A 144179-nucleotide genomic window follows, 5' to 3' on the forward strand; every position below is an offset into this window, starting at 1 on the left:
GTTATTAGATATGATTAATGAATTATAAGATGTTTAAGTTGTTGAATGTACTTTATATGATTTATATGCTTAATATTATTGTTTGAGAAATCTCACCCCTCTGCTTGGAAATGTTGCTCTTCGTATGGGTAACTTGCAGGTAATCAAGATTAGAGGCGTCGTGAGTGGACTCCTCACATGTGTGTCTAGGTGCTCTGATACGTAACGGGATGGGACTTGACTTTACTTCTATTCCTTACGTATTGTTTATGAACTTTTATGAATAAATATTGAACTAAGACTTATGAAATTTTCTGATGAGGCCTGCGTGGCAAAGACTTTTTATGTTGAATGAACTAATTCCGCTGCGAAGTTTTGAATTACTTATGTTAAATGATTTTGAAGAATAAATTGTTATTTATTCAGTTTATGAATTTTTAAGAGGTGTAGCATTCCGTTTAAAGTTGAATTACTCTGATTTTTAATTATGAAATTTTTACGTTGGGAAAACGGGGTGTTACAACGTGTCAGTGCCTTATTTGTCCAGAAAGTTTGTTATGAGTCCAAGTCCACATGTCCTTTTTTCATTTGTCCAGATGCCACGTGGCATCGTTCTATTGGGCCAGGCATTACTGCATCAGCCTATAAATTCCAGTCATCAGTCAAAGGGTCAACAAGGGGGCCATTCATTCAATGCCACATCACAGAAAAATCAGAAACAAACTTTCGTTTTCTCTCTCTAACGAAACGGAATCAAAACAGAAAAGTTCAAGAACAATGGTGAAGGTTTGAAGGACCTTCAAACCCTAACCAACTCAGAACCACCATAACCAACTCAGAACCACCATAACCAACTCGCAAACCACCATAACCAACTCTGCAAACCACCACAAACTATCACAAACAGCCACAATCTCATCAAAAATAAAGTCTCATCTAAATTCCACATCACAAAATCACCACAACCGTAACAAATTCCAAAAGGTTCCACAAAATCTGCAGAAGCTCTCAGATTCATCATCATCGAGCGTAAAAATCACGCAGCCTCTGCAATTCGAACGCGAGCTCATTACAAGGAGCAACAAGCTCAAGCGTTGATCACTGAGGCGCGTGTGTGAGACAGAGAAGAAGAGGAATCGAAGCGAGTGAACCAGAGAAGAAGATGATCAAATCGAACCGGTTTGAGCAAGAACAAAGGGACTGTAGCAAAACGAAAGAGAGCAAACGAAGCTGCGACGTGACAAGATCGCAAAGACTGACTCTCAAAAACAAGAAGAGGAACACGTGAAATCCAGATCGTAACAGAGAAGAGGTAACCGTCCACCTTTCAACTTCTTGTTGTTGTTCACCTTTCATCTTTAAAGTTTTTTTTTCGAATCTTTAGTCTTAGATCCAGGCCATATACGTGAGCTTTTGTGAAAAATAGCTTCGGATCCGAACTCAGCATGGAAAAGGATTTCCAAAACCCTAAAAAATTTCGAAAAAAAAACAAAAAAAACTGATGTCGGCGGCGGCGCCGCCACCCTAAAGTGGCCGGCCACCGCGCCGGCAAAGCCATGCTGGTCGGAGAAGAAGATGAAACTTGCAGAGCTTCTCTCTCTAACTTGTGTTTAGAGAGAGAAGGGTTGTTGGAAATGAAGATTTGAACCGGTTCAGGTTGTTATATACTTCCTTGAACCGGTACAACCCGATCCAAACCCGATCCATTCCTTCATTGGGCCCAGTCTGCATGTTTGTATGTCTGTATGCTATGCGCACCCCCTCTTGTCCTGCATGTTTCATTGATTTTTTGCTATTTTCACCCCTGCCTGTCCAAAATTGTTCACAAAAAATCCTGAAAGTTTTCTATGTGTTCTTGATTATTTTCTTGACATTTTTTTTTGGTGTTTTTATGTGTTAAATCTTGGTAAAAAATATGCAGTATTTTCTTGTTAAAAGTTTACCATTTTTTGTTAGAAATTGTGAAATTTTACATGTGTTTGTGTCTAAAATTCTCTAAAAAACTCCAAAAATTTTCATACATATCTTTGATAGTTTTGTGGTATTTTTGTGATAATTGTGGCATGTTAAAATTGAAGAAATATATGTGGAGTTTTCTTGTGATTTTATGTTACCTTTTGTTGATTTCTTGTGAAAATTTTGCATGATCTTGATCCTAAAGTCTTGCTATGGTATATTGATCCTTGGTGTGAGAATTTGCAATGTGTATACCCCTGATTTAGAGTTGTTCTTTACTGTTTTGGAGTGTGATTTGTTAGTTTCTTGTGTTATAAGTCATGTGAATAACTCTATGTGGAATTAAAGTGTAAAATAGGCCTAAAACGCTTCATAATTGCTTAGTTTAATGCTTCTCTCTAATCCTCATGGTAAAAATTGAAATGGAGCCGTTAAAAATGGATTGAAATATGAGGGTTAGGAGTTATGTGTTGGCTTCGCTTTTGTGGTCAAGTTTTAGGCATGTTTTGCCTTTGTTTTGGTGTATCTTGAAATTTTGTGATGTTTACTTGCTTACATCTTCTTACCATATCACATACTATGCTACTAACCATTTTGTTCATCATTTCATAAGCATTCCCATCTCATCTCATATTCACCTTTATCTTCTTGCACTTTAAGTTTCACCAAAAATTAGAATGTAACACTTAGGAATTTTGTAATATTTTTCTTATGCCTTTAAATTCTTGCAAGACCATAGAATGTAAACTAGGGCATGATGTAATAAGGACAATGGACTCTAATAATGTACACCGACACAAGCACCGACACATGCACACACATCACTTTAGGTATGTAGCTAGAATATGCATGTTTAGATGTATGTTTAGGATTGTATGTTTAGATGAATGTTTAGGCTTTATACTTAGAAAAATCAATTTTCCAAAAAATGTGAACAACATCACTCAAACCATTTTCTAAATAAACCTTGGGATCAAAATCCCATTGTAATTTTCCCTTTTATTTTCTTAATCAAATTTCAATGAACTTTAATCATACTTTGACTTTCTTTCGCAAATAACTAATTCCACCTCACCTTTTTTACAATCTCATGCCTTCAAGGCCTCTCAATCTCCGTTCTTCAAAATTCTATTTTCGAACTTAAAATCAACCAACAAAAACAAAAACATTTTTGGAAGAGAACTACGGTGGATTTGATCCCTTAAACGGGTACGTAGGCAAGGAACAAAATTCCTTCAATTCAAATAAAATAAAAATTCAAACGCATTCTTCTCCCTCCAATTCTTCACTTAGAAAACTCTTAGGTGTAAATATCATTTTTCAAATAGCATTTAAAAATAAAGCATGCGCGTTGAAAGTAAAGACGGATCCTATAGGATACTATAGTCGTTATGGGTGCCTAACACCTTCCCGTAGCGAAAACAACTCCCGAACCTCGATTCTCAAGGGTTTTGCTTACTTTTTTCCCTTCCCAAGAAAAAATAAGATATCACCGGTTAGAAAGGTTCAAACTTAATCAATGTTTGACACCCGAAAACCAAGATAAAACAATAAAAGTAGAATGTTAATGAGATTTACACAATTAAGCGTTAATAAAAGTAGAATGTTAATGAGAGCATTTGAGTTACCTTTACATCCAACGTTGAAAAAAGGGGAATTAGTCACTTTAGTCCCTGAATGGGGAACGATTCGTCAATTTAGTCCCTGAATGCAGATAAATTGCAAAATAGTCCTTGAATGTAGACTTTGTTAGTCAATTTAGTCCCTGAATGCAGACTCCGTTAGTCAATTTAGTCCCTAAATGTAAACTTCGTTAGTCACTTTAGTCCCTGAAATTGACCATGCAGGGACTGTTTTGCATATTATCGGCATTCAGGGACTAAATTGACGAATTGTTCCCCATTCAGGGACTAAAGTGACTAAATTGCTTATAATAGTAGAAATGATATAGTAATAGTAGAAATGATATAGTCACTTTAATAAATGATGTATGTGGTTTCTACTTTTTAGATTCATTTACGGTATGTTTGGTTCAGAAGAGAAGTTGTGAAGAGAGAAATAGGTAAGAGAGAGTATGAGAAGAGAGAAAGAGGTGAGAAATAGAGGAGATTTAGTAGGTTGTTTGTTACAAAAGAGAAAAGAAAGAAATAGAGAAGAGAGAAGTGTGTTTGGTTTTTGAAAAGACCAAAATATCCTTTATACTAAGAAAGTTAATTAATATACAATTTTATCATAATTGAGTTTAATTTTGTACTGTAGTTTAATTTTAATTTAACTTCATTAAGAAATTAATATACTCTCAAACAGAATTAAAAATTATATTTACTTGCTTATTTCGATATCTAAAATATTTTAATTTAGTCGTTAAAATAGTTAAATTTACAATAATTTGATTTTATTAGATATAAATATGTGTCAAAATTAGATATAAATATAGATGGTATAAAAAGGGTGGCAGTGACGTCAAAATAAAAATAAGAGGAAGAGGCAAAGAGTTTACTTTTTTATGAGATTTCTAATTTTTCACTATCTTGTGATAGAACTGTGACTATTGTATATTTATTCATCATAATTATCATTTCACAGCATATGCAACAAAATTTATTTGCCTTTGTCCACCAGTACCACCACCGTCAGGTATTATCTTTTTTAATCTTAAGAATCTTAATAAAAAAACATTGAACAAAGACACACCACAAGTCTTCTAGATCTGTTGTAATGAATTCACCACTCTCCACATCTTCCTTTTCAAGATGTGATGGCTATGGTGGTAGTCGATTGTTAGGAAAGCCTGGCGGTGGTTAAGATATACAATGAAACACAACAATTTTCGTTTTTGTTGAAAAGGGTAAAAGTGGAAAATGTTCTTTCTCTACTCCTTTCTTCGCAGTCCGGAGAGAACTTGAAAATGTGTGGGGGCCACACGTTTTTACTCTCTCTGCACAAGTTCTCTGCTGTTCCAAACTGAAGAAAGGCCCCATCTCTCTTCTATTTCTCTCTCAGCTGTTTCTCTCGCACCAACTTCTCTCGTTCCAAACAGACCGTTAAAGTGACTAAAATCCTCATCACAATAAAAGGCACAAAGGACTTTAGAAAATGTCAAATTGCTAATTAAACGACCAATGTTCCTTAAGATATAGTAATATAATAATAATTAATAAACTTAAAATAATCACCATATACCATTGATGACCTCTTTAGTTAGGAGAACCCCACTCGCTTCTTCTCTCCTCTTGTCACATCAACATTCAGTTGTAACTTACTCCCTCCGGTCATTATTATAAGCAAATTTTGACTTTTTAGTTTCATTCAATAAATGATGTATGTGGTCTACAATATATACCACATACATCATTTATTAAATGAATCTAAAAAGTAGAAATTTGCTTATAATAGTGACCGGAGGGAGTATAACTTATAAGCATAATGAAAATTGTCTAACATTCCTCCTATGGACCAAATGATATTCTAACAACCATTTTGTGACAACCTACAGTAGAAACTCTTTGAATTAATACTCGGTAAATTAATAAACTCTCTAAAATAATAAATTTGTCCGGTCCCGACTTGGGCCAATGTAAAAAATTGAAAAACTCGATAAAATAATAAGATAATAATTTTTCGGGAGATCCCTTTATAATCTTCGGTCCCAAGAAAATCATAAATTAATAATTCATAGAAACTGAAGAAAAAAATATTAAGAATACATTGAACACATTTGTTCCTCTTGTTTACATTTACTGTACTTCAAAAGTCATTATTGATTTCCAATGCATATGAACACAGTAGTTACTAATTTATGTTGAGTCTCAAGGTTCGCTGCAACGTAATTCTAAGAGGCATAGACTAATTTGCCTTTTTGTTTGATATGTACAGTATAATTACTTAAAAACTCTTTAAATTAATAATTATTAATTTATCGATAAATTAATAACTCTCTAAATTAATAAATTTCTCCGGTCCTGACATTATTAATTTATAGAGTTTTAACTGTATGTGACAACTTTATCTCTCATACTCACATTATCTTTTTACTTTCTCTCTCTATTGTTTTGGTTTCCGTGTCACTATCTACGTTTCCTTTGAAAATTGGTGGTTGTCACAAAAGTTGTTGATTTTTGGTTGTTAGAATATCATTGCTTGGACCAGCATAGGGGTTGCATGACATTCCCCCGGTATGAAAATTATGCATGTTTCTCTTATTCTTATAAACAAATGCATTTTTTGTGAATGTTGCTGAATAAAAATTGAATCATATATTAGTGATGATTGGATAATGCCTTTCAACTCCTTTAATTGAAGTTGCTTGGAATATCAACTTATGAACCCTGCTAAAGACAATTGTTTATTATTATTTTACTAATATTTCTCTTCAATTATATATTACTCACATATCGTCCAGTTTATTCAATTTGTTGCGGGATTGTTTACTACAATTTATCTATTATTCAAGCCAATTTTATTTTATATATCAGTTCCTTCATTTTCTTAATGTATCCAACACCATGTTCATTTCATGTATCTTTCAAAAAAAAAATGTTCATTTCATGTAATTAATACTATTTTTTTAGACCCTCAAGCTTTTACCTTAAACTTTTTTTTAAAACACCTTAAACTTTTTTATGTTAGCAAACTTACACGATTTATCCCTTAATTTAATCTCATGTAACACTTTTGTCTTTTATATTTTCTTTTTGATTTAATCCTTTTATGTTATAAAATATCAACATTATTATAATTTTTTATTAAAAAAAAAACTAAAATTCCTTAAGAAAAATTCTCTCATTTTTCTTAACATTTATTTGTCTCCTGCCCCATTTTTGGAGAATTATGGCTTCAGGTTCGGCATTGGATTGGGGTCTCTAGTGTGGATCCGTATGATATTGCTGATCATTTCTTGCAGTTCACTTACTTGTCAGGTGGGGCGGTATCTAAACGCTCTTTTATGCAACTTTTGTGGCTTGTGTGTGTTTGGGTGTTGTGGTCTGAACGTAATAATAGACATTTTAACAACACTGAAAGCACTATTATACAGCTAGTTGAAAATGTTCAAATCCATTCTTATTGGTGGATGAAGGCAGCTAATGTTGTACATGTTTTTAGGGTCCATAGTTGGATGACATGCCCTTTATCTTGTTTGGGTATAGGTTAAGATTTGCTTCTTGATGGCTTGTACTCTGTTGTAACGTTCGTCGTTTCCTTTTAGCACGCCTTGTGCGGAAGGTGCGACGTTTTTGTTGTTAATATATCTCATTTTTGCCTGTTAAAAAAAATATCGCGTTAATCAACCCAACACTCCGGTTTTTTATTTTATTTTATTTTTTCATGAACTCTAGTTTTATGAAAATTTGTAGCCATCGAAAATATAAGTATTTTTTTGAAGAAAAAATACTTATATTTTCGATGGCTACAAATTTTCATAAAACTAAATTTTCATAAGTATTAAAATTAAAAAAAAATCAATGAATACTTTTTAATTGAGAATCTTTTTTTTTTTTTTTTGAAATAATGAATACTTTTTAATTGAGAATCTTCAAAAACCCTTAAAAATTTGTCCACAAACATCAAAGTTGATAGTAAGTCAAAATCAAGGGATTGACTTTTGCAAAATTGACTTAATTCTTAGAGTCAAAATCGTGATTTTTGAGATAAAAAACAAAATAGAATAATGAATGATTCTTCGTCGTCTTGTTCCATTTTCATGAACTTGTTGTCCCTCTCATCAGCTCTAATTTTGTCTCATTTCATTTCATTTCCTTCGAGACAGACATCACATGGAATGGAACATCAACCTACAATCAAACCTAGGTTCCGTTCGAGTGGATCTACGAACTTGGAATTGTTTCTGTGTTTTATGATTAGGTTATAAACAGAGAGTCTACATTTTCAAGAGAAAGGGAAGAAAAAAAAACACACAACAATTATGAAACATTGTTGAACTTTGTGAGCAGAGACAGTTGAAAGATAAATGGACAAGGTGAATCATCATCAGGTTCAGGTACCAACATTGTTGAACTTTTTAAATGTTGCTTTATATATATTGAATTCAATAAAAAGTGATAGATTTCTAAGTAGCTTAGCTTGCCCCAAGAATGTGATTTTCCTGCTTGATCAATGTTTATAATTTCTTTGAACCAGTGGGGCTATTAGTTCTTCGTTGTTATTGTATGTCCACATGTCTGTGAATTTTTTGCTCTTCAAAATGATCAAACTTTCATTGGAAACAAAAATCAGCCTTAATTTCTGATCAAACCATATAGAGGTTAATCTAGTGTTCAAATAGATGGTATGAAATATATGAGGGTTCACTTTGATAATCATCATTCTGTGAAACGAAACGACTAATGTGGCCAATAGAGGCTTCCATAAAAAATAAAAAAACTTTTATGTGTTTTTGTTATGAAATTTGATAGGGCCAAACCGCAAGTGCACGGCCTATCGAAGTAATAGTAGTAAGTAAGAGTATCGTTCCGCTAGGGAGTTGGTCAATCTAATTAACTTTTAGATATTGATTAGAGGAGAAAGAATTAAGAAGTTGGAGAGTGCAGTTTTTGAAAGTAAATAACAATGATAATAAAAAGCCTCGGGATCATTGGTTCATCATAATAACGAATCTTTTCACAAGCAAGCCTTAAACTTATAATTAAACGTTAATCCTAATTACTAAGGACAAGTTTCTCTTTAGCATATCACAGCTCCTCTCGAAGTCAGTGAGTGTATCCCTCCAACAACCACACCTATTCTCATGGGTGATTGCCTTTGGGACCCTTGAAGATCGAAACTTTATGTGTCCCAAGGTTTGCTAGACTATTCTCATGTTTCGCAAACCTTGTCTAAATTCACTTGATCGGATATCAAAGCTCCGCGTTCGCTTTATGAATTGATATCTGTGATGATGAATTAACCATTATCAAACCCTCCGCGTTCGCTTCCACAGTTTGATAATAATTAATTCATGTTAAAACGGTGAATTTAGATTAGGAATTAGGGTAACAATTAATTAAGGTTTAAGACTTGGCTTGATCCGGATTACGTCATTAGACTTATCCAACGATCCCAAGACAAAGAAGTCTACTCACTCATGTTCATCGTAGACATGGGGGAAGAAGAGAGAATGCGATAAAAGTAAATTGCAAAGGAAGTAAAAGGAAATAAAGACTTTATTGAAATAGCAATTGAAATAAACAAAGTAAAACGTGATTGTTTATGGTGGAGAGCTACTCTATTTATAGCTTTACAATCGACTTAGAAACTAAGCAACTAAAAGGGTAAAACAGTAAAGCTGCAACAGGGTAACTTGGGCCCGAAGAAAAAGCAGCAAAAGAGGCTCTGGGAGGTGGCACGGCCGTGCCACATGTTGGCACTGGCCGTGCCAAGCTTCTGACTTGGTGGGAACATATTTTTGTCCCGTATCTTCGTATTCTTGCGCTGTATTTGCTCCAGTCCTCTTTCTTTTGCTCCAAGACACCTTCCACCATATATTTATTCCTAAAATAAAATAAAACACAATTTGAAGTAAAATATTCTAAACTAAAATAAAATGCAATAAAATAAAATCAAATCTAAAATAAAACTAAACTAAATAAGGCAATAAATTATACTATCTATGACTCATCAAACTCCCCCACACTTGAATCTTTGCTTGTCCTCAAGCAAAAGGCAGCAAACATAGTAGCAACAAAAGATTTGATTATGGCAATATTAAGAACAAATGTCTCAAAAGAAAGGCCTTGCCTCAAGTATACTAATTACAATTTCAAATACTTCTCATGAACCTATTCTACCCAACATCAAGTCTCAAGTGAGTGTGTGTGTGCAGTCCAACCCTTTTCTTGCTCCTGTATAAGACAGATATTATGAGGAATAGGTTCTATCCTTAGTGCTAAAGTAACCGAGAAAAGTCTTTTCTTCATTTCATATAAGAGTGATGGGAATTTGAGTTAAACATTAAATTAGATATAACAATTAAGCACAAGGGGCTGCAGATGCTTAGGGGTTATCTATCCTCGTAGGGAGTCTTCTCGGATGTAATTGTCCTTTCCCCCTAGATTCAAAATCACCCTAAGTAGTGCTGCAAAATTATTGTTTGTTTCATCTCCGCGTAGGAAGTCTTTTTGGATGTAATTGTCCTTTCCCCCTAGCATTGATGAATTTGTTTCATTTAAGTTCAAATTAAGGAGTCACCACCACAATTAGGAAGTTAGGATGTAATTGTCCTTTCCCCCACATGTTGGTGCCATTCTCCCGCCCCATTTAACATTAACAAATTAAAAAGAATATGACAATTAAGAACAATTTGATTAATTTTCCCACACAAACTTATACTACTTTTACTCTTAAGACTTTAAAGGGTCTAAGTTAACACTAAAGATAGAACGTGTTCCTTAAAATACCTATTCATACATTTGCTCAAGGATTGCAACCGGGTGCTTTTCTCATTGGAGAATTTTTCACAATAAAACAAGACATGGGTATAGCAAGAACATAAGAAACACAAGAAACTACTTTTATGTACAATAAGCAACCTTTAAATAAGAGACAAAACAAAAATTTTCATGCCATTTTTTACATTAAAAACAAGCTACTAGTCATGCCTTTCACTATAAAAACAAAACAAAAGAATAAAGTTCAAGGGAGTTTGGGAACACTACGACTCTAGACACTTTATTAGGCCCCCCCCACACTTAGGGGAAGCATTGTCCTCAATGATTCAAAAGAAAAAGAAATTAAAAGAAGAAGAAGAAGAGGAAGAAGAAGATGAAAGAAGGAGATGAGTAGAAGAATGAGAAAGATAGGGAGAAGAAGAAGGGAAGAGAGGAAGAGGAAAGCTCACATTTGTTTATTGAGGTCCGTAAGGAGGACCTTGAAGTTGGAGGTGTTGCATCATCCGACGGAGCATTTCATTATTTTCATCATTGACACGGTTGCCCCTTTGAACTTCATTGCGAAGGCCGGAGATCTCAACACCTTGCCTTTGTTGCTCGGTGCTCATCCTCTCGATTTCATTGTGAATCCATGTCCATTGTTGATTTTCATGAAGCTCACCGGTTTCATGGCCATGGTGCCCCTCTTCATGGTGCAAGTTAGCACCTTCTCCTTCATCACGGTGCAAGTTAGCACCTTCTCCCTCATCATCACCAAGAACCTGCACATCATTAACATACAACCAATTTTCTTCCACCTCGGTGGTAGTCCGAGATGGGTTAGGCAATAAAAACATGATTGGCACATTTAGCTTAAGTTGGTAATGGAGGGGTGGACGATGTTTGATGAAATTCATAGCAATAAGGGTTTCTATGTTAAGCCTATTATTTCCCTCAATTGGTTTGATCCCCTCATCTTCACCCACTCCAAAACACCTAGCTATATATGTAATGATGCCACCCACCACTATGTCTCCTCTACCGGCCGGTCTAGTACCGACAAAGTCTAGGTGATCAATCAAATAAAAACAGGTATTGACGGGGTGGTTGTGGAGCATTGCCCATAGCATGAACAACTCATCGGTTCTAGTGTTTCCTAGCTCGGTTCTACCCCAAATAGTGCAAGCCATTACCCTCTGAAGGTACCTAAGTACGGGGTTGTGAATATTGCTTGCTTTGTTCGCCCTAGGGACGTATTTGTTAAGACCGGTGATTTGTTTCCAAAAGGCAGCTGGGTCATAGTTATCCGGTTTAAGGCTGGGATCCCAATGATCATGAATATATCCCTCATTTGCAAAGCCTAAGGCATCACAAAAGTGCTGAAGTGACATGTCATAATCAATATTCATTAACCGAAAAACAACTCTATGGTTAGGGTTATCAAAATTCATCTTATCTTTAGTAAAATCTATTGAGCTCAAGAATTCATAAGTGAAATTTTCATAACCCCTCATAGGTTTCAGCAATTCAATCCAACCTAACTTTCCTATCAACCTAGAAACATCATCAAGCAGCTCTAGCATATCTAAAGTATGGGAATCAGGATAACGAGAAGGGTGCAGATGTTTAGAGATAAGATTTTTATACCTGTCCCTTTGCTTGTTGTTTTTGAACTGGATCCCATGATTCTTCACTTGGGCTTGCTTCTTTGGGGGAGGTCCTCCTTGAGAGCTTGCTGGTTCTTTACCACTTCTTCTTGAAGCCATTGACCTTTGGTAGAATTGGTTTTGAAGGTTTAGGGTTTGGGAAATTTTTTGGTGGAAAGGATTGGTTTAGGGTTGGGGTTGATGTTTAAGGAAGTTTTGTTGGTTTGGATATGGAGATTGGTTAAGGTTTTGTGGTGTTTGGGTTAGGTTTTGAAGGATTAGGGTTTTGGTGAATTGTGGGTTTGGATGGATGAAAGATGTTTTTGATTGGTGGTTTTTGTTTTGGGTGAAGTTTGTGGTTGATTGGTGAAAGAATGGAGTGATTTGGTTAAGAATTGAGGGAGATATGGTGGTTTGAAGATTTGAAGGTTATGGAGGTTTAGAGAGAAGTTTGAAAGATGAAAGAGGGTTGTGGTTTGTGAATGAGGAAGAAGGAAGAAAAATTTGATGTTATAGGGTGCTAGAAGTCGGGCACGGCCGTGCCACCTATTGGCACGGGCCGTGCCATCATTCTGACTTTGAACCTTCAGTTTTGCTTAAAAAATCTGGCACGGCCGTGCCAGTCTTAGCACGGGCCGTGCCAACCTTCTGGTCCAGGGGGCTTCAAAATTTTTCATTTTCTTGAATCTTACTCGGACAATTACCTACAAAACATCCTAGAACAAAGAAAAACAAACAAAACAAAAGCAATTAAATGCGTGGGTTGCCTCCCACGAAGCGCTCTTTTAATGTCATTAGCTTGACGGTTAGAAAGAGTCCTTAGAATGGATCAAAGATATCATATTGTGTAGATGACGCTATAAAACGTTCTTTCACAACATGATCGTTAAGCATGCAACAAGAGTAAAGAGCGGGACCTTTCATAACGTTTTCCAACTCGTATCCTACCATTTTATCACTCACTTGAAAGACTATCCTACCAAGTTTCACATCAATGAGAGCTCCCGCAGTTGCAAGGAAGGGTCTACCTAGGATTATAGGGACGTCATCGTCCTCTTCAATGTCAACGACTACAAAATCAGTGGGGATGTATATCCCCTCTATCTTAACAGGTATGTCCTCGACAAATCCTACAAGTTTCATGGTAGAACGATCAGCTATCTTCAGTTCCATTTCGGTAGGTTTCAATTCTCCTATCCCTATCCTTTTAAGAAGAGACAAAGGCAGCAAACTAACACTAGCTCCTAAGTCACATAAGGCTTTGTTTATGGTTTCTTTCCCAATTTCACATGGTATGGCAAAGCTACCTGGATCTCTAAGCTTAGGGGGTGCTTCTTGGATGTTTGCACTAGTTTCCTTAGCCAAGGCTATTGTCTCATTATGCTCTATAACCCTTTTCTTTGAAAAAATTTCCTTTAAAAACTTGGCATAAAGAGGCATCCTAGACAAAGCTTCAGCAAAGGGAAGTTTAATGCAAATCTTCCTAAGTATGTTAACAAATTTTTCAAATTTACCCTCTAATTTAAGCTTTTCGGGATTTAAGGGGGATGGAGTTTTGTTTTCTTCAAGTGGTTTAGCTTCTTCTATCACAACTTTATCACCTAAGGGCTTGACATTTTCTTTCCCAATGTTTTTAACCTTGGCAAAAGTTTCGCCTAACTTACTACCCCTAAAAGATATGACATTAACTTGGGCTTTGGGGTTGGCTTCGGTTTGACCAGGAAAGACTCCCGGTGTTTGGGAAGATGTAGCCACTTGTTGGGCTATTTGAGCGATTTGAGTTTCAAGCATTTTAGAGTGAGTAGCAATAGAATCAACCTTGGTATTGAGCTTGGAAAGAGAATCATTCAGAAATCCAGTTTGGTTTTTGAGTTCTTGAAGTTGTTTGTTTTGGTTGGCAATAGAGTTTTCCAACAAAATTTCCAAATTGGATTTTTGAGTGAATCTTTGGTTGTTTGCATAACCGGGTGGTGCTACTTGTCCATAGGGATTTTGGTTTTTATAAAAATTTTGATTTTGTCGCATCCCTTGGTTGTATTGAGCATAATTCATTTGCTCAACACCATTAATAGCACTACCTAGTTGGCAATCAACACCAGCATGACCAGCTATACCACATATTTCACAAGAAGAAGTAGATGCAGAGTTGATAGCACTAACATTGAATTTTTCAAGTTTTTCAGTTAGTGTATCAATTTTAGAAGCAAGGTGATCATAGTTAGAGACTTCGTGTATACCTGCCTCCTTTTTGGAGGGTGAAGAACTAGAGATGGCTCTCTCGTCGGTCCATTTGTAATGATTCTGAGCCATGTCTTCAATTAGGGCATACGCCTCCGTGTAGTTCTTGTTCATAAGTGCTCCACCTGCAGCTGCATCAACAGACATCTTAGTGGTATAAGACAAGCCATTATAAAAAGTGTGGACTATAAGCCACTTCTCTAGGCCATGGTGGGGACAAAGTCTTAGCATTTCTTTGAAACGCTCCCACGCCTCATAGAGAGATTCCCCATCTTTTTGATTGAACCGTGTGATTTGGTCTCTAAGTTTAGCGGTTTTAGATGGTGGAAAGAAACGGGCAAGGAATGCTTGCCTCATCTGATCCCATGAAGTAATGGAACCGACTTCGAGGGAATGGAACCAAGCGCTAGCTCTATCCCTTAAGGAAAAGGGAAAGAGATGAAGTCTTACGGCTTCTTGGTTCTCCTTCATGGTTCCACTAATTCGTAGGAAAACAGAGATGTGAAGATTGGGATCCTCAGTGGGGGATCCCGAGAATTGGTTTTGCTGCACCAAGTTAAGTAGGGCAGGCTTGATTTCAAAGTTGTCATCCTCAACCGTTGGGTACACAATAACAGCTTGTGGCTCAGCCGTAGACGGCGTTGCATACTCTTTGAGAGTGCGATTGGCCATGTCGGTGTTATTTTGTGCTGCTCTCCTCCTTCTATGTAAGAACCTTTCGATCTCGGGTATGAATACCGCTTGATTTCTAGTTCTTCGCATACAAGGTTGAGAACCCAAGAAGTTAACGATAACAGAAAAAAGTTAAAAATAAAAAGAAAAAGAGGAAGAAGAAGAGAGAATTCTAATCACTAAGAAAAAGCTAATTAAATTAGTTAACTCCCCGGCAGCGGCGCCAAAAACTTGATAGGGCCAAACCGCAAGTGCACGGCCTATCGAAGTAATAGTAGTAAGTAAGAGTATCGTTCCGCTAGGGAGTTGGTCAATCTAATTAACTTTTAGATATTGATTAGAGGAGAAAGAATTAAGAAGTTGGAGAGTGCAGTTTTTGAAAGTAAATAACAATGATAATAAAAAGCCTCGGGATCATTGGTTCATCATAATAACGAATCTTTTCACAAGCAAGCCTTAAACTTATAATTAAACGTTAATCCTAATTACTAAGGACAAGTTTCTCTTTAGCATATCACAGCTCCTCTCGAAGTCAGTGAGTGTATCCCTCCAACAACCACACCTATTCTCATGGGTGATTGCCTTTGGGACCCTTGAAGATCGAAACTTTATGTGTCCCAAGGTTTGCTAGACTATTCTCATGTTTCGCAAACCTTGTCTAAATTCACTTGATCGGATATCAAAGCTCCGCGTTCGCTTTATGAATTGATATCTGTGATGATGAATTAACCATTATCAAACCCTCCGCGTTCGCTTCCACAGTTTGATAATAATTAATTCATGTTAAAACGGTGAATTTAGATTAGGAATTAGGGTAACAATTAATTAAGGTTTAAGACTTGGCTTGATCCGGATTACGTCATTAGACTTATCCAACGATCCCAAGACAAAGAAGTCTACTCACTCATGTTCATCGTAGACATGGGGGAAGAAGAGAGAATGCGATAAAAGTAAATTGCAAAGGAAGTAAAAGGAAATAAAGACTTTATTGAAATAGCAATTGAAATAAACAAAGTAAAACGTGATTGTTTATGGTAGAGAGCTACTCTATTTATAGCTTTACAATCGACTTAGAAACTAAGCAACTAAAAGGGTAAAACAGTAAAGCTGCAACAGGGTAACTTGGGCCCGAAGAAAAAGCAGCAAAAGAGGCTCTGGGAGGTGGCACGGCCGTGCCACATGTTGGCACTGGCCGTGCCAAGCTTCTGACTTGGTGGGAACATATTTTTGTCCCGTATCTTCGTATTCTTGCGCTGTATTTGCTCCAGTCCTCTTTCTTTTGCTCCAAGACACCTTCCACCATATATTTATTCCTAAAATAAAATAAAACACAATTTGAAGTAAAATATTCTAAACTAAAATAAAATGCAATAAAATAAAATCAAATCTAAAATAAAACTAAACTAAATAAGGCAATAAATTATACTATCTATGACTCATCAAAATTCATTTCGATTTGAAGTGGTAAGTTGAAAGTGAAATTGAAATTTGGCTACATGTACATATAAGTGAATCAAACAGTGTATTTGAGGCTAACAAATCACTCTTGAAGGTTATAGCTTCAAATCCCTACTACTTAAGTTAGCATGTTGGGAAGCTTATCAGATGGGAGGGTGAATCTTGGAATAATCAATCATGGAGGTTTCTAAACCATTGAAGTTATCAGTTATTCATCATTGAACCATCATAATATTCCTAAAGGCTTAGAAGCCCTCCAGAAAGACTCTAAGCCCTCCAGAAAGGCTCTAAGACCTCCAGAAAGGCTCAGGCGCCCTCCAGAAGGGCTCCTGAGACTCTGGCGCGCTCGCCTTGAGGCACCGCCCTTCTGGGCTTCTAGAAACCTCTAGAAACCGCCTAAAATACATAAATACCCCTGTTGCTTGGGAACCAAGCAACCGAAACCCAAGCCCATGACAGGCTATAAATACTACTCTTGAGAGCATTCTCAAGGCATCTAATAATCAGTCCAAACCCTAGAATCCTAGTATTCCCTACCGTACTTTTCTGCTAGTACAGTTGGCGCCGTCTGTGGGAAAAGGTAAAACTAACCTTGACCACGTTTCTGAATCGCAAATCGTGGTTCGGGAACCCTAAAAAACTAGACCTTCGAATCGTAAAACTCCCTTGCGATTTGGAAACCTAACCCTTTTCAACCAACCTAAATCTCACCTCACGTACGATTTAGAGAAAAGCCTCTCATCATGGCAACAGCCGAAGAGTTAGAGTCCATGCGAACTCAACTCGCTCAATTACAAGATCGCAACGACGCCTTACAAGCTTCGATGGAAAACATGCAACAGAAACAACTGGAGGAGAAAGAGGAATCGCTTCACGGCGAGATGAACGATCCGGAACCTCAACCTCTGTCCGCCGAGATATGGGGAGCGCCAGTTCCAGAAAACTTCAAGCCGCCCCACCTGTCCGCCTTCGACGGGAAAAGCGACCCCATGGAGCATGTCACGGCCTTCAACACACGCATGGCGGTTGTCGGGGCTCCCGATTCTCTAAAGTGCAAATTACTAGCAGGTACTTTCACCGACGCTGCCCTGCGCTGGTATATGAATCTCCCACGATTCTCCATCCTCAGCTACCAAGACATGACGAGGAAACTCATCCAACAATTCTCTGCCAGTCGCCATCGCAAGGTCCCAGCAACCATCCTCTTCAATGTGCGACAGGGACACAATGAGTCCCTCAGAGAATACCTGGCTAGGTTTAATGACACAACCATAAAGGTAATCAACCCCAACCAGGAAGTGTTCGTAGGAGCTTTTCAAAACGGATTGAGAGCTGGACAATTCAACGAATCTCTAGCCCAGAAACCTGCTGATTCCATGGAAGAAATTATAGCCAGATCGGATTGTTACATCAAAGGCGAGGAGAGCAACGCAGAAAAGAAAGCCAGGGACGCCAAAGAGCGCCCAAGCAATAACACGGAGCGGCGACCTTATCAACCAGCAGCTAGCAGGGACCGCGCCCCCTATAGAAGACCAGAAAGGCGGTCGTTCAATCCGTATTCTCAAAGAGACTTCAAACCCTTGAATACGAAGCCAGAGCGTATCATGAAGGAGGTTTTCGAGGCAAGACTGATTCCAGAACCTCCGCCAGCCCGCTGCTCCGTCATGGGAAGGGATGAAAACAAATGGTGCAAATATCATAAGGTACGAGGACACGACACCGACTCATGCATTCATCTTCGCCAGGAAATCGAGCGGCTGATACAAAGCGGGAAGTTAAGAGGGTACGCCAAGGACAGAAAAAGCGAGAACAGACAGAAAGCAGATCATAAGAAGGAGGAAGCGAACGACGAAAAAAGACACGCCATAAACACTATTTCAGGCAGATTCGCTGGAGGAGGGGAGTCGAGCTCGTCGCGAAAGAAATATGTGAGGCAAGTAATGTTGTGCCAGGAGTATGAAGAGACGGATCAGAAGCATGAACCGGAGGTATCTTTCACATCCAAAGATTATCAAGACGTAGTACCCCACGACGATGACCCCATGGTCGTCACTTTGTAAATCTTCAAATGGGACGTGAAGAGGGTGCTGATAGACCCAGGAAGCTCTGCTGATATTCTCTACTATGACACATTTGATCGAATGGGACTAGACTCGGAGCAGCTACAACCTTTCAAAGGAACTCTGGCAGGATTCACGGGCGAGCAGGTTCATGTGAGAGGATACATTACCCTAAAGACGACTTTCGGAATCGGATCTCACGCCAAAACCATTCGAGTCAGGTATCTCGTCGTAAACTCGCCCAGCTCCTAAAACATCATTATAGGTCGCCCCGCCTTCAACCTGTTGGGCGGGTTCTTATCCACCAAGTTCCTAGTAATGAAATACCCTCTTGACTCTGGGAAAATTGGAACCATTCGAGGCGATCAGAAACTCGCCAGGGAGTGCTATCACAACAGTTTGCGGTTGCAGAAGACCAAAAAGAAATCAAGTAGTGAGGTAACGCATGAAGTTAACATGATTGATCTGGGTCCCAGAGAAGACTTCCAACAAGAGCGCCTAGAGCCCACTGAAGAGTTAAAAGAGGTATCCATCGGACCAGAAACCCACCACACAACGAAGATTGGCACGTCGCTGTCCCCTGAAGAAGAGATCGCCCTGGTTGAACTACTGCGGAAAAATCTGGATCTTTTCGCCTGGCATCCATCAGAAATGCCAGGGATGGATCCCGACATTGCTTGCCACCATTTATCCATCAAGCCTGGCGTGAAACCGGTGGTACAGTGAAAAAGGAAGATGGGCGAAGAAAGAAGGAAGGCAGTGGATGACGAAGTAAAAAAGTTAGTTGAGGCCCACTTTATCAGTAAAATAAAATATCCCACTTGGTTAGCCAACACCGTTCTTGTTAAGAAAGCAAACGGAAAGTGGCGAATGTGTGTAGACTACACTGATTTGAACATGGCGTGCCCTAAAGACCCTTACCCTCTTCCCAACATCGACCACCTGATCGACAGCGCCTCAGGATACAAAACCCTGAGCTTCATGGACGCCTATACAGGTTATAATCAGATACGGATGGACCCCCTGGATGCTCCAAAAACGGCTTATATGACCAACACAAAGAATTACCATTATGAAGTCATGTCTTTCGGTCTAAAGAACGCGGGCGCCACCTTCCAGCGATCTATGGACACCGCGTTCTCTGCACAGATAGGACGGAATCTCGAAGTATATATTGACGACCTGGTAGCAAAGACGAAAGAGGGACACAGTCACTCAGTGGATTTGGAGGAGATTTTGAGCCAGGTTCGAAGATACAGAATTCGTTTGAATCCAGCGAAGTGTTCCTTTGGAGTGCAGGCCGGAAAATTCTTGGGTTTCCTCCTGACAAGACGAGGCATCGAAGCGAACCCCGATAAGTGCCAGGCGATCATCGATATGAGAAGCCCAGCCAACATTAAGGAAGTACATCAGCTCACGGGAAGACTAGCCGCTCTATCTCGTTTCTTGTCCTGCGCCGGCGACAAAGCCTTCTCTTTCTTCGCCTCCATTAAGAAGAAGGAGAAATTTGAGTGGACTCCAGAATGTGAAGAAGCTTTCCAACAAATCAAAAAGTTCTTATCTAGCCCGCCCGTCCTTCAGCGGCCAAATTAGAATGCCGTCCTATTCTTGTATATGGCGATATCTGAAAACGCCATGAGCACAGTCTTGGTAGAGGACTCAGAAGCAGGAGAGAAGCCAATTTACTTCGTCAGCAGGGTGTTCAAGGGGGCAGAGCTGCGATATCAGAAGATAGAACGTCTCGCCCTCGGTGTTGTCGTAACGGCAAGAAAGCTCCGCCCCTACTTCCAAAGCCACAAGGTTGTCGTAAAATCAGATTACCCAATCAGACAAGTACTGGGGAAACCCGACTTAGCCGGAAGAATGGTGGCCTGGTCCATAGAACTTTCAGAGTATGATGTCCAGTTCGTACCAATAGGAAGTATCAAATCCCAAGTGTTGGCAGATTTTGTAGTAGAGCTCGCCTTCCAAGTACAAGAAAACCCCCCTTTCGTATGGCTCTTATCCGTGGATGGTTCATCCAACCTGAAAGGAAGTGGCGCAGGCGTGATCTTGGAAGGGCCGGACGATATCCTCATTGAACAATCCCTCAGATTCGAATTCAAGGCGAGCAACAATCAGGCCGAATATGAAGCTTTAATAGTCGGCATGACCCTAGCCCAAGAGATGGGCGCAGAGAATTTAAGAGCCAGAAGCGATTCCCAGCTCATAACAAGTCAAATCACAGGTGAGTATCAAACGAAGGACACACAACTCGCCAAATACCTGACTAGGGTGCAGAGTCTCGCCAAGAAATTTAGCTTCTTCGAAGCAATTTATGTGCCGCGGGAACAAAATTCCAGAGCAGATTTGTTGGCAAAACTCGCCAGCACCAAACGACCAGGCAACAACAGAACCGTTATCCAGGAGGTAATTGCAACGCCCAGTACAAGAGTAGAAGAAATGCTTCAGGTCGCCGAGAACACAGGGGGATGGATGGAGCCGTTGCTCAAATATTTGACGGGGTCATTCAAGCCCACCGAAGGTGAAGAAGAGCAGACAGTCAGAAGGCGAGCATCCAAATTCGTTCTGGTTTCTGGCAAACTCTATAAAACAGACCGCACAACCCCCTTGATGCGTTGCTTAGGAGAAGACGAGACGCACTTGGTCCTTTTGGAAGTACACGAGGGCGTTTGCGGCAGTCATATTGGCGGGCGAGCTCTAGCCGCCAAACTCCTCCGCGCCGGTTACTACTGGCCCACCATGCTCCAGGACAGCTCAAATTTCGTAAAGAAATGTGACAAATGCCAAAGGTTTTCTGACAGGAAGCATGTCCCAGCTCAAGAGTTGACCTCTGTGTACTCACCATGGCCGTTTCACAAATGGGCGGTCGACATTGTTGGGCCTTTTCCCCTCGCCCCAGGGCAGCTGAAATTTCTCATAGTAGGAGTAGACTACTTCACCAAATGGATCGAGGCAGAAGCGGTCGCCAAGATAACTGCAGAAAGAGTAAAGAAGTTCTATTGGAAGAAGATCATCTGTCGTTTCGGCCCACCTAAGTGCATAGTATCCGATAATGGAACCCAATTCGCAAGCTCAACAGTGTTAGACTTCTGCAAGCACCTAGGGATACAGACAAAGTTCGTCTCTGTAATTCACCCGCAAGCCAACGGGCAAGTTGAATCAGCCAACAAGGTTATTCTTAACGGGATCAAAAAGAAACTAGAGGTCGCCAAAAGTTTATGGGCAGAACAACTCCATGAGGTAAAAATAGTTTTCGAAATTAATTCAGTAATTCCTACGCTAAATTTGCTCTCGCTTCAACATTCTTTCTACTACTCTTGAGATTATTTTACAAGTTAACTATCTCTTTCGAACTACTCTCCTTTATATGAACAATGCATCGATCAATATAAGTACAGGTACTATGGTCCTACCACACTACCCCTCATTCTACAACCATGGAAACGCCGTTCACTATGGTCTACGGCACGGACGCCATGCTACCCGTGGAAATAGACACCCCCACTTAGAGGCGAGATACGTTTTCAGAAGAAGGTATCTTTATTCTGCCAGGCGACTAACATTTTTTACGTGCAGGGAAATATTACTATTATAGAACATAAATTTACGTGTTATTTCTTTTACAAAATAAAGCTAATGAAGTAGGTCTGGCGGTAAACATGGACGTCATTGATGAAGTCAGAGAGCAAGCACACATCAGGGAATTCGCAGCCAAGCAAAGAGCAGCTCGACGATACAACTCTAGGGTAACGCCCAGGGAAATGAAAGAGGGCGACCTGGTCCTCAAGCAAGTCGTCGCCCCAACCAGGATAGGCAAACTCTTTCCGAACTGGGAAGGACCTTACAGAATTTGGGAAAAACATGCTCACGGGGCGTATAAGTTGGAAGAACTAAACGGAGATGTTGTACCTCGCACCTGGAACGTGGCCAATCTGCGTCACTATTATAGCTGAATTCTTTTGTCTTTTGCATTTTAATTTTATTATGTACCAAACAAGGATGATGTAAGATCCCCACTGCAACTGTTATCTTTCGACTTTATTAATAATACACGGTTAAGGTGGCACTCTTTTCCCCTGCAAGGGCAGGGGTTTTTAACGAGGCGCCCTTTCCTTTTTATATATGACTCTCTCCGCATGTTTTCTCCTATTATGCAAACAGAATTCGTCCACCAAGAGTACGAAGATAAAGGATTCACGAGCCCCACAACGCCAACCTTGATAAAGGCTCTGGCTGGGTCGACATAACAACTCACCTAACCTTCCCTCAGAGTGGGAAGCGCCTTCCATCAGAGTTGGAAGTGAAAACTAAAGTCTTCCCTCAGAGTGGGAAGCAAAAGTCTTCCCTCAGAGTGGGAAGCGCCTTCCATCAGAGTTGGAAGTGAAAATTAAAGTCTTCCCTCAGAGTGGGAAGCAAAAGTCTTCCCTCAGAGTGGGAAGCGCCTTCCATCAGAGTTGGAAGTAAAAATTAAAGTCTTCCCTCAGAGCGGGAAGCAAAAGTCTTCCCTCAGAGTGGGAAGCGCCTTCCATCAGAGTTGGAAGCGTAAAATAAAGTCTTCCCTCAGAGTGGGAAGCGCCTTCCATCAGAGTTGGAAGTGTAAATTAATCAAATTAGACAAACCGCCATCAGGGTTTCTCTCGCCGAAAAAAGAAAACAAAAAGAAAAAAGACGTAGTCGACAAGACGCTTACTTTAAAAGAAATAGCTTCCACATCCCCTTATCATTCAACCGGAAGCACCAAACGTGCAGAATAAAATCAAAGCAACGTATAAAATCATAAAATTACTTAGCATTCACGGAAAATCAAGCCACAGAAGAAAGGGATACCGCATCAAACATAGAATAAATATTCAAAGTCACAAAATGCCAGGCAAAATAAAACAGTGTTTGCAGGGCGCTCTATGAAGCCGCCAATGTTAAATTACAGACCAAAAAACATAAGTGCAAATAAAAAGTGTACAAAACTATTCATCGTCCACCAACTCGCCGTCCACGATGATCTTGAAGGGATCATGCTCTTCCACTTTGGCCTCTGGATTAAACAAAAGCACATGCTCCTTAGCACGACTAAAGCCGTTTTCAAAGTATAGCGCAAGAGCTCGCCGTCTCTCATCCACCGTCGTTTCCGACTTCTCCAAAGCAGACTTAGCCTCATCCCTCTCCGCCTCTGCCTCCTCTTTTGCTTTTTTCATTTCTTCCAGAGCATCTTCGGCGGCCTTTTTGTCCCTCAACGCCTCCTTCAGGCGGCCGTCTAGTCCGGTGGATTTGTGCTTCCACTTCTCAATGTCCTCCGCAGCATCTTTATACTTCTTCTCCACCAGATCCTGTTTCACCTCTAGACAGTGACTCAGCAGCAAGGTCCTCAAGGCAGCAGTGCCAATATCGGCCACCAAGTCGCTGCACTTGGCTTTCACCCCAGCTTCAACATCAACCTTCGCAAATGGCACTTGCTCTTCATGTACCTACAAGCCGCCAGACCGCAATCAGTCGCCTCCCGCCCAAAACAAATAAAGAAAATCGACTAAAAAGCACTCCAAAACACTTACCGACGAATGTCAAACTCCGAATGCCAGAAGGATTCCATAACCTCGTCATTCAGCGACGTCCCACCAACTTCCTTCCCCGTCGGGGGGCGGCCTCCTGCACCCTTAGCCCATCGGACTGTTCTTGATTGTTTAGATGATGATGGAGATTCGACGGAAATGAGGGTGTGTTCCCCCCAGCGCCCTCCAGGTCATCCACCTCAATGACCCCAGCATCCCCCTTTCCAGAAGGTTCTTTGCGCTTAGCCTCCTTAAGGAGACGCCCGTTGAGCCACTGGACACATAACCGTCAGGATTCTTGCTCTTCTCAAGCTCGGCGAGATACTTCCTCATCTCCGCTCCAGTAAGGGGCAACATCTCCTCTGGAAAGAAAAACAAGTGCAACCAGTTAGTAAAAACATATGATAATTCTTGAACGGAGCCCAACATAAATAATTAAGAGAACACTCACGTAAATAAGCATTCAGACGAACCACGTCGCCCTCCCTATTTAACAGCTCATGAATATTGGTTAAGGGGGCCTCCTCCAAGAAATCCACAAGTGCACTCTCATAGGGCGACATGGCGTCACGATCGTAACCTTTCATAGCCAAAGGAGTGCTAGTCCACCTAAGTGGAAACTTGGGTACTCCGTTCACCAACACGGAAGATGTAGAACATTCCGGTGCACCCTGTACCCTAACAAATGTATCTCGCCATTCTTTCTTAAAGTTGCTTGCATAAGTAGGAAAAAGCCTTTTCCCAGAATAAGCCGAAATAGAGATCCACGTACCCTTGTTAACATCTATGGTCCCATAGAAGTGAAAGAACACGCCAACCGCAGGCTCGAGACCCAGGGACTTGCACAGAACCTCAAAGCCGCGAATAAACGCCCAACTGTTAGGACGAATTTGAGTAGGCGCCACATTGAGGAGCCTCAAGACATCCATCTCGAAGGGCGTGAAAGGAATTTTCACGCCAAACTCCTCCAAAACTGCGGTATAGACGAAGTAGGATTCGTCGCCCTCGCCCACCGTCTCTTGGTCGCAGGCACGTTCGTCCGGGTCACAGGACAACAATACTACATCCTCCTCTCGACCAGTCTCCGAGATATCAAACTTACTCAGAAAAGAGTCCAGAGCAGAAACATCAACGTACAAAGACTCTTCCAACCGCACTTCGTCAGCGAATTGGACCATGTTTGCTAACCTAACAGAATTTTCGCCTTCAATCAAACCTACGGGAGCCTGAAATGGACGAATCTCCTGGCACTCGTCCTCCTTACGATTCGTCCCTGAAGTGGCAGACAAGAACACACAGTCACTATCACTACCCGAATTAGCGCTAGATTCACTAGATAAATCGCTAAACAACTCCTCCCCGAATAAACCATCATAATACATATCCCAATTGATCATCCCATCAGGACCAGTGGCATGTTTCAGGCATTCCTTCCTCAAACGATCTTTCTCAATTGGATCAATAGGGTGAACCACTTTCCCTTTTTCATCGCACTCCCTAATCAACACCATACCTAACTTCGGACTCTCGCGAAGCGTAAAAGTAAAAGTAAAATGTGAGAGAGGAAAAGGAATCGAGAAATACCTGCGAAGGAAAATAGGAGCGTCTGGTGAAGCCGATTAAGCCGGAAGAGAGTTGGAAGAAGAGAAGCTTGGCACAGCAAACGGAAACGAAGAAATGAAAATGAATGGAAAGCCAAACACTTCCTTTAAAAAGATGAGATCGCCTCGGGAAGCGTGTCTCAAACGATTGAGCAGAACAACGTCATCAGATCTTGACACGTGGCGATCATCGGAGACGGGAGAATACGAAACGTCTAGGAGGCGAGTTAGCGTTATGAACAAACGCCACACGAGGAAAGTCGCCAAAATGTCGAGCGAAGCGTTATGCGTAAATTAGAGAACGCCCAAACGGCGTGCACCAACTGACAACAGGCGTCCTAACCACTTCGCCTTGTCCCAAGACTTGTGCTTGGGGGGCTGTGAACCACCAAAAACTTCCTAAAGACTTAATAACCTCTAGAAGGTCCAGTCCCATGTTGTCATCACTTCGCCTTGTCCCAAGACTTATGCTTGGTGGGCTGTGAACCATCATAATATTCCTAAAGGCTTAGAAGCCCTCCAGAAAGACTCTAAGCCCTCCAGAAAGGCTCTAAGACCTCCAGAAAGGCTCAGGCGCCCTCCAGAAGGGCTCCTGAGACTCTGGCGCGCTCGCCTTGAGGCACCGCCCTTCTGGGCTTCTAGAAACCTCTAGAAACCGCCTAAAATACATAAATACCCCTGTTGCTTGGGAACCAAGCAACCGAAACCCAAGCCCATGACAGGCTATAAATACTACTCTTGAGAGCATTCTCAAGGCATCTAATAATCAGTCCAAACCCTAGAATCCTAGTATTCCCTACCGTACTTTTCTGCTAGTACAATCATCAAGAAGATTTCTTGGTATGTTTAGAAACAGAAATCTCACACATATAAAATCCTGCAAGTTTATCAGATTTGTAAAAGGAAATAAATCAAATACAAAAAGGATTCCTAGAGAAGAAATTCCGTGCGAATCCTGATTCTGTAAATTCCTCGATGTTTCTCAATTTTGTGTTGATGTAGATTTTGTTTTATTTATGATGTTATTAAAACTTATGATTGTTAACTCTCTTTTTTCTCCCTTTGATTACCAGTTTTGTGCATAACCAGATATAGTTTCATAATTTAGTTTCATTTTAATTCAAGTTATTAATATTTTTCGTGTTGTTTTATTAATCTATATACTGAAAATGGGATGCACAGACAGAGACATCATTGGAGAGCTAAGAAAGAAGAACAATGAATTGGAGTTGGAAGTTTGTGGGTTGAGAAAGTTGAAGGAAAAATGGGTGCACAATAGCAATGCTCTTTGCCGAACTTAGAATTAGAGTTTGTGTTTTGGAGACATCAATGAAGACAAACAGTACGGCTCTTGTTCTTCCTTGAATTACCAATTTTGAAGACAGATATGACGAGAATGTCAGTGAATATGAGATTGGCAATGACACTGTGGAGCCTAATCCTTTGCAAATAAATGAACTACCCAGCTAAAGGAGCAAGAATGCTCAAGATGCATCATCAGGTATGAAAATTATGCATGTATATCTTATTTCTTATAAATAAATGCATTTTTATGAATGTTGCATAATAAATATTAAATTGTATACAAGTGACGATCTGATAATTCCTTTGGTAGATTTCTAGATAGCTTGGCCAATATAATTTTCCTGCTTTATAAAGACACGGTGTAAGGAATGACCATGTTCAAGAGCAATGCCAATGTTTATAATTTCTTTGAACTAACAAGGCTATAAGTTCTTCTTGGTTGTACCAAAATAATTTACTTCATGGTTAAGCAAACCATATAGCTTACAATTACACAAGCGTTGAATGAAAACAGGCGTTGGTTACAATCCTTCATGATTAAGTTGTTGTAGCATTTTGTCAATATAAAAGGGGTTGTAGTTGTTCCATTATTTTTATACCATTAGTCCAACTCATAGTCACCTGATTCGCAATTCTCTCCAGCACGTGGTACGGGTACATGGGCGTATACATAGTTGGTATACTATTTCGCTTTGTGGTATGTTCTAATATAATAAGCGGTATGATATGATTAATAATTATTATTATTTAGTTAAAACAACAACAATTGCTATGCATGTGCTTTTTCAAACATATATAGAGCGATACCACAGCTCCCACATCGAAGGTATTGCAAGCTGACAGATAAACTGAATTATAAATAATTTTACAACATGAGGTCGTGGTAAATTGACTTGCCTTGCATCGTTGCACGTTGTGGGCCAATGTTTTTCACTTTTGTTACAGTGATGGCCATTTTCCAATTTCAATGTAATAGTTTAATAGTAATTGTTTGAACTAGTTTAATTATTTTAAGTAACAGCTGGTACTGGTATGTGGGTACTCTGTTTTCTACAAATTGCATGAGTTCATACGTACCAATTCGTAAAAGTTCCGAGAATCTGTACATGGGAATTGGTTAGCAGTTTACATGTGTTAGAGCGAATTATATAACTATGGTCCAACTTGTTCAACTGGTGATTGAAACAAATTGCATTAAATAACCATTACTCATAATGATTGGGAGATGATTTTCAATTATTAAATTATGCCTATTTTGAGTGAGGTTGGTATCTTTGATTGAGTGTTTGCTGAAGAGGTGTTAAAGTAATAGTGCCACAGGGGGCTTGCTGGCATAGCAGAATAAGCAGATCTGGTGTTGGGTGGATTAGAATATCAGGTGTTGTATTGTGCTCTTAGAGTTCAGGAGTATGCAAGAATGTTGTACTTTTGTATTTTTTTTTTCTATCTAGCTGATGAGCACATGATTGGGTAAGTCCTTTGCAACCTTCATGTAAGATGGGTAGAGTTTTGCATGCTATGATGTTGTAACTAGACACTAATAAATCGGTCTTTCCACAAGTTGCCGTCAACCACCACCTCCGCCTCCCTATAAAAAAAACCACCACCTCCTCCACTCATGTTCCTCTTTGAAGGGTCGGTCTTTCTCCACAAACAACCACCACCTCCCTCCCTCTCGCCTGCTGTTGGAGGTTACAGTATCGCCTAAAGGAGGTCATTGTGGTTCAGGAAAGAAATGAGAGATTTAGTGGCAAAGGAATATAGAAATTTCCTAAAAAGTTGTTAATGATGTGTGTCAAAAAATATTATTGATTTAAAACCATTTTTTAACATCAGCTTTTGATTTAATTTAAAATCCATTTTTTAGGGTGAAGATGTTTGTGTTGCTGCCACTGGAGAAGTCAGACAACAGACAAGAGTGAGCACAAACATAGTTAGATTAAATATAGGTTCACAGCCACTCTGAGGTGATTGTTGTTATTCTCGTCTATCAATGGAAACTTAGTTTTTGTTCTTGGAAAGAAAAATTATAGTATGTTTAGTGGCATATATTTGGTATTTTTTTTCTAGAAATTCAATCTTGTACATTGCTGAAGTGATCTTTGTAACAAATTGTATCATCTTTGTGAAATGATGGGTTTTGATGTTAATGTGTGATTCGGATTTAGCAATTTGGTGTGGTGTTCTGTTATTGAGTTTGTTCTATTACACATTTTATACTTTATTATTAGGATTTAGCAACATTGGTGTGGTGAGATGTTCTGTTATTAACAAGATATCAAAGATTAATTTGATACCAAATCCCATTCCTTTATTATTTTGTTTAGTCCAAAGGTTTAAAACAATCACTAAAATAATTAACATTATCAAATATTACGTGATTTGTCTCACAAATCTTTCCCTCAACAGCAGATTTTCCTCGGTCTTGCTTAGTTTGGCGATAACAACACAAGAGGTGTTATTGATGAAATCTTCTAATGCTGTCAGAGTCAAACTTACCATTTTAAATTGAAAATTTGAACATGATAGAAAAACCCTTTATGTATTTATTCATTTATTTACGTCCACTGACAAACATTATTTATTTACTTGATTTTTTCATTAATAAGAAAGAAGACACGTGAAAAGATAAATATCATCACCGGTTTTATTTCTAACCCTTAGGACTAAAATTTCACCGTATTCAGTTCAATTCAATTCAATGAATCTCGAATTGCATTTCCCATATTGAACAGGTTTCATGAAATCCAAAAGTGGGACCCACACTTCCTCCTCTCCCTGATCGCCCAAAACCGCGGAGATGTGATTTGAGATCATATTTATAAATTTTGTTGTTGAATGATGTTGCAGTTGTCTTTTGATTGTTATACACAAAATAATTGCAAAGGTACTCTGTATGCACACTTTACTTGTTTGCAACAGATTTATAAACTTATTTACAAATCCAAAGCAACTTTCAAGTAATAGAAGTTGTCTTGGTAGATTGTTCATATTTTTCTAGGTTTGTTGCATATTTTGATCCCCTTGGTAGTAGTTGTGCGATTTGGATTTCCTTCTTTATAGATGTGCTAATAGTAAATGTATTTTTGCTTAAGCTTTAGTAGTTTCTTCTACAATTATATTTTACACACACAAGTTTTTCAATATATCCCTCGATAGCAGTCTTGACTCAGTGTATAAGATGATTTCAGATTCTAAATTTCTAGCTAGTTCAAGCTTACATGCGATGAGAAATCATGGGCTATGCATATTTTGTTCTTTATCATTCCTTATGTAAATAACAGAAAGGAATTTGAGTTCATGGTGATCTGATAAATCATATTTGATTGCTTGTTTGTTTTTGAAGCCACGTCCTCTCTGATGGTGATCTGATTATACTTCTTGTTGTTCGTTTTTGAATTCCTCTCTGATCAGTTCATAGTGATCTGATCATACTTGCTGTGATAGTTTGTTTTTGTAGTCATGTTTGCATATTTTGATTTTTTTTTTAATTCAACAATTATATGCGTAGCTTTTTTATTTTTTTAATTCAAAAATTACACACGTGACATCCTATTCACTTAAGTGAGGTGCCACATCTCTTATTGTACTAAATCATTACCTATATGTTTTTTCTCTATGATCTAGCATTTGGTCGGTTAGTATATATTAAGTCAAATTAACTTCCATTTTCTCTTACAAATAACTGAACAAATTTGATAATGAATGGTTAATCAACCCTTTCTTTTTACAGATAATGAAGGAGAAGTAAAAAATACCCTAGCAGGGAATGAGTTTGGCTTGATATCTTTAAGGTATTGAATGAGTTGAGCAACACTATATTAATTTTTCTTTATTTCATCCTAGTAATAAACAAATCTTTACATGCCCTCTCTGTGTGTGGCTTGGATTGCATTGCATTGCACTGCCATTCTCTTTCTCTCTCATTGTTTCCTATAAGGTATATCCCAGTTAATTTCTTCTTTTTGAAAAGGTATAGTATACTGTGAGAGTTAACTTAAAATCAGGATTCTGCAGAAGCAACGTGCCACGATGGAGAAGCAACGTGCCACGATGGTTGAAGAATTTTGTGAGGCAAGTCACTGGTTTTTTCGTGCCACGATGGGGTCGCAACGTCGCACGATGGTGTGCTGGCAGCGAATAACAGAAACGTATTTTCTGGTGCAGATTTGTTCCAATTTTTAAGCAAAACTTTTACTATAAATATAGACCTTGTATCAGACTATTTTAAGAGAGATAGAAGGGCTGAAACAAGGGTTTAGAAAGGCAACAACAAAACTAGGGTTTGTATAGAGTTTGTCTCTTGGCAACAAAACTAGGGTTTGTGGGTTGATTCACCTTGGGAAACACTATTAGGATTGAGTCTCTTGGTTACGGGAAGAGGCTGGGATTTGGGTAGAATCAGGCGGGAGACTTATTCTTGTAATCCATCTCTTTGTAACGCTACTCATCATATAGTGGAACGGAGGGCTGCTCTCTCCCCCAGACTAGGTCAATTTGGACCGAACTGGGTCAACAAATTCTTTGTGTTCTGATCTCTTCCTTTTCTTTCGCTGTTGTTTTCTACTTTTGGCTTGTGTTAATTGTTCCATACACTTTGATTTTGGTTGCTTAATTATCCCTTGCTCCACACATCAAGTTGTTATTGGTGTGGTTTTCTCATCGAATCCTCAACAATTGGCGCCCACCGTGGGGCAAGGGTCAAAGGATAATCAAGTACCATGGGTTCGAAGTGGGATATTGAGAAGTTTACCGGCGATAACGATTTTGGGTTATGGAAGGTAAAGATGGAAGCGGTGTTGATACAGCAAAAGTGTGAGAAAGCTTTGAAGGGTGAAGGTTCGTTACCGGTCACCATGACACGAGCGGAGAAGACCGAGATGGTGGACAAGGCCAGGAGTGCCATTGTCTTGTGCCTCGGAGATAAAGTTTTGAGAGAAGTAGCAAAGGAACCAACCGCGGCATCGATGTGGGCAAAGTTGGAATCTTTGTATATGACAAAGTCTTTGGCTCATCGGCAATTCCTAAAGCAACAACTCTACTCATTCAAGATGGTGGAGTCAAAGGCCATCATGGAGCAACTTACGGAGTTCAACAAAATCCTTGATGACTTGGAGAATATTGAGGTGAATCTTGAGGATGAAGATAAAGCTATACTCTTGTTGTGTGCTCTACCTAGATCTTTTGAATCGTTTAAAGATACCATGCTCTATGGAAAAGAAGGCACTGTTACCTTGGAAGAAGTTCAAGCAGCTTTGAGAACCAAGGAGTTGACTAAGTCGAAGGACTTGAGAGTTGATGAAAACGGGGAAGGCCTAAGTGTTTCAAGAGGGAATGGTGGAGGTAGAGGTAACCGGGGAAAGAGTAGTAACAAGACAAAGTTTAAATGCTTTAAGTGTAACAAGATGGGTCACTTCAAGAAGGATTGTCCGGAGATTAATGGTAATTTCGTACAAATTGTCTCTGAGGGTTATGAGGATGCAGGTGCTTTGATGGTGTGTTGTTTGGAGGATGAAGGTGATGTTTCTCACCTTGGGGGTGATGCCTGGTAGAGCGGTGGTCGTCTGGAGAGACGTTAAACGCTCAACATCAGCCTGGAGAGGCGGTGGTAAGAATACTCATGATCTACCGGTTGAGGTGGAGGTTCAAGGTTGAAGACATAGTGGGATGTACTCATTTGCTAGTTGAGAGGTTGGAAGCTCAGCTTTAGGTGGAGTTGAACACACCGGGAGTGGTACGACTATGGAGGACCTTGGGTGCTATGCTCTAGTGGTGAGCAAGGGATTTCTTCATGAAGACGGAAGGCATTCCGGAGGTTGAAGAATGTATAGCACGGCTTGTGGAATTACCCTAAAAGTCCAAGGGTGATTGGATGCAAGGTGATCTTCAAGGAAGCGGGAGATGTCTCGTATTGAAGAGGTATGGTGTAGTCTTGTAGAACTACCTGAAATTCCTAGTGTAGTTTGGATACAAGGATCTTCGAGAAGGCGGAAGACATTCCGATGGCTGAAGAGGTTAAGGTGTGTACTTGTGGAACTACCTAAAATTCCTTGAGTAGTTTGGACACAAGGATCTTCAAAGGGGCGGAAGGCATTCCGATGATTGAAGAAGTTAGGGTTTAAACTTGTGGAGCTACTTGGTGTAGTGGGAACAAGGGAAAGAGCAGCAATGGTGGTTGATGGTTTGGCATCATCACTGATTTGAAGTCAAGGTGGAGAATTGTGAGAGTTAACTTAAAATCAGGATTCTGCAGAAGCAACGTGCCACGATGGAGAAGCAACGTGCCACGATGGTTGAAGAATTTCGTGAGGAAAGTCACTGGTTTTTTCGTGCCACGATGGGGTCGCAACGTGGCACGATGGTGTGCTGGCAGCGAATAACAGAAACGTATTTTCTGGTGCAGATTTGTTCCAATTTTTAAGCAAAACTTTTACTATAAATATAGACCTTGTATCAGACTATTTTAAGAGAGATAGAAGGGCTGAAACAAGGGTTTAGAAAGGCAACAACAAAACTAGGGTTTGTATAGAGTTTGTCTCTTGGCAACAAAACTAGGGTTTGTGGGTTGATTCACCTTGGGAAACACTATTAGGATTGAGTCTCTTGGTTACGGGAAGAGGCTGGGATTTGGGTAGAATTAGGCGGGAGACTTATTCTTGTAATCCATCTCTTTGTAACGCTACTCATCATATAGTGGAACGGAGGGCTGCTCTCTCCCCCAGACTAGGTCAATTTGGACCGAACTGGGTCAACAAATTCTTTGTGTTCTCTCTTCCTTTTCTTTCGCTGTTGTTTTCTACTTTTGGCTTGTGTTAATTGTTCCATACACTTTGATTTTGGTTGCTTAATTATCCCTTGCTCCACACATCAAGTTGTTATTGGTGTGGTTTTCTCATCGAATCCTCAACATATACTAGTGCTGCCAGCAAAGCATTTTCCATTTGGGAGAGGTCAACCGTTGTTTTTTATTTACTTCTCTAGCTTCTGCGTCCAGTATATGATATGCTCAGTTATGTAGCTGTGAACTCTTATCACTGAATTACAACTAAAAGATATTTTCAATTCCTCAAGCGATGTGTAATTGTGCAAGTATTCATGAAGAAGGAACTCTAGATTCTCACAGTTACTGATTGTGAGAATTTTCAAGGTTTTCGGGAGATGACGCAGTACGGAAGCAAGGGGTTAGCAAGCGCTAAACCTAGATAGAAAAGAACAAGTTTGCAAGCAACAAACTTGTGAAAATAGGGTTGCAAGCGACAAACCTATCAAAATAAGGGTTTCCGAAATCCACTAGAATTGAGAGAAAATCTCGAATAATTTTATTGAATCAAAAAGTGTGCCTCTTAGGCTACATAAGCTCTAAGTTCTGCTTATATAGTGAAAGAAATAACAAACACGTGGGCCAAAATAAAATAAAACGAAATAATAATAGAAAATTCTAGAAAATTACTCAGAATTGGCTAAATAATAAATACTATTAAATTACTAATAAAACCCTCCTGCATCAGGAGACCGTCTATTGGGAAAGACAACGGAGATGGAAAGCCATCTATGGTTAACTGTCTAAGAGAATTCAGAGGGACATCATCAGATAGCTGAATGATGGCATCGACTGCACCAATAGAGGACATTTTTTTTTAACTCAGGTTCAGTTAAGGAAGGAATTTTGTCAGGTATGTTTCCTAATCTCGGTTTCGGGCACTTAGTGACAAAGTTTGTAGACAAGGAAGCCCTTTATTCGTACCTCCAATCAAGTTCCACTCCTCCCACTCTTGCATATTCTCAAAATGTAGAGTATCAAAGGAAGGAAATGGTTTAATGAGTTTTTTTCAGACTACCCAACTGTCTAAGGGGTGGAAGCTATAGACGATCATCACAACTCGAGATCCTTAAATACACCATGTTGCTAAATAACGAATCACCCAACCAATTCCGAAAGCTGATTCCACCATGCCTTTTATGGTGATACTTTTTAAATTTGTTGAGCGTAGAAAATGTTTAACTAAATCACTCTGAATTTGTGAATATGAAAAAGTACTACCACAATCCCATTCTAAAGGATAACTCATGTATTTGTTCTTTCATCTTCATATTGGCTTGAACTGCTTCAAAGGGGTCATTGACATTTTGTAGTTGTGAGATGGAAAGTTTTCGATGTAGATGGGGATATTTTCCCAGCTCTCCAACCTTCAACCCGCCAGTATGTTTGCTGACAACAAAGTCAGACAAAGTATGGATGTTTTTTAGTTTGGTTATTTGTAAGGGCATCTCCGTCAATGCAGTTTCACTAACATCAACGTGGCGCAAATTAACAAATTTTCCAGCCTCTCGGACAATTCAGTGAGCCTTTTACAGCCTGACAACAACAAGAATTGCAAATTGTAAAGCTTGCATGTTTCAGAAGGCAACCTTTCAATCATAGTGTGAGAAAGATTTAAGTACCGCAGGTGTAACAAATTTCCAATAGAGTTGGGAACCTCGGTGATGCTCTTGTAGTTTGACAAAGACAACACACGTAGTTGTTTCGTTGTTGGCAGCAAGTCATGTACTACCTTGTTTGATAGTAAACAAAGAAGCAACTCTTCTTGTAATGGTAATGCTATAAAGATACATAGATATTTTAATCCATACAGTTTATCAAATTTATTTTATGAGTCATATATAACTCTTATTGTATGATAAGTTATGTACCCTATCATGTAAATTATGTTTGTCCATATTGATACAAAGAATAAAACCATTGTGGCAAAATCATGATAAGTCATCACCAATATATCGTCGATGTAACAACCACCTTGACACTAGTATATCAAAGTATTCTTGTCCAACTTTTTCCCAGTATGTGGACGATTCTAACAAGTCTTCTACCGTCCGCAACTTAATTACAATTATTTTTTTTCTTTCTATGATGGACTTCTTTGGAAAATTTGAACAATATGCAAAGCATCGTTTTAAAGGCGTCTGAAGATAATGGTAGCTCAATTGTATAAAAGGTTGCATATTATGATATATAATACCCGAATATCACTTCCTAGCACAAAATTCTAGTAATCTGGGGATAATTTGGTGTGAAGTATATCCCCTAGTGCCACTCCAGCAAATGGTGATCCATAAGATCATAACATTTATTTATTGCAACTTCTCTGCCAATTTCCTCTAGATTAGATCGTTGTTGGTCGTTACATGCTCCAAATGCATGTCATGTCCTGCTAGTAAAGACCAGCAATCTTCACTTTTCAGAGGTCTCATGTAGTGGACAGAAAGAAAGGTTTGCATAGATAATGCAACCCTTTCATCCTGTGTGATGATCCTACTTCCTGTTTCGCCAACATTAGAGATATTCATCAGTAATGTCCTGATAGATCTTGCATCGCATACCTCATTCAATATTAGCGAACATTTTGGGTAAATGTTATTCACGTCACTTGTGTCATTTCTGCTTGTCTTCACGTTATTAAGAATTGTTTCAAAAACATTTAAATCATCAAAGTCTTTTGAAACATGTGCCCACACTTCTAATTCAAATTTGGCATACACTTCAGCATCATTGTAAAGAAATTTAGCAAGGATTGTTTTACCAATCCCTGCCATACCATAATTCCTATTTTACTTGAAGGAGTTTCATGCCAAAAACTGTTGGAACTGGAACCACCAAATTGACCTTGTACTCATGAACTCAAGAATTCTAATCTTTCAGTTAATTTTTGCAATTTAGAATTAATGGCAAACTTAATCATTTTCAAGCAACTGTGAAATTTAATGTCGCGACACCCTTATAATTTAAAAAAGTTTATATAGATCTTTAAAATAAAAAATCGAAGATGTATTTTAGAGGTCAAATTTACTTTAAATAAATCTTTTGCAAACTAAGTGACATAATTGACATCAAATTTAATAAAAAAATAAAATAATAATAATAATAATAAAGAAATTGTTCTAACCATTGATGCAAATATAACTTTATTTATTTTTAAATTTTAGCAGAAGTTTATAATAACATGAATTAATGATGACAGCTACCCCCACAGGTCCTCCAAATTGGAGAGAACATCCAACCTCCCCTCCTAGATTGCCATAGTATTCAGCAGAATAGCAATTAGAATTGTCAGAGAATGCATCTGCCAAATAATCGGGTGGTCCATAATCCTCTCTAGAGTCTTCCTGATATGTAACGTGTCTAAAATAACTAGCATGATCAAATACTTTATCGGGAAAAAATCCAGAGCCCATTGGTGGATTAAGAGCGCCCGTAGAAGTTGTTCTACCACCCCACCCTACATGATCGGCAGAGTTCAAATTGGAGAATAAAGATGCTGGAAAATAACCAATACTCTCATCTTCGTTAGTTAGCCACCAATTTTTTGTTTTAGGATCCTGGATACACAAACACAAAGAAACTATATGGGCGAGTATATAATGTCTGATTTTACCAAATTACATGCAAATTACACATTATACTAAAACTATGGTTGCGAAAAATTGTTAACACATGCTTTTCAATAAATAAATTTAATATATTTTTTATTATTGTAGAAAAATTATTGTATATAAATGACCTGAATAATAGACAATGTGATTTCAATCATCTCTCCACCACTGATAGATGTTCTATCAAATCTTCCACCAAGGTAATTCTCTTTACTAGTTTGAACAAAACCTGGACATTGTAAATTGTAGCATCCAGTCTTCTTCAAATTATCTCTCTGTAAATTTTATACATCACATTATAGATGGAAGAAATGATACTTTTATTTTTTATAATTAACCTTAAATGTAAAGAAACTTTGAAATAAAACATGAAAGTATTCTCATTAGCTGTGAAATATACTAAAAATGGCATATGTATAAATTTATAAACTCAAAATTGTGAGAAGAAATAAAAATGGTAACAACAATCCCTACCGTCCATACTGCATACAAATGAGTTCCATCATCATTGTACAGTTCTGGAGCCACCTAATATTAAATTGACAAATCATACATAAATAATTTTTGGTGTGAAAAAAAAAAAATTGTGATAAAAAATTTAATATAAATCAACAAAATGAAACTCACATGCCATCCAATACCAATTAAATCTGTGCTATTTGTAGGTCCATTTTGAACCCACATCATAGCTGCACTTGATTGATACTTCTCAACTTTAAAATTATAAACACTACTTGTTCCGCCAACTCCGTAGTAAGAAACAATATCAGGAGTTGTTTTGAGAGTTACTTTTGCAACCTATAAATACAAATATATTCATACGAAGACTCTATAGTTGAAACAATTATAAACTTATTAATTATTTAAATTTGATAGGCCCAAAAGAAACTTACATGGTTACCAGGATTGTTTTCAAACAGGACTTTGTTAAAAAATGATTTGCCTCGGATGAGGTCATCTTTCATTGTCCTCCTAATTGGAACAGTTCCTGTTGCACATTGGTCCTTCTCAAGCCCAAGTATAGCCTTGTTTGATGAATTCTTCACGGAAGTTGTCTTTATTCTATTTTGAAAGCTAGGTTTTCTCTATAGTAAATAAAACAAAAATAAATGAATCTACAAATAAAATTAAATTGTATTCATATTTTTTTTCATAAAATTTAACTAAGTGCATACCTGCAACTTATGATTCTTAAGTAAAGGATGATCAAAGGCTGGTTGCTTATCAATATCAATGCAATCAACAATGTATCCATATTTTGTCTGTAAACACCATAATCGAACAAAATAAAAATTATTAAGCCATATAGTAAAAGTTCAACAAAAAAAAGTCATATTGTGACATAAAAGAAGAGTATGAAATACATGAACACTCTTGATAGGAGCTTTATTTATAAGTTTTAACTCTCTCTCTATGTCCATATCCTCTTTCACCTTGCTTTGCATACTATGAATTTGATGACCAGTAATGCTAGCCACCAAACACATGAAAAAGAATAGTATATTGATCATTCTTTTTTCAATTATCTTGCAGAATAAAGTTATTCAATACAAGATCATAGTTTAGTATTCTCGCTTTTTATAGTTCTGATTCAACAAAAATAATACTCTCTTCAGTGTCAATTATAAGTAAATTCAACTTTTTAGATTCATTCAATAAATGATGTACATACATTATTTATTGAATGAATTTAAAAAATGTATGTAGATTAATAATGTATGTGGTATGCAAATTTGTTAAATTCATTCAATAAATAATGTATGTGCATCATTTATTGAATGAATCTAAAAAATCAAATTTATTTATAATTAACATTGATGAGAATATTTAATGGGGGTCTTTTCCAGCACATTGCCATCACAATCATCTACTAGTATCTTTTTATTGGCACTGAATTTGAGAAAAAGATATTGGCACAGAGTTTCATATTTGATCGTCTACTTTTGACTTTCGTGATTAATGTTTAGCTTTATTTAACGGGTGTCTTGGTCGAACATGCCAGCATAATCATCTATTTACTCCCTCCTTTTCAAAATACATGTCCAATTTTTGCAATGTACACTATTCACTTGACTTATTTGACCATACTTTTTAACTAATGTATAGATACAAATATTAGCATGTAAGATGTTGTTTGATTTGACTCGACAAATATTTTCAAAATATTAAATTTTTATAATTTTTTATTTTAGATAATTAAAGATATTAACGGTCAAAATTGTGCATTGGCATATGTGAAGTGGTTGACTTGGACATGTATTTTGAAACGGATGGAGTATATTGGATACTCCCTCCGCTTTTAAATATAAGCAAATTTTGACTTTTAGATTCATTCAATTAATGATGTATATAATCTATAGGCTTAAATGCTGTTTTGGTCCCTTAAGTATTTAATAGGTATCGCTTTGGTCCCTTAACTAAAAAAAGATTCTTTAAGTTTTTTTTTTAGACGCGTTTTGGTCCCTTCTGTTAAGTTTCCGTTAGGTTTAATAAAAAAAACGTTAAGTGTGGACACGTGTCACCTTGTCATTGGCTCATAGAATTTTTTTCAAAAAAAAAAATTTACAAAATTTTTTTTGTTTTAATTTAAAATTTTTTGTAAAATATAAATTCCCAGAACCAATGACAAGGTGACACATGTCACTTTGTCATTGGTTTTGGGAATTTTTGTAAAAAAATATTTTAAAAAATTTGTAAAAAAATAATAATCTCAGAGCCAATGACAAGGTGACACGTGTCCAGGAGTTAACTCTTTTTTTAAACCCTAACGGAAACCTAACAGAAAGAACCAAAACGAGACTAAAAAAAAACTTAAAGTATTCAAACAATCTTTTTTTTAGTTAAGGGACCAAAGCGATACTTTTTAAATACTTAAGGGACTAAAAGAGCATTTAAGCCTAATCTATATTATAGACCACATATATCATTAATGACTAAGTTGCATTTTTGGTCCCTTAACTATTTAGGTGGCATCGCTTTGGTCCCTTAATTAAAATTCGATTTATTTTGGTCCCTTAACTTCTTTATGTTACACATTTTAGTCTTTTCTGTTAGTTTTAATTCAAAAACGTTAGGTTTTCTTCATCTTCTTATCATCTCCATCAACCTTCAACAACAAGAATCACAGAAAAAATCCAGAAGAAAATGAAGAGAGTCTAACGTTTTTTAATTAAAACTAACGTAAAGGACCAAAACGTGTAACGACGAGAAGTTAAGGGACCAAAATAAACCGAATTTTAATTAAGGGACCAAAACGATACTACCTAAATAGTTAAGGGACCAAAAATGCAATTTAACCATCATTAATTGAATGAACCTAAAAGTCAAAAATTGCTTATATTTAAAAACGGAAGGAGTACAAAGTAATAAAAATGATACACCATGACTCCCTAACAATTTCACAAAAATCATGGTTATTAATAAAAATTGTTAGAGTAATAAATATGTCACAAATGTATGTGACAATTACCAAATTGCCCTTTGTATATAGATATATGGGAAATGTTAACGAGTGCCTCCGAGACACTCTTTAAGCACTTTAAATAGTAAAAAATTATGAAAAGTTATGTATTTAATGCATTAAAAATTGTAATAGTGTTGACTTTTTGAAAGAATAATTGATAAATTTGGAATCCTTAAAGAGTGCACAGGAACACCCGTTAACAAGACTCTAGATATATTTATAGTTAACTTTTCATATTCCAAGATACTCCCTCCGTCCCGCAATAGATGACCCACTTGAAAAATATGTAATTTTGACCATATTTTTCTACTAATATATAAAGATAAATAATATCATATAAGATGTCGTTAGATTTGTCTCGATTAGTATTTTCAAAATATCAAATTTTCATAATTTTTTCTAATATATTATTTATGATATTTAAGTTCAAAATTATGCATTGACATGCGTAATAAGGTCAACTGTGTCAAGTATTAAGGGACGGAGTGAGTATAGTGATAATATTAACAAGGGATTGAAAAAGAGTAATAAATGTATTCCATCCAATTAAGCCTACCCGGAGATTCTTCCAAAGGAAGAGTGATAGTAAGAGCACCTTCGATTGTGGTCTTTTACTCATGGTTATTTTGTAGGTCCCACTATAGCCACTTCATCTTGAAACAACTCTCTTAATTTTTACTCTAATGGTAAACTCAAAAAAATTCATTTTAGGTCCCATAGTTGTACCATATATATTGATATTTTATTCATATTCAATTTTATAGTACAGCTTGAATACTAGTTGCTTCGTGAAGTGATGGTAATTACATGGTGGAATTCTCCAATGAAAATTCCTACAAAATGTCATGCTTTTGTAATTTTGTTATGCCATTGCTGGCGGACGATACCAAAAAAGCAACCATTGGAGTTGCTCTTAGAATCTGCTGAGCTATGCGTGCATTCTTTTGTATAAGGTAAGAGGGAATATTCCATTGACCATTCAAAATAAAGTCAGCCACTTTCATGTTCAAATCAGTGTGCAGATGCGCAGGAATATTCAAAGTTTCCACAAGGGGTTTATCCATCCATCTGTTTGTCCAGAACTTGACAGTCTTACCATTTCCAATTGACCAAGAATTGAGTTCTCATAAACCAACCGGATATGAGCTTTCATACCAGACCACACCGAGGAAGAGATTTTGTAATTAATAGGAATACCATTTTTGATGTATCTGGCGCGGCACATTTGAGCCCATTGATCTTCAGAAGTCACCAAAGTCCAACAAAGGTGTAAAAGAGAAGCTGTGTTGACCAATCTGGGGTCCTTCATTGCTAAACCTCCTTCCCCTTTAGGCTTACACAGACAGAACCTTCCAAGCCACCGTACAGATCTTTGCTTGATTAATTAATATCCACACTCCATATAAAATTCTTAATCATCTTGGTGAGTTGCTTTAAAAGACTAATAGGCCAAGGATATATATGAAAAGAGTACAACAACATGCTACTTATCACATAATTTACAAGTTGCACTCTTCCTATTATGGATAAAAGCAATCCATAAAAGGGCGAAAGTGACAAGCTTTGAGCTTGCCCTTGAAGAGAGGGATACCCGGATATGTGAAAGGGAGAGATCCATGCTTAAAACCAGTTAAACTAGCAATTGCAGCCTGTCTAGACAAAGGCACCGCACCTGAAAATTGAAATTGTTGGAGTTAATGGTTTAAAGAGTTGCCTTGTTCCGTAAGAAATTATCCAAATTTGAGTTTTGTTCTGTAACTGGCAAAAGGCATATATGAATAAATTTTAATTTTTTATTCCAATTTTTTCTGACAAGGAAATTCCCGTAGACATGTTTTTTAATGTTTTATATATGATAGTAAATGAATCAATTCTATGTCAAATATTGAATTTAAACAATAACTCATAAATTTAAACACCCGTAGAAGCCACAACATTGTTACGGTATTGATTTGAGATTGGTACTTTCTATTTGGCTCACCACCCATTCTGCTAGCTTGTATGGTACTCTTGGTTACATTTTTAATAGAATTTTTCTGTTTCAAAAATAAAATCACAGCAATTGAGTTGCAAGATACTAATAGGCTAAGTGTGTGTTAATGAAGTGATGGTAGGCTGAGTGGTCCTTGGTAGAGTGTGAAGTCTGCAGAGAGGGGAAACATGTGCTGTAACACATGAGTGATTGGTGATTCGGCACTGGTTTGATGTTGTTAGAAATAGGTAAATTGAATGTAATGTGTAATATGTTTTTGTATTGTCCCAGTGGTGTCATTAGATAAATTATTTAGGAGTAAAAAATGACAATGCTATAAGACAATGAATTCATATGTAAGAAAATTGACAAATTTAAACATGCAACTTTGTTGTTGCCAGAATGAACCAAACCCGAACAGAGCAGTACCTATGGAATGAAGATCCTTCTAGTCGAATCTAAGCCCTCTCATCTCTGATTCTGCAAGCAATTTGAAGATCGTTGGGCATAATAGTAACTCTCTTAGCATCAATGGCACAAAAGTTAGTAACACTAAGAGCCTTGAGAATGACAAACTCTTGAATAGATGATAAGAAGTAATCATGAGTGTAATTTACAAATTAAGAAGACAGTCGAGATAATGTTGATAATTGTCATTTGTCAAGATACAGTTTTACTATCAAACCTGTGTAGACTGCGACGATATCAAACAATATTAAGCACATTAAGGATGGCAGCCAAAATCATATGTCTACAATGAGAGGACCTATGCTGTTACAAAGTTCTAAGGCAGAAGAAGTTGAGCTAGTATCAAATATCGAATGATACCAATTCCACAAGCAATTACACAAGCATGCTGATCCAATTAAAAAAATAAAAACGCCTACATTTTCCTACTTCCATCCCAAAGGAGGAGACTCGTACAAGCCACAAATCTCAAAACATCAACCTCCAGGGTGCACCTCTTTGTTATAACCAGACTCTTACAAATATCAAATGATACCACCGAACTAAGCCAATTCCACTTAGCAAATCACTTAACAATATCAAATGTCAAAACATCAACCTCTAGGGTGCACCTCTTTGTTGCTGCCTAAATCACTTCTGCCCTGTGGTTTGATGTTACCAAACCCTAAAGTACGGCATCATTATTGGCGAATCCATCATCTACATTTACCCTTGAAGAGAGGGATACCCTACCAAATATGTGAAAGGGAGAGATCCATGCTCAAAACCAGTTAAACTAGCAATTGCAGCCTGTCTAGACAAAGGCACCGCACCTGAAAATTTTAATTGATCTGAAAATTTAAATTGTTGGAGTTAATGGTTTAAAGAGTTGCCTTGTTCCGTAAGCAATGATCCAAATTTGAGTTTTGTTCTATAACCAGCAAAAGGCGTCTTTGAATAAATTTTAATTTTTGATTCCTATTTTTTCTGACAAGGAAATTCCCGTAGACATTTTTTTAGTGTTTTGTATATGATAGTAAATGAATCAATTTTATGTCAAATATTGAATTTAAACAATGACTGATAAATTTAAACACCGTTAGAAGTCACAACTTTGTTACGGTATTGATTTGAGATGGGTACTTTCTATTTGCTCACCACCCTTTCTGCTTGCTTGTATGGTATTCTTGGTAACATTTTTAATAGACTTTTTCTGTTTCAAAAATAAAATCACAGCAATTTAGTTGCAAGATACTAATAGGCTAAGTGTGTGTTAATGAAGTGATGGCAGGCTGAGTGGTCCTTAGTAGAGACTAGAGTGTGAAGTCTGCAGAAGAGGGAACCATGTATTGTAACACATGATGGTTGGAGATTAGGCACTGGTTTGATGTTGTTAGAATTAGGTATATGGAATGCAATGTGTAATATGCTTTTGTATTGTCCCAGTGGGGTCATTAGATAAAAAAAATAATTAGGAGTAAAAAATGACAATGCTCTAAGACAATGAGTTCATAGTACACATTAAGCTAAGTGGAAGGTAGTGTAAGAAAATTGACAAATTTAAACATGCAACTTTGTTGTCGCCGGTATGAACCAAATCCTAACAGAGCAGTACCTATTGAATGAAGATCCTTTTAGTCGAATCTAACCCCTCTAACCTCTGATTCTGCAAGCAATTTGAAGATCCTTGGGCATAATAGTAACTCTCTTAGCATCAATGGCACAAAAGTTGGTAACTTTAAAAGCCTTGAGAATGAATGACAAACTCTTGAATAGATGATAAGGAGTAACCATGAGTGTAATTTACAAATTAAGAAGACAGTCGAGATAATGTTGATAATTGTCATTTGTCAAGATACAGTTTTACTATCAAACCTGTGTAGATTGCGACGATACCAAACAATATTAATCACACTAAGGATGGAAGCCAAAATCATATCTCTACATTGAGAGGACCTATGTCTGTTACAAAGTTCTAAGGCAGAAGAAATTGAGCTAGTATCAAATATCAAATGATACCAATTCCGCAAGCCAATTACACAAGCATCCTGATCCAATTAAAAAATAAAAACGCCTAACTGAGGTTTCAGTGGCTCCAGTGCATGACCAACAATTCAGCTGTCAAAACATCAACCTCTTGAGTGCACCTCCTTGTTGCTGCATAAATCACTTATGCCCTAGCCCCTATGGTTTGTTATAATCAGACCCTAAACTACGGCTGCTCCTTAGCAAATCCAGCATCTACATTTTCCTTCATCCATCCCAAAGGAGGAGACTCTTACAAGCCACAAATGTCAAAACATCAACCTCTAGGGTGCACCTCTTTGTTATAACCAGACTCTTACAAATATCAAATGATACCACCGAACTAAGCCAGTTCCACTTAGAAAATCACTTAACAATATCAAATGTCAAAACATCAACCTCTTGGGTGCACCTCTTTGTTGCTGCATAAATCACTTCTGCCCCGTGGTTTGTTATGAACTAACTCTAAACTACGGCATCATTATTAGCAAATCCAGCATCTACATTTACCTTCATCTGTCCCAGAGGAGACTCATACATAACAATGATCTGGTGGTTGGCTTGGGCCAGTTCCTGTGAAGGGAATGAAATAATATCCGGCATGAAGTCATGGGCGGACTGTGCTACTAACAGAGGTTGAAAAACATCGTTTCCAAAAACCTTTTTTGTTCCTATAAAATTAGATTCTCCAAAGCCCAAAGGGTAATGTAAAAGAGTTGGGTGGCCACAAGTCCCTTACAAGACAGCCAAGATGTTAACCATTACTAATTCACATCTAAAAGAAGGTAATGAAAAGGTTTAAAATTCTGAATGCACTAATCTTCACTATGTGAATGCACTAGTTCCAAGAAATTCTGAATGTTATGTTTAGTGCGGAATCAGATAATTTAGAGCAAATTTTAATAACTTATTACCACAAGAGTCCAAGACTATTTTAACATCCATTCTATTTGAATTTTGCCAGATTAATTTAATCTAGTGCATTGAAAAAGACTCTTATCTAGGAGTATTTTTTTACAATAAAACTAACAAAAATCAGTTTAATTTTGATTTGTTGGTGTTAATTTATTTTCAGATTTAACCAATTTACAACTAGAAAATTAAAAGCATCACATCAGAAATCTTGAAGAAGCGAATTTGAAATTAGATGTAAAACATTCAAGATTTTTATCTTACAAAAGCAAATGGAATTACTCTCTGAATTCAGAACACTTAATAGGCTAGGATTGAAACTAGATTACACACTAGAAATCATAATAAACCAAATCCCAACGGTGAAACATCTATGGGATCAATTCTAAGCCCTCTCGCCTCTGATTCGGCGAGCGAGTTGAATATCCTTAGGCATAATAGTAACTCTCTTAGCATGAATAGCACAAAGATTGGTATCTTCAAACAAACCAACAAGATAAGCTTCAGCTGCTTCTTGAAGAGCAGAAACAGCGCTACTCTGGAATCGGAGATCCGTTTTGAAATCCTGAGCGATCTCTCTAACCAATCTTTGGAAAGGAAGCTTCCTTATGAGAAGCTCTGTGCTCTTCTGATACTTTCTGATTTCACGAAGAGCGACTGTTCCTGGACGGAATCTGTGTGGCTTCTTCACTCCTCCAGTCGCCGGAGCTGATTTCCGAGCGGCTTTGGTGGCGAGCTGTTTCCTTGGTGCTTTTCCTCCGGTGGATTTTCTTGCTGTTTGTTTGGTACGTGCCATTTTGTGAAGCGAATGAAAATAAGAGGAAGTGTTTGGGTTTTTTATAGAGAGGAGAAGAATGAGGAATGAGAGGGAAATCTGAAGATTTGGGAAGATGAGATTGGAAGAATAGTGGCCGTTGATAGGAATGGTTATCTACGGCTATAAGTTTCTGAGGGGAAGGGTATTTGGATCGCGATCCGTGGCATGTGAAAGTAACCAATAGGATTAATTTCATTATATTTTTTAAGAATTCTCAATTACTGTGTGTGCAAGAGCCAAGAGGGTCAAGCCCAAACAAAAAGACAACGGTGCTTTATTGATTTTTCTCTTTTAAAATAATTTATTGATTTTTTATTTTTCCATTCTTCCAATAAATCAAAAAAAAAAAAAAATTAGCGTAAATCAACATATATATATATATATATATATATATATATATATATATATATATATATATATATATCGTAGCGACTTGAGTTTGTGAAGAAACGATTTCAGAAACTCTTTTAATGAATCAAAATTGATTAAGGGATTCTGTTATAAGATATATGATGATAGTGTTGGCCAAAACTCATAGCAAATCGTCGTGTATGCTATGAGAAATCCGCGTTTTAATTTTTGTTTGATGATTCATGAAATTGATTTGGTATTCTATGTAATTTTAAATCGCAATAAAAAATCATTTAACAATTGTTGCATATTGCGCGAGATCGAATCAGGTCCTTATTGGATCATCATATCTTGATCCCTGTGTATTCGAGAAAAAACGATAAACAACAAGAAAAATAAAATGTTGGATTATCTTGGATTTTATTTTTACTCATTGAAATGCTTGACAAATTTACCTCAAATTTTACAATGAGTCTACTACTGACAAGTTTTATGTCTTCATGTCTTTGTGTTAGATCTTTATACTGCATCATTTCTTAAGCGTCATTTTGCGAGAGAGCATTTTCATAATTTCACCTGAATCATGGATTGCATCTTACATTCGCAACCTATAAACTTAGATTTTCTTTAACAATTTCATCTTGAGAGTTATTCTCGTTGAATTCCACTAACAAGTTGATCTCGTTGAATTCAAATGGCAAGTAGACTCATTGAATTCAAAATGGCGAGTTTATAATTTTTCTCGACACAATTAAGGGAGATTAAGTTTGATGTGTCTGCCTAATAGTTAAAAGTCGACGACCCAATATGGGAGATAATCATTTTTATATCTGTTCTACATTTTCCTTGCATTTTTTTAAAAAATAAAACATATAAATCACATAAGCCAAACTCATAGTAAATGAGGTAAGAGATAAAAATCCTCATAACGTAATCACAACAATATGACCATGCGCCCTTGAATCTTCATGTGGTAAAAAAAAAGAAATTTAAAAATAAAAAAAGTATTTCCATTAACAAATAAAATATTTACACGTGACTATTCACATACAATGTAATCAGTTTCAACTAACAGATCTCTTTCTAGAAATAAATATATGAGACTTCATTTTTCACAACCCTGTACTCTTGTAATTGATCCCTTCTCCAAACAAATTTCCAGGCAACGTATAATGCTTTATGATACGTCCATAGAGCCAGTTTGTAAACTTATTGAAGACACAAAAAAACTAGCAAGACACACACGTGGTAAGTAGCAAATTTATATAGTTGACAAAAAGGGAATACCAAAACTTTGTCACATTCTTCTCAAGGAAGGATAATCAAAGCAAAATAGGCCCCAACAAAAATCTTTTCACAAAATAACAATATATTCTTTGTTGCAAAAATTAAACTATAAAGCAATGCGGTATCCCATTAATATTTTAAAGTTCTAATCTACTTAGGAAAAACTAATCATGAATATATCACAAGTAGCAACCACTTTGCTAATAAGAAGCATTAGTTAATTAAATATTTCTCATATATATACCATTATAAATCAAATGGCGTAGGAAAACAAAATAAAATAACAATTTTCTCCTAAAAATAAAATAAAAAAATGTAACAATTTATTTTTGATTTGATAATCATATGATAGATCTCCCTGGCATGCAAGAAATTAAAGTGACATATGTATTGTACCTGTAACACGAACTAGCATTCCACAAATATTGCAACACCCACCCATGTTGACTTGAATCATACGGTCTACAATTTTGGAATTCATTGATACCATTCATCTTAAATTGACATAAATCCTTAATATTGTAGTATTGACATAAATCCTTAATATTTGTAGTATAAACTAGGCATAAAATCAAAATAATAATCAACATAAAAATATATATATATGAAAACAAACTTGAACAAGTCATTCTCTAATATGAATTATAACAAAATCAACTCATGATTCAATATGTCCTTCTCGAATATGAATCATAACAGAGGTAATAGAATAATTTAAACATAAACGAACATGTTATAACCATGAATCAAGATTGTGAATGAATTTTTTTTTTTTTTGGTCATGAGTGTTGTTCTCTCTTTTGTACGTGATGCACTAGCAAAAATAAATGTTTCTTAATTTTCAAAATAAACAAAGGAACATGTGCTTTTTTGACCATTTTTTAATAGTTTACACATGTTATTTCATTTTAAAGAAAGAAACTTGGATTGATAACTATGGAACATGTGTTTTTATGGGTGAGACTTCAAATTAGTTTTCCTGTATAAGTTATTACGACCATTTGAAACTATTTCTCGAGATCTCCAATCTATAAGTTAGGTTACTCTTAAACGAGAAAAATGAAAACATACACTAGTCTCATTCTGTATTCTCCAAGCTTAATTCTTTTCGAAAATAACTATCCGCTAATCCTTTTGTCAAAAGATCAGCCCATTTTCTTTAGATCTCATAGGATCCTCTTATATCCTTCACAACAATCGTGATTGTATTATAATTGGTCAATATGGCTAGAATCTACTTTGCCTATTTAGGAATATCTAAATATTATACATATCACCATCACTCCAACTTTTTAGTAACAACAACAACCAAGCTTTATCCACTAAGTAAGGGTCAGTTACATGAAAACATGATTTAGCACCATTGTAACTTTCTATAATACTATAACAATGGAGAACTTTTTTTGCTAAATAATCATAGGTTCACGTTCCTTTTAGGACGACACATCTTGCCCTTCTCAATTGTACACAAGTGCTTATTACTAGGACTCGTAAACCTACATAGTAACTCCACAAGCAATAGGTCTGCAATCAGGATTACTGAAGGTTGCCAACGATATTGGCAAACTCAAATTGATTTACAACAAAAATTCTCTTTCCAATTTTAGTAATTTTAATTCCAAATATTACATCATCATAGTCCTTCAAGTCAAAGAAAAAAGGTAGTCAAGTTATTCACATGTAAACAATAATAGCGTGGCCTTTCTTTTCTGATTTATAATGTATGCACTTGTCACTTTGCAACACCATGTGAAGCAGGGGCGGATGGTAGTATAAGGGAGGGTAGCCCTTGCTACCCAAAAAAAAATATTTTTCTGAGCGAGTAGGTATATTTTTATATTTAGCTACCCCTAATAATATATATTTAGCTACCCTAAGTTTAATTTTAAGTGAAATAATTTTTTCTATCTTTATTTAACTTCCGGTCGAACTTCAAATTATTTGATAATGTCGCATAGGAATCGAAAGATTAACACCCAAAAGAGATAAATAATAACAATATTTGGTTTATTTAACAAATAAAGTAATACAATTGTAGGCCCACACACTCTCAGCCCACCAGCACCACACAATTAATAAAACAAGGATGGCTTTTTAACTTTTCACTTTTCACAATCACAATACAATTACCCAGTACAATGGAATAGAAGAGAAGAGCCACAAACGACATGGTGACCTAAACAGCAACAGCTAACATCAAGCAACATAATTAAATTCGATTGATCATTGATCTCAATTCACACAGGTTTGATCTCAATTCACAGTAATCTCATTTAATTTGAAACCAATTTTTAGTGTTTTGCTTTAGAATCTAGCATATATGAGATAGCACCAAGCTGTTAAAATTTTGGTTAGTTTTTATGGTTAGTGGTTACTATATTTTTATAGTTAGGTTTTTATACCTTTTTATGTTTTAGTTAAGCAATTTCATAAAAAATTAGTTTTGGGTTAGGAAAAAGAAATTAGGTTAACAATACCGTATAGTTCTAGTTTTTTTTTTTTTTTGTGACATTTGACTTAAACAACAATACCGTATAGTTTTGCATTAATTATATTTGTAGGTTAGCAGAGACTTACTATTCTAATGATTTTACTGAGCAAGAAAGACTTCATTTGAGGTTGCAATTAAGTCATTACATTGTTGATATACCTCAGTCTTTTCAAAATATAACAACACTCTCTGAGTTGTGCAAAAAATTAGTAGAATCTGAGAAATCAAAACGCTATCATTTAATTGATAGATTGATTCGTCTTGTTTTGACACTCCCAGTCTCGACAGCAACAACAGAGAGAGCTTTCTCATCAATGAAAAATCTCAAGACAAAACAAAGAAACAAAATGAGTGATGATTTTCTTTCAAACAGTTTGGTTATCTACATTGAAAAGGACATTGCAAGTCAATTTAGCTCAGATGCAATTATGGATGAATTTGAATCTTTGAAGGGCCGACGAGTTCAATTTTCATAAATAGCTACTATTAGTTTTTATTTCTTTTGTTGTAGCTTTTTTGGTACAATCCGCTATTCTACTGTGGCTTTTTTGGTACAAAATAGTTTATTGCCGCATTTTTTGGTATAATCCGTTCTTGTTGACTCAAGTGTATATTTTATGAAGAATATTTTATATAAGTAATAGTTATTGTGAATTTTTGTTGCCTACTGGGTTAGTTTAGTTTAAAAAAAAAAGGCTTAAATGCACTTTTCACCCCCTATGTTTCAAAAAGTTGCGATTTTGGCCCCCTATAAAAAAATGGATATTTTAACCCCCTAACTTTTGGTCCATGGCTGATTTTGACCAAGTCAAAGCCTATGTGTCAAGTTACTTAAGTGACAAGGATGCCATCTGTACATTTTTTAATTAAAAATAATTATAAATACCATGTGTGTATTTCTAAAATAAAAAATATATAAAAGGATAAGGGAAAGGTAAGGAACACGTGAGCACCATCATCAAGCTTTGTTTAAGCTTCTTCCTCAATGTAAAAAAACAACAACAACAACAACAACCACACCATCATCATCTCCTATCCCAATCTGCCCACCGCACCACCACACCACCACCTCCTTCCAACAACCACCACAACAGAAACAACAACCACACCACCATCTTTTCCATTGATTCACCTTCTTTCTCTTCTACCAGATTAAGAGAGTTTAATGTTGAAGATGAGGGATTAGATTTTGTGTTGATTTGGTTTGGGAATAATTCATCTCTAAGCTTCTGTTTAAGCTTCTTGTTTAAAAGAGTTTTGATTCAATCACTTTTTAGGGTTTTGATTGAAAATGCAAATCAATCTGGAACATTGTTAATTGGGTCATTTTTCTTCCATAAGGTTCTCATTTCTACTTCTAATTCACTTATCACTGCATGTTTTGGAAGCCCAATTTAGAACATTGTTAATGCATCATTTTCACCTTCTCGATTTGCTCCTTCCAATTCTTCTTCTTCTTCAAAACGCACCTGCACCGAAATCTTCCTTAGGGATAACGTGACTGTTTGCTACCTCTTCTTCATCGTTATGAGGCTGATAGTTACCTATTCTTATTTTTTAGATCAGTATTCGTTGTTTTGGGGATTTTTTAATTTTCTCCATTGATTATGGATTGTGACAAATTGTAACAGTAAGATGATATTGAAGGTAATGAAGGTGTGAGAAGAAGGAAAATGAGGAAGGAGAAGAGAATGGAGAGGGGGAAATCATATCCTGTTAAGAATGTTGTTGAGAAGAGGAGAGTATGAGTTTTCTGGGCTTGTGCTGGAAATCACGTAAGTGGAGGAGAGAGTGTTTTTTGTTTTTACAACTATTTTCTGGGTTTTTTTTTTTGTTTTGTTTTTGTTTTTCTGGGTTCCTATGTTGAAGGATTATGAAGATGAAGAATGAGGAGAAGGAAGAAGATGAAGAAGGGGAAAAAATTAGAAACTCACGTGCATCTTTGTTGTATTTTTTTATTTTTTTAATTCTTCAAATACATGAGTGGCTTTTCTTTTATTTTTTAAATGAAAATTACACAGTTGGCATGCCAAATCACTTAAGTGACTTGACACATAGGCTTTGACTTGGTCAAAATCAGCCATTCAAAAGAGGGCCAAAAGTTAGGGGGTCAAAATATCCATTTTTTTTATAGGGGGCCAAAATTGCAACTTTTTGAAACATAAGGGGTGAAAAATGCATTTAAGCCAAAAAAAAATCTTTATATGTGGCTACCTCATTGAATTATCGCCGCTGATGTGAAGTAAAAAATATTTCTCATAATAAAAAACAACGAAGTCATCAAGTTGGTCTATATTCTGTCAAAAAAAGTAGGTCTATAAATTTTTTCTTCATGCTTGCGCACCACTAGATGTTCGATGATACATGATTATGTACTGATTTTTTACGAGATTGGAGATTAATTAATTCCTAACCAGTTTAGTTGCAATGTCCAAAATTGGGATCTATGTTTTTTTTTATTAATTTAAGATTTAGGGTTATTAGATTTTTTGGTTACAAAAGAAATTGATTAATTAAAATAACGAGTTAACTGTTATAAAATTATTTAAATAATTATTGTAAAAAAATATTAATTAATTATGGTTTTACTTCAGATAAATGCAACCTCATTAAAAAAAACTAAATGAAAACTAAATGCCCATTCCTTAGACAATTGTGATAGTGTCTAACTAGACAATGGGGACTATTCATAGAGGTAAAGTATGCGAGTGACGAATGTTCAAAATAAAAATTTACAAAGACCAAGATATAATTTTATAGGGACAAAAATATATTTAATCGTTGTACCAAAAAAAAATATGTTTAATCTTTGTTTTTTTACGGATGATTCAAAGATTAAGTCAAATATATTCTTTATAACACATTTCTTCAAGATTATATTATACTGAGGTACATCTTTTTTATCTACTATATATAAAGAAAACAATTCCTTTCCGCTCTTTTGGACAAACTTTTTCTTTCTAAAAATTCCCTCAATTTTCAATACGAATAACACATGTAACAAATAGATAAAAATAAATTTAAATATTAAAAAAATATAACAAACTCGATATGAATGTATATATGCCTGTTTTTTTTTCTCTTTTTTTTTTTGAAGACACAAAAATGAAATATATTAACAAAGGCGGTGACCACCTAAGTACAAGATGTACTTAATGGTCACCCCAAAACAACAGTCATACAATGAAGTTACAAGAACATAGGTCAGTCGATACCCAAACACAACATAGGGTCCGACCACCAACTTTGATACCCGTACACAAACGTGGCATTACAAGCTTTTAGCCACCATAACGAATAAGATTTTAATCTTTCTAAGAGCTGATCGATGGGAGTTTGGATGTTCCTAAATACTCTGTTATTACGTTCATTCCATACCACCCAAACACAAAGTAACCAAATAAGCTGGAGGAAAGATCTATGTGCCTTAGAGTGACCTGTATAGTGAATAAACTGCAAGAAATGATCACTTATATTGTTAGTATCAACCCCTGAAACACCAATCCACGCTCGGATGTGCTGCCACAAAGATCCGAAGGTGACACAATGAAGGAACAAATGTTGTGCTGATTCGTCAACACCGCACCCCGCCACACAATGAACCGCGTCGCCGTTGATGCAGCCTCGCCGAAGAAGATTTGTCTTCGTTGGCAACCATATGCGTATATACTTACTTTTTCATTATCTCAATTATACCCTTAAACAATTTTTTCCATAATAAAGATTGTTGTTGATGTCATCTATGTCTATATCTATATTATATATAAAGAAAACTACCTCTTTCAGTTCTTTTGGGCTGGATTTTTCTTTTCAAAAATACGCTCAATTTTCAATACAATAACACATGTAATAAATAGATAAGAACAAATTTAAATATTAAAAAAATGTAACAAACCCGGTATGAATATATATATATATATATATATATCTGTTTTTTTTTCCTTTATCATTTAAAAAATGTAACAAATTAGATGAATATATTTATATTTACTTTTTTATTATCTCAATTATACCCTTAAACAACTTCTTTTTATACTAAAGATTGTTGTTGGTGTCATTAAAAAAAAAGAATTTAGATTATACTTGTTGGTTTGTTATAACTTGAAAGCAACAAACATTTATATTTTTTCGTTTTAATCAAAATCAAAATTTCATAAAAAAATAATATCATTCATAATTTTCAAACATTTTCGCTAGTATATCAAAATCAAAATTTCATAAAAAAAATAATATCATTCATAATTTTCAAACATTTTCGCTAGTATATATAACACTATCGATATTGATTTAGAATATTTTTAAAATTTGATTTTTATTTAAATATATGTTTTTGAAATAGGTTTTATAAAAAAAACGATATACACTCTTTAAAAAAAAAATAACTATACCTAGAGCCATGAATAAATATAAAAAAAAAAAATAACTATACCTAGAGCCATGAATAAATATTTAGCAAGAGATTTCTTGAAAATGGTTTCTCCACATGATTTCTTGAAAATGGTTTCTCCACATAATTAGGAAAAGGGTTTTCTTCACATAAAAACCTCATCGCAAGAAACCCTCACTTATTTATTTTAATAAGGATTGAACCCTAATTGTTATAGAAGAAAGATGAAGGTGACATGCTGTGACGGTGTTGTGTTCGAGCTTGAAGATGCTCTGGTGTATGTATCTTCGACTGTCAAAAAATTGATAGTGGAAAATATATCTAGCAGAGGATGCTTTGGTGGATGCCTCTTCGGCAGCGGCCAAGGCGAGAATTGTGAGATCAGTTTTGCTGAAGAGATATCTAGCGGAACTCTGTTGAAAATCAATGAGTACGTGAAGAAACATGCAGAAGCTGGAGATAATGAAACAAGTCTCCGTAATTGGGACCTTGAGTTCATAGAAGTTGATCGCCACACATTGTTTGCCCTAGTCTTAGTAAGTTATTTTCGCTTTTCTCATGTCACAGTCATACTTATATTTTTACATGTGACATCGTGATGTTAGTTTGATTATTTTGGAGTTAAAATTTGAGATTCTGTTTGCTATGTGAAATTTATGTTGAGATAGAATCAATATCCTAACTTGGTTGTTTGGTTGAAGTAATTAGTATTAACGTATTTTAGCAATGATACTCACGCATAATATTACAAACAATTAGTGTCTTCTGGTGTTTAACCCTTTAGTTCTCTAATGAGCTGTATTTTATTCTGTCAGATTTACCATTCATCGTGGCAGATTGTGTCAATGACGTCAATGAATTAGACTTATTCTGATTTATTTTGATTTACTGTATTTGATTGTATAGTCAATTAGATTTTAATGACTTCCTAAAATAGAGACCTGGCTATATAATCATTGTAAATATACAGAGAAAATCAATTGAATAGAAACATTTTTACCTATGTCACTGTCATTTCAATATTCTCAACAAACAAATAATAAAAAAGACCATTGAAAATTCATAGATTGGTCATAAGCTAAATAAAGTTAACCAGATATTGTTATAGCCAGGATTAAACTTGGATACCCCAATTTAATTTTCATAATCGAACATCTCAAGTAGGTAGCTAGATTGGTGAACTAGGGGACCATAAAGAAATTTTAAGCAAAGGAGGTACAAAGTTCAAACCCTAAAAACTAGCATCATAACAGTAAACTTGTTTGCCCATCCAAAAATTTCACTTCAATAGAGTCCAACCACTAGCATATGTTGAGAAATTTTATTCAAATTAAACACAAACAGTACATGAATTTGCAACATGGGATTGGAGGTTGAAAATGTTGAAAGTTATGTAGCTTTTTACATGTGTCTAGACTCTAGTGTTGGTGTTGTTGTGGCTCCGGTGCTTGCAGCAAGACTGGTTAAATTCAAAGTAGCAAGTGTTTTTTGAGGTTGACGGAGACTTGGTTTCGTGAATTTGTGTGTTTGCCAGCTTTTAGAGACTATGCTATCTCTATTCTCTAGTTGGCTATATGATGGAAGGAACAATGTAGAAGGGTCCTGACTCCTGACTACCAACAAGATAATTTATGATTTACTCTTAGAGCTACAAATTATTGGAAGGGTCACTTTCGCATTGGTAGTCTGGCTAGGATGTGAATATGCATACTTCATGGTGCACAAAGTTGAGAATTATCTGTTCTAACAGTTTTGTACTTGTTCTCTAGATTCACATTTAGATTTAAGGAGAATGATCCTAGTAAATTGATTGGAATCATCATGAGAAGTAATAAAATACTTGTGGCCATGAGCAGAAGGTGCAGAAATTGGACCGCATATGTATCAAAAAGTAAAAGTTCATAAGGATGCAAAGCTTAACTTGAACTAACATTGTATGGTAGATTTCGATGTCCAACAAACATCACAACACTATTGTGATCTAAAGTGAAATAGGAAGTTGTGAATGTGAATTGGACATATTTCCTAACCTAAAATGCCACAGGGCTTGTTGTGGTAAACTAATAAAATTGGGAAGGAAGAAGCATCAACATCATTTATTGACAAGTGATATAGTCCTTCAATCATCTCACCAGAAATATGCAAAACATTTGGTTGTTTGACATGAATTGGATGAATAGGGGAAATCGGGTGTCCTTCAATCATCCGATTTGTGTGTAATTCTATTGTTTTTGTGTAATTTGCATACTGTTATATTTCTTTGCTCTTTTCTGGCTTTTCATACTGTCTTATCATTTGACTTTCTCTGGTTTTTCAGGCAGCACACTATCTCAAAATTAGGGATCTTCTGGATTTGTCATGCGAGGCTGTGATGACAGAGAATGATACGACTCCTGAGAAAGAAGAGGAGTATCAAGGCACAACAATAGGGAAAGAAAAAGGAAAAAATATAATAAGTGAAGTGTTGCTCCAGCAGTGTAGTATGGAAAAAAGAGGAGGGATCCATATAGTAAATCTGATAAAAGGAGGGAGCTCAAAATGGGGTAATACAAAAACTTAAAATTATATGTAGAAAACATTAGCGTTAAAAGACTCTCTGATGAAGAAGTGGCCAATTTGGCAGAAGACTATAGAGCTTGCAAAATCCAACAATGTCTGGCAACAGTCCTCAAGCCAATGAAGTACAAAACGAGGAATACCAGAGGGGGTGTGCAAACAGTAACAAACCGTAATAAGGAGCGAGGGATATTCACAAAGAGTGATCGATTTGTCAGACAAAAACATGCTATGTTAAAATTAGAGTAGTTTATGCAAATTTAAGCTTATCGTTTTTTTCTTATTGTCATCTCATATTACAATGCATTGGATGGGATTTGCTAAAGATTTATTAATATATGCAATTTCATTACTTTCCTTTTGTTTTCATTGATGTCCTTTAGTTTGTTAATGGGGCAACACTATGCTTTAGTTTGTGTGTCTTGGAAAAGATGTGCTTGGCTTGCGTTCATGATAATATTTTATATAGAATTGTTCTGGAACAAAATTGAAAGTAGTTATGATTTTCAATGCTTTATTGTATAGAAGAATGCAATTAGGCAGAAATTTTGTATGAATTCATTGATATGGAACATTATGTATGTTGGCATATTATGTGCTTAAGGTATGCCTTGTTAGTGTAAATATAATATAACCGCAACAACATTAAAAACAAGGCCAAGAAAAGAGAAGATACAATTAAGATATGATAATGCAATTGAGCCTACCAGAGAAGTCTTATTATTTTTGTACGCATAACACAAGATGCTTCCTCCTTTGCATTTACATGACAGTGATACAAAGTAGAATGAAAGCAAATGATATTCATAATTCATGGTGGTATGGTATTGACCCATGACTTTATTGATTTACATCACATTGAGTTTGTTTTGGAAAAGAGTAGTAAATCAATGTGTTAATGGGAAACATGAGATGTCTTCTTCTTCTTCTTAAAAAAAGGGAAATATGAGATGTGGAGTATCACCAATTGCGTGCCAAACCCTTTATTTTAAGCATATAATTAGCAGCAACATTAAATTTGCATAGGATTTTTCTTTTAAAAAAAAATTGCTTAGGATTTTATTTACCCATCTACAAGTTCTAAAAACAACAGAAACAGAAATGGCATATAGGATTATATTCAATTCTATTTCTAATACATGTTCATCTATTGGTCAATTGGAGCTAGAGGGTCTCATATCAATATGGATTTGCTTATTGTTTGATGAATGAGACAAATCAGACCCTTTTGTTTATATGTTCAACGCATTTTATAATAGAGACTTTGTTATATCTTGACACATCTTTTGATCTCAAAATATTGGTCCATTATTTTTTTTTTTTGAAGGAATAAATTCATTGCATTTCATTAGCTAAAATATGCCAAATACATGTAGGTACATCATCAATAATATGGGGGCTAGGAAAACCCGTCATAGAACACTCGAAGTTACTATTCCATTTGGGTTAATCTAAGCATGTTGTTTCCAATCATCTCATTGCAGATTACATTAAAAAAATTCCTTTGGCATGATAAATCAAGTAGTGGTTCAGTCTAATCATTTCTTCTATAACGGAAAGAAATTTTCATTCAACGATAAACGGAAGATTCGGTACAAACAATCTTTGCCACAGGGTCAGGGACGCAGCCCACCCATGATTTGGCACCTAGATTTCTAGCAACAGAGACTAGCTTATGAGCAGCCGCATTTTGGCTTCTTCGAATAGACTTAACAGTTACATTTGGCAGACTAGAAAGAAATCCTTACAATCTTGGATAATGTTCTCCAATTGAGCCTCACAAACACTTCCTTCTAAGCATATGACAGTGACTTCCGATTTAGGAGTCTGATTCAATGGTAATTTCTACCAAGTGATTTAAAGCTAGGATCCAGCTAATAAACAATCTTAGTACCATAGCTTCAGCCAATGTTGGAGAAACTTTGATCTTCTCTTGTGAGTAACAGCAAACTTGGCTATTCCAAGGTGATTTCTCATGATCAAACCCCAACTTGTAGTGCAACTTCCGTTTGAGAAGCAACTCGCATCAATGTTTACTTTAGTATTGAATTGCTCCGGAGGTTCCCAACCGGCAGGGCTCTCTCTCACAGTCTGGATTGGATTTGCACAGTTTGCAGAGTTAAAATTTGCAGCAGCATTAGAAATTGGGCAAAATTTCTCATTTTTAAAAATCAGCTGGTTTCTTCCTTCCCAAAGCTTTCATAAGATAACGCTGAATAAACAAATGTTCTTATCATTCTACATCATTATAGCAAAGGGGACATGTTGTATCAAGAGTCGGCCCTTTCTTTTCCAGTCTATGTCTAGTTGGACTAACTGACTTCGCCCACCTCCATAGGTGTTTTTTTTTTTACACAATTGGCACTTTTACCTTCCAGATCGCCTTCCACAACTCTTGATCTCTGGATGAGGATGCTTCAGGGCTGCTTCTGTTTCTTTCTTCAGATAGAATGTGATAAGCTGACCTTAGAGAATTTTCCTTCCTTTTCCCAATGCCAAATTAACTTATCAGGTGGTAATCTCCAGGATAGCCGGATGTTGAGGATTTGTTGAGCTTCATATGTGTTGACTCTAATCATTTCTTCGGTCAAATGATTCTCAACTTTCCCCAGATATCCACCACAGCTGCAAAATTCAATTAACTTTTGAATATTCTATCACAAAAATAAAGGCAATAAACAAAAGTAGAAACCCAAACAGCAAGTCAAAAACAGGTCACAGGTGAAAGCCCTAGTAGCATCTTTATATTCCGACACTGAAATACTCATTTGATTGAGTCTATCCACACACAAAAAAGGTGCTCATAGGGCTTGATATTCACTGTCAAGACAGTAAGACTCCCACCTCTTAAGTCCATACTTACAATATAATAAATCTCACAGAATATCCATGTCTACGCTAAGAAACAGTAGCAGAACACCTAAAACACACAGAGCAAGTTTTGAAATAAATATTGTATATGCTCTCGAATATAACACGCACAGTGCAAATGAAATGAATATAATGCATGAGACAATACTTTTCCAATACACGCCGAACTTGAGACGTTGAGCTCATAAGGATTGATTTCCCAATCACGCTCATTAGGCAACAGTGGCAGGACCACCCTAAATGCAAAATGACTTCCGTTTTGGCCTTGTGCCACCGTCAAACCTAGAAATTATTAACTGAACAAAGAGAGAAATAAAAAGAGATTCAAAACAAGTGATAAAAGAACTTACAAAAGGCAAGCCTCCAAGTGATTCCAAAAGCTCAATCATGTGAGTCCTTTTAGATCCTTCTGCATCAAGCAAAGACTGTAACTGCATGGTCTGCAAAATTAGTCCTTCAATGCCACAGACACACAAATCAATAAGTGAGCTACATTTTGCTAGTTATTAACTAGATAACTGCTTAAAAAAAATATACTTAGATAATGTGCACTATCAAATGTTAACATCGCACCACAACAAAATTTAAATGACATTTTCTCATACGACAAACTGCATTCAAAGGAAGCAAAAGAAAGTATCACATGCCGAAAGGTGAGAACAGAGTACAGAATAATGGAAGTTACCTTATCTTGACTGTACAATTGCATATAGTTGCATAGCTTGGTTCAAGTAGCTGACTTGCTACTGCTGAATGCTCTTCAAATCGTTTCCTCATTATCTCTTCAAGAGGCTCATTCAACTTCTGTTCCTTTATATACTGCCCATAACCCTGTCAATAAATTCACAATGGTGCACAGGTGCAGTATATAATTTCACATCTTCTAAAATAGTACAAGCCTTGAGAATGAGTTCTGAAACAGTAGCATCTTAGCCAAAGAACCTCACAATCATATTCCCTCTTGAAATCACCATAGTGAACTAGGATCTCACATTTTTGGCTACCATTTGGTCTCATTACCAAACATTATAGACGTCTTGAGATCAAAACTGAATGATGGTGTTGCTCACCCAATCTTTTTGTGGCTTTTTGACATATGTTTTCATTACAGACGTCTTCAGAACAAAACTGGTTTTTGATAATATTTAGGCGCAACAATTATAACAAACACACACCAACATCTGCACTAAATGTGACAACACCAAAATTTAGTGCAATCCAAACCGAGTCAATGTAATTGAATATAAATTTGAATTCCATATGGAAAAGGAAACTCCGTGATAAAGTAGAGGATACTTCTAAACTGGAAACAATAAAACAACCAAATATTCAGCGATAAAACATACGAGGACATGCTCAAACTCAATCTACTCTAGCAGCTCTAACACCCTGTGATACACACCTATCAGTCAATGAAGTACAGGTTGAGCAAACTCACATAAATCCTAGGCTAGCACTACTCATACTGTCAAATTTTATGATTTAGTCGATGCTTAACTATAACATGACGGAACTAGCACTAGAAGTGTACTTCAACGAGTTGAACGACAACGCAAAAGAATCTAAGAATCTTCGTTTTTCAATTGAAACTGTTCTGAAATTAGGCTTGTAAAACTGATCATTGTTGTTTTAAAATTCGGTAATGGTTGTACTTGTAAAAGGGGTTTATGGGTTTACTTGAGGCCACTATTACGTAATAACATCAAATTGAACTAATCAAATAATGTTGTTCTATCATAAACCACCATATTTCGGTCCAAATCATTAATCTCTAAACCTTTCTTAATCTAGGTATTCCCAAGATATTTAACTTTTGGAATGATATCATCTCAAACTTCCCCCTTTTAAGATAGAAATAAACCATAAACTAGCCTACTGAAAATTATTGCAAACTTCCTACAACATACATTCACTTGATTTATTTTTTTACTTTACATAAAAAACAAACATATGATACCTGATAAGTCCAGGCCACAGTGATCTTGACTCCCACAATCAACCTTGACTAAATAGTACCATTAACTTATAACTCAAAAGTCTTAAAATTAGTTTGATGTTTGCAACTGTGTTTGCCTTTAATTTATCGCGTTCCAATGTCCTCGTGCCGTGCTTTTACCAAAGCTACAAATTGTAGCATTAAACACCGCCCCGCACATACAAACACATACTTAGATCATATGTATGCCATAAGTTACATTAATCATTAGTTACAAATAAAATAAAAAATAATCCAAGAGCACAGATCACAGACACCAATACCTAACCAACGCAAAGAAAAGTAGCAACGATAACCAAAAATCAAATGCACCCAATGAAATCTCACAACCAAGCTACTTTTCCCCAATCTGGTAATCAATTTGCACCAATACCACCTCTGATGCTTTAAAACCACTTGTCAAACTCCACTACTTCCACACAGAGTATGCATTTATAGTTACTAATTACTAAAACTTATTTCACTAGCCATGATGCTCTAACTACTTAACAAACCATAGGAGATGCCAACTCTCATCAATGAACTACTAATTCTCCAATTCTCCCACCAAGTGTAATGTAACAATCAACTTCAATATTGGTTTCATGAATTAAATCATATATAATTCATAACAAGACAATAAATGACGAAAACAAATCCAGCCAACCTGATATACTCAACTCTGCAATATTACGACAGAAACAATATAATCTGCAAAAATCTGCATAATTCCCATGTTCCCTCCCAAACAGCTCTGCCACTACTATTAGATCGTTATATGTCCATTCAACACATACACATCGACCAGGTCTAAAACGCAATTTGATTATCTCCGCTTAATATCATATTTTATAAAACACCCCGACCCGCTCTGAATGAACTTCACCCACCACATCCAAGACATTCCAACGGATGTAACATACATAAGAGTTTGATCAATTTGTTCCTATGTTCATAATACAATCAACATTAAATTAATGATATCTTTATATGCTGAGTAAGTGATATTGATAAGGATAGAGAAGTAACCATCTATGATATGAAATTGATATTACATCTAAAAATTTAAATAATTTACAACCTTCGTTATGATTCTGATACAGACTATTACTAATACTACCATCCAAACTAGCCAACCCAGATTGTTTTACAAATATAATAGTAGTCACGGAGGAATGTTATAAGGACAAGAGAAAGTGCAAAAGTAATGAAAATGTTCACAGCAAAATGGTAAAAGATGATGATGAGGGAGCAGCCAAGGACAAGCACAAAAGCACAAAGAATCATTCCCAGCAGTATGATATAGCGGTTGATCTTGTTTTGTAAATGGATCATGGCTAGCTTGATGGCGAGAGAGAGCAAAGTGGTGAAAACAAAACAAAAGAGTGACCACTTTAATGGGTTTTGTTCGAGAGTAAAAGTCGCCACCGAGCTTACAACCTCTCTGATGTAGAGAGATAGAGCCGTAAATATTATAAAGAAGATGTTGACAATCATCATCATGTCTAAGGCCCTTATTTGTTTTTCTGAGAAATCCATTGTTTGTTGACGGTGTTTTGCTTGCACGAATAGCTGCTCATGACATCAATAAACAAAAGGAAGAAAATATCAAATTCACCAACTAGAGTATACAAAGGCATGCATTTTGATTTAATGTCAAGAGGCAAGACCCGGAACAACAAAATAGTGTCATCTGATGCATTGAAGGCTCAAAACATTTCCAATAGTTCATATCACTTATACTATAATGAAATAACTTTCTCAAACCACCACTTATGAAAACAACATAACACATGACAAAAATTAACATTTTCATCCTAACCCTTCTTAAACCAACAAAAATCATAAAAAAAATGTAAAAATTAACACTTTCATCCTAACCCTTCTCCTAAAACCAACATAAAAGCTTGATTTTTTTTTAATTACATTTTTATACTAACCCTCCTCTTAAAATCAACAGAAATCATAAAAAAAATGAACATTTTCATCCTAACCGTTGTCCCAAAACAACATAAATCATGAAAGATCACAAAATTGTAGGACCCAAACCCACAAAAACTCACATTGCAAAAATGAAACTAATTCACAGCTCAAAGAAGAGGATAAATAACAAAAGAACATATAAGCAAGTAAATTGACATACATGAGAGGAATTAAGGAGGCAAATGAGACGGAGGACAACTGGGTTTTTGAAAGGAGCTTCTTCTCTGTTCCGTTAGAAACGTTTTGATAGTAGCGAGTGTGTGAGTAGTACTGAGTAGTGGAGACGGAGAGTAATGAGAATTGATTTTTTTTTTTTTTTTAAGGGAATGAGAATTTAATTGTTGGAGTTTATGATATGAATATGAAGATGTATTTATGGCAGAAATAACAAAAGTAAGTTGGGATAAGGACACTTTAAATATTACTATTACATTGTACATTGAAATATTTGATTATTTTAAAAAATAATTTATTAATTTGAAATTCTTAAAAAGTACTCCATCCGTTTCAAAATGAGTGTCGTTTTAGGTGTTTACACACATATTAAGAAATGCAATGATTAAGAGAAAGAGAATGGTTATTTTACCAAATTATCCTTATTAACTATTGGTTAGTTTTAAAAGTAATACTTTGAAAGTAGTGTGCAGAGTATTAATTGGAGGGTGCAATTGAAAAGAAAAAGTTATTATTGCATTGAAAACTGAAAGCGACACTCATTTTGAAACAATTTTTTTTGGCTAAAGCGACACTCATTTTGAAACGGAGGGAGTATATTTTTTTTTGCGGTGGCCGGGCCTGAATCGCGGACCTTGTATATATTATGTATTGTCCCTTCCAACTGAGCTAAGCTCAGAAGGAGTGGGGGCGTTGTTGCTTGAAAGCAATTTCAAGTAGACCTGTGCAATAAATCTAAACATAGATTTAATTTTCTCCTATGTGGGGGGTATTGTTGCTTAAAATTTAATTAAGCAAACCTATGATAATATATCATAGATGATGTTTTGATAATATATATGAGATACTGACTGAGAGACGTCTTGGTCAATGTATTATCTGTGATACAGCTGTATAGTGGAAAATATATATACATCGAAGGGGGATGGATTATGTCCAATAGAAAAATTGAGAGTGATGGTAACCCAACATAAATTGTGAAAATTCGCAAGGTTATGTTCATATGGGTAAGAACAAGTCGCTTATCAATTTGTTGAAACACTATCCTTTTTAATTTTGAGAATTCATCCTTATTGTGCAGGATAGTGTATACTACAACGTTGTAGGTTGAGTTCATACTCTTAATAAATCTATAACTCATACATTTGAGTGGTGTGCTTGACTATGGTGTACACTTGATAGATTTACCTATGTGAGTGTTGGAGGTGGGGCCGCCTCTATGAAAGCTTGGACAGACTTTCTAGAGCCACTCATGAAATCCAGGGATAAGTGCAAGGCCAAAATGCACCACACCGCGTTAAACAACTTTGGACGAGAAGTCAATGTGAGTGATGAGGTCACTGATTCACATACGGAATGAGGTTCATAAAGGTTATAATCTCACCGACATTCTAGTGGGTCAAATTTCATTTGCTCTATGTGGTAGTTCATAGTACAAAAGACACTAGTGTTTATGCATTGATTTTTCACGCTCTTGGGAACATCTAAAACTTTAAAATAAATTGTGGGGATTGTTGGAATTTTATTTAATAATTTATTTTAAAGTTAATAATTACTATTAATAATTATGTCAGTTAATTTTTCTCTTGACTAAGTCTTGCACGTTTTCTTATATCATTCCTACTTTGATGGCACAACTGTTTCAAGCTTGACTCTCTCTATCAGGGCCGGCCCTAGGCATAGGCCGGGAGTGCGACGGCCTAGGGCCCATGCCGTTAGGGGGCCCTAAAAAAAATTATGCAGAGGGGTGTATATAGAAATGTTTGGTTTATTGGGGGTTTATATAGTAAACTACAATGAAAGGCCCGAAATATTTACAAGATGGATGACTGGGCTCAAGTATGTTAATGTTTTAGGCCCTTTTGGAGAGATTTGCTATATATGCTCTCCTATAACACAAAGATTTCTATATACACCCTACCTATAAAAAATTTGATTTTTCTTAATAATATGCCAAAAAAATTATTATGGGAGAAATTGGTGATATTATATTGGGCCCTTTGTTCCTAATAATGTGTCTCACTAATATTAAAAATATCGGTGATGTTTATTATCCAACAAATTGGGATAATTTTCATAACAAAACAAATTATATTTTAGTTGAAGATGAGCCTACAAAATTAATCTTAATCTTTTTTTTTGACAAAAAATTAATCTTAATCTTGTCTTTCTAAAGTTCCAAAAAAAAATAATATATCATATTGTAATGTCAACTTTCTTGAATTTATTGAAAGGATAACAAAATAGAATATGATATTTCAAGATCATGAAACCGATGTGAGGCGCATTCTTGATTATTTTGCAGGTGCTATTGTTCATTTCTACGGTATTTTATTTTGTTTTGGTGTCTATAAACTATTTGATTAATTTTCATATGTTGCCTAAAAAAAATTATTTGGTAATGAAAAGCAGGAAAATAAAATAAAATGAAGAGATAAAAAAATCACAAAAATGAGCTAAATTTTTTTTTTTGACGTATTATACAAGGGGTCCTTTTCTCGTATTATGCCTAAGGCCCATAAAACTCTAGGAACGGCCCTGCTCTCTATTACTAATTGCCATTTTATCGGTTTCATTTTCCACTTAAATAGGAATAAAAATTTCTTATTACTTAACTCTCTCTTATTTACCCATATTCGTATCGGGCTTCATAGTAACCAACTTATAACAACCATCAAAGAACGATTAATTGAGAAGTGATAATTTTGACAGCCTCCCTTAGCATGGTGATAGGGCCAAACCGCAAGTGCACGGCCTATCAAAGTAATAGTAGTAAGTAGAGTTATCGTTCCGCTAGGGAGTTGGTCAATCTAATTAACTTTTAGAAAATGATTAGAGGAGAAAGAAATAAGAAGTTGGAGAGTGCAGTTTTTGGAAGTAAATAACAATAATATTAAAAAGCCTCGGGATCATTGGTTCATCATAATAACGAATCTTTTCACAAGCAAGCCTTAAATTTATAATTATGCGTTAATCTTAATTACTAAGGACAAGTTTCTCTTTAGCATATCACAGCTCCTCTCGAAGTCAGTGAGTGTATCCCTCCAACAACCACACCTATTCTCATGGGTGATTTGCCTTTGGGACCCTTGAAGATCGAAACTTTATGTGTCCCAGGGTTTGCTAGACTATTCTCATGTTTCGCAAACCTTGTCTAAATTCACTTGATCGGATATCAAAGCTCCGCGTTCGCTTTATGAATTGATATCTGTGATGATGAATTAACCATTATCAAACCCTCCGCGTTCGCTTCCACAGTTTGATAATAATTAATTCATGTTAAAACGGTGAATTTAGATTAGGAATTAAGGTAACAAATAATTAGGGTTTAAAGCTTGGCTTGATCCGGATTACGTCATTAGACTTATCCAACGATCCCAAGACAAAGAAGTCTACTCACTCATGTTCATCGTAGACATGGGGGAAGAAGAGAGAATGCGATAAAAGTAAATTGCAAAGAAGAAAGTAAATAAAGTAAAGAAATTTTATTGAAATAAAGACTTGAAATATTCAAAGTAAAGGTGAATGTTTATGGTGGAGAGCTACTCTATTTATAGCTTTACAATCGACTTAGAAACTAAGCAACTAAAAGGGTAAAACAGTAAAGCTGCAACAAGGTAACTTGGGCCCGAAGAAAAAGCAGCAAAAGGGGCTTCTGGAGGTGGCACGGCCGTGCCACATGTTGGCACTGGCCGTGCCAAGCTTCTGACTTGATGGGAACATATTTTTGTTCCGTATCTTCGTATTTTCGCACTGTATTTGCTCCAGTCCTCTTTCTTTTGCTCCAAGACACCTTCCACCATATATTCGTTCCTAAAATAAAATAAAAGACAATTTAAAGTAAAATATTCTAAAAGGAAATAAAATGCAATATAATTAAATCAAATCTTATTTAAAACTAAACTAAATAAAGCATTAAAATATACTAATCTATGACTCATCAAACTCCCCCACACTTGAATCTTTGCTTGTCCTCAAGCAAAAGGCAATAGACATAGCAGCAACAAAAGATTTATTCATGGCAATATTAAGAACACATGTCTCAAAAGAAAGGCTTTGCTTCAAGTACACTAATTACAATTTCAAATGCTTCTCATGAACCTATTCTACCCAACATCAAGTCTCAAGTGAGTGTGTGTGCAGTCCAACCCTTTTATTGCTCCTGTATAAGACAGATATTATGAGGAATAGGTTTTATCCTTAGTGCTAAAGTAACCGAGAAAAGTCTTTTCTTCATTTCATATAAGAGTGATGGGAATTTAAGTTAAAATTAGATTAGATTAACAATTAAGCACAAGGGGCTGCAGATGCTTAGGGGCTATCTATCCTCGTAGGAAGTCTTCTCGGATGTAATTGTCCTTTCCCCCTAGATTCAAAATCACCCTAAGCAGTGCAGCAAAATTTTATTTGTTTCATCTCCGCGTAGGAAGTCTTTTTGGATGTAATTGTCCTTTCCCCCTAGCATTGATGAATTTGTTTTACTTTAAGTTCAAATTAGGGAGTCACCACCACAATTAGGAAGTTAGGGATTGTCATTTCCCCCACATGTTGGTGCCATTCTCCCGCCCCATCACAACTTTTAACAATTCAAGAGTATAACAATTAAGAACATTGATTAATTTCCCACACAAACTTATACTACTTTTACTCTTAAGACTTTAAAGGGTCTAAGTTAACACTAAAGTTAGAACGTGTTCCTTAAAATACCTATTCATACATTTGCTCAAGGATTGCAACCGAGTGCTTTTCTCATTGGAGATTTTTCACAATAAAACAAGATGTGGGTATAGCATGAACATAAGAAACACAAGAAACTACTTTTATGTACGAGAAGCAACCTAAAGAAGAGACAAAACAAAAATTTTCATGCCATTTTCTACATTAAAAACAAGCTACTAGTCATGCCTCTTGCTATAAAAAACAAAACAAAAAGAATAAAGTTCAAGGGAGTTCGGACACTACGACTCTAGACACTTTATTAGTCCCCCCCCCCCCCCCCCCCCCCCACACTTAGGGGAAGCATTGTCCTCAATGATTCAAAAGAAAAAGAAATTAAAACAGAAGAAGAAGAAGTAGAAGAAGAAGAAGAAAGAAGGAGTAGAAGAAGAGTAGGAGAGAGAGAGGAGAGAAGGGAAAAGAGGAAGAGGAAAGCTCACAATTTATTGAGGTCCATATGGAGGACCTTGAAGTTGGAGGTGTTGCATCATCCGACGGAGCATCTCATTATTTTCATCATTGACACGGTTGCCCCTTTGAACTTCATTGCGAAGGCCGGAGATCTCAACACCTTGCCTTTGTTGCTCGGTGCTCATCCTCTCAATTTCATTGTGAATCCATGTCCATCTTTGATTTTCATTAAGCTCACCGGCTTCATGGCCATGGTGCCCCTCTTGGTGCAAGTTAGCACATTCTCCTTCATCATGGTGCAAGTTAGCACCTTCTCCCTCACCATCATCTTGCTCATCAAGAACCTGCACATCATCAACATACAACCAATTTTCTTCCACCTCGGTGGTAGTCCGAGGTGGGTTAGGCAATAAAAACATGATTGACACATTAAGCTTAAGTTGGTAATGGAGTGGTGGACGATGTTTAATGAAATTCATAGCAATGAGGGCTTCCCGGTTAAGCTTATTGTTTCCCTCAATTGGTTTGATCCCCTCATCCTCACTCACACCAAAACACCTAGCTATGTATGTAATGATGCCACCCACCACTATGTCTCCCCTACCGGCTGGTCTAGTAGCTACAAAGTCTAGGTAATCAATCAAATAAAAGCAGTGTTGACGGGGTGGTTGTAGAGCATTGCCCATAACATGAACAACTCATCGGTTCTAGTGTTTCCTAGCTCGGTTCTACCCCAAATAGTGCAAGCCGTGACCCTCTGAAGGTACCTAAGTACGGGGTTGTGAATGTTGCTAGCTTTGTTGGCTCTAGGGACATAGTTATCAAGGCCGGTGATACGGTTCCAAAAGGCAGCTGGGTCATAGTTATCCGGTTTTAGACTATCATCCCAATGATCATGAATATATCCCTCATTGACAAAACCTAAGGCTTCACAAAAGTACTGTAGAGACATATTATAATCAACCTTCAATAACCGGAAAACAACTCTATGAGTAGGGTTATCAAAATTCAACTTATCTTTGGTAAAAACAAGTGAGCTTAAAAATTCACAAGTAAAATTCTCATAACCCCTCATAGGTGTTAGCATATCAGTCCAACCTAGCCTACCTATCAACCTAAAAACATCATCTCTAAGCCCTAGTACATTCAAATCATAGGAATCAGGATATCTAGAAGGATGCAAGGCTTTAGAAGTAAGAATTTTGTACCTGTCCCTTTGTTTGTTGTCTTTGAACTGGATTCCATAATTCTTGACTTGTGTTTGCTTCTTTGGGGGAGGACCGGAAGAACTTGCTGGCTCCTTTCCACTTCTTCTTCTTGAAGCCATTTGACCTTGGTTATGGTTGGTATGATGGTTTGGGGTTTGGGAAGATTTTTGGTGGAAAGGATTGGTTTTGGGTTGGGGTGGATGTTTAAGTAAGGTTTATGGGTTTAGTTATGGAGATTGGTTGAGGTTTTGTGGTGTTTGGGTTAGGTTTTGAAAGATTGGGGTTTTGGTGAATTATAGGTTTGGATGGATGAAAGATGTTTTTGATTGGTGGGTTTTGTTTTGGATGAAGTTTAGGAATGATTGGTGAAAGAATTGAGTTGATTGGGTGAGTTTTGAAGGAGATATGAAGGTTTGAAGTTTGGGAGTTATGGAGGTTTAGAGAGAGGGTTAGAAGATGAAAGAAGTTTGTGGTTTGAGAATGAATGGAGAAGAAGAAGAAAAATTGGTATATAGTGGGCTAGAAGTCGGGCACGGCCGTGCCACCCTTGGCACGGGCCGTGCCAACACTCTGTGGCTCCATGGCTATTTTTGTTCACAAACCATGGCACGGTCGTGCCAACCTCAGCACGGGCCGTGCCAACCTTCTGGTAAGGAGGTCTTCAAAAATTTTCAATTTCGTGATTTTTTTCGACTCACACTTGGACAATTACCTACAAAACAATTTAAAACAAAGAAAAACAAAACAAAAGCAATTAAATGTGTGGGTTGCCTCCCACGAAGCGCTCTTTTAATGTCATTAGCTTGACGGTTAGAAAGAGTCCTTAGAATGGATCAAAGATATCATATTTTGTAGATGACGTTATAAAACGTTCTTTCACAACATGATCGTTAAGCATGCAACAAGAGTAAAGAGCGGGACCTTTCATAACATTTTCCAACTCAAATCCTACCATCTTATCACTCACTTGAAAGACTATCCTACCGTTCTTGACATCTATGAGAGCTCCTGTAGTGGCTAGGAAAGGTCTACCTAGGATTATGGGGACGTCTTCGTCCTCCGCAATGTCAACGACTACAAAATCAGTTGGGATATATATCCCTTCTATCTTAACGGGTATGTCCTCGACAAATCCTACAAGTTTCATGGTAGAACGATCAGCTAGCTTTAATTCCATTTCGGTAGGTTTCAACTCTCCTATCCCTATCCTTTTGAGAAGAGACAAAGGCAGCAAACTAACACTAGCTCCTAAGTCACATACGGCTTTGTTTATGGTTTCATTCCCAATTTCACATGGTATGGCAAAGCTACCTGGATCTCTAAGCTTAGGGGGTGCTTCTTGGATGATTGCACTAGTTTCCTCGGCCAAGGCTATTGTCTCATTATGCTCTATAGCCATTTTCTTTGAAAAAATTTCCTTTAAAAACTTGGCATATAGAGGCATCCTAGACAAAGCTTCAGCAAAGGGAAGTTTAATGCAAATCTTCCTAATTATGTTAACAAATTTTTCAAACTTACCCTCTAGTTTAAGCTTATCAAGATTTAAGGGGGATGGAGTTTTGTTTTCTTCAAGCGGTTTTGCATCTTCTATCACATTTTTATCACCTAAAGGCTTGACACTTTCTTTCCCAATGTTTTTAACCTTAGCAAAAGTTTCGTTCAACTTACTACCCCCAAAAGATATGACATTAACTTGGGCTTTGGGATTGGCTTCGGTTTGACCAGGAAAGACTCCCGGTGTTTGGGAAGAGGTAGCCACTTGTTGGGCTATTTGAGCAATTTGAGTTTCAAGCATTTTAGAGTGAGTAGCAATAGAATCAACCTTGGTATTGAGCTTGGAAAGAGAATCATTCAGAAATCCGGTTTGGTTTTTAAGTTCTTGAAGTTGTTTGGTTTGGTTGGCAATAGAATTTTCCAACAAAATTTCCAAATTGGATTTCTGAGTGAATCTTTGGTTGTTTGCATAACCGGGTGGTGCTACTTGTCCATAGGGATTTTGGTTTTTATAAAAATTTTGATTTTGACGCATCCCTTGGTTGTATTGAGCATAATTCATTTGCTCAACACCATTAATAGCACTACCTAGTTGGCAATCAACACCAGCATGACCAGTTATACCACATATTTCACAAGAAGGAGTAGAAGCAGAATTGATAGTACTAACATTGAGTTTTTCAAGTTTTTCGGTTAGTGTATCAATTTTAGAAGCGAGGTGGTCATAGTTAGAGATTTCGTACATACCTGCCTCCTTTTTGGAGGATGAAGAACTAGTGATGGCTCTCTCGTCGGTCCATTTGTAATGATTTTGAGCCATGTCTTCAATCAAGGCATACGCCTCCGTGTAGTTCTTGTTCATAAGTGCTCCACCTGCAGCTGCATCAACAGACATCTTAGTGGTATAAGACAAGCCATTATAAAAAGTGTGGACTATAAGCCACTTCTCTAGGCCATGGTGGGGACAAAGTCTTAGCATTTCTTTGAAACGCTCCCACGCATCATAGAGAGATTCCCCATCTTTTTGGTTGAACCGTGTGATTTGGTCTCTAAGTTTAGCGGTCTTAGATGGTGGAAAGAAACGGGCAAGGAATGCTTGCCTCATCTGATCCCATGAAGTAATGGAATCGACTTCGAGGGAATGGAACCAAGCGCTAGCTCTATCCCTTAAGGAAAAGGGAAAGAGATGAAGTCTTACAGCTTCTTGGTTCTCCTTCATGGTTCCACTAATTCGTATGAAAACAGAGATGTGAAGATTGGGATCCTCAGTGGGGGATCCCGAGAATTGGTTTTGCTGCACCAGGTTAAGTAGGGCAGGCTTAATTTCGAAGTTGTCATCCTCAACCGTTGGGTACACAATAACAGCTTGTGGCTCAGCCGTAGACGGCGTTGCATACTCTTTGAGAGTGCGATTGGCCATGGCGGTGTTATTTCGTGCGTCTCTCTTTTGTCTATGCAAATACATTTCGATCTCGTTGATTATTACAACTCGATTTCTGGTTTTTCGCATAAAAAATTGAGAACCCAAGAAGTTAACAATAACAGAAAAATAAAAAGTTAAAAATAAAAAGAAAGAGAAAAGAGAAAGAAGGAGAGAGAGTTCTAATCACTAAGAAAAAGTTAATTAAATTAGTTAACTCCCCGGCAACGGCGCCAAAAACTTGATAGGGCCAAACCGCAAGTGCACGGCCTATCGAAGTAATAGTAGTAAGTAGAGTTATCGTTCCGCTAGGGAGTTGGTCAATCTAATTAACTTTTAGAAAATGATTAGAGGAGAAAGAAATAAGAAGTTGGAGAGTGCAGTTTTTGGAAGTAAATAACAATAATATTAAAAAGCCTCGGGATCATTGGTTCATCATAATAACGAATCTTTTCACAAGCAAGCCTTAAACTTATAATTATGCGTTAATCTTAATTACTAAGGACAAGTTTCTCTTTAGCATATCACAGCTCCTCTCGAAGTCAGTGAGTGTATCCCTCCAACAACCACACCTATTCTCATGGGTGATTGCCTTTGGGACCCTTGAAGATCGAAACTTTATGTGTCCCAGGGTTTGCTAGACTATTCTCATGTTTCGCAAACCTTGTCTAAATTCACTTGATCGGATATCAAAGCTCCGCGTTCGCTTTATGAATTGATATCTGTGATGATGAATTAACCATTATCAAACCCTCCGCGTTCGCTTCCACAGTTTGATAATAATTAATTCATGTTAAAACGGTGAATTTAGATTAGGAATTAAGGTAACAAATAATTAGGGTTTAAAGCTTGGCTTGATCCGGATTACGTCATTAGACTTATCCAACGATCCCAAGACAAAGAAGTCTACTCACTCATGTTCATCGTAGACATGGGGGAAGAAGAGAGAATGCGATAAAAGTAAATTGCAAAGAAGAAAGTAAATAAAGTAAAGAACTTTTATTGAAATAAAGACTTGAAATATTCAAAGTAAAGGTGAATGTTTATGGTGGAGAGCTACTCTATTTATAGCTTTACAATCGACTTAGAAACTAAGCAACTAAAAGGGTAAAACAGTAAAGCTGCAACAAGGTAACTTGGGCCCGAAGAAAAAGCAGCAAAAGGGGCTTCTGGAGGTGGCACGGCCGTGCCACATGTTGGCACTGGCCGTGCCAAGCTTCTGACTTGATGGGAACATATTTTTGTTCCGTATCTTCGTATTTTCGCACTGTATTTGCTCCAGTCCTCTTTCTTTTGCTCCAAGACACCTTCCACCATATATTCGTTCCTAAAATAAAATAAAAGACAATTTAAAGTAAAATATTCTAAAAGGAAATAAAATGCAATATAATTAAATCAAATCTTATTTAAAACTAAACTAAATAAAGCATTAAAATATACTCATCACATGGCAGATAGATATCCAAAACGTCCAGCTTACGCATAAGGGAAAGGAATGGAAATCGAGGCAAAACTTTAGTGAAGGTATCTGCTAGTTGATCTATTAAGGAGACATGAACCAACTTTAGGAAATTAAGCTAGTTTGAACATATTCACAAATGAAGTGAACATCAATGTTCCCATGTTTGTATAATTTGTGACTAAGTGGATCATTGGCACTTGGCAAGTTGACTTTGCAATCACAATACACCATAACTTCAAGCACTCGTAAGAATTGTCTTAGTCAAAGAATTTCAGATGTCAAGGATGTCAAAAATTTTAGTAATTATTATTTCAATGTAATTGACAAATATTAACGTTTTCTAACAACTTATTGATATTTATTTTGTTAGTTAATTATTTCATGAAAGTAATAAATATTTACGATAGAAGTAATAAATATTTTTAATAGCTATGAAAAATAAAATAAAAAATTATGTTTGAATATCAACATAAATGATGTTCATCATGTTTGATATGAAAAACCTTTATTGTACGGTGACATTTATAATTGCCTCATATATCACATGTTTGCTACCTTCCACATTAGCAACAAATTTTATAATGGAATTACTTTTGCCTTTGAGTATAGGTGCATTATTCAGGATCTAATTAATTTCCAAAATAAGAATTTTGTCTCTTTTAATCCTCGCTCAGTTTAAGGTCGGAGGGACGTGCATTATGGCTAATAATTGATAAAAGCAACCTATAAGTCTTTAAAATATTTGACTATAACAAATGTAGCTAAAAAAAACTTGTGTTCCGGTGAGTGTGAGATTTGAGCTTTATTTTTGCTTCAAAAGAATCATGATTAGTTGTGACTGTGTATATGATAACTGATACCTAACATGAGATGAACTAGAGAAAAGGTTGTTTTGTTATTAGGTAATGAAAAATCACTTTTTTAAACGTTGTATGTCTATGTTGTGATCAAACCCACAAGTTCGTTGATTAAGTGTAATATATGGCTCCATGTATTGACTACAATAGTGGCTCCAAAAGCTATTGTTAATAAGTGTGCAGCTAAATGCACCCGTCCAAACAAGTGTATTTTAGAATTTGAAATGTTGATCCGATGCGATGAGTATTGTTGTAGTTATTTATACTTGAGTTCTAACAAATGCTTGTGATCCATTTAATAGGTAATATAAACTTATCTGGTGTATACCCACTTACTAACATATTCTAGAACAAAGCAATAGGATCTCCATAAAAACCAAATTGTGCCAACCTAGTAATCATGAAGATTTAAGCAACGAATTCTTGTCACATTTTACCAAACACCATGCATACAAATTCTAAATCAATTGTTCATATAGTTCTTTGCGGAAATGGTTTGTTGAATATGTGTATCCAAGTTTTGTGAGTGCATGCACATAAATATAAATATAAATATAAATATAAATATAAATATAAATATAAATATAAATATAAATATAAATATAAATATAAATATAAATATAAATATAAAGCTAAATTGTTTGAAATTATATTTGTAATAGACAAGCCAACATTTCTTCAAGTTGACAAATTACATATGATATTAAATTATTACCACAGGAAGTGGAACTAAAAATATATAAAATAAATCCATCGAAGTTAAAAAGACAAAAACTATCTCCCTAATAATTAGTAGAGAAATGATATTTGAACAACCATTTTTAAACAACTTTTGTGACAACTCTCCTCCATACCCACATTGTACTCTCTCTCTCTCTCTCTCTCTCTCTCTCTCTCTCTCTCTCTCTCTCTCTCTCTCTCTCTCTCTCTCTATCGTTATTATCCAATAAGAAGAGAGGAAAATAGGTTGTCACTAAAGTTTTTTTTGAAGAAGCTAAACTAACCCCCTAAAATTAGCACCAGAGAGAATCGAACTTGAGACCTCAAGGAGGAGCACACTCCCAGGTCCCAAGCCAATACCACTAGGCCAACCCAAGTGGGTTAGGTTGTCATTAAAGTTGTTTTCGATTGGTTGTCCAAATATCATTCCTCTAATTAGTAACACACAAAAAAAAAAATCACACAAACTAACATCACAAGAAATGTGACAAGAAATATAAAAAAAAGGTGTGTCTAAGGTGGGAAACATGACTAATTTTCCCGGCATAGGAAAATGCTCAGTCACCTGAGAAAATGCCCAATGAAGATATTTTACGACATAAATGACTAATTTCTTGAAGAAAAAAAAAACTTAAAGGACTGAGAGATATATCTCACCTAAAACTAATTAACTATAAAATTTATGCTAAATTACTGTTTTGGCCCCCTAAGTTTTCAAATGTTGTGATTTTGGCCCCCCTAAAAAAACAACTCTTTCCAGGCCCTCTACTGTTGCAGTTTTGGCCCCCAAGCCAATTTTGACCCAGTCAACGTACACGTGTATAATTTTTTTAAAATTATTTTATTTTTTAAATTATTATTTTTTATTTTTAAATTATTTTTTATTTTTTTAATTACTTTTTTATTTTTTAATTTAAAAATAAAAAATATACTTTTTAATTATTTTTTTTATTAATTTACGCATTTACACGTGGCATTTTTATTTATTTTTAAAAAAAATTACACACGTGGCGTCCATGTGTGCGTCATGTGTACGTTGTCTAGGTCAAAATTGGTCTGTGAGCCAAAACTACAACAGAAAGTAAACATAGAGGGCCTACAAAGAGTTGTTTTTTTTAAGGGGCCAAAATCACAATATTTGGAAACTTAGGGGACCAAAACAATAATTAAGCCTAAAATTTATTATCTTTCTAACAAATACTTCTTCTGTGAAAAACAAAATTTATAAAATCTGTTGGAGTGAATATTTAAAATAACACCACATGAGAATTTATTAAAATTATTGAAAGTTTCATTACTTTCTTTACTTTAAAAATAAAGGGAGTTTATGTTAAAATTGTGTTTCTTTTTGTTTTTTGTGAAGAAAAAAAACTCTTATAATTGGTAATTTAAGTTGTTTTGCGTTGAAAAAAAAATAGCAAAGGATATTTTCTACATAAAATATTAAATATTTCTTGAATCCAAAAATAAAATAGGGGACCATTTTGCCAGAAAATTGTATTCGTTTAATGTTTTCATGATCCTCATAACATAAAGAAAGAGTAGTACAATAGCCGCCACCACCACCATAGGTAAAACCCATTTGTGGTGGGTATGGTGGTGGTAGTCATTGTAGTCAGGATTATCATAATGGTGGGTATGGTAGCGGGGTTCAACTGCGGCCATTTTGAATGGAGGGTGGTAGTCAAGTTCAATCGGGTAGCTTGTAATGGTTGTTGAATGTGGTTTAAAACATGGCGGTAAAATGTATTTATAGACAAAGAGATAGAGAGAGAACCGTAGATATGTGGTGACTAGTGATAGATATTCAAAATTTGTAGGTGTTGCAATTCAATGAAAACAATGCGTATCAAATGGAGAACAATAAGTCTTATTGTGTTTTCGAAATTTGATATCAAGTGTGGGTGTATGTGTGCGCGTGCGCACACACGCGTGTGTGTTAGAGAGAGAGGAGGTAAAGTACATGTAATCAGAAGATATTGAACGGTCTGATGTTGACACGTGATGGTTGTACTCACCTCGTGAAAGGGATTTTCCGTCATGGAAGTGTGAGACTAATGGAGTCTATTTAGTTAGTTCGATGAATTTTGTTTTTAATCATATTGGAAATGATGAAAAGATTAATTTAGAATATTCTACTTGAGATGGAAAAATTGATTTAGCTTTTAATGGAGATGAATCATTGGATCTTAACCTTGAAGGTGGGGTGGAAAAGAGATTGATTTAACTTTGAATTGTGATGAATAATAGGAGGAGAATAAGAAATGTAGAAACATGAAAAGGAAGTAGGCTTTGAACGTGTCAAGAAGAAGGAATTGAAGCATGTTTTTGTACATATCTTAGAAAATACTCCCTCCGATCCTTATTATAAGAAACAATTGACTTTTTTAGTTCATTGTGTAAGTGATGTATCTAGTCTATATTTACACTAAGATACATTAATAATTCTATGAACCTAAAAAATCAACTTTTTCTTATAATAAGTACCAGAGGGAGTACTTTTGTTAATCATCAAACATTTGTTTGCAATTAAATCAAAATGTGAACTTCTTGGCGTGCATGATGGCTGCTAAACACAACCCGATGGAAATCTAAGCCACTGAATATGATTTTATGTCCCCTACAATTTCTTTAAGTTTTAATCTATTTCGGTGTCGCATATTCTTCTGTCCCCCATTTGCTAAAAAAATAAAAATAGAATACACCTAATCATCATCATCATCATCATCATCATCATCATCATCATCATCCTCATCATCATCATCATCATCATCATCATCATCATCATCATCATCATCATCATCATCATTATTATTATTATTATTATTATTCTCTTTTAATTTTATTTTATTTTTCAATTATACTATTCAACTTCAATTTTCATCCAAAAGCTAGAATTTTGTAATGGAAGCAAAACGGTGTACGTGGCATCACTACTACAAAAATGGGCTTATATAGCGCTTTTTTTTGGCTTTAGGTAGCGCTTTTGAAGCGCTATTGTAAATGGCGCTGGTAAAGGTAATATAGCGCTTTTTTTTCTGTATAAAGCGCTAGCTATAGTAGGGTTTATATAGCGCTTTATGTCAAAAAGTGCTAGCAAAGGTTCTCCTTAGATAGCGCTTTCAAAAATAAACGTCATCTATGACAAGTTTAAAAGCAGCGTTTTTGTTTTAAAAACGCTATGTAACAATAGGTTTAGATAACGCTTTATAAAGGAAAAAAAGCGCTAGGAAAAGCACTTATTTTATTTTATTTTTGTCAAAAAAAAATTCCTTTCCAGATAGCGTTTTTTTTTTTTTATCAAGATAGCGTTTTTTTTATTAATTTAAAGTAATATATATATATATATATATATATATATATATATATATATATATATATAAGTTTGAAATTTAAAGGGAAATGTATATAATTTAGGCACATTATAATTGAGACTATTATTTATAAAATAAAACATAACCATATCATAAAAAATGTATGTATATATATAACATAAAAGTCAGAAATGTTTAGCCTCTAATATGGTAACATGGATATCTCTAAGAGTTACAACTAATTAGTTGACATAAAGATCAAAATCTTCTATGGTATCATGCAATCTTCATCTATCTTCTTGGTCTTCTCAACATTTTTATCCAAAACAAGCATGCAAATCATCATTCATTTCCAAATTTCGTTCACTCTCCTCCACCTGAATATATACCAGAAAACGCCATTAAGCAATAACGCTATATTATATTAGAGATAAATTCAAAGTACTACTGATCATGAGTACAAATTAAAGCAAGATTATAAATTAAAACAACTACCACTTCTAGCAAATATATTTAGAAACATTAAACTCACCTTATTATAAAAAAAAATCATATAACTTTTAGGATGATCATGAACCGACACCATTCTTCTTAGATTTATATTAGTTTATCTTTTGAGTATGTCACACACTTGAAACCATCAATGTACTGTATATATTATAACATTAAAAATAACCATGTTACTTAATAAACTTAATTATACATAGATATTATACTTTAATATAAAAAAAACATACCAACTTTGGAATCTCATTCAGTTTTGATATGAGAATATCTTTCATAAACCTCATCACAAAGTACCCGACATCTATACCATTTTCTTGGCGAGGACACTACAAAAAATAAAATAATAAGTAATTGTATAAGTTAGTTTATTTGGTATGCCATGTAGAAGTCACGATGGATGATTATGGAATTGATTAGTAGGTTATACAAAAGGCATATGCATAGTGTATATCATATTATCACATCATTCAATTAGTTTATTAGAAAATAATTCTAGTCACACACAAAAAGTTTTATTGTTTATATATATATAAAAAAAATATTTGAACCAAAAGAAAAATTATTCATCTTACTGGTTGTGTAGAGTTTAATTAGACCCAAAATCTTTAATAAACAATTGTCAAATTTCAGTAATTATTTATCAAAAAAAAATTTTGAATTTTCGATTGTCAAATTCATCCTAGTCACTAACAGTGTAGTCTTAAATTTAGTTTGAACCTTGAAAACCTAAAATATCCAGATGAAAATATGAAAAAATTAAAGAATATTTGAGTTAAATTGAAGTAAGGAAAGAATGAAGATGGTACCTGAGATGAAGAATTGAGTATTGAAAAAGATGTAACCGGACGACGGCAGCGACAATATGATGCACCGCAATTATGAGTGAGATAGAGGTGGTTGTTCTGGAATGAATCGAAAGAGACGGTTATGGTTTTGGAATAGATCGAAGGAATCGAGTGATGGTGATGAATGAATTGATAGATATAGGTGGTTGGTGATGAATGAATCGATAGAGGTGGTGGTTCTGGACTGAATTGCCTGCACACGATCTAATGAAAGTTTTGAGTAAAGTAGTTTTGGGTTATGTTATTAATTGCTTTAAAAAATACGTTTAATGAAAATTATGTTATAGTTTTTATTTTATCTTTAGGATGCATTAAAATAGGGATTTCCATTAAAATTGGGATTCTTTGTTACTTTTGAGTATATAACAAAAAGAAGTTACGCTTTGTTGTTAGTGTATAAAGCGTTTTTTTTGTGTAACAAAAAAAAAAGCATTTTTTTTTTCAAATATAAATAAAAAAACAAAAAATGCAAACTTCATGAAAATTATGTTATAGTTTTTATTTTATCTTTAGGATGCATTAAAATAGGGATTTCCATTAAAATTGGGATTCTTTGTTACTTTTGAGTATATAACAAAAAGAAGTTACGCTTTGTTGTTAGTGTATAAAGCGTTTTTTTTCAAATATAAATAAAAAAACAAAAAACGCAACCTGCAAAGTAGGATTTATGGAAAAGTAGGATTTAGAGGGACCAGGACATTTGATTTGTTTTTTTAGTTTGGATTTGTTTTTTGGGAAAAAAGTTTAGATATGTTTTATTTTTTTTTTAAAAGTTTAGATTTAGTTTGTTATATATATGATAAAAGAATTAAAAAAGGTTTGTACCAAAATTTTTTTTAAAAAAGGTGTGCTTTGTTAGTGCAATTCATTTTTCATTTTTTTTTGAAAGATACAGTCCATTTTTCATAAAAAATTCAAAAAATATTTGAAATATGCTATGCAGGGGATCGAACAGGGGACCTGTTAGTTAATGTACATTAAATCAGTTAAATAAAATGGCGCTTTTTTTAACCTGTAAGCGCTATCTTTCTCAAGCATACAATAGCACTTTTTTTAACCTATAAGCGCTATTTAAGGTTGATTTATATATAGCGCTTTTCATAAAAAGTGTCATATACGATTAATCATGTTTTTTATTTAACCTATACTGACGCTTTCAATACAAAGCGCTATATATACTTAAAATGATAGATAGCGCTTTTTCAAAAAAGCGCTAGCTAAGACCTCCGTGTTTTAATTTATAGTGCTTTAGTGTTAAAAGCGCTATTTATGAGGCGCTATATTTTCCCAATTTTGTAGTAGTGCATGTTTAATTAGACCACATGATGAATATCAAAGATGAATTTAAGGATGTAATGTATGCATACCCCCATTGTTACAATATGTCATTGTGGACTTTATGGGGTATAGAAATTTTTTTTGTACTTCTTCTTGCTAAGTTCATAATATTTTATTTTTTAAATATTTGGTATTTGATTCAACGATGAATTAATAAGGGTCTAATCTCACAGACCCAACCACTTGCATGCTATTTTATTTTTTAAATATTTGGTATAGAAAAGGGATAAATGGAGGCTTGGTAAATGGAGCAAAGATGCACTCCAAATGGAAGGCTCATGATACCGATTGAGATGGGAATTGGGATATTCAGGGAGAATTACAAGAATAAGAATTATTCTCGTTCAAGTAGGGATTTTAATTATATTATGGAATTTACATAGAACAAAAGAGAAAATAAATTGTTGAGTAAAGATTATAGAATAGTTTTTTATCGTAATTTTTAGTTATCATTTTCATTATATTTCTTCCTCTATATATAGAAAATTGGTTACAATTGTCAAAAGATGCTAAAAGAACAAAGAAAAATTACTTCAACACTTAAAATAAGTAAATTTGACTCAATTATATCAACCCACAATGCAAGACACTTTAATAGTCAACCTCTGGGGTCTTAAACACAAATGTAAAAACAATTCTCTCCGATCTTATTTACAAAAAACAATTGATTTTTTAAATTCATTGAATAATTGATGTATGTGGTCTATATTCTAGACTGGGTACATAAATTATTAAATGAACCTAAAAATTCAATTGTTTCTTGTAAATAGAACCGGAGAGAGAATAGTTTATATACTAAGTTCATAGAGTGGGTAGTCAAATGGTTCAATGAGACGTGGTATGTAGTAATAGGGTTGGAAGGATATCTAATTTCTAGCTTTGTACAAGGGGAGAAATGAGTAAAACAATTTTAGGAAAGTCAACACATTGTGATGTGCATGAACTTCATCCCTATACACCTATATAAACTAGCCTTGCAAGTTTGACCGATGGTGTAAATTGCAAAGACCACAACCACTTGAACATGAGTAAGGATCCTCTTTATTTGTCAAAAGAGATTGAATATGCAATTTAGGGAGAGATAGACACATAAAATAGATAGTCCTACCATTAAGTTAGTACCACCATAATTAATTATTTTATATTTTTTCAAACTTTCTTTGTGATTTTATCCCTCCAAATAGAAGAAATCGAGACAATCATAAATGGAGAGGATCGTAACCTCCTGAACATTCACAATCATCATGCAAGTGATTGCCAACACTTGTAAGTTACATGTAGCTTCTTCATTTTCCGTCGCATGGAATGATTTTGTAAATTTAGTTTCTGTTTCACGTACACTGAATTTTTTTTATAGGGTTGCTATATAGTGTGAAAAAAAAAAAACACAAATGGATTGCGAAACAAGGAACATATATGTGGAGGGTAACTGTTTTTTGCATTTTAAAAATAAATACAAACCATAGCAGATGAAAACCAAAGCATCATCCAATGGTTAAAAATTATTTGTGATATTTCATGAAAGAAAAATTCGTTGTATTCGGAGTATATATATCGCAACTAAACTGCACACAAACTTCTCAGGAATACACATGTCATGTTGTGATTATATCATCACTCATAAATACGCATGTATCATGCCAAAGTTTCATGTTTTCCGCAAAACATCATAAGTTCCATGATTTCTACAAAACAATAGTACTAAGGATAATGTTGTTTACAACGAAAATAACTTTCACAAAGCTTGTATGTCTATGAATATTCACTTAATTTCGTAGTTATTTCTTATTTTATGGGTTTTGCCCTCTTTTGTGCAAAAAAGAAAAAGTATTTAACGATCTTTGTAAAAAAAAAGTTTTCTATTTTACAGTAAAAAAAACTATTTTAACATTCTCTATTTTCATTCGTCACTTATTTCTTAAATACCATAAATAAGTATTTAACCAAAAACATTCATCACTTATTTCTTATTCAAAAATTTTATTATTCCAACCAAACATGAAAGTCACTTTTTTTTTTTTTTTACAGAATTAAAGTCACTTATTTCTTAACAATACTGATAAATGAACTTTTTGTAAAATGCATACATTATGGATCTAAAGAAAACTAAGCTCTGCCACTAATAGATACACATTCCAGTGCTGAAAGAACTTTTTTGAAACTTAATGATTTCCATCTACCACTTCCCTTTTGAGCCATCATCTTTGATCTTGCTTCTGTCTTTGTTGGAGATGGTGGTTTTTCACATAGCACAAATTTTCTTGTCCCAAAAGATCCTATAGGCTCCGATGGCCTTAGAGCTGTAAAAAAAATGTTCCAACAAATAAACCCAAAATAACTCTTAGCTTATAATTAATCTCCAAAAGAAGCAAACTTCTAAACCTTTTTTTTTTTGGATAGAAAACCGTACATGTTAAAAAACCATACATTGTACAAAGACACATGTATAAACTATAAATAATTAAATATACATCTAGAATATATATTGATTTAATTGAGAGAGAAAAAAAATTAAATAAATTCAATTAAAACTACGATATCACCTTTTTTTTAGAAGTCCAAAAAAAATTTGTTTATTTTTTGCAGTTCATTCTCTCCATAGTAAAATATGAGCTAAAATTTTGAACAAAAAAAATATGAGCTAAAATATTCAACTAAGTCTAATGCATTCGATCCAGAATTTAGACCAAAAACATTTGACAAAAAATCAATTGTAAATTTATTCATTTTAAAGATTTATTCAGTATTCCCTAAAACATTCAACTAAGTAATGCATTCGATCCAGAATTTAGACCAAAAACATTTGACAAAAAATCAATTGTAAATTTATTCATTTTAAAGATTTATTCAGTATTCCCTAAAACACATGTATAAGTTATAAATAAATATACAAATAAAAAAAATATACAGATAAGTTATCCTAAAATGATATTTTTATTTCATATAAAAAAAGTCATACATTGTACAAAGACAAATGTATAAGTTATAAATAAATATGCATCTATAATAAATATTGATTTATTAGTTGAGAGAGAGAAGGAATAAAACAAAAATCAAATTCAAATAAAACTACGTCATCATTTTTTTTAGAGGTCCAAATATATTTTTTGCTGTTCATTTTCTCCATAATAAAATTTAAGTAAAAATTTGTATAAAAAAAATTATAAGTAAAAATATTCAACAAGTCTAATGTATTCAGTACAAAATTTAGACCAAAAACATTTGACAAAAAATCAATTGTAAATTTATTCAGTATTTATCGATATATGACGCATTAATTGTTTCTACCATTAGAATGAGAGTAAACTACACCTGAAAACAAGTTATACCAATATGTTATCTCATAAAATGAGTATTTTTAGATGGATGAAATGACATCACCACTAAAAAAAAGATAGATGAAATGACATTACCAAGTAAAAACTCCGGTCATGACATTTGACATAATAATTTCGATATTTTTATCAGTTGAGTTCAAACTTGTGGACATATAAGTTTTTTCAATGACTCACAAAATAAGTTAAAACTCACAAAATAAGTCAAAACAGCTCATAAGCATATCATAAAAAATTGAATGATTATATAATGATAATTTTAGGGACATAAATGTAGCTAAGTTCATAGCTACTAGTGACGTTATTTGCAGAGATCGGTGTTCAAATCTCAAATTTCTCATTTCTCCAGATAAAGTGTGTGAATTTGATCACTAAACGCCTAATAATAAAAATCAACCTAAAACAACCAAAGTTATTGAGAATAATCAATATTAAAAATAATTACAACATTTTGCTAATTCCAAACAAGCTGGGATTTCAAGATCCAAAATGACGGAGAAATAATAGGCAATCCCCCTTGACGTGCATAAAATCTAATATCGCAAATTAACAAGTTTAAGTAAATATCGAGTAGATTGAAAGCATCAAAATTTGATTCTTGATTGATTGAAACAATTATTGATCAACTTAAATTATTGAATATCAAAGTTTGAAAATTGAAAGTTGAAGGGAAAAAAAGAAGAAGAAAGAAGAGTAAATCATAAAGGACAAACTTACCATCAGAGACATCATTTGAGCAGTAAATATCAAAATCTGTGACATCAGATCCCAAAATGGGTAATCTCCCTTGACGTGCATAAGATTTGAGAGTTTTCTCAATAACATCACTAACAACATCATCCTCATTCACCACAATTGTTAATGGTCCCGAGCTACCCACAATATTGATCGATATCAAGATCCTATTGATGTTGTTCTTCTTGTTCTTCTTCTTACTTTTCACCTCTTCATCATCAATTCTCCAATCTATGTTCTTGCACACCACCACTTTCTCAAGCTTGCGTAATTTATTCGCCGTATCTCGGCGTTTCCTAGTGGACATAGGAATAATGAAAATCATGTTTGTGTGTGTGATGATTGTTCACTAACCTATAGTTTATATAGTAGAATAATGCATGAACATTGATAAAAAAGACATTGCACCTCTCCCATTTAATAAGATTGTGAATCCTTTTCTGTTTAATTTTCCATATATTTTTAATACGGGCATTTAAATTTTGAAAAGAATAATATTGTAATATTCTTCCACTCCCTTGTTTTAAAAGAAAAAAAGGTAGGGAAAAATAATTTATATTGTCAAAAAATACTAAAAACTGTAAATTGCAGGATAAATGAAAGCTTTTATGGTACCCTCGCAAATTAATACTCCCTCCGGTTTTAAATATAAGAGAAGATTTTTTTTCCTTCAGGTTTATTAAATAAATGATGTATTTTGTGTATATTATAGTCTAGATACATAAATTATTAAACGAACCTAAACAAATATTTTTCTCTTATATTTAGGACAGAAGGAGGTATTAAATTAACAAACATTTTTATGAAATAAAGAGTTGTTTGTTGACTTTAATATTTTAAAAATTATTATTTCATTAGCAAAAACATTACTTCATTGTTTATAAAAATCATAATTCTTTTTTACATTTTATCATAAAAAATACTCGTTATTCATTATTATGAGTAATAAAAATAAAATCCAATTTTTTTTTATTTCTTCGACTTTTTTGATAAATAATAAGATTTAATTATTATATATATATTTTTTAAGAAGTTATTTTTGTATTATAGATGATAGAAACTGTTTTTTTTTCTTCGGAACACAACACATTAAACTATTAATTTAAAGAAACCAATATACTCAAATTTTTGAGTCTACTATAAAAACTGTCAGATAACTTTGTAATTATCAAAGAGTTGTGTAATTTGAATAACTACTTTTATGACAACTTTTGATACAACCATAAATTTGCAAAGAAAATGAGGTAGTAACACAGAAATTAAAACAATAGAGAGAGAAAGTAAAAACATAATTTAAGTACAAGATAAAAAAATTGTCATAGAAATTATCAAAAAATGTTTGTACAAATATCATTTTTTTTTATCAAATGAGTAATCTCATATCCTATTCTGATAGAATTCGTGACAAACTAAATTGTGACAACTTCTCAACAAAAAAAAAACTAAATTGCGACAAGAATACACACGTGAGTTTTTTCATAGAAAGAGAAGCCACACCATTTCTGATTTTATTTTTTGTTGATGAAATAACGGGTCAAACATCCAATCACAATCTTAATTTTTACCAATTCGTACCATCACATAAAAAAAAATCGTACACATTTGATAATGATGAGCATTTTCATATCAAACATGTGGTGCCATTTTTTTAGGCAATGCGTGCGCTCAATTTTTTTTGACATGGTTTTTTTCTTTATGATGTTTTAATGTCATAACTCTAAACATGCAAAGGGCTTCAGAAATCTCTCCCACACTCACTGTCAATAGAGCAAAGGATACCCTTTATGAATGAAGTTGTATGCAAAGGCTAAACCTCTGACACTAACTCGAATCACCAAATTACTTAGGTGAAACCTGTGATAGACGTACACTTCTTTCATATTAGACTTCACCATAAAGCATCCATGTCATATAACGACGATATCTAGTCCACCTGAATTTTTCCAAATAACTTCAGTTTATCCATCAACTCAAAATAACCAATGGACTTGCCCAAGAGCTTGATAATCAATGCCTCTTTGAAGTGGCTTTCATAACCCTTCTCCAACCCCTTCATCCAAGAAACATCGAGGTTTCAAACGATCACCATCTTGTAATTTAATCTTAAAAATATTATTTTCTAATAGGTTCATCTTTTCTAGCCTTGGAAGAGGAACTTGGCCTCTTATGAATTTGTCACAAAAAGAGACACAATTTTGATTAGTATTGTCCGGTGATTTTTGTTGATCCATCGAGAACCCGATAAGACTCGGTAGAGCTTAAAATAAGTTTTTTTTTTCTTCATTAAATAGTTGTATAAGTTATCGGTTATAATCATGATCAAATGTTTTACAAGATCGAAGTCTAACATAAATAGTCGTGCACAAGATGCGTGAGTGTTGCAAACTATGAGAGATTCATGATTAAATTAAAAAAATAATAATTAAATGTTAATATTACAATACTCCAACCAATACATGACATATCATTAACAATCAATATTATAAGGAATTGATATCTTCGTCACAGTTTTAAAAACTAGTCAAATATGTATCTACTTCTACCAAAGTATGAGGAACTTAACATTACAAAACTAAATTCTTCCTCTTAGAAATTGTGGTTGGACCTAATACTTATCATCAAACGGGAGGATGAGTAGTTTAGTTGGGCGAGCTAAGAGTTTAAAGGAGGTAAAGAGAAAGGGATTAGCGTTCGAATCATGAGAAGAAAAAAAATATTAATAACACGTAACATACTAATATTTGCTAATAAAAAAGTTGCTACCAACAAAATAACAACTTTTTTTTGGAATCAAACTAACAACTTAATATTGAAAAATGTGAAATAAAAAACTTCTACAATTTAAACTGATAACCCATATTCAACTTTCTCCTCCTTATCGATTTTCATGCTATCCATTATTCTTTTTTTTCTTCATGCTATCCATTATTCTATACATACTTTAAATCCAAATTAAATTTTACCTTTATTAAAATAAGTTCAAAAGTTCAATGAATACCATACAAAAGACCAATGCCTTTTCTTTCATAAACTTGGAGTCCAAAAGAGAGTTACAGCAAAATCTAATTTTGAATAAACATCCTTTCTCATCTAAAAAACCAGGGTTAGTTTATTATAGTTTTTTTTAAAATTATTTTAATAGTGTTACATATTTTTGTTATAATTATTTTAACACATGTTTTCTTAAAAAAATCTTCAAATGAGAAATTGGTTTAAACAAGTGTTTCATCTTTTCGCTACATCTTTTTTGGATGATAAAATTTTTACAAAAAAGAGAAGAAAATTTGAATAGTTTATCATAAAAATCATATTTAAAACACATATTTTGAAAGAATATGCAATTTTTATTATGCCAAATATGCTAAATGGCTAACAATGAATGTCTAAGTTTTTGAATGTCAAACTTACCCTTTTAAATTTGGAAAATGCTACTTCTCAAGAAAAATAGCTTCAAGAATTTTTCAAGAAATAGTTGGCAAATTTTAATTGGATGATTTATTTGTCCACTTCCTATTTTTCAGCCACGCCTCCTTGAATTGTGGCAAATAGTGCATTGTGATTGGCTATTCTTTATTCTTGAAGAATTCTTAATGTTATTTTTCTAGAGATATAGCATTGCTCTTTAAATTTATACCAAATAAGTTCAAAACAACTTCTATTATTTCTGAGCAAAAGTTCCCATAAAAATCATTCTAAAAATACAAAGTTAAAATCATTATTTTTAAAGGGGTTTGCTAGGATACACCCACTAGATTTTATTAAGGTGTGTTTTAGCAAAAATATAACTAAAAAGTTGTTAAATACACCTTAAGGTGAATGTTGCTAAAACACACCTTCTAAAAAATAAGTGGGTGTATGTTAGCAACTCCTATAGGCATTTGCTAGGATACACCCACTTATTTTTTAGAAGGTGTGTTTTAGCAAGTTATAACTAAAAAGTAGTTAAATACACCTTAAGGTGTAACTTGCTAAAACACTCCCACATAAAAACTAGTGGGTGTGTTCTAGCAAATCCCATTTTTAAATCTATAACCCAATACCAAAGTCATTCACCTATCCTGATACACCCTTAAAAAGAGTTCTTAAATAAGATCAAAATCTATCCTATCATTGAGTTTCTCCAAAACTTGAAGTATTTTAAAAGAAGTGTAAAAAATGGTTACATCAATGAAAATTGCTCTTTAGACAATCATTGTTTGCTCTCAACCATTCTAAACTGACAAAAATATCCCAAATGGCAATTAACTATCATTTAGCAGCAAACGGTAGCTAACTTCCATTCACCTATGTACCATAGTTAGGAACCGCTGGGACTCAATATGTATATGAACGATAGTTAACTATCGTTCAGTGTGCATGTGAGCAAATTATAAGTGTGTAAAGAACAATTTTCTACATCATTTAGTAAAAAATAAAATGGGCTTGTCCGAAATAAAAAATGGCCCAAGAATTAACCCAGGCCCAAAAAAGACCCAACCAAACTCTCCTCACAGAACCCTGTAAAACCCTACGCGCGTTTCTGCATCGAATTATCGAAGCTTAAGAAAAAAACACCATGGAACCTGCAATGAAGAAAACGAAGAAGATGAAGAAGAAAACACCAAAACAACACAGCATCACTGAAATCAAAACCCTAGGTCAAGAACTTCTCTCCTCCGCCTCACACATCAACAACCTCCCTCTCCTCCTCACATTCATCTCCCCTTCTTCTCCACCTCACCACATCCTCGAATCGATTCTCTCTCTTCACTCCTTCTTCCTCCCTCTCCTCCCTCAACTCCCTTCCGCCACCGCAACCACCACCAGCTCCTCCTCTGGTTCCGATCAATCCGAATTCATTTACCTCACGTGGCTCCGTTCGAAGTTCGACGAGTTTCTCAAATCACTTATCGATTGTCTTGTGGCGGATGAATGCGATGAAACTATTAAGGAAGTTGTGCTTGATACTTTGATGGAGTTTGTTAAGGTTGCTAATGGTGGAGCATTTCATTCTTCATTATATAACAGAATTCTCCGTAGTATTGTAAGTTATTATTATTTATTTTAATTGTAATGTTAATTTTGTTTATTTTTATTATATAGTTTGACTAATTTGATTTTTTGACTAATTTGTTAGTTTGATTTTATTGGCTTTTTGCAGATTCACTCTACTAGTTCTGCTGAATTTTTGATTGATTTACTAATATCGAAGTATTTCAAGTATATTGATGTTCGGTATGATTATTATTCTTCCTTTTTATATGATTTTTTTTAACCAAGAATTTGTATTTTTAGTTCTTAACTTTTAATAATGAATAAAAGTGTGATGACAATGTACAGCGTGTGTTGTTTTTTGCTTAGCGCCTTTATGGAAGGGAAGTTCTTAGGATGAATTTGTCATCGTCAATGTTGTTAAATAGCGGTTATAGCTTAGTAATGCTATAGCGTAGCGGAATTTGAACAAAATTACTATTGTTCCGCTATCCGTGATATGCTATTTAGTACTGTAAAAAGTGTTGTTAAATAGAGGCACTATAGCACTGTTGCATAGGGGAATTTGAATGAACAGCTATTTTCTGCAATCTGCGTTTGACAACAGTGGTCAGCGTGTTATTTGGTGGTTTTATTATTTCCCTATTTTAGTTTTGTTTTGTGCATGTATGTGTTGAGTTCATGAATCGTGTCATATGCAGGGTTTATCTTTTTTACTGAATTAGTTTGTTACTTTCAGTTATTTTACATTCATAAGCCTAGAAAAGCTCACAAGAAATTTGGAGGGAAAAGATGTTTCAGGTGATTTTCATCCTTAGCTTGCTTTTCTTAATCTTTCAAGTTTTGACATGCAAAATTGCAGACAAGAAATTTATCTGTTCTTTTCAATTCCAAATATTTGGTTATTCTCATTGTATAAAACATTTACTTATCTTTGTTAGATGATAAAACTGCAAGCGCAGATGGCACCAATGAAAGTCAATTAAGCTCAAGGTTAGTAAGACTCTAGCCAGTGGTTAATTTTATTCTTGCTCATGTCCTTTATAAAGAGAAGAAGATGACCATAGCTGGTCTTAAATGATTTGTATCTCATATTTTTATATTTTTATAGACAAAAATTGCGTGCCATGTCATACAATATGCTATAAGCAATATGTTTAGCTTTGCAACTCAATGTATAATGCAAGAAAACATCACCTCCTTTTCTGCTAGGCAGAACATCTCTAATTTTTCTGCTAGGCAGACCTGGTCCTAGTTTTGAAACTAGATGTATAATTTTCTTGAAAATGTATTTATTTAGTTCTATTGATAACTTGTAAATGTATCTTTTGCAGTACCGAGTGCATCATCCACAATATGTACTACACCATATCACATATTCCCCCTCTTGAAAAATCAGACGATACATCTGATTTAGAAATGTGGAGTGTATCAGGTGACTGCTTACTTGTCACTTTTAGACTCTAAATTTTTTACAAATTTATATTTCATAATCAATTGGCGATCTTGACTTGATCCTTTTGAGTTCTATATTTTATGCATGTAATGCACTATTTACTATTTCGCTCTACTTTTCTTTAGAAAATTGCGTAAAATACTTCTGTTTAGATCAAGTAAGAAGTATCTTTGGAACCAATAAGTGACAGCTTTATAGCTTTGATCGATCCATATAACTGATCCCACTTAAACAAGCTTTTGGTTATTCTTGTTGTTCTAAGGAAAAATGGAAGCGTGCATTTATATTTTGTAATTTGGTTATAGCTGATCCCACTTAAATAGGCTTTTGGTTATTCTTGTTGTTCTATGGAAAAATCAAAGTGTACATTTATATTTTGTAATTTGGTTAATTTTCCATATAAAATGATCATAAAATGCTTTCTGTAGATGTGGATGCAGATGATAAGCAGCTTAAGTCCAAGAAACGTAACAATAATGTAAGTATTATTCCGTACTCGTTAATGTTGCTCCCCCTTTTTTCCCCATTAATGAGGACCTTTTATCCTTGGATTACATTGTAATTTTCTTCTGTTAAATTATTCTGTTCTTACATAAAAAAACTTTTCATTTCAGAACTGCTGTAATTATCTGTCTACATCTTCACTTTTCTATATCCATTACATAATTGTTATGCATACAGGTATTGTCTGCAGCCAGAATTGCGAAGAAGATGAAGTTAAAATTTACTAAAGCTTGGATTGCGTATCTTAGGTTGCCACTTCCATTGGATGTGTTCAAAGAGGTATTTTGCAAGTGTATGTGTTTGAAATTTCAGTATGGTTGCCATTATATTCTGGAGATTGATGTTCATGTTTTAATTAAGCTATAAGCTATAATATGTTTAGTAATATATGACACTATGGTAATAGTAATATTTTACAGATATGCTATTTCTAGGTAGTGTAAGTCATGAACTGTATATCTAAGTGTTTGTTTGGTTTGGGAAATTGTTCTTTGTTCATTTCTTACTTTAATATATGCCACCTTGTTTTCATTTCATTTCCTAAACAAATCTTTGAAAATAAGAAATCAAGTGAAATCAATGTGGTATTTTTGTCATTAAAAGTGTAAACAGGAATGAATGTAGGAAAATTTTCTCAAGCTACTTCCACCTGAATACAACTGTACATACGTGTATATATGTGGCTGTGTGAACTAGAGTCTTGATATAACATTTTGGTAGTAGTCCTGAAATGTGGATATCTTTTTGCTATTAAAGCCCCTGTCATGGCAGGGTTCCAAGGTCAAAGTCAAATCCATTGTTGGTCTATAGTAGGAACCTGTGACCTTCTGGTCACACAATAGCCCCAGTTTGACTTTTTTGTTTTAAACATAAATTATCGATTATCGATAAACATGTCAATAGACTCATTAGAACACTAACCAAACATTTCTCCACTTGGCGGGGTTGGCTACATGGATCAATCGATGCCGTAAATCCCCATCATGTATTTTGTCTAAGGATATACCATTTATCTTTTCTTCTTTCTTAACAATACACAAACTTTGACTAGATTCATTTTATGAATGTTTGATATAAAGTGAATTCTATTTGTTTTGGGGGTGATTGTAAATTAACATTCTTGTTTTTATGTTCTGTTTAATATGAATGGAACTACATTATTATACTTATAAGTTGCCCCCCCTTTTGATTTTGCATTTTCTTTTTTACTAGGTTCTTGTAAACCTTCACCAAGCAGTGATTCCTCATCTGTCTAATCCCATCATGTTATGGTAAACACCTGTGCTACAGAAATTGACATTTTATTATGGTAACTAGATGTTGAATCTGATGTGTTGCTTTTTTGTGTGCAGTGATTTCTTGACAAGGTCGTATGATGTAGGTGGTGTAGTCAGCGTGATGGCTCTTAATAGCCTTTATATCCTAATGACCCAGCATGGATTGGAATACCCAAAATTTTATGAAAAACTCTATGCACTATTAGTTCCATCTATCTTCATGGCAAAACATCGTGCAAGGTTTTTCCAGGTAAAGCTTATAAAATGACTTTGTTATATACATGTAAAACTAACCAATGGGGAATATCAAGCAAAAATAATGCTATCAGTTCAGTTGTACAAAGATATGTTGCTTATTTATTAAGTTATTATATTTTAAATGCAACATTAATATGCCAGTTTGGATAAAACAATTTAAGCATGCTGGCGTGTAAAATGTGTAGATGATTTAAGTTCCAACAATGCAACAAGAATAGGACTATAGTATAATTTGCACTTCTAGAACTCTCACTAAACACAACATCGTTAATATGCAACGGAAGAAGTATAAAACTTTTTTTTGCAACAATGATCAGGTCCAATTAGTCTAGGTCCAATCAGGTCCAACTAGAATAAATCTGCTGTGAGTTATGCTGCGTGTTTTACATCTGCACTCTGCAACGAGTCTAGTTTGATTAGAGAGAAATTTTGAACATTGATGCTGCAAAATTAATTTATCGGATAAACGTTTATTCTGTTTGAAAGTGTCATGTTTTTTGTCGGGGAGGGAGTTAAAAGATAAAAAATTTCTATTTGGCGCATAGATGGATATGGAATGCGATTGAGGCATCCTCTATTGCTATACAGAAAAAGCAAAGATTATACCTCTCTTTGCTAAGTGGACATGGAAAACCCAAAGAAATAGTCAATTAGGCTAACCGAGTAGTTTCTGTAATGGGAAAACCAAAGCATTGTATGTTATGGAGTGATGATGAAAAGTTATTCAAATGAAAGAGTGCTAGAGTGATTGTTACGAAATATATTCCCCATATTATACCTCTCTTTTCGAAGTGGACAATGAAACCCCCAAAGAAATAGTGAATTAGGCTAATTGAGTGGTTTCTGTAATGGAAAACCAAAACATTGAATGTTATCTAGTGATGATGAAAAGGTATTCAAATGAAAGAGTACTAGAGTGAATGTCACAAAAAATATTCACATATGCAAAAGTCCTTCATTTTCTGACAATATGCAATTTGTTTTTTGCAGCTTCTTGATTCTTGCCTAAAGTCACCCCTTCTTCCAGCTTACCTGGCTGCCTCATTTGCAAAGAAATTGAGTAGGCTGTTGCTTTCAGTTCCACCTTCTGGTGCATTGGTTATTACAGCTCTGGTTCACAATATTTTGCGTAGACATCCTTCGATCAACTGTTTGGTGCACCGGGTAAAGATAGTCTTGTTTCTATATTTTGTTTTGCAATTACTTCATTAGTAAATTTTGTTTCCTGGATTAATATATCTTGGAGATGTTAATTGAAAATATACGAAGTCAAGAGAACAGAGGACTGATCATGAAATCATAATCTGTTGTTCTCTGTAAAGTTTTCCATTTAGAAAATGATATATGCTGTGTTCAGGAAATACTTTTCTATTCATCTTATTCGGTATCATTGCAGTAGCAGTTAAAGTAATACTTATTTATTACACTCAGTAGATTATTTATTACACTCAGTAGATAAAATAAGTATTAAATAGTTGCACACTTGCATGTTTGTGATATGGCTGTATAGTGAATTATTGCCATTTTGTATCTATGTTTGGTAAGACTAGACAGTATAGAATTAGAAATTACAACATTAGCGAGAGTTGGGGTAGCACCTATAGTAGAAAAGATGGTAGAAACTAGATTTGGGTGGTTTGGGCATGTAGAGAGAAGACCTGTGGATTCTGTGGTAAAAAGAGTAGATCTGATGGAGGGAGGTCAAATCACTAGAGGTAGGGGAAGACCTAGAAAAACTATAGGAGAAGCTATTAAGAAGGATCTAGAGATTAATGAGTTGGAGAAAGACATGGTTTTATATAGAACACTTTGGCGTCATTTGATTCATGTAGCGAACTCCACTTCTTGGGTTAAGGCTTGGTTGTTGTTTGCTGTATCTATGTTTCTCAAATTAGGTTTCTATTGGTAGAGCCAGGAGATTGGTTGGATTCCTGGTTCAAGGATGGTTTAAGGTGGCTCACTTTGAAACTCAGCTGTTGGATTGCAGATTTGTGTAGGCCAGACAAAAATCTGCAATATAATTCTGGCTTAGGAGGAAACATGGAGGATGTAATAGGCTCTGTGGCCTATGGAAGCTGGAAGCCTGGCACAGAATCAGCACTGCCATAATCCATGGTGCCATGCCACCATGGCTGCAATTTGTCAACATTTACTATGATAAGAGAAATGCAGGCATTGGAAGAAAGATTTGTTAACTTAAATGGCGTACAAAATACTACTGTCCGATCTCTTATATGGAAAGACATGAAACACATGAAGTTACAACTTCTTTTGCTTCTTTTTTACTCTAGCCGTCATATTGTCTGATGTCACTATTGGTTCTGTCTGGGAACTTTTTAATTAGCCAACATCTTGCTTCATCCAACATTTAGATATAATTTACAGAACTGCAATTGAAAACTAAATAGAGGCGTTAGTTATTATCCCTAATCAAGTTGGGTGTTTTTGATTGCGTTAAATTTCAAAATTTGTTGCTCTGGCAAATTTGTACGATATATGTTGCTGTGTAATAAAATAACCGCCTTCTTTCCGTTTAATTGGAGAGCTAATTTCTGATATTTGAACAGGAAGAAGTTAATGAAGACACTGAACAAAGAACAGACGAAGAGACTGCTTCTAACTTGGATAATGCTCAGAATGGTGCAAAGCTCTGCCAGAAATCAGGCCTTGACCATTTTAACATTGAGGAATCTGATCCTATGAAGTCAGGCGCTATGAGTAAGCATCTCTTTAAGTTGTCTATTGCCCAATATAACCTGAAGTGTGTTATTTTTCCTAAACCAGACCAGGAGAAAATTGGAAAACTGTATGATTGTGTTTTTTTATCTCATTAATTTGTGTACTATAACTATACATACATATTGCGTGAGGTAAGAGGAGCTAGTTTTGACCATTTAGTTTTACATGTATTGTTAATGTTATATGGTCAAGGTCAGCTCTTTTTATGCTCTTGATATGCTCCCTTACATGAATGCATGCTTGCTTGTTTGTTTGATGTTTCTTAAACAAAAGTAAAACAAATTAAGCATGACATTAGGATCAACATTGCGTCTTATAGCTTACAATATTGGATCACATAGTATATCACAAGTCAACTATTTTTGTTCCTTATTTGTTTTGCTGATGAAGATTTCTTGAGCAGGAAGCTCTCTTTGGGAAATTGATACTGCTCTCCACCACTACTGTCCTCCTGTCTCACGGTAAGTGTTTTGATCTTTGGCGCATTGCTCCTTGTTTTCCTTTCCTTCATTGTTGTATTTAATCTTTGTTTGTCGATCTTGACATGATACCTTAAACATTATATGCTTTTACTTGTGCTTTTAGGTTTGCTTTGTCTCTTGGGACTGATTTGACAGTCAGAGCAAAAACAAGGGAAGTTAATATTGGTGATTTTAGTGCTGCTTCTTATGCAACAATACTTGGAGCGGAGGTGAATTACCATTTTGTTTTTCGTCCTTTATAGTAATGTGCCTTATATTCACCAAATTTGCATAATAAGAGAATGGTTTAAAAAGTTCTTTTTCTTTTTTACAAGAAATATGTTTCTAATTTCTATAAAATTGGCAATTTTTTTTTTTCTCTTTCTAGTCCACACATTTGACATAAATAATGTGTTTTTAGTCGTTCATCAGTGGCTTATTAAGGAATAAAAACACATTTTTGTATTTTGTATACTGGTCAAATAACTTTTCTCCTTGTAGGACAAAAATAAAATTTTATGAATTGTATAGAGATGAAAAAAATATATTTAATCTTAAAAAGATAAGAGATGTTCATACTCATCCTTGTATCTTCTGGTGACGACTTGCACCATTGCAGATTACACGGAGGGTGAAGCAGGTTCCTCTAGCATTCTACAAAACAACTCCATCCTCTCTCTTTTCAGAGAATGATTTTGCTGGTTGGACTTTCAAATGTGAAGAAAATTCTGAAACGATCATCGACAATAATGAGAACGGGGCTAAAGATTTATTGGACCAGGAACACAGCCCCGCTAAAAGACAACGAATTGAGTGTCAGTGAATCTGATTCATGACTTGATCACCTGTGAAATTAAAATGTTTGTTTGGTAAAGATATGTTATTTATATTTTTTATTTTTCTGTTGGGAAAGAAAAAAGGCATGCCCCGGTGAAAATTTTGATCTTCAAATTAAGCTGCAGATACTTGAGATATATGGTAAATTTTGTAAGGGTTTTTTTTTGTAGAAAAGAAGTAATACGTCTAGCGGAGGGTAGTTTATGTTGAAGTTATACCTAAATCCATACTCCTGTTATAGTAGTGAAGACTATTGGAGCACATCGCACAACGTATTATTTATTTGTAGTTTATCTATGGTGGCGATAAGTGTTTACCCAAACTACCAGTTTTGCAGTCTTTATTAATTCTCCATGAGAAATTGTGAGTTATTGATTGTCTTAGATTTTTCTATTTATATTGTTTATTAAGAAGAAAAAAGATAAAACAATGAGAGAATATTTTGGATTGAAAGGAAGTACAAATATTTACTGTCCTATTTAGTTTATTTACTTGTATTATACTAACAAAAAGTATGTTGTTTAAATCATTCCCATGCCCCAACATTCTCGAGATGGTGAAAATCGTTTTGGAAGTTTGCTGTACATAAAGTAACCACACGAGAATTCATCGAACTCCAAGACCTGGTTAAATAGAGTCCGGGTATGCTCCATTTACCAGTAGCTCCGTTTACCCCATTTAGGAACTTGGATGAATGATGTGGAAAAAAAGGTTTCAACAGTTCAGATTAAAAATAAACAAAACATCAGCTTTTTTTTAATTAAAAAAAAATAAATAGAGGAGAAACACGCGCTTCTCTTGTCTATACGTGAACGTTACACTCTCCTTTGAGCTTCCCTCAGAATCTCTTCGTCTCCCCTCTCACCAGCACCAACAACCATCGATTCTTGTTGAGTCGGTGTCAACTCATTCACATGCCACTTATACTCAACTGGTCATGCTTGTTGCAAATTATTAGCTTATTTTGCTGTCTGGTCAAGAATGAAACTTCATGATCTGAGACTAAGGTTTCATTGAACTACTGTTGTGTTTGATCCAGACATCACCATTTCTTACAATTTAAAAAAAAAATGCAGGTATTAGTAATGCATTCTCATTTAAATTGTTTCAAGAACAGAATTTTAACATAATGATTTTAAAACAATGAACAATTTGTCAAGTTTATCATTCACCTATCAGGTGTAGGAAAAGAATAAAGTGTAAAAGCTGAAATCCATCATCTTTGTGAAGTTTCAAGTCATATGTAACAATATTGAAAAAAATTATTAAAACTATATGACAGAATTATCTCTGTGAAATCTCATGCCTTAAACATTTATGGAATAAGCAAGGGTAAAAGTGGCAGAATTATCTCTGTGAAATCTCATGCCTTGAACATTCTCCAACCAGTTACTAACTTGATGATTATAGGCCATGGACATCAAGAAGCACGGCTTTTATCATTGATACGGTGTTCTTCATCACACAGTTAAAAACCACTCTTTTCACGTTATTAGCAAATTGAAATGGTCTAAAAATCACGCAAGTAGCAAATTGAAACCGTTATATGAAATACATATGACTCAAACTCAATTTTTTGGGTTTTGAATCCTATTCACAAAGTCAGAATGCAAATTGTTGAATCTCCATCTGATGGTCGGTGAAGAGGGCAGAGGGAGCGGTGAGAGGAAGAGAAGAGATGCTGTGTTTGATCGACGGCGGCGCCGGGAGGCATGGCGGCGGCCACGGCAGAAGGCATGGCGGTGAGCAATACGATTGTGGAAGACTGGTTTACGATAGAAGAAGAGAAGAGAAGCGCGTGTGACATCTTTTTTTTGTTTTTTAAATAAAATAAATAATGTTTTGTTTATTTTTAATCTGAACCATTGAAACCTTTTTTTTCCATATGTCACTCATCCAAGACCCTAAATGGGGTAAATGGAGCTTATAGAAAAGTTGTCACAAAAACCAAAACAAGAGAGAAAGAAAGTAAAGACATAACGTGACTATAAGAGAGAAAGTAGTTACAAAAGTTGTCAAAAAACGGTAGTTCAAATATCATTTCTTTTTCTTCACTTGTATATATATGTTCAATACTTTTTTAATGAATATATAAATGCTCAATACGTGTACAATTATTGTTTAAACAACTTATTACAATTTATCAAATTAAGTTTTATGACATGTGTTTCCACATAAATATTTTTAGGGTTTTTCTAACCTATGCAAGATTGCACATGATAAGGGGTAATTAATTCACCCACTGTTATAGATTTCTCCAAATCTTATTAATGACCAAATCTTAAAAATTGATTTTTTTCCCTTCTCTTGTTAATGATTTTTCATATTTTATTCTTGTTTCTTTTTTCATGTTTTTTTCTTTATTCTTGATTCTTTTTTCATGTTTTTTTTCTTCTCCAAATCTTATTAACTACAATATTTTTTTCCTTCTCTCCTCTATTTACGCATTTATGATTCTTTTTTTTTTGAACTACTCTGTCACTTTTTTGCAGTGGAATACAATTTTTTTTCCACATAAAACTCACTCCCAGGACACATGCTCCATGCAAAAACACCAATATTCTTCGAATTGACAGTAATATAACCAAATTCAAAATGAAGGTTCAAAATTACGGTGTTCAAATTGACAACAATATAACCAAATTCAAAATGACGGTATTCAAAACTACGGTGTTTAAATTAACAGCAATATAACCAAATTCAAAATGACGGTGTTTAAAATGAACAATATAACCAAATTCAAAATGATGGTGTTCAAAATTATGGTGTTCAAATTGACAATAGAACAAAAACTGGACTCCATTAACTACACTTCCATAAAAAATGAAGATCCCTCAAACTACACTAACCAATATAACAGCAAGTGACGTGAGAGCATAATAATGTTTAGCTGAAGAAGAAAGTGACGTGATAGCATAATAATTTTTAGCTTTGGTGTGTTTGTAGAATGGGTCTTTTACTGACAGTGGAGAGATGAAACAAGAATAAAACGTGAAAAATTCTAAGAGAGGAGAGAAGGAAAAAAAATCAATTTACAAGATTTGGTCATTAATAAGATTCGGAGAAACCTATAATAGTGGGTGCATTAATTACCCCTTATCCTGTGCAATCTTGCACAGGTTAGAAAAACCCATATTTTGATTAAACTTTTTTTTTGGGTGAGACTCTTATTAAAATTTTATTATACGAAAACTCTCAAGAGTGACAACAACTGACAAATGATTGAAATCATATAGCGTGATATGAAGCAAAAATCTCAAAAAGTCTAATGAACATCAACGAAAAAAAGATCTTCAATTTAATGTCTTGCAATGCAACATGGTCCCAGTGTTTCTTCAGAAACGGTCCCTTTCACTTGAAATAGTCCACAAATTTCTCACCCATATAAAATCAAATGTCTTGAAAGTAATTGCAAGTATTGTCAACATACCCAACTTGTTGCTTCGTACTTATATATCAAGTTGCTTCGTACTTATATATCAAGTTGCAAATAAAATTAAAAGGTTCACTCCAACAAGTATCCCCAACTGTTTCTTCAAAAAAAAAAAAAAGTATCCCCAACTGTCCCGTAAGCATAGCTCAGTTGGTAGGACAATGCATTATTATATGCAGGGGTCGGGGTTCGAACCCCGGACACCCCACTTATTCATCTTATAAGGTGAATTCTAGCCGCTAGGCTACCTGACAAAAAAGAAAAAATATCCCCAACTTGTTTCAATGTACCCTGAACCTAAGATTTACTTAGGGTCTATTTGGTTTAACAGGGGGAAGAAATTTTAATTAAGGGAAGGGAATGGAAGGGATGGGAGAGATCTCAAAATATTTTGGTTCAACTGAGGAGAAATTTTTTAATTACGGTTGTGTTTGGTTCACAAAGGAAGAGGAGAAATTTTAAAACTATTTTACCTTTTTATCCTTATAATATCATAATAATCTCCTAATGTTGAAACGATTCACTTTGAAATTAGAACCACGCATAAGTTGAGATATATAACTTTTCCACGTTAATTGAACTATCCAATCACAACAATTTTTCAATATTGATGATCGATCTAACATAAACAAAAATTTTATATGATTTTTCAAGAGTGCTTCTATTATTTTCTTTATTTTTATAAATGAAATAATGTTTTGCTACAGCCTACAACATTATTGTGAGCAAGCTATTTCTAAGAATAAACAAAAAATTTATATGATTTTTCAAGAGTGCTTCTATTATTTTCTTTATTTTTTATAAATGAAATAATGTTTTGCTACAGCCTACAACATTATTGTGAGCAAGCTATTTCTAAGAAGAGTTGTAGAAAGCGCACTCAGTCATTTGCTAGAGCTAGACTAAAACTAATACATTATCCAGGGCTAATGCAGTAATGATCATGATACATGAAATCAAGGTACACAAAAATACCAAGGATCTTCGTAGAATGTGAGCTCATCCATCCCCTCAAACATAAGCTTTTTCATTAATATATATCATTTGCATTGTCGTTGTTTGCTCTCAGCGGACACATTATTGAACATCTTATCAAAAATTCTTTCAACACAAGGAGTCGTCGAACCCTTTGTCGAACATCAATTCTGATACCACTTTCGGATCTTGAGAGGGTCAGAGGTTCATCATATTGAGCTTTGAGCAATCACATAAATGCATTAGACATCTTAAATCAAAACATTAAAATATTATATTTATGAGTCTTATCATTTATAGTTTTCAACATCCAATTTTTTCATCCAATGTGAGACTCTTACTTCCCACTAGAAAAAACCAACAAAATATTAAATGTTTTGATGATATTTATATCTAAGGTTTAATAATTGTGTTTAGAATATATTGAATAATATAATCTTATTATCACTATTTTTTTAATCAGATTAGATTAGTTTCATTTTAATATACGAATCAACGCAACATCGAAAATAAATATGCACATGATCAACCCAATAATTAATATTCAACGAGATTTTAAGTAATTTTTAAAATTTGAAGCAACAAGGGCAGTGGGTTTAGTTCCGGCGCAGGGAAGAACGTTCATAAGTAGATGAACCACCAAAACCTTTCTAAAGACTTAATGATCTCTAGGAGATCCAGTCCCATGTTGTCATCACTTCGCCTTGTCCCAAGACTCGTGCTTGGGGGGCTGTGAACCGTCATAATATTCCTAAAGGCTTAGAAGCCCTCCAGAAAGGCTCTAAGACCTCCAGAAAGGCTCAGGCGCCCTCCAGAAGGGCTCCTGAGACTCTGGCGCGCTCGCCTTGAGGCACCGCCCTTCTAGGCTTCTAGAAACCTCTGGAAACCGCCTAAAATACATAAATACCCTTGTTGCTTGGGAACCAAGCAACCAAAACCCAAGCCCATGATAGGCTATAAATACTACTCTTGAGAGCATTCTCAAGGCATCTAATGATCAGTCCAAACCCCAGAACCCTAGTATTCCTTACCGTACTTTTCTGCAAGTACAGTTGGCGCCGTCTGTGGGAAACGGTAAAACTAACCTAGACCACACTCATAAACCTAATACCTTCCCGGCATCTCTGGCCGGCGAAGATCAAACCATCAATCATGGAAATTGCAGAAGGAAGTCGTTCAACATGTTATGCCAACACGCCGTAGCCGTTTTGCAATCCGCTGATTGGAAGTTACTCACATCGTTGCCGATTAAAAAAAAAACAGAAGTTGGCGGCCAGTTGGTGTACTACCTTCCAGGTTGTGTCTTTATAATTATAATTTACTAGTTTATTATTTTAGATAGCATGCCACGAATCTGTTTAAACAGCGATATTCTATGCTTGTGTGCGATTTGCTTTATCCATGAGTTAATAATTGGCGACGAATCAATAATAATGGATAACAATTAACAATTGGCAATGTTCTATAATGTCAACGTTTAATAACTATTTCTCTTTTTCGGTTTTGTCCTACCCGTTCACTAATTCACCAATTACAACTTTATAGTTGCTCATTATGTCAATGATTTCTAAAATTGATTTTCATGTATCTTACTTGTTCAAAGCGGTACATAAATTTTTGATTAGCTTGACAACTACTGACATGTTTATATCATTATATTTGAATGCCTTTTGGGCACTTGATGAATTGGTTCCTCTATTCCTGTCAATTTTGAATTGGATATTCTAGCATATATGAGAGTTTGACAACTAATAGATCTTGATTATTGCGTCAATCCATTATATTACTATCTTAAAATTTATAATTGCCGTTCTAGTTTTCTTTGTGTGATTTATAAACAAGATAGGGAAGTACATGCATGATCAAGTAAACATCACGAAGATGATAACCGAGGCAGATGAGGCGAGGAATTTAAAAGATGCTAGGGGATTACGTCCGATGGTCTAAATTCAACTCTAGCCTATACTTGAAAAATATAACGAGCTTTAAGCTTCACCACACATGTCTCTCAACAATATTCAGCTGCTGGCTACTTTAAAGAAGACGGAGATCAAGAAATAGAAGCCCTAAAAATCTACCGGCGATCTCAAAAGATGCCTAAGGCAAATCATCATGGACAACTCGTCACCGGAGATCATATCAGTTATTGCACCAATTCTATGTTGGGGAGTGCATACGGAAGGAAGACCGAGAAAGATATGGCGAATATCAGCACGAGCTTCACAACGAAGTTTGCAAGTTATAGTGTTGCATGTGACATCAAAAAATTTGGAGCTGCACATGACGCCCTTGGACCTAGCGGCGACCTCAAAGAGACGAGGAGATGATGGCCGGCGAAGACCAAACCAAATTCAAGTCTCAAAATCTTGGCGACGACGTACTTTCTCGAAGTGATTCTCCCACCAGGAAGCAATTCTCTTTCGAAAGAATTCTTTTTCGAAAAAATACCAGGTTCTATGTTTCCAATATCTTTTGAGAAAATACATCAACTGACATGCCGTTATCCTTCACTAACACAGTGTTTTAGCAAAAATATTTATTCTGGTGGGCGAGTGAGTGTATGAGGAGCAAAAGAATAAGATAACAAGAAGGGTAGTTAGTTTCAATTTAGTAGAAGATGAAGGATTCATTTCAAGTTAGGGGAGTATGATATACATATTGGGCGAGTTAGGGGAAAGCATAAAAGGACTTTAACGAAGAATTAGTACCAAGTTCGGGTGAGCAAGAAGTAAGGGGATAGAGTTGAATAAAAGAATTAGTTTCGATTTAATAAGGAGAGTGTGTAAAAATTAAAATATGAGCCGAGTTAATTCAAATATGATAGGATCACGAAGAAGAGTAGAAGATAAGATATCAATCGAGCCAAGTCCAATTTAAGAGGAGAAGTATAAAAGAAGAAGGATGAAGTGGCGAGTTACGTCAGAAAGGAATAAGTGAGTTTCGATTTAAGAGAAGCGACAAAAGTTGAATTGGAGAATTAATTCCAATCTAATAAGAAGAAAGAAAAATATCACAAGATAATTAAGAAAGTTGTGGAGTGAGAAAAGCGAAAAAGAATAGGAAGAGGAGTAAGAAATGTGGGCGAGTTAATAAGAGAAGAATAGTTAGTTCTCGTTAAGTATGATTGCATATGGGCGAGTTAAATAGTTAGTGAGTTAATAAGAGAAGAATAGTTAGTTCTCGTTAAGTATGATTGCATATGGGCGAGTTAAATAGTTAGTTCTCATTAAGTATGATTGCATATGATTAAAGGCTCCTTTATTTATGATATTGATTTCTTGGAAGTATGGAAGAATTGTTATATTTCAGATAAATAAGGCTTGGGAGGCAAAACAAGCCCGCCAAAGGCAAGATTAACGAAAGGAGAGTACTCGCCAAACAACACGCCATAATGCATATGGAAGCAATTGTCCCGCCATTAAGAACAGGAATATGAAACTCTAAGTTATCCTAACCTTTATCAAACTTTGAGATTTGTTTTGCAGGTTTTTAACAAGGATAAAAGCCTTCTCAGAGTGAAGCCTTCCCTCAGAGTGGGAAGCATGATTAAAGCCTTCTTAAAGAAAAGTCTTCCCTCAGAGTGGGAAGCAAAAGTCCTCCTTCAGAGTAGGAGGCGCCTTCCATCAGAGTTGGAAGTGTAAAATAAAAAGTCTTCCCTCAGAGTGGGAAGCAAAAGTCCTCCTTCAGAGTAGGAGGCGCCTTCCATCAGAGTTGGAAGTGTAAAATAGAAAGTCTTCCCTCAGAGTGGGAAGCAAAAGTCCTCCTTCAGAGTAGGAGGCGCCTTCCATCAGAGTTGGAAGTGTAAAATAAAAAGTCTTCCCTCAGAGTGGGAAGCAAAAGTCCTCCTTCAGAGTAGGAGGCGCCTTCCATCAGAGTTGGAAGTGTAAAATAAAAAGTCTTCCCTCAGAGTGGGAAGCAAAAGTCCTCCTTCAGAGTAGGAGGCGCCTTCCATCAGAGTTGGAAGTGTAAAATAAAAAGTCTTCCCTCAGAGTGGGAAGCAAAAGTCCTCCTTCAGAGTAGGAGGCGCCTTCCATCAGAGTTGGAAGTGTAAAATAAAAAGTCTTCCCTCAGAGTGGGAAGCAAAAGTCCTCCTTCAGAGTAGGAGGCGCCTTCCATCAGAGTTAGAAGTGTAAACTAATAAATCGGACAGCCCGCCATCAGGGTTTCTCTTGAAAACAAAGAATAAACGCCAGGCGTCTCGACACGATCGCCGAAGTGCTTATGTCAACATTTTAGGACGCCGAAAGGTACCAGTTGATTGATAAAGATTTAATCGGATCTACAAAAGAGACGTAGTCGCTGAAACGCTCACTTTTAAAGAAACGACTCCCGCATCCCATCTACAATCAACCAGAAGCACCAACATGCAGAATTAAATCAAAGCAACGTATAAAATCATAAAATTACTTAACATTCGTGGAAAATCAAGCCACAGAAGAAAGGGATACCACATCAAACATAGCTTGAATAAATATTCAAAGTCACAAACACCAAACAAATGAAGATCAACCGACAAAAGTCGCCAGGACATCACGCCAAATGTTGAGAATCTGAGCTCACACAGTCACCGGAGCATACGAAAATCGCCGAAGCATCAAAAGTAATAAAACCGTTTATGTAAATCTCCAAAAACGAATTCAGCAAACAAAACCGACGCAAATTTAATGAGGAATCGCCATAAAAAAGTAAACTCGTCACAACGATACAAACCACTTCGCCTTGTTCCAAGACTCGTGCTTGGGGGGCTGCGAGTGATCAACCTATAAAAACAATTCGAATAGATACTCCATGGAGGTCTTTAAAGAAAACGTAAAATCACCCTAGGGGGTTTCTCCAAGTTCGGACGACAACGCCCAAAGGAAAAAGCATTAAGAAATTCAAACACTTCGCCTTGTCCCAAGACTCGTGCTTGGGGGGCTGTGAACCACCAAAACCTTTCTAAAGACTTAATGATCTCTAGGAGATCCAGTCCCATGTTGTCATCACTTCGCCTTGTCCCAAGACTCGTGCTTGGGGGGCTGTGAACCGTCATAATATTCCTAAAGGCTTAGAAGCCCTCCAGAAAGGCTCTAAGACCTCCAGAAAGGCTCAGGCGCCCTCCAGAAGGGCTCCTGAGACTCTGGCGCGCTCGCCTTGAGGCACCGCCCTTCTAGGCTTCTAGAAACCTCTGGAAACCGCCTAAAATACATAAATACCCTTGTTGCTTGGGAACCAAGCAACCAAAACCCAAGCCCATGATAGGCTATAAATACTACTCTTGAGAGCATTCTCAAGGCATCTAATGATCAGTCCAAACCCCAGAACCCTAGTATTCCTTACCGTACTTTTCTGCAAGTACAGTAGAGTTGCTCCTGCAGTTCCAGGGAGAGAATGTATTTTATAATGGCTAAACTGCACTTTTCGCCCCATAAGTTTCAAAATGTTGCAAATTTAACCCCTATTAAAAAAAATGGCAAAAGTGACCTCATGTTTAGAGCAATCACATAAATGCATTAGACATCTTAAATCAAAACATTAAAATATTATATTTATGAGTCTTATCATTTATTGTGTTCAACATCCAATTTTTTCGTCCAATGTGAGACTCTTACTTCCCACTTGAAAAAACGAACAAAATGTTAAATGTTTTGATAATATTTATATCTAAGGTTTAGTAATTGTGTTTAGAATATATTGAATAATATAATCTTATTATCACTATTTTTTTAATCAGATTAGATTAGTTTCATTTTAATATACGAATCAACGCAACAACGAAAATAAATATGCACAGGACCAACCCAATAATTAATATTCAACGAGATTTTAAGTAATTTTTAAAATTTGAAGCATCAAGGGCAGTGGGTTCAGTTCCGGCGCAGGGAAGAACGTTCATAAGTAGAGTTGCTCCTGCAGTTCCAGGGAGAGAATGTATTTTATAATGGCTAAACTGCACTTTTCGCCCCATAAGTTTCAAAATGTTGCGAATTTAACCCCTATTAAAAAAAATGGCAAAAGTGACCCCCCATGTTTAGAGCAATCACATAAATGCATTAGACATCGTAAATCAAAACATTAAAATATTATATTTACGAGTCTTATCATTTATAGTGTTCAACATCCAATTTTTTCGTCCAATGTGAGACTCTTACTTCCCACTTGAAAAAACCAACAAAATGTTAAATGTTTTGATGATATTTATATCTAAGGTTTAGTAATTGTGTTTAGAATATATTGAAAAATATAATCTTATTATCACTATTTTTTTAATCAGATTAGACTAGTTTCATTTTAATATACGAATCAACGCAACATCGAAAATAAAATGCACAGGACCAACCCAATAATTAATATTCAACGAGATTTTAAGTAATTTTTAAAATTTGAAGCAACAAGGGCAGTGGGTTCAGTTCCCGCGCAGGAAAGAACGTTCATAAGTAGAGCTGCTCCTGCAGTTCCAGGGAGAGAATGTATTTTATAATGGCTAAACTGCACTTTTCACCCCATAAGTTTTAAAATGTTGCGAATTTAACCCCTATTAAAAAAAATGGGATAGGGAAAGAATTTGAACTCAATTTAAATAACCGTTTTAAATTTTAAATTTAAATAACCGTTTTTGGATATTTTAAATAACGGTTTTTTATTAGTGACAAGAATCTGAATCAAACATTTCAAATTTGATCTCAATTTTAAATCTATGCAAGAGGGTCACAGGATATGAAGTGTGTTAGTATGAAGTATCTTGAAGCTGTTAGGATTCTTAAGGGATAGGGTTTTCAGCCTAAGAGGACTGTTTATTTGGTTTTTGCTCTTAATGAAGAGATTGGTGGACATGATGGTGCTGAAAAGTTTTCGCTTTCGAAGGATTTTCAGGACTTGAATGTTGGTATAGTGCTTGATGAAGGTAAAAAGAAATTGTTTTAATTTGTTTATTGTTTCAGGATTTTGAGGTCTAGTTTTCAATAAATGTCGAGAATAATAACTTCAAGAAAGGAAAAAATAAGTAAATTGTGCAATTTTTACACCACAAAAATGGCATGAGAATAACAGAGGCTGGTATTACTTTAGGGGTTAATACATTTTTACCCCCCTGTAATATAGGCGAGTTCCGGTTTTCCCCCCTGTAAAAAAGATTCTTTCGATTCCAACCCTGAAATATGAAGATTCCATCGAAAACACCCCTGGTCAAATCTGGCACACGCCAGGTGCTGATGTGGCGCGCCACGTCACCTTTTTTGATGACGTGGCACGCTGACTGTATAATTATTTTTATTTTTTATTTTTTTAATAGGGACACGTGGCATTTCCTATTTTTTAATAAAAAAATATTTTTTTAATTAAAAAAAATATTTTTTTAATAATTAAAAAAATATTTTTTTTTAATTTTTTTTTAAAAAATTTTTAAAAAAATAAAAAAATACCGAAATTTTTTTAAAAAATTTGGAAAAATTAATAAAAATGAAAACAAAAATCTGGAAAATTTTAAAAATAAAAAGTAAAATCTGGAAAAATTAAAAAAATGAAAACATTATGGAAAAAATTAATAAATTTTGAAAAGAATTTTTCCAGTGCAAATTTATTTTTTTCAGAATTAATAAATTTTTTTCCAGAATTTTTTTTTCATTTTTTTTATTTGTTAAGAATTTTTTTCGTTTTTTTTATTTTTTTAAAAAAATTTTTAAAAAAAAACTTAAAAAAAAATATTTTTTTAATTATTAAAAAAATATTTTTTTTATTAAAAAATTATTTTTTTATTAAAAAATAGGAAATGCCACGTGTCCCTATTAAAAAAATAAAAAATAAAAATAATTATACAGTCAGCGTGCCACGTCATCAAAAAAGGTGACGTGGCGCGCCACATCAGCACCTGGCGTGTGCCAGATTTGACCAGGGGTGTTTTCGACGGAATCTTCATATTTCAGGGTTGGAATCGAAAGAATCTTTTTTACAGGGGGGAAAACCGGAACTCGCCTATATTACAGGGGGGTAAAAATGTATTAACCCTTACTTTAGCCAGGTTTAAAAAAACTAAATCTTCAACGGTTCAATTAATTGAGTTTGGTTTGGTTCGGTTAACCGTTCAGTTCAGTTAATGAACTGTTTTTAAAATAACGGTTCGATTCAATAACCAATGTTATGGTTCAATTAATTTTAGTTTGGTTCGGTTCAGTTAACCGGTTCGGTTCAGTTTTTGGATATTTTTGCCCACTCCTAAATAGTAAAATTCAATGTATCTCTGTATACCAAATGAGGTAAAAGAACGTGGGAAACGTTTGCCTGTAACGGCAAAATAATGTTGCCTTCATCTCATTAAAACATTTGTCTTTTTAAGCTAAAATAATGTATCAATCATTTAGGCAGTAATAAAGTCAATTGTTTGTACATATGATGTAATGTTATGTGGGACATAATGTAATGTTAGTCTCTAGACAGTAATGGATGGACGTGAGTGAGTGTGCCTGCAAGGCTGCATGCTTTGGTTGGAGGTTCCGGGTCGATTTTCCTTCCATCACTGTTGAAGAAAGTGCAAGGACAGTTGGAAAAATGTCACTCACTCATCACATGATTGACATGTAGGAACTAGGAATTACGAACACGTGAACCAATATATTACCTCCGTCCCGGAATAACTGACCCATTTTCTAAAAAAAAGTGTCCCAAAATAACTGACCCATTTCAATTTTCAATACAACTTTCATCATTTCCAATACAATATAACACTAAATAATACTACTTTTATAATTCCCAATACAATATATTCCACTTTCCCCTTTATTTATACACTTTTCTTAATCTGTGTGAAAAACCAAAGTAGGTCAATTATACCGGGACAGAGGTAGTATAAACAAAGGGAGTTACTATTTTAAAAAAGGGTCATGTTAACTTGTGCCCTTGGGGCACATGTTAAGCAACCCAAATGTAGAAATTATTTCTAAAATTTTGTGCATTCAATTAGTTAAAAGTCAAAAAGTTAAATTCAAATGTATTAATTACAACAAAATATTTCTACTTTTACTTCTTAACTTGTGCCTTGAGGGCACAAGTTAACATTAGCCTTTAAAAAATAAATGCTCTTTCCTCTTGGGTAGTGCTTAAAAATTGTGTGGTCAAATTTTAATTTTCAATATAAAATACTCCCTCCGTCTCTAAATAATACTCCCTCCGTCCATATTACTTGACCTATTTAGAATATTTGCACTATTCATGTAATATGCTTTGACTCTATTTTTCTACTAATATATAAAAACAAAATATAGCATATAAGATATTGTTAGATTCGCCTCGATTAATATTTTCAAAATATCAAATTTTCGTAAATTTTTCTACTAGATTATTAAAAAAATTTAAGTTTAAAATTGTGCATTGGCATACGTGACAGAGTCAACTAGGTCAAGTAATATAGGACGGAGGGAGTAGTTGTTTAAGGTTTATGCACGGGTATTAAGGAAATGATTAATTGTGTTGATTTTGATGGTAAAATTAGTATCATTTACTAAAACACCCTTATTAATTGTAGTTAGTGGAGTAGTTAAGTTGGATGAAATTTAATAAATAAGGCTATAATAATGGAAACAAATAATAAATGTTGCATTGATATTCTAAAGTGACAATTATTTTTAGAAAAAGAAAAAATGATAAAGAGACAATTATTATGAGACGGGGGAATATAAATTTGATCATCAAATCCTTCCGTGTTATATTTGTTAAATTTGTTTCAATATAAAATCTTTCCTTAAATATAAACTTTTGATCAACAAATGCTTTTTTGGTAATGTCAAAATTTTGAAGAAACACAGAAGGATTTGACGATCAAAATAGTGGAGCTAGAACTAGTTTCTCCTACAGTGGATAAATTTTGAACAAGGCAATCAAAATACAACTATGTAGAATGTGGAGCCACATGTGTTTCTCCTATAAGTACAAATAGTGGATAATATGATTATTTTGATATGTTAAGACATCAATTCGACCTAAATTTACGTGATGAAGAGCAAAGAAAAGAAGTGCGTGTTGAATTTAGCACATGATCGGCTGAAAATACACAACAAGAATTTCCCTTATTTGTGGCTAAAATTGAAAAAGATTTGTGGGCTTGTGGCCAACAAAAACCCTCATTAATAGCAATTAAATTTATGACAAACTTTTTAATATCTGAGGGCCAAAAACAGGCCAAAAATATACAAATATTAAAATTCAAGTCATTTACCTTCTCCTTCTTCTAAATTCAAATCATTTCACTTTTATGTTATTTACACTTTATGGCCATTTCATTTTAAGTCATTTAGTTTCACAAAAATTTCAACTTAAACCTTTTCTTAGCCAATTTAAGTATTAGAGTAATGATATTTTGACATCCATTTGGTGACAACTTTGTTGACAACTTTGTTTTTCTCACTTCTTATTGGTCAAAAACAATGGAGAGAGAAAAGGAAGAGAGAGGATAACAATATCATGTGAGTATGTGTAACACCCATACTAGACGTATCTAGAAAGTCTAGCACGTGCGTTAGCTTTAGTACTGGATACATTAAAATTTACAACAATAAAACTTCGAATGAATGTTTATACAACAACATGCGTTCGTACAAGAGATTACATCTTAACTTTCCTAATACATAATGTATACATCCTTGAAGATCCACATCATCCGGCATCGGGTACGAACCAACACTTGTCGCAGCATCCATTCGGCTACTAGCTTGCAAACCATCCTGATATCTGAAACAAATAAGGATTGGGATGAGACATAGTGTCTCAGTGAGTTCCACCTAACCCTAGACTATGGGCAACCTCGGGGGAAAACCTATAGTCGCCACGTGTCTACAATACAACCTGGCGGTTGATTATACGTGTGTGGAGTCTTGCTTTCCTAGACGGTAGTGCATGCTAAACCCGTCATAGGCTTATCTTACTTGTTATAGGCTTCTCATCTTACACGTGTCATGGCGGTTAAGGGGAAAACTAAAACCGCAATGCCAAGATACGATCTACGCATCAAGGCCTTCACTTGCTAAAGTCATGACACAACTCTAAACCGGACGATTAGGGAAACCTATGATCGTCGTCGGTATAACTCTCTTAACTTGCTTACTTGAATATGTTGCATCTAACAACATATCATCTCTTGCCACAGAAGTGACTCTTCCTAGCTTGCTAGTTCTTGACTACTTACTTCTATATTCTTTCTAGTTCTTGACAGTCTATGCCAAGGCTCTATGACATAACACATAAATGTATGATGAATATGCATAGTCAGCTTCATTGATTATGTTAGCGTGTAACAAACAATTATCTCGGTTCATTTTATGGATTAGTCCCGAGTGGAGTAACCCCGGAAGATAATCCCTTACTACCGGTGAAATGCTTAGCAAGAGCGCACCGGACTCCCTTAGTGATCGTGCGGGTCCCTTACGGCTTACCCCGTTCCCCTTGGAGAACCTTTTGTACCCAACCTTGGATGGAATACAAAAGACACGACACCTTAGCTTAGTGAAATGCGGCTCCCTTGCGGCTTAACCATTCCCCTTGGGGAACCCCTTGAATCCAATTTGGATAACAAGAGACATGACACTCTTTCTTATAAGTCTTAGTCTTATGCATGAAAAATAAACTTAAACATGCCTTCTCTTTTACCTCGGACCCTTAAACGATCCCACTAGAGGTAAGCTTAATGCTTGCTTAACTTACTTCGTGAATGGATATGGAATCGATTCACGTCTTGCCATACTCGTATGGCACTTAACTCTTATGCGAAGAGATTACACTTCGCGTCTTAACATTCTAGAGATTCTTGCTTAACTTGCTAGTTCTCAACAACTATGTCGAGGCTCTAGGTTTTCCTTACTTAAAGTATAACTTGCTACCCGAACATGACTTGATATATCTCTCACATATCATTTATCATCAAACATTGTTAGTGTTTTGCCATGCCTTACTCTTGTTCAAACCTTGTTTGGAATTGTACTTTAGACACTTGGAATTGAGGGGTTTCATAGTTTAAAAGGATACTGCAAGATCGAGCCTCGGATAGCCCATGCTGGCCACAAAACGAATTGACAACACATGCTGTGCAGTCAATTTCGCCAGGCCAAATTCTCTCCGCCATGGCGAAAAATTTCGCCATGGCTAGCTAAATGGCGAGCTACTCCAGAGAGCTAAATGTGTTCTCCAACCTAGAGAGAGAAAGAAGATAAGAAATGGGATATTTTTGGTGCCTTTGCCAAATAAATATCTTTTCCCATGCAATTACCTTTTTGCCCCTGCCTCAAGCGTTTTAAAAGCAACTCTGATACTTTTCCCGTAAAAAGCTGACATCTCGTAAAATATTTTCCATTAACTTACTTTTCCATGAATTTAGTTCCTCTGGCACGATCACGGGTAATATACCGATACTGACTGGCGGGATATTACATTTTACCCCCCTTAAAAAAATTTCGTCCTCGAAATTTAGAGATCGTCTAACATTCATCATGACAAAATCTTAGCATCTTTGGTCTAGGCCATACATATTCGAAACACAAATTCTTGAGAAGTTCATCATTGCTTGTGCTTCATCTTGTTTCTTGATCCACGTATATAAACATATAGCTTTCTTGGTCTTAATATCATTTAAACTTAGAGTTATCTTAGTACATCATGATTTGGAACATTCCTTGCTATACATAGACTCATTGTTTCGGATTCGTACCTTACCCACTTAACATAAACCGTTCAAAAAGGTATCTTATCATTAACATGTACACTCAGGATTTGCCTTTTAACTGGAATCCTACCGGATACCAGGTTTGCCCTGCAGTGCTTACTTGCAACTTTAAAACATCTTTTCATGCATACATAATCTTATTTGGTAAACATATAATTCATACATCGGTTTACTCTGAAGGTGAGAAAAACACAAGAAGGGGGGTTGAATTGTGTTTTAGAAAAATTCTTCGTTTCTCCTAAAAACTGAACACACTGATCAGAAGCTAAGCGAGACAGCTTCTGAAGTGATAATCAGAATCTAAATGCAGCGGAATAAAACAGATAGAGAGAGAAGAAGAACGACACAAAGCAATTATACTGGTTCCTTCCACAATCCGGAAGTAGTCCAGTCCCCCTTGCACTTCCAAGGAGATTTCACTATGAGTAATATCTGATTACAAATGCTCAAGCACACAAGCAAGAGACTTCCAATGCTCAAGCACACAAGCAAGAGACTTCCTTTGCTCAAGAACACAATCAAGAGACTTCCTGCTCAAGCACAACTGCAAGAGACTTCCTAACTAAACAAAATTACACAGAAAATTGTTTAAGGTTGAACACTTGATATACAATCAGAGGTGCTCACAATACAAATCAGATACAGACTCAATGGACTTAAGAATTTCTAAGATATGACTTTGAGACACAGAAATTCTAAGTGAATGCAGAACAATTTCAGCAGAGGTTTGGTACTTGTGAAAATCTTGTGAGTCTTTCGTTCAGCGTTCTTGCATTACCAATTCTCTAGGTCTTCACTCCTTTATATAGAGGTGTGAGAGAGACGTTGTGAAATTGCCAGCACACCAAAGAGTCGTTGTTGAAGCTTGATCTTTCACCAATAATCTTTTGCCTGATTTGGCTGTTGTCCTATGAAGAACAAATTTGAAATCCATTCCTTATCCAAAGGAACATCTATGCAGGCGAAACCGTATTCTGGAGCTGTTTTCTTGTCCTGTAGCGCGGACACAAAACAGAGTAGTGGAGAACGTGGTTGTACAATTCGTACAAAGTACAATGTCAACGCTTTCGTCCAAATTGCAAACACACGCCTTCAAACACCTTTGAAATGACCGTTGCAAACTCCACTAATCCTTTGTTTGTGTTTTCGAATCCAATAGACAGCTTTTGCATTGATAATTCTTCAATTCTTGATTCTTTGCAAATCCAGTTGATATTCAGCTTCTGGTGAAATGGCTTCTGATGAGGCAGCTTCTGATGATGCAGCTTCTGATGATACGACTTCTGCAGCTTCTGATGACGCAGCTTCTGATGATGTGGCTTCTGCAGCTTCTGATGACTCAGCTTCTGATGATGTGGCTTCTGGACCTCTTGTCTTCAGAAGCACTATTCTTCAGGAGCAGCTTGACTTCAGGAGCGCTTTTTCTCTTCAGTAGCAAGTTGCCTTCAGGAGCGTCCAAGCTTCAAATTTTTGTTGTTTCCATAGTTCTTTATTTGCTCATTCAGAACCAATGATGATGTAACTTTATAATTATGGTCCTGTACACTTGAACAAATATTAGCTAGTCCAATTTACAATTTTTAATACCTTGTTATCATCAAAACCCTTTAAGGTTCATTGTTAAACACATTTTGTTCCAACAATCTCCCCCTTTTTGATGATGACAAACAAAAGTATTTAAAATTGATCAATTGTTGTTAATCTAATTAACAAGTTGACTTTGGGGTTCTGAGGTTTGTAAGCTCAAACTCCCCCTGAGTCTGATAGTCTTTAAGGTGAGGTTTGTAAGCTCCCCCTAAGTTCTATCCAGGTTAATTAAATTCATTTTTCGCGCAATAATATTATCAGAGCTTAAAAACAAAATTGAATCATTGAAAGAATTAACTTATAGATAAGAAGAATGGTTCAATTAATTTTACTTGAATTTTGATACTCCTTCGTTCGTTCATAGCTTATACCAATAAGGTAAAAAAAAAATGATAGAAGGTTTTCAAAAATTTCAAATGCCATTAATGGGGCTCAGAGCCTTTAAATACTTGTCACATATACTCCCCCTTTTGTCATTATCAAAAAAAATTAAAATAAATTTAAGCATAAAAGACAAAAAGATATGAGAAAAACTCAAACAGGAGAGAGTATAAAAGAAAGTGAACTAAATAAGTCAGAGCAAAATATATGAACATGTATATCAATTGTCAGAAGCAGCTAAACAGTCAGAATCAGTAAGCATTCAGAAGCAAGAGAAATAAGACAAGATGGTTTCAGAAGCAAGGACTAAGAAATTTTAAAACAGACAACAAACAAAGAAAAACACAAGGGTGTGCAACTAAGGGTTGGTTTGTTGTTGTTTCTTCATCTCTTCCATTTCTTCAATCTTCTTCTTCAACAGTTCTTCAAGTTGTTGTTGCCTCTGAAGAAGAGCTTGTTCCCTTTCTCTAGCTTCTTGCTGCTGCTGTGCCATCTGTTTCTTCAGAAGCTTACACAACCTGGCTTCTCTGGTCAAGTAGTCCGTTTCTGAGAAGAAAGGCTGGTTTGCCAGGAGCAGTGTAGAACTTCTTACTCTGAGACTCTGATTCAGATGCTCCATTAACTTCCTGACAGAAGCTTCCTTGCTTCTGATGCACTTAGCCCTTAAGCTTTCAATTAGCTCAGTTGCCCGGTTCTGAAGTGATGCCCAGGAGTCTTCATATGCACTTGTGAGATCAATTGTCCTTCGTTGATCCACAAGATTAAGCAATTGACTAAGGATTGTCAGAAGCTCAGAAGTAATATATCCAGATTCCAGGATGTTTGTGGGTGGTTGTTCAAGGATTTCAAGATCAGAATCACTGATTTCCAAATCTTGAAAAGGGTTAGGAATTGGAATGGTAAAGTGTGTTTGAGTGTTTGAAGACGAAGGCTGGTCAAAATCAATGTGTGTGGTGGAGGTTGAGTCTTGAACATTGACTTGAGAGATGTCAACATCCATGGGAGTTGGTTCTGGAGAGTGTTCAGGTAAAGGTTGAAATTCAGTTTCAGTTGGTGGTTGTTGTAGTGAAGTTGTTGTTTGATTGTTGAGTTGGGGGTCAATGATGGCTATTGGTGATTGTGGGGGTGTTGTGGGTTTTTGTGGTTCAGGTGTTTGTTGATGGGGGTTTTCCGAAACAACATTTTCAGAAGCAGCTGCTTCTGGAGTTGCTTCAGAGGCCTTTTCTGAAGTTTTGTCTGTGGGTAATTCACCTGAGTAGTGGAGAGCAAGATTGTCTAAGACAGAAGTGTCTTCTATTTGTTCAGGTGCTGATGGTGAAGAGGGTGAAGAGGGGATAGAGGTGACTGGAATCTGGATTACCTGATCTGCAGGGTCAGCTTCAGAAGTGATCTTCTGTGGATCAGCAGATTGAGAAACTGCTTCTGAAGTTCCCTCTTCTGGAGCATTTTCAAAGACGAGCATCATATCGTCTTCCTCATTGTCTTCAGTAGGTTTACCAGCAATGGCTCTTACTTCAGCCAGTTTATCTTTGTAGAACCTATCACAGTCCTCCAATCCCAAAGCCTTGAGCTTTTCATCTCTTTGATGAATGTATTGAGCTTTTTGATCCTTTCTTTCTGATATAAGATCAGCAGCACGTTCATCTGCCATCCTTTTCCTTATTCGAGTCATCTCAACCATAGGACTCACAAGTTGAAGGGGAGCCTTCTTCTTCTTCAGCTTGGGATCAGCCTCCTCTTTCTCTATTTCTTCAAGAGCTTCATCCAGCTGCTCTTGAGTGATTACCAAGTCTGCCTTACCTTTTCTCCTCTTCTGTGGAATAGAAGCAGCACCAACCTTCTGCATCTTTCCTTTTTCCTTGATAAAAACAGGTTTAGCAGCTTCTGACTCAGTACTAGTTCTGGCCTTCTTGCCTTTCCCTTTAGCAAGAGCAGCTTCCTCCTGAGACCTTGCATCTTCCTCCAAGACGTACTCAGCTACTGATTGAACTAGGAAATCAGAGTCACTTTCCTTAAAGATGGGAGGAAAGTCCCTGATTATCTCAGTTTCAGCAGTTGTCATCTCTAACCACTTTTCATCTTTAGGGGCTTCTTTGATGAACTTCATAGAGCATAAGCTCCTGCTACTGATAGTACTTTCAGCAGTAGAAACTTCGAAACATTTATCAGAAGCACTCCTTGTCCTTTTTAAGAACTCCAGCACCCTTCCTTGATGAAAGATTTCAGAAAGCAATCTTCCATAGGGTACTTGTTTTCTTCCTCTTGTAGTGCTTTCGTTTATGGCCCAGCAGAGATGATCCATTACATATCTGGGGAAGTTTATCTTTTCAAGATTGGTCAAGAAATAAATTGCTAGCTTCTGTTGGTTGTTGGGTTGGTCAGACCCTCCTGCTCTTTGAAAGAAGCAATCATTACTGAATTTCACCAACATTCTGTTGTGAATCTCCATCTCTGAAGGCTTGGCATCTTTCTTCCCACCCAGAAGAGAGTTGTAGTAACCTTTTAGCAGGACATCTTCCTTCCTGACTATTTCTTGGAATCTTCCCTCTGCATGCATCCTACAAGCTTTAGCTATAACGTCCTCAGTGATGGTTATAGGAATGCCCATCACTTCAGACCTTATTTCTAAGCTATCAAATGATGTAGGATTCATATCCATGACCATTTTCCCTTTCTTTGACCCCGCTTGTTTGCTTACGACTTTTGCAGGCTTTTCATTGTACACTTCAGCTTTTAACCAAAAGTCCTTGACCAAGTTCACATATGTTGGCCCATTTAGCATCTTGAAATACTCAGACATCATCTGAGTTTCTATCAAACCTTCCATGTTTACTTCATACTTCTTGAGTGAAGCAAAATCCACCGGTGACTCTACTTGAACTATTAAGGATTCCCATGGAATATCCATAGTCTTCTTTTTGTAGATGGACCCAGATTCTGATACGCTTTGCTTGTTTGATGTAGATTCTGAAACTTTTGAGCTTGATGATGCCATTTGATGATTTACGAAGATTTGAAGAAGATGAAGATTTTAGGGTTCTAAGTTTTGAGAGAATGCGCTTACTTCGCAAGAGGTTTGAGAGCAAATGTGTTTGTTGTGAGTGAGTAGTGTGTGAATTGTCAAAGTGTTAAAAGTAAAACGATTGCAATTCAAAAGAGACAAACAAACATAACATTAATGACAAAATTGGGGGCGCGTGAAAAGTACTTTCAAAGCTTTTAAATCATCATTGCCCTTTTAGTTATACACCAACACATACAGGCCACGTAAGAAGTTCACAGAGTAACTACCAAGTTAGTGGGCCAAAAGTTACTTTTTAAAAGGTAACTTCCAACGTTTCCACTAATTCAACTATTCAGAAGCAATAAATCCAGCTTCTGGACTTCAGATGCTGACGTCATCATCAGAAGCGAGTTTTCCTCAGAACCTCAATAAAGAGCTTCTGATGGACTACTGCTTCTGAACTAACTTCAGAACCTAAAATCCTATTCAGGAGCAAGCAAGCATTTAATCAGATACAAAGTGCATGTTCAAATTTTTCTTTATAAAATCAAATCTTTCAACAGTTAAAGGCTTAGTAAATATATCAGCCCATTGATTTTCAGTATCAATGAATTGTATATCTAAAATTCCTTTTTGAACATAATCTCTGATAAAATGGTGTTTGATTTCAATGTGCTTCGCTCTTGAATGCAAAATTGGATTTTTAGACAAACAAATAGCAGCAGTATTATCACAATAAATGGGAATACTGTTAGCAGTTATCTGATAATCTTCCAACTGATGTTTCATCCAAAGTAGTTGTGTACAACAACTTGCAGCTGAAATGTATTCTGCTTCTGCTGTAGACATAGCAATAGTTGTTTGTCTTTTGCTAGCCCAGGATATAAGATTATCACCCAGAAATTGACAATTGCCACTGGTTGACTTTCTTTCAATCCTATCACCAGCATAATCAGCATCACAGAATCCAATTAGCTTATAATCTAAGGATTTCCTATAAAGGAGTCCAAGATTGGTTGTTCCTTTCAAATACCTGAAGATTCTCTTGACAGCAGTCATATGAGATTCTCTAGGATCTGATTGGAATCTTGCACACAAGCATACACTGAATAAAATATCTGGCCTAGATGCAGTGAGGTATAACAAAGAACCAATCATACCTCTATACAGCTTCTGATCTACTTTAGTTCCTTCATCTTCTTTGCTCAGGTTGCACGTAGGATGCATTGGAGTGTTCATCACTTTACAATCTTCAAGTTTGAACTTCTTCAGAAGCTCTTTTGTGTACTTTGATTGATGAACATAGACTCCATCTTTGCATTGATTGATTTGAATGCCAAGGAAGAACTTCAGCTCTCCCATCATGCTCATTTCAAATTCATCCTGCATTAACTCAGAAAATTCCTTGCAAAGAGATGCATTAGTAGAACCAAATATTATATCATCAAAATATATTTGCACAACAAGAATATCTTTCCCAAGGGTCCTTCTGAAGAGTGTAGTGTCAACCTGTCCTCTCTTAAAATCATTTTTGATTAAGAAATTACTTAGTCTATCATACCAAGCTCTGGGAGCTTGTTTCAAGCCATATAGTGATTTCTTCAATTTAAAAACATGGTCAGGATATTTAATATCCTCAAATCCAGGAGGTTGCTTAACATACACTTCTTCTTCTATGACACCATTGAGAAATGCACTCTTGACATCCATCTGATAGAATATTATGCCATGATTAACTGCATAGGAAAGAAGTAACCTGATTGCTTCCAATCTTGCAACTGGAGCAAACGTTTCAGTGTAATCAATGCCTTCTTGTTGACTATACCCTTGTGCAACAAGTCTGGCTTTGTTTCTTGTTACTTCACCTTGCTCATTCAGCTTGTTTCTGAATACCCATTTTGTTCCAATAATGTTCTTGTGCTGAGGTTTGGGTACCAGATCCCACACATCATTTCTTTGAAATTGATTCAACTCTTCTTGCATAGCTAGGATCCATCCATCATCTGAAAGTGCTTCATCAACTGTTGTAGGTTCAATCATTGAGATTAGTCCAATCATTGACTCTTCTTGTCTGAAATGTGATCTTGTTCTTCTTGGACTATCTTTGTTTCCAATGATTAGCTCTTCAGGATGTGAAGACTTGTGTTTGAATGTGTTTCTGGGAGGATCTTCTTGATGTGAGTCATCTTGTGCTTCATCAGAAGCAGCTTCATCTTGTGCTTCTGATGTGGGTTCAGCTTCTGGACTATCTTCAGACTCAGCTATCTGATCAGGTTCTGGAGTAGCTTCAGGAACCTGTATCTCTGCAAAACTTTCACCTTGCTTTGAAGTTTTATCTTCAAGCTCTTTGTCATCAAATTTAACGTGCATAGATTCTTCAACACAGAGTGTTTCTGAATTATACACCCTGTATGCCTTTGACCTTTCAGAGTAACCTAAAAAGATTCCTCTTTGGGCCTTGGCATCAAATTTCTTTAGGTAGAGCTTGTTGTTCAGAATGTAACATGTACATCCAAATTGATGAAAGTAAGAGATATTGGGTTTTCTTCCTTTAAAGAGTTCATATGCTGTTTTCTCCAAAATAGGTCTAATATAGATCCTGTTTTGAACATAGCATGCTGTATTCACTGCTTCTGCCCAAAAATGTTTTGGTAAATTGTTTTCATGAATCATGGTTCTGGCCATTTCTTGTAAAGTTCTATTCTTTCTCTCTACAACCCCATTTTGTTGTGGTGTTCTAGGAGAAGAGAACTCATGGAAAATTCCATGTTTTTCACAAAAAGCTTCAAATGGCTCATTTTCAAATTCTCCACCATGATCACTTCTGACTTTCAAAATTTTTGATTCTTTTTCAGATTGAATTTGAGTGCAGAAGCTACTGAATACGTCACACGCAACATCTTTACTCTTTATGAATTTCACTCAAGTCCATCTGCTGTAATCATCAACAATGACTAATCCATATCTACTTCCATATAGGGATGCAGTACTCACTGGTCCAAATAAATCAATATGGAGTAATTCTAAAGGTCTTGAGGTTGAAACAATGTCTTTGGTTTTAAAAGATGATTTCACAATTTTCCCTCTCTGACATGCACCACAGAGTGCATCTGAATGATAGTCAATGTCTGGTAGCCCTTTCACAAGTTGTAACTTACTAAGCTTAGAGATTAACCTCCAGTTAGCATGTCCCAACCTTCTGTGCCACATCCATTTCTTATCATTCACTGATAGTAGGCAAACCACCTTCTGATCAGCCAGTTCAGAAAAATTGATTTTATAGACATTGTCAACTCTCTTTCCCTTGAACACAATGGATTTGTCTTTCTTGTTGATTACTGTACAGTTGGGTTTTTCAAAAAGCACATCATAACCATTATCACAAAATTGACTAATGCTCAAAAGGTTATGTTCAAGACCATCTACCAACCATACATTATTAATTGAGGTAGAGGAATTACCAATAGTTCCTGTACCTATGATCTTGCCTGACTGGTTGCCCCCAAATTTCACATTTCCTCCCTCTTTCATTGTTAGGCTGAGGAACATGGACTTGTCTCCTGTCATGTGTCTTGAGCAACCGCTGTCTAGGTACCATGATCTTTGCTTTGGCACTGCTCTTAGACATACCTGCATCATTGACATTTTTAGATTTAGGTACCCATTGTTCTATGGGTCCTGGAAGGTTAGTACTTAAGGCTTTACTCTTCACTTCTTGTACCTTGTGCTGTGAGTTGGGTTGCTTCTGATTAACCATCACCTTAGGTTTTGGTACTTCAGAAGCAGCAACTGTCTTCTTCTGGTACAAAGAATGTTTTCAGACCTTCCTTGATGCATTCACAACAAGACTTTAGATTGGTTTTCTCCAGTTTCACTTCTGGAAAACCAATTCCTCTGCCATTGTTCTTGTAAATGCTATAAATCATAGAAGCCACTCTGCTTCTGTCAATGGCAGATATAATAAAATCTTCAAGAGCAATTTCATGGTTACTTAAAGGTTTTTCATTACACTTTTCTTGTAGCTTCTGACATAAGAACCTGAGCTGATCTTCATATGTTTTACACATGAAGTCAAAGCCCCTAAGTCCTTGTTCAGAAGCTTTCAGATCCAATAAAGTTGATTTTTGCTGTTGTACCAAATCAGCATATTTTTCTTTTAAATCCTTCAACTCATTGGTTCTTACTTCAAAATGTGTAAGAAGTTCTTTAAGTGACTCAACAAGTTCATCTCTGGGAATTTTGGAATATACCTCGTTTTCATCTTCTGAGTCTGAATCTGACCCAGCTTCTGAAGTTGCTGTTGCTACCAACCCAACAACTACCTTTGCATCTTCATCAGCTTCCTCTTTATCAGATCCAGATTCACTACCCAAATCATCCCAGGTTGCCATTAAACTTTGCTTAATCTGCTTCTTGAATTTGCTTGGTTTGAATGTAGACCTCTTTGACTTGTCCTTTGACTTTTCTCTTTGAAGATCAGGGCATTCAGCAATGAAGTGACCTGGCTTCTTACAGTTGAAGCATCCCTTCTGATCTTCTTTCCTTGAGCTTCTGGAGTTACCCCTTCTGGAGAGAAACTTTCTGTTCTTCTTGGCCAGATATTGAAGTCTGTTTGAGAGCATGGCCATTTCTGCAGCATCTGGTTCAGAGTCTGAACTTGACTGTTCTTCCTCTTCAGATTCAACCACTTTGAGAGCTTTTGATGACTTGCCTTTGGATGGAAGAGCTATTGATTTACTCTTCTTAGTAGACTCATGTTCATTAAGACTTAACTCATGAACTTTGAGAGAACTAACAAGATCTTCGACACTTAAAGTGTTTAAATCTTTAGCTTCCTCAATGGCAGTCACTTTTGGTCTCCATCTGGCAGGTAAGCTTCTGAGTATCTTGCTTACATGATCAGAAGCAACATAGCTCTTCTTTAGAATCTGTAGACCAGAAACTAAGGTTTGAAACCTTGAGTACATCTCCTCAATAGTTTCATCATCCTTCATTTTGAATAACTCATACTGATGTACAAGCAGGAGAGCCTTTGCTTCTTTGACCTTCTTGCTCCCTTCATAATTTGAACAGAGAGAAGCAAACATAGCTTTAGCAGTGGATTTGTCACTCATCTTCATGTATTCTGCTTTGGGTATGGCAGTGACAAGAGCTCCTCTGATAATATGATGCTTCTTGTAAAGTTTCCTCAGTTCTGGAGTATGTTTCTTTCTATCCACAGCAGCTCCTTCTTCATCAAGGACTAAATCACCAACACCATCTTCCAGAATATCCCATAATTCTTCATCTAGGCTCATGATGTAACTGTAAAAGTTGGTCTTCCACCAAGAGAACTCTTCAGCATCTCCATTGAACTTTGGAACTTTTCCAATACTGGTTTTCTTACTATCACTATAATCATGTGAGACATGTTTATAGCTAGTATCACCAGGACCAGTAGGAGTAGGAGTAGACATGTTTTTCTCAGATCTTTGACTGTTACACGGTTAAGTGTTACACAACAGACCAAGGCTCTAGATACCAATTGAAGGTGAGAAAAACACAAGAAGGGGGGTTGAATTGTGTTTTAGAAAAATTCTTCGTTTCTCCTAAAAACTGAACACACTGATCAGAAGCTAAGCGAGACAGCTTCTGAAGTGATAATCAGAATCTAAATGCAGCGGAATAAAACAGATAGAGAGAGAAGAAGAACGACACAAAGCAATTATACTGGTTCCTTCCACAATCCGGAAGTAGTCCAGTCCCCCTTGCACTTCCAAGGAGATTTCACTATGAGTAATATCTGATTACAAATGCTCAAGCACACAAGCAAGAGACTTCCAATGCTCAAGCACACAAGCAAGAGACTTCCTTTGCTCAAGAACACAATCAAGAGACTTCCTGCTCAAGCACAACTGCAAGAGACTTCCTAACTAAACAAAATTACACAGAAAATTGTTTAAGGTTGAACACTTGATATACAATCAGAGGTGCTCACAATACAAATCAGATACAGACTCAATGGACTTAAGAATTTCTAAGATATGACTTTGAGACACAGAAATTCTAAGTGAATGCAGAACAATTTCAGCAGAGGTTTGGTACTTGTGAAAATCTTGTGAGTCTTTCGTTCAGCGTTCTTGCATTACCAATTCTCTAGGTCTTCACTCCTTTATATAGAGGTGTGAGAGAGACGTTGTGAAATTGCCAGCACACCAAAGAGTCGTTGTTGAAGCTTGATCTTTCCCCAATAATCTTTTGCCTGATTTGGCTGTTGTCCTATGAAGAACAAATTTGAAATCCATTCCTTATCCAAAGGAACATCTATGCAGGCGAAACCGTATTCTGGAGCTGTTTTCTTGTCCTGTAGCGCGGACACAAAACAGAGTAGTGGAGAACGTGGTTGTACAATTCGTACAAAGTACAATGTCAACGCTTTCGTCCAAATTGCAAACACACGCCTTCAAACACCTTTGAAATGACCGTTGCAAACTCCACTAATCCTTTGTTTGTGTTTTCGAATCCAATAGACAGCTTTTGCATTGATAATTCTTCAATTCTTGATTCTTTGCAAATCCAGTTGATATTCAGCTTCTGGTGAAATGGCTTCTGATGAGGCAGCTTCTGATGATGCAGCTTCTGATGATATGACTTCTGCAGCTTCTGATGACGCAGCTTCTGATGATGTGGCTTCTGCAGCTTCTGATGACTCAGCTTCTGATGATGTGGCTTCTGGACCTCTTGTCTTCAGAAGCACTATTCTTCAGGAGCAGCTTGACTTCAGGAGCGCTTTTTCTCTTCAGTAGCAAGTTGCCTTCAGGAGCGTCCAAGCTTCAAATTTTTGTTGTTTCCATAGTTCTTTATTTGCTCATTCAGAACCAATGATGATGTAACTTTATAATTATGGTCCTGTACACTTGAACAAATATTAGCTAGTCCAATTTACAATTTTTAATACCTTGTTATCATCAAAACCCTTTAAGGTTCATTGTTAAACACATTTTGTTCCAACATACTCACTATACCTTGAGACACATGTCTTTTTCTTGCATTACTCATATAAACGATTCTACGAATCTCTTTCCGAGTCTTAAGAAATCTTCTGATCTCATTGAGAACTTATTGCATCTTATCGCACCCGAACTAATGGGTAACTCATATAACTTGACATGAAGATGTAGAATCAACAATACTGTTCATCTGACCATTAATCACCAACGTCGTGGTCCACATGCTCTTGAAACTTTCTAGCAAAACCACTTGCACATATATCAAACATTCTTAACACATTACCGTGTATCCTGTATGATATTGGTTTCATATAAACGTTGTTGTTTCCATAACGTGTGCATACTTTGAATTGCCACTACTTGTTAAATGATAACGATACGTGTTCTAGCATCTTGCTTAAAGAAATCTTCTTAAACTTTGGTATTCGGGTTCTTGGAACGTACAAATACATAACTAAAAAGATTTTTCTCATTTCTAAAACTGATTGTGTAACGATCCCACAGAACCACCGGACGAGTTTTTATATTTTGAAAAAGATTTAGCAACTCGCCCCAAACTTGTCCATGACAAGTTGGTCCTAAAGTTTGTACGTCTTAAGTGAGTTTACTTACGACGTATCTTATCAGTTTCAAAAATGTATAATTCTATGAGTTTAAATAAAAACATCGTTCCTAAGTTCCTTGATACCAATCTTAACTTTAAAAGCTATAAATCATGCTTTAACATATCTTAAAAAGTATCGTTTTCACTCAACAAGTATTGTGTACGAAAGTATGATTCTCATTACCTAAAGCTCAAGAGTTGCATCTCCTTTCTTGATAACATGCTTAACTTCGAAGATAAATTCTTCCCATGTTTAACCGATATACATACTCGCAATTCCGCTTACATATCCATAGGAAAATCCTTGGACCTCTTGACATTAACTTGTTCCTCTCCTTCGGAACACCATACTTGATTCTCTACATCATCTCGTTCGGTTATCGCTTGAGCGTCAATAACTTTTCTGGAAACCGTTCATCATTCTTGATGCTTGGATTCTTTACTTGAGTCACGGAAGGTAACCTTCTGAACCTTACATGTTTTCCATTATCATCATTCATACATCTTGGCCAATTAATATATGGCAACTCTTGTCTTTCTCATCTTACTTACGTAAAGGCACATACTTAAAACTTTTACCTTAGCCAGCACCGACTATATAAACATCCATACTTACTTATCACATCGAGAACTCCTCGCTTGTCTTAGGATGCATTCTTGTTACACTTGTGTTACCAACCAAATATTCTTCTCAAAGATTCTTTCATACTAAAATCCCATGTTTCGTGTTTAACGATTAGCTTCCATGGCGCTACTCTGATTCCCACCGGTTGGCTTAAACCACTACTCTAATCCGATAGAGCAATTGAGACTTCATATTCCTACTTACCACTTGAATACTAACTTCTTGTAATGTTTTCAAAATCTTCCATGTTGCAACCAACGTCATAACCTTACACTTATCTTGTAATTTCAAAACTCGTGATAACTTATCTTATACTCATAATACTTGACTTGGGGGTAAACCTTACATTCTTGCTGGTTGCATTCACCTGCTGAGGTATACATATCATACTTGAACTTATTTCCGAATAAACTCAAATTCCTTTGACAACTCGTCTTGTACTTGAACAAATCTGTCTTAAACATTTAACCTTTGCATTCTCGCATACTATATTTTTCTTAATCATATCAATGCTTGCTCGTTAATTTTTCCTTTAAAGAAAAACTTCGTAAACTAACGCATGGGTCATTGACGTTGAAAATTTTCTACTATATAAATTGAGTTTAGGCACCGGCCGTTGCTCTAAAATCATAGAACGAGTTGATAACACATACGTGCCATCAAACTTAGACTCTTATAAGTCTAGCCCGCTCTACGAGTGTCGAAGCAAACCGGTTCCTAGAAAATCTCGTAAATTTTCAAAATGTCAACTTCAATCACCCATACGCGTAAATCCTTCTAAATTTATTTAAACTTTATGTTTCAACATCATATCGAACCTTAGCAAGTCTATTAAGCAAAACATAGGTTAGAGAGATACGTCATTATTCCACAAGATCTGTAAACCTTGTGATTTCCCATAACTTTACACCGCTTTAACTTCTCTTCATACCTCATGCATAAACATCTGTGACTTTCTTTCTAGATGCCGGAACTTCTATACTCTTGATTTTGGCTCATTCTTGACTCTTGACACATTAACTTTCCAAACTACCTTGAACCGCATCAGTTTCGTTGATGGTTGCCCATGTCTTTTTCCTTGAAAATCTTAGGATATGATATGCATTCGTTACTTGATGTCATAAAAGATTTTCGTCACATAAAATATTATTGTGAAGACACCTCCCCAATAGTCATTGCAAACCATAGAAACAAACTAGTAGATTTCACAAAATGGGAAGTTTTGTCCCAGGCTTGCTATTGGTGAGCTTCTCCAACTCTATTTTTCAGAAAACATTTATTGCATAAAATTCTTATTCTCAAGTATACAATGCACATCATTCATTCCTATCATCATAAAATATTCTATAACATATGCATGGCAACGTCAACCTTTTTCGATACAATTCTTGGCACGCCGGAAATCAATGCCTTACTCCTGATAACATAAAACTTTCTCTTGAATCCTTAACTTCCTCCACTACGAATAACTTACCTCGTTACATTGCCACTTACGCAACTTTCTGAGCATACATGTCCTTAACTTCATTCACATATTGCTATTCCTGAGAGCCTGCTGACTCTGTCAACATATGTCGACTTCTCACTATCTTGTAGCCTTGTTCTGGCATTCCAGAATATCATAAACCCGTTCCAACAACAACTCTTACCGAACTTTGGGTCATACTTATATACATATCCAATTTCTTCACTTACGGATACATCAAGTATCGCTAACATCTTACCTGACATTGTCGGAACGTTCCTTCTTAACATGACCTTATATTCCCGGAGGATTCACACTTCTACTTAATTAGTTCACCAGCCACCTTTTGGCACGATCAAACCTCTTCATCACATACTTCGTTCCTCCCGGGTCCTATTCAGCTCTCAGGCTCAACTAGAACATTTACCCGAAACCCAATGGTCCCACTACCTTAGTTGTAACTTAATGACCCAAGGCACGGTCTGAATCGACCTGCTCTGATACCAATTGTAACACCCATACTAGACGTATCTAGAAAGTCTAGCACGTGCGTTAGCTTTAGTACTGGATACATTAAAATTTACAACAATAAAACTTCGAATGAATGTTTATACAACAACATGCGTTCGTACAAGAGATTACATCTTAACTTTCCTAATACATAATGTATACATCCTTGAAGATCCACATCATCCGGCATCGGGTACGAACCAACAATTGTCGCAGCATCCATTCGGCTACTAGCTTGCAAACCATCCTGATATCTGAAACAAATAAGGATTGGGATGAGACATAATGTCTCAGTGAGTTCCACCTAACCCTAGACTATGGGCAACCTCGGGGGAAAACCTATAGTCGCCACGTGTCTACAATACAACCTGGCGGTTGATTATACGTGTGTGGAGTCTTGCTTTCCTAAACAGTAGTGCATGTTAAACCCGTCATAGGCTTATCTTACTTGTTATAGGCTTCTCATCTTACACGTGTCATGGCGGTTAAGAGGAAAACTAAAACCGCAATGCCAAGATACGATCTACGCATCAAGGCCTTCACTTGCTAAAGTCATGACACAACTCTAAACCGGACGATTAGGGAAACCTATGATCGTCGTCGGTATAACTCTCTTAACTTGCTTACTTGAATATGTTGCATCTAACAACATATCATCTCTTGCCACAGAAGTGACTCTTCCTAGCTTGCTAGTTCTTGACTACTTACTTCTATATTCTTTCTAGTTCTTGACAGTCTATGCCAAGGCTCTATGACATAACACATAAATGTATGATGAATATGCATAGTCAGCTTCATTGATTATGTTAGCGTGTAACAAACAATTATCTCGGTTCATTTTATGGATTAGTCCCGAGTGGAGTAACCCCGGAAGATAATCCCTTACTACCGGTGAAATGCTTAGCAAGAGTGCACCGGACTCCCTTAGTGAACGTGCGGGTCCCTTACGGCTTACCCCGTTCCCCTTGGAGAACCTTTTGTACCCAACCTTGGATGGAATACAAAAGACACGACACCTTAGCTTAGTGAAATGCGGCTCCCTTGCGGCTTAACCATTCCCCTTGGGGAACCCCTTGAATCCAATTTGGATAACAAGAGACATGACACTCTTTCTTATAAGTCTTAGTCTTATGCATGAAAAATAAACTTAAACATGCCTTCTCTTTTACCTCGGACCCTTAAACGATCCCACTAGAGGTAAGCTTAATGCTTGCTTAACTTACTTCGTGAATGGATATGGAATCGATTCACGTCTTGCCATACTCGTATGGCACTTAACTCTTATGCGAAGAGATTACACTTCGCGTCTTAACATTCTAGAGATTCTTGCTTAACTTGCTAGTTCTCAACAACTATGTCGAGGCTCTAGGTTTTCCTTACTTAAAGTATAACTTGCTACCCGAACATGACTTGATATATCTCTCACATATCATTTATCATCAAACATTGTTAGTGTTTTGCCATGCCTTACTCTTGTTCAAACCTTGTTTGGAATTGTACTTTAGACACTTGGAATTGAGGGGTTTCATAGTTTAAAAGGATACTGCAAGATCGAGCCTCGGATAGCCCATGCTGGCCACAAAACGAATTGACAACACATGCTGTGCAGTCAATTTCGCCAGGCCAAATTCTCTCCGCCATGGCGAAAAATTTCGCCATGGCTAGCTAAATGGCGAGCTACTCCAGAGAGCCCTGATCCCCATCTCGCCATGGCGAGCTAAATTCCGCCTGGCGAACTGTAGCAGTCCAGAATTTTGCAGAAAACGTGATTTTGCATAAAAACCTCAATTCAAGTGTTCTAATTCATTCTAATCATCCAAAACATCATAAAAATAGCTTATAACTTGTGCATGGCATCAATTAACAATATTTGATCATAAATGGTACAAAAGGGGTACTAAACATAATATTTGGAACCTGGAATTTTCATGTTAATCTTACATGACATAAACATAATCCCAAGGGTAGGATATCTATCTATGGAACTCACCTAGAAATTTTCTTGCAACATCTTCAAGCCTCAAGCTCAAGCAAAGCCAAAACTCTAGCTTTTGTCCCACTTGCAATCCTTGATCAAAACATAACATCTTGTTATCCTTTCTTGCAAACTAGGATACCTTGTTCCATATCCATGAAGAAATCATCACTTGAACCATCTTTAAGCTTACCAAACACAAACCCTAACTCTTGTCTCTATGATGAACTCTACCTCAAGGTTGTATCTTGCTAAACTCTCTAATTCCATGAAATATAACCAACTTAAGTTCCAAACCAACTATCCAAAAGCCTTAGTTTCTTGCCAACATCCAAACCCTAGATTTTGAATGGCTTGAAAAGAGGAGAAGAGTTGGAATCAAGCATCAATCTTATTTACCAATCTCATGAAGGGTGATGGAGGAACCAATTCTTGATCTTGAATCTTAAAGGAAGAGGATTTGATGAGATGATGAGATGGGAAGAGAAGGAGGGAACCGATGGAAAGGAGAGAAGGAGAGAAGGAGGGAACCTATGACAGGCGGGATATTACAGTATGAGAGAGAAAGTTGTCCAAAAGTTGTCAAAAAATGGTTGTCAAAATATCATTTCTCTAAGTATTAATACGAATCTAATTTAGAGATATTTTCAAAATCAGCCCCCAATTCATAAGTCTATCCATTAACTTGTTCAGACTTCTGCATTTGCACTAATTAAATATTTATTTATGTTTAAGACTTTTGGTTGACTTTCTTTAGACCAAAAGTATATACTGACATATGAGTTCATATGCGCTCCATTTATTGTACCCTATATTTAGTATAGATAATTGCATAAATGCGTGAAACGCGGCAAAATAAATCCAATGATTTAGAAGAAAAAAAAAGAAATTTGTCAATTCAACAACTCAAGTCTAAAACCCCATTGGTGTCTGATTTCAATGCAACTATTAACGAATGTAAGGACTTGCGTAACTCAGATTTAACAACCACTGACGTGAGGTTTATTAGAAGATAAGTCAATGAAGCTGCTCATAGCCTAACTTGGGAAGCTTCACGTTACGCTAGTTTCCGTATGTTTATTAGAATTCCATCTTGTATCGAAACTATTATTATGAATGAAATGCACTAAGCTTACTCTTGTAAAAAAAAAAAGTCTAAAAGCCCATTAATGTTTTTGATCTCTCAAAACCAATCGTCGAATTTTAACAATCGACAACAAACAATAGTTGAAATATTCATCGAACTCTGTTTTCACCTATGTTCTTAATCCAAATTCAATCAAGCTCAAAAATAAAAAACCTCGTGAGAATTTCATTACAAAATCATGAAATTAATGTTAGAATTGAAGAGTTTGTAGGTTTTGAGGATAAGAATGAGGAAAGAGAATGAAGAAAAACATCATGGAGACGTTGAGGACGAGGACCACGAGACACTAAGATGACAACGACAAACATTAGGACGGGCAGAGAGGGGTGACAGTGGCGAGCAGAAAATCATTTTCAACGGAAGATATGAAGGAAACAAAGGTGTAATTCAAAATGCAGAAAACATGAGCTATTTTAAGATGTTGAACTCATAATTCTCAAAATAAAATTTTAAGTGTTCTAAAAAATATTTGTTAGCATTTTTCTATTAACATTTGTCGATTAAAAAGAAACTTTTTTGGTTACATTTTCTTTTTTCTTTGGTTACAGGATTAACAAGAAACAATCCACCATGCTGACATTAATTTTTGTTTGTTTGTACATGATGTCATGTGGGTTGGGGTCAGAGCAGAGGTAGAATACATTACTACCTCCGTCCCAATTTAATTGACACAATTTTATTTTTCGCACATATTAAGAAAAATGTATAAATAAAGGGGAAAGTGAAATATATTGTATTGGGAATGATAAAAGTAGTATTATTTAGTGTTATATTGTATTGAGAATAATGAAAGTTGTATTGAAAATTAAAATGAGTCAGTTATTTTGAGACACTTTTTGTTAGAAAATGAGCCAGTTATTCCGGGACGGAGGGAGTACATAGACAACAAAAAGATGGTTATGCGTAATGCTCATTTCAAGAACATTAATTACACGTTTGGACTTTTTAAAGTAGAGCACACATGACGTAGTAAAAAATGTGATCAACCGTCTAAAAAAACTCTTGATAAAAAAAACTTCATATATGATAAAAAAAATGGACTTTTTAAAATAGAGCACATTTCAAATATTTTCATTTTAAAATTAATTGAATAATTGATATATCTAATTAATAATATACATCAGATACATGATAATGATTAAAAGGAGCACGTGTCAAGCAAACTACTGCCATTATGAGGTAGGTTAAGAAATTCGTAAATAGCGGTAATTATGTTTTGAAATCAATAATTTTTAACTTTTTGAAAAGGCAAATGCTTTTTATAGCGAAAACTTAACCCCGAAACATTCACGAGTGTGTAAATTGCACATCCTTTATTATCGGCACCTACATGTTTGGTAAGTGGGCATTCTTTTTTGTTTTTTGTTGCCAAACATTTTCCCATTCTTGAAAATTTCGGGACAAAAGTTTTCGCTGCATATTGCAGCTCTCTTTTGAAAAATGTCTTCAATGCAAAATTTCTACTCATTTGTTAAAAAATTGACAAATTAGATAACCATTAAAAATCAACAAATTAGTTTTTAATCGTTAAAAAAGTTAGTCTCTTAACCGTAAAAAAAATTAGTCTCTTAAAAAATAGACAAATTTGTTTCTTAACCGTTAAAAATTTAGTCTCTTGGAAAATTGACAAGTTAGTTCCTAACCGTTAAAAATCAACTAAACAACAGTCCACAATCAAGGAAAATACATAATTTAGTCTCTAAACCATCATAAAAATCAACAAATTAGTTCTTAACCGTTAAGAAATGTAGTAGTTGTTGTTGCCATCTTTGAAAACAAATTATTCCCCAAACGATTTATCACGATTCATCAACAACAAATTTTAAATGTTTAAGAACTAATTTGTTGATTTTGATGACGGTGTGTAGGACTAAATTTCTTGAGACATCTGTTAAGAAACTACATGTGAAAATATAATATAAATAGTTCATTTAATACCTTGAAGTTTAAAAATTGATCTTTTTCACATGAGAATTTTCTTTTATTTCTTTTATTCCCTTAGCAATCGTGTACTTGTTAGCAAGATTTAAAAAATAAATATATGAGATAACTTATTTTAAGATAAATTTTGTCAAAAAAAAAATTTATTTTAAGATACAAGAAATAAATTGTAGGATCCATTTTGCTATGTTATGGAATTCTTCATTAAAGTAAAAATTAAATGAGTTGCTTTAAACTAATGTGGCTTTATAAAATGAAGGATCTTGTTAACAAATGTTCTAAGAACACCCTTTAAAGATTTTAAATTATGAAATTCTTTATTTAAAAAGTCAAACGTTTTAATTTTCAATGAATCAAATGCATTTTTATAAAAGTGTCCTTAAAACACACATTAACATTTCCTTAAAATGAATTATACTAACAATACAATCTCGAACTAAGACACTAATTTTAATACATTGAAATTTAAATAGATCCAACTAAATTTACACGAAACTTACTTAATTTAGTGGGATCCATTTAAATTCACTTAAACAATCTTAACTTTTCTAAAATTTATTGGTAGGCTTGTAGCTGAACAATTAATTAAAGACCCCAAAGGAATTGAAATCCCAATCGGAATCACTGAGCGTAGGACCATTATTAAAAAATTCCTCCACATTTGAAAACTCCGAAGTGAAATTCTCCTCTTGTAATAAAGAGCAAGAGCCAATTTTCTCATTACTTCTTTCTTCATCCACGTTTAACAAACTCTCCCACCACATAGTAGAAAGTGGGAGATTACCAACACATGGTTGTGCATCACCAATATTTGGGAGTATAGTCTTGTCACACTCTCTTGGAACATTGCCATCTTCACTTGAAGTCACTAGTTTTGCTGCACTAGCATTACTCACTAAATTATGTTTCTTCTTCAACCATATTGAATGAGTTGATAAAGTTCGAGGTCGAGGCTTGATAATTTCATGAGATTTGATTTTTATCATGCTTTCTTTAGATTTCTCTTTTTCTTCATTTTCTTCTTTTTTTGGAATCACTTTCTTGCGCAAATTTGTGTGCCAGTAATTCTTCACATCATTGGCTGTTCTACCCGGAAGCCTTGCAGCAATCAATGACCATCTATACATTTATTATAAATAATAAGAGTAAAGAGATGAAATATACTATAAATTGGAAGCACAAATATATATTAAACTAAGGTATCTCTTGCAAAAATAAAATAAAAATCTCCACATGTAATTGTAGATCGGTCAGCCGAGACTTTTTTTAACATATATTTTTCTATACGCACTGATTGGGGATTGAATTTGTATCAAATAGTTAAGAAATTCAAGCATCTACCGTTTACGCCACACCGTGTTGGTATTTGGAAGCATATGTGAAAATTCTATATATGCTAGCATGATTAATTAATATATAATACTAGATCTAAATTAACAACGATATTCCCTAACATGCACAAATAACAATTTAATTATAACTTGCCCTGTTGCCCAAATAACATACCTGTTCCCCAAGAGTTTGTGTAGCCTTAGAATCATATCAATTTCATCATGAGAGAAACTTTCTCTTTTGATTGCGGGGTTTAAATAATTCACCCACCTCAATCTACAACTTTTCCGGCATCTATTCAAACCTGCATATACAGTTTAATATAAGCATGGTTTCTCATGAGTTAGTTCTAACTATAGATATGTAGATAGTTGTATAATGTTCTTATCAACAAATCAATTAAATAAATACAAGTACCTGCTCTTTTAGGAACTAAATGCCATTTTCCTTCACCATACTTGTTAATACAAGCCTTGAGTAGATTGTCCTCCTCATATGTCCATGCACCTTTTCTCACGCCTCTGGTCTTTTCCATATGCACTTGCTACTTAGACACTTTCCTTATTTGTCCACAGAAAAATAAAGGCATAATCTCTTGCCCTCATAACACACACACACACATGCGCTTTAAAAGCAAGTGTGCGTGGGAGAGAGACAAAGAAATTGTCTTATTATTACTTATCGACAAAGAAATTGTCTTCTTATAATTACTTTACCCAAAAAAGAAAGACACAAAAAGAGGGTAATTTCCTCTCAAAATAAAGAGGGTAATTTGAAAAAATTGACTGTTAGTAAAAAAAAGGCTGGGATATTGTGTTTCTGCAAGAAAAAATTGATGAGAGAGAGAAGGAGAGAGAGAGAGAGAGAGAGAGAGAGAGAGAGAGAGACAGGTGGTGGTTTTTCAGGTAAATGAAACTGTGGAAATTTGTAACGGAGTTTTTTAATTTTTATCCAGGTTGGAATCTCTTCCATGTTTTTGTTAAATAACACCAAGAAATAAAATTGCAAGTTGAGAGAAATAAAATATACTCTTTTAGTCTTCAATAATGTTCTTACGGTTGTGAATTGTTTCTCCTATTGTCGTGGAATATTCATATTTTAACGAGATTAACTGACTTTTAAATTGCTAAGTGAGTGGTATCTGTAATGGGAAAACCAAAGCATTGAATGTGATCGAGTGATGATCATGAAAAGATATTCAAATGAAAGAGTACTAGATTGAATGTTACAAAAAATATTCACATATGCAAGTCCTTCATTTTCTGACAATATGCAATTTGCTTTTTGCAGCTTCATGATTCTTGCCTAATGTCACCCTTCTTCCAGCTTACCTGGCTGCCTCATTTGCAAAGAAATTGAGTAGGCTCTTGCTTTCAGTTCCACCTTCTGGTGCATTGGTTATTACAGCTCTTGTTCACAATATTTTGCGTAGACATCCTACAATCAACTGTGGTGCACCGGGTAGAGATATTCTCTTTTCTATATTTTGTTTTTGCAATTACTTCATTAGTAAATTTTGTTTCCTGGATTACTTTATCATTGGAAATGTTAACCTAGATCACATGAAAATATATGGAGTCGAGATAACGGAGGACTGATCTTGAAATCATAATCTGTTGGTCTTTGTAAGCTTTTCCATTTAGAAAATGATATATGTTTTGTTCTGGAAATACTTCTCATTTTCTTTTTTTTTGGTAGATAGACGAGATGACAAAGTCATCATAAACTCACACACACAAAGTGTAGGTATCGGGGTTCGAACCCCAATCATGACGTCCGACGTAACAATTTCGGCATTTTGTCAGTTGAGCTAGGACTTATGAGACCTGGAAATACTTCTCTATTCATAGTATTAATTCATTTATTACACTTAGTAGATAGTATATATATTAAATAGTTGCACACTTGCTTGTTTGTGATACGGCTGTATTCTGAATTGTTTCCATATTGTATCTAGGGTTAAATATGTTTTTGGTCCCTATAAATATACCAACTTTTCGTTTTAGTTTCTCTAAAATTTTCCTTCAACTTTTAGTCCCTCAAAAAAAATTTCATCTTCACTTTTGGTCCCTCCTTTAAAGTAAACTCATATGTAGAATTCATATTTTAGAATAAAATTTTACAGAAAAATTTATAATATTATTAGAATATCTCCCAAAAAAATTTAGAATTTTTTAACAAAACATGAATTTAATATGAATATTTATATTTTTTATGGTTAAAAATTCATATTAAATTTATGTTTTGCTAAATTTTTTTTTTTTTTTTGGGAAAGATTTTTACAATAATATTATACACATTTCTGCACAATTTCATTTTAAAAAAAATACTAATATTAACTTTAAAATAGGGACCAAAAGTAGTGATTGAAAATTTTATAGGGACTAAAAGTTGAAGGAAAATTTTAGAGTGACTAAAACGAAAAGTTGGTATATTTGTAGGGACCAAAAACATATTTAACCCTTGTATCTATGTTTCTCAAATTAGTTTTCTATTGGTAGAGCCAGCAGATTGATTGGATTCCTGGAAGGATGGATAATACTTGGGTGACATTGTGGTTGGTGACATTGGTGACATTACCAACCACAATGTTACAAGTGTACAAAACAACAAAAAATCACTGATTTGTTTAGGCCAAAAATATTCTGCTATATATAATAGGCTTTGTGGCCTATGGCAGCTGGCAGCCTGGCACAAAATCACTGAATCAGTCCTGCCATAATCCATTGTCTAATGTTCAATTCTCCCTAGTATCAAGTGAAATGAAAATGTTTGTTTGGTAAAGAAAAAAGGCATCTCCTGGTGAAAATTTTGATGTTCTTCAATTAAGCTGCAAATACTTGAGGTATGTGGTAATTTTGCAAGGGTTTTTAGAGAAAAGAAGTAATACTTCTAGTGGAGGGAAGTTATTGTTGGAAGTTATACCTATATCCATACTCTTGTTATAGTAGCTAGTGAAGACTATTGGAGAATAAAGATAACGTATTATTTATAGTATTATTTATAATTGTTGGAAGTTTTTTGCAGTCTTTATGTTTGTCCATGAGAAATTCTGAGTTGTTGTCTTATATTTTTCTTAATTTATATTGTTAAGTAAGAAGAAAAAGGATAAAACAATTATTTTTTTGTATTGAAAATAAAAACCAATATTAACTTTGACCTGTTTAGTATATTTACTTTTATTATATTCAACAAATAATATTTTTAACAAATCATTTCGAACACTCTTTCAAGATAGTGAAAATCGTCGTGTAGGCCGCTTGTTTAGTATATTACTCCTTCCGTCCCATAATAACTGAACCATTTGAAAAAAAATATTGTCCTAAGAATAATTACCCATTTTACTTTTCAATACAACATTAATTACTTTTTTTTTTCAATTATAACTCTAATTAATATTACTTTCACCACTTCCAATTCATTATATTCTACTTTACATTTATGATAAAGAAGAATGCACCAATACTTGACAGAGACACTCAAAACCTTTTTTTTCTCTCTCTTTCATTTATGCACTTTTCTTAATCAGTATAAAATGGTCACCTGACTCAGTTAAACTGAGAAGGAGGGAGTATTAAGTATAAGAGAAATCTAAAACTCAAAAACTTGGTTAAATAATAAGCTTAAACTGAGAAGGAGGGAGTATTAAGCATAAGAGAAATCTAAAACTCAAAGACTTGGTTAAATAATAAGCTTAATTGTACTTTTGACTCTCTAACTTTTTAAATGTTGCGATTTTGACCCCTTATTAAAAAAATAACAAATTTAGTAATAGGGAACTTTTGCGGTACACCTCATAAATTGAGGTGTACCGATACTCCTGCTTCAAAAATTTATAATTTAACAATCATTTTATGAAATAAAGAGTTATTTAACAACATTTATATTTTATAAAACATCATTTTATAAGAAAAAACATCATTTCATTGTTTATAAGAATCATATTAAATTTTTAACATTTTCTTATAAAAAATAATCAATATTCTTTGTTATATGTAACAAAAATTCAAAAAAAGTAAATTTTATTTCGTCGACACTTTTGCTAATTATTGTAATTGTTAAATATGATTGAAAACAATTCTTTTTCTTCAAAAAAACAACTCGTTTCAATATTAATTTGATAATTTGGTGTACCGATACACTCAAATTTGTGAGTGTACCATAGAATTTGCCAAATAAATTAGCCCCTTTGCAATTGTAGTCTTTTTGGTCAATTTTGACCGGTCAACGCCCATGTGGCAAGCCTCATCTGTAATTATTGAATTAAAAAAAATAAAAAAAGGCAACATAATCATTTTTTAAATTAAATAAATGAAAAATAAAATTAAAAAATTTTAAAAATCAGAAAAAAAATAAAAAATAAAACTCAAATCTCAACCTTCAGTTCTTCATATCAATCCCAATCCAACCAAGAAAAAAAAAATTAACAACTTCCACACACTTCCCAATCCTATTATTGTTTGTTATGTTATTACAGTGGCTCTATGGACATAATAATTATTGAATTAAAAAAAATAAAAAAAGCCAACATAATCATTTTTTAAATTAAATAAATGAAAAATAAAATTAAAAATTTTTAAAAATCAGAAAAAAAATAAAAAATAAAACTCAAATCTCAACCTTCAGTTCTTCATATCAATCCCAATCCAACCAAGAAAGAAAAAAAATTAACAACTTCCACACACTTCCCAATCCTATTATTGTTTGTTATGTTATTACAGTGGCTTTATGGACATAATAATATGAATAGAGATCAAGATCCCAATTACGAATTCCAGATTGGTTTAGGCTTATTTGATTCCGATGAAGAACAACTAGTAGGCACTCAAATTCCAACCCAGGTTCAAACTATGGTCGAAGGTTCAGGTTCCATTAGGTATAGGCAGGGCCGGTTTTATGATTTATGGTGCCTGGGCGAAACAATAAATTTTACCCTTTTAATTATTCCAATATTTTTTTCTTGCATTTTTTGTTGCAAAATATTCATTTATAGTCAAAGTTATCTAAAAATATATTTTCAATAGAATCAGGTAAAGCGGGTTAAAAAGAGATATATATATATATATATATATATATATATATATATATATATATATATAGACACACACACATTACTAACCACTAAGTAAAAATAATGATTTTGATGCCCCTAAAAAAGTGATGCCCTGGGCTGCCGCCCCTCGCGCCCGCCCTCAGGGCCACCCCTGGCTATAGGGTATCCGACTACAACCCTGCTCCTGATGTTGATTATCTACGGGTCTCTCTCTATTTTCTGTTATTTTGTTTTTGTTATCCACACTCCATTAGCATCAGCTGAAGGGTTTACAAATAGTTATGGTGGCAATGGTGGTGGAGGAACACCCACACGAATGGATCTTTGTAATATGGCTCACTAAGTTAGTGTACATGGATGCTCTCAGATGCAGGGTCAATCAACTTGTGTTGTTTAATTTTTTTTTTCCTGAGTTGGATTGAGATTGACATGAAGAAATGAATATTGGAATTTGGGTTTTTTTTTTTATATTTTATTTTTTTTCTGATTTTTAAATTTTTAAATTTCATTTTCATTTATTTAATTTTAAAAATGATTATGTGGCTTTTTTAATTTTTTTAATTTAATAATTACGCATGTGACTTGCCACATAGACGTTGACTAGTGAAAATTGATCAAAAGGACTACAATTGTAAAGGGGCCAATTCA

At 35.2% G+C, this 144179-nt stretch overlaps 6 protein-coding genes, 3 long non-coding RNA genes and 2 other non-coding genes across 17 annotated transcripts; 4 read left to right on the plus strand and 7 right to left on the minus strand.

Annotated features, from left to right (window-relative positions):
• Window positions 1–10774: 10774 nt before the first annotated feature.
• On the minus strand, window positions 10775–71009 carry LOC146923832 (uncharacterized). Its single transcript, XM_085711787.1, has 2 exons — window positions 70401–71009; window positions 10775–11055 (listed from the first exon to the last, which is right to left on the minus strand). The coding sequence occupies exons 1-2, from the start codon at window positions 70774–70776 to the stop codon at window positions 10775–10777; spliced, it is 657 nt and encodes a 218-aa protein (XP_085567913.1). The 5' UTR covers window positions 70777–71009.
• On the plus strand, window positions 14385–14491 carry LOC146923833 (small nucleolar RNA R71). The gene has a single exon (XR_015012934.1). It is a non-coding gene; the product is annotated as a small nucleolar RNA R71 (small nucleolar RNA).
• LOC146923834 (protein neprosin-like) lies at window positions 36785–38786 on the minus strand. Its single transcript, XM_085710523.1, has 7 exons — window positions 38617–38786; window positions 38428–38514; window positions 38146–38337; window positions 37880–38050; window positions 37727–37780; window positions 37381–37527; window positions 36785–37198 (listed from the first exon to the last, which is right to left on the minus strand). Exons 1-7 carry the CDS (start codon window positions 38761–38763, stop codon window positions 36785–36787), a joined length of 1212 nt encoding a protein of 403 aa, XP_085566649.1. The 5' UTR covers window positions 38764–38786.
• LOC146923835 (histone H3.2) lies at window positions 46283–47050 on the minus strand. Its single transcript, XM_085708950.1, has one exon. It carries the CDS (start codon window positions 46865–46867, stop codon window positions 46457–46459), a length of 411 nt encoding a protein of 136 aa, XP_085565076.1. The 5' UTR covers window positions 46868–47050; the 3' UTR covers window positions 46283–46456.
• LOC146923836 (uncharacterized) lies at window positions 55660–58317 on the plus strand. The gene is made up of 2 exons (XR_015010934.1): window positions 55660–55940; window positions 57722–58317. It is a non-coding gene; the product is annotated as an uncharacterized LOC146923836 (long non-coding RNA).
• LOC146923837 (uncharacterized) lies at window positions 59424–65162 on the minus strand. Of its 5 annotated transcripts, none has more exons than XR_015009910.1 (5): window positions 64950–65157; window positions 62789–64378; window positions 61517–62012; window positions 61182–61285; window positions 59424–60585 (listed from the first exon to the last, which is right to left on the minus strand). It is a non-coding gene; the product is annotated as an uncharacterized LOC146923837 (long non-coding RNA). The 5 variants fall into 5 exon arrangements; XR_015009909.1 differs by having other exon boundaries at window positions 61517–62017; XR_015009912.1 differs by having other exon boundaries at window positions 61182–61262; window positions 61517–64378; window positions 64950–65162.
• A 2733-nt stretch (window positions 71010–73742) lies between the features above and the next one.
• LOC146923838 (small nucleolar RNA R71) lies at window positions 73743–73849 on the plus strand. The gene has a single exon (XR_015012938.1). It is a non-coding gene; the product is annotated as a small nucleolar RNA R71 (small nucleolar RNA).
• A 6866-nt stretch (window positions 73850–80715) lies between these two features.
• Window positions 80716–82349, minus strand: LOC146923839 (uncharacterized). 2 transcript variants are annotated; one of them, XR_015009914.1, is made up of 4 exons: window positions 81879–82349; window positions 81303–81398; window positions 81098–81213; window positions 80716–80942 (listed from the first exon to the last, which is right to left on the minus strand). It is a non-coding gene; the product is annotated as an uncharacterized LOC146923839 (long non-coding RNA). The 2 variants fall into 2 exon arrangements; XR_015009913.1 differs by having other exon boundaries at window positions 80716–81213.
• Window positions 82350–85193: 2844 nt separating this feature from the next.
• LOC146923840 (uncharacterized) lies at window positions 85194–87697 on the minus strand. The gene is made up of 2 exons (XM_085708951.1): window positions 87308–87697; window positions 85194–85555 (listed from the first exon to the last, which is right to left on the minus strand). The coding sequence occupies exons 1-2, from the start codon at window positions 87648–87650 to the stop codon at window positions 85362–85364; spliced, it is 537 nt and encodes a 178-aa protein (XP_085565077.1). The 5' UTR covers window positions 87651–87697; the 3' UTR covers window positions 85194–85361.
• Window positions 87698–91856: 4159 nt separating this feature from the next.
• EMB2762 (CCAAT-binding factor) lies at window positions 91857–100150 on the plus strand. Of its 2 annotated transcripts, none has more exons than XM_085708953.1 (14): window positions 91857–92348; window positions 92466–92539; window positions 93036–93097; window positions 93238–93289; window positions 93631–93731; window positions 94181–94230; window positions 94434–94535; window positions 95469–95527; window positions 95609–95783; window positions 96782–96955; window positions 98359–98509; window positions 98934–98991; window positions 99116–99221; window positions 99611–100150. In XM_085708953.1, the coding sequence occupies exons 1-14, from the start codon at window positions 91881–91883 to the stop codon at window positions 99812–99814; spliced, it is 1836 nt and encodes a 611-aa protein (XP_085565079.1). In that variant the 5' UTR covers window positions 91857–91880; the 3' UTR covers window positions 99815–100150. The 2 variants fall into 2 exon arrangements, with proteins under 2 accessions (XP_085565079.1, XP_085565080.1); XM_085708954.1 differs by having other exon boundaries at window positions 94193–94230.
• A 37358-nt stretch (window positions 100151–137508) lies between these two features.
• On the minus strand, window positions 137509–139094 carry LOC146923842 (transcription factor MYB113-like). Its single transcript, XM_085708955.1, has 3 exons — window positions 138896–139094; window positions 138653–138782; window positions 137509–138265 (listed from the first exon to the last, which is right to left on the minus strand). Exons 1-3 carry the CDS (start codon window positions 139011–139013, stop codon window positions 137728–137730), a joined length of 786 nt encoding a protein of 261 aa, XP_085565081.1. The 5' UTR covers window positions 139014–139094; the 3' UTR covers window positions 137509–137727.
• Window positions 139095–144179: the final 5085 nt, after the last annotated feature.

The sequence above is a fragment of the Medicago sativa genome, chromosome 5 (assembly GCF_051527215.1).
Source record: "Medicago sativa cultivar Bolivia chromosome 5, Bolivia_mono, whole genome shotgun sequence".
Classification (NCBI taxonomy): Eukaryota; Viridiplantae; Streptophyta; class Magnoliopsida; order Fabales; family Fabaceae; genus Medicago; species Medicago sativa.

What these genes read in the sequence shown, in the direction of transcription:
- LOC146923834 (XM_085710523.1), bottom strand. Translation starts at nt 38,763, where the DNA reads ATGATCAATATACTATTCTTTTTCATGTGTTTGGTGGCTAGCATTACT. An exon ending in TTAAGAATCATAAGTTGCAG is followed by an intron (nt 38,338 to 38,427) that starts GTATGCACTTAG and finishes TATTTACTATAG; the next exon opens with AGAAAACCTAGCTTTCAAAA. An exon ending in TCACATTGTCTATTATTCAG is followed by an intron (nt 37,199 to 37,380) that starts GTCATTTATATA and finishes TTGTGTATCCAG; the next exon opens with GATCCTAAAACAAAAAATTG.
- LOC146923835 (XM_085708950.1), bottom strand. Translation starts at nt 46,867, where the DNA reads ATGGCACGTACCAAACAAACAGCAAGAAAATCCACCGGAGGAAAAGCA.
- LOC146923832 (XM_085711787.1), bottom strand. Translation starts at nt 70,776, where the DNA reads ATGGGCAATGCTCTACAACCACCCCGTCAACACTGCTTTTATTTGATT. An exon ending in AGATGATGGTGAGGGAGAAG is followed by an intron (nt 11,056 to 70,400) that starts GTGCTAACTTGC and finishes ATGAGGGAGAAG; the next exon opens with GTGCTAACTTGCACCGTGAT.
- LOC146923840 (XM_085708951.1), bottom strand. Translation starts at nt 87,650, where the DNA reads ATGATTTTCATTATTCCTATGTCCACTAGGAAACGCCGAGATACGGCG. An exon ending in CTCAAATGATGTCTCTGATG is followed by an intron (nt 85,556 to 87,307) that starts GTAAGTTTGTCC and finishes TTTTTTTTACAG; the next exon opens with CTCTAAGGCCATCGGAGCCT.
- EMB2762 (XM_085708953.1), top strand. Translation starts at nt 91,881, where the DNA reads ATGGAACCTGCAATGAAGAAAACGAAGAAGATGAAGAAGAAAACACCA. An exon ending in ATCGTGCAAGGTTTTTCCAG is followed by an intron (nt 95,784 to 96,781) that starts GTAAAGCTTATA and finishes TGTTTTTTGCAG; the next exon opens with CTTCTTGATTCTTGCCTAAA. An exon ending in TCAACTGTTTGGTGCACCGG is followed by an intron (nt 96,956 to 98,358) that starts GTAAAGATAGTC and finishes ATATTTGAACAG; the next exon opens with GAAGAAGTTAATGAAGACAC.
- LOC146923842 (XM_085708955.1), bottom strand. Translation starts at nt 139,013, where the DNA reads ATGGAAAAGACCAGAGGCGTGAGAAAAGGTGCATGGACATATGAGGAG. An exon ending in TTTAGTTCCTAAAAGAGCAG is followed by an intron (nt 138,783 to 138,895) that starts GTACTTGTATTT and finishes CTGTATATGCAG; the next exon opens with GTTTGAATAGATGCCGGAAA. An exon ending in CACAAACTCTTGGGGAACAG is followed by an intron (nt 138,266 to 138,652) that starts GTATGTTATTTG and finishes ATAAATGTATAG; the next exon opens with ATGGTCATTGATTGCTGCAA.